Genomic DNA, 126,780 nt, shown 5'->3' with positions numbered 1-126,780 from the left:
CCCGATTGGAGGAACTCTATGATGGATGTCTTCCAGTCGCTTGGAAATGAGAGGCTTTCCATCCGATCGACGTGCGCCACCAGTAGTACTCTTTCGATTGGTTGTTGAACGGCGATCGGCGTTATAGAACTTGCTAGTTTGGCCAACTCATCGGCTTCCTGGTTCTCCGTTCGGGGAATCTTCTGGATAAGGACCTCTCGGAAAGTGGCTTTGAGTTTTTCAAAGGCTTCAGCGTAGCGCTTAAGCCGAACGTTATTGATTTCAAAGGCACCAGAAAGTTGTTGAGCGGCCAACTGTGAATCGGAATAGAGTGTCACCCGACCGGCTCCCACATGCCGTGCTGCCTGTAATCCGGCTATAATAGCCTCATACTCTGCTTCGTTGTTGGTAGCCTTGTAATCCAGCCGGACGGATAAGCGCATCTTTTCTTCTTGCGGTGAGATAAGCAATATCCCAATCCCACTTCCGAGCCGAGTGGAAGACCCATCCACATATATCCTCCATAGAGCTTCCAGTTCTGGCCTCTGTACCTCGGTCACAAAATCAGCCAAGGATTGGGCCTTAATCGCCGGGCGAGGCTGGTACTGGATGTCAAACTCGCTTAATTCTGTTGTCCACTTGATAAGCCGTCCGGACGCTTCTGGATTCAACAGGACTCTTCCGAGTGGACTGTTCGTCCGGACAATGATTGTGTGGGCCAAGAAATACGGTCGAAGGCGCCGAGCGGCTAGAACCAAAGCAAAGGCCAACTTCTCGAGCCCGGTGTAGCGAGATTCAGCATCTTTCAAAATATGGCTCAGAAAATACACCGGCTGCTCTTCGCCGCTAGCCCTCACAAGTGCTGAGCCTACAGCATGCTCAGTTGACGACAGGTACATATACAGTGACTCGCCCCCGATCGGCTTGGCCAGTACAGGTAGGGAATTTAGATATGTCTTCAACTCTTCAAATGCTCGGTCACACTCTTCATCCCACTGGAATTTAGTAGCCTTTCGCAGGATCTTGAAGAACGGCAGGCTCCGGTCGGCGGTTCTGGAGATGAATCTGGATAAAGCAATTATCCGACCGGTCAACCTTTGCACTTCTCTTGTATTTCTTGGGGGCGGCATGTCTTGCAGTGCTTTCACCTTGTTGGGATTTGCTTCGATCCCCCGCTCGGTCACTATATACCCCAAGAAACGCCCTCCTTTAGCTCCGAACAGGCACTTCTGGGGATTTAGCTTGACTCCATATTTGCGCAGTGTTCGGAAGGTTTCTTCCATATCCTCGAAAAGATCGGCTGCTCGGACGGATTTGATAAGAATGTCGTCCACGTAAACTTCCAGATTCCGCCCGATCTGCTCCTTGAATACCTTGTTCATCAAGCGTTGATAGGTGGCCCCGGCATTCTTCAATCCGAACGGCATCACATTGTAGCAGTATGTGCCGTCGTCGTGGGGCACTTCTACCCCTTCTAAGTCTCCGGGCCCAAAAGTAATTTCCGGTCCACTCGCCCGTTCTTGGCTACAGCCGACCGCATGGATCTGCAGCTGCCGGACGGCCGCCTTTCTCGCTCGGTTGGAGTCTCCTCCGGTCGGCCCGCCAGAAATGACGCTGATCTCGCCCCGGGCAGTATTGCTCCGGTTTTCCTCCTCCCGAGTGGACGGTCGGGATCGCTCCCTGGACGCCCGGCGATTCTCCTGTCTTGGGGATCGGTGCCGATCGGGCGTTTGGTGATGTCGCCTCTCGGTGCGGGTCCGGTCAGCTCCACAGGTCCTTTGTCTTCTATCGACGGGAGGAGACCGTCGTTCGACTTTCCTGGGAACGGGGTTAGTCACGAAGGGAAGACTTCGACAATCCCTCGTGTTGTGCGTATCTGACTGGTGGAAGGAGCAGAACATAGGGGTCCACCTCTTCTTTGGCTTGGGCCGAGCGGCAGCCACTTCTTGTACGTGCGATCTGGTATGGGAGGATCGAATTGCTTCAGCCCTCGGTCCTCTGGGTGGTTGCTGAGCGGCGTGCGGCTTCCACTCGGCATGAACAGGTGCACGTTCGGTTGGAGCTTCCTTTTTCCGAGCTGCTTGAGCTTCTTCCACGTTTATGTATTCGTTGGCCCGGTGCAGCATGTGATCATAGTCTCGGGGCGGCTTTCGGATGAGTGACCGGAAGAAGTCCCCATCCACAAGGCCTTGCGTGAAGGCGTTCATCATCGTCTCCGATGTGGCCGTTGGGATATCCATTACCACTTGGTTGAATCGCTGGATGTAAGCTCGGAGCGACTCTTTTGGTCCTTGCTTGATGGCGAACAAGCTAACACTTGTTTTCTGATACCGCCGACTGCTAGCAAAGTGGTGGAGGAAGGCCGTTCGGAAATCCTTGAAGCTTATGATAGATCCGTCCGGCAACCTCCGGAACCACCGTTGAGCCGATCCCGATAGAGTGGTAAGGAAGACGCGACACTTCACTCCGTCGGTGTATTGATGGAGTGTGGCTGTGTTGTCAAACTTACCCAAATGATCATCCGGGTCCGTTGTTCCATTATACTCGCCGATCGTAGGGGGCACGTAGTGCTTGGGCAGAGGATCTCGCAGAATGACCTCCGAAAATTGGCGGTTGGTCCGCTCGGGAGATGAGTCCGTCCGGGGGGCTTTCCCTTTTCTGTCGTCCCGCCTTGGCATTTCGTCTGAAGAGGAGCCTCTATCTCTTCGAGCTGGTGCTGCTTCAGGGGTGCGAAATAAGGCTCGATGGAATGCGACGGTGGCTTGAGGTGCTTCCGCTCGGCCACCGGACGCAGATGTCGCTTGTTGTTCCGGCCGCTCGGCTGTTGCTTTTTGTCTTTGCTCCACTAGTTTGGCAGCCCTCATCTCGACCAGAGCTTCGAGTTCTTCGGTTGAAAGCGTCACCGCGTGTTGTCGTCCAGCCTCATCCATTGCTTCCGATCGGATGCAGGAGCGTTCCCACAGACGGCGCCAATTTGATCCTGTCCGAATCAGGAGTCAAGGGACGCTGGGCACGTGGCGCTTCCTGCGGAGTCCTCGAATGCTCCGGTGAACCTGCAACAAAACCGAGCCGGGAGGGGTGTCCCGGCGACGGTCCTCCGACGCTCAAGTCAGGCGAGGAATAACAAAAAGGTGGCTCCCGAATCAAGATTTCGCTTACCTCTGGTGGAGAAATGGAGGCCTTATATAGACCTCTGGAGGAAACCTGGGTGCTCCAGTCAAAGCAACCACATGCCTTTGACCATGCTCAAGTATGGGTCTGTCAGAAGGGCCATGCCTGAATCATGGATCTGTCAGGAAGACGTCCATGAGAACATACTGTTACTGCTCCAACCTTCCCATGATGTGACAGCAAGATCTTCCATCGTGCGATTTTGTGCAAGGCATAATCATCGGACGTGCTCCTGCTGACATCCCATAACCCATGCCGAGCGCATAGGCCGCTCGGCCACCTTTGTACCCTCGCCTCTATCCTGGCCGAATGGACCACCCGATCGGCCCTTCGGTCCCAGCCGAGCGGACTTCCGCTCGGCCCTTCGATCTTCTTGCCTTGGCGTCGGAAACCCAAGCCCACGGATGGGTTATCTCTAGCTCCGCTCGGACCATTACCCTCTTGGCCAGCCTTCCATCCGTCCTTAGGTTGGGACCCTTCAGAAGGTGGGCCCCTCATTCTTACCGCCGGATCAGCTGACAACATTACTTATGCATTATGACTGATCCTTCTAAACTATTTTTGCTTGTCATACCAAAACATGGCATGAGTATTAAAGTATTAAAGACTGTTGATAGCTCATCTCTGTATAGCACATCTATATTCATAATTAAATAATATTGATGACGATATGTACTACTTTTTTAGTGATCATCTGTAGCGCAAATTCTAAGTAATTCAGTAAAAAGTTCTAAAGTCTGAAGATTTTCCAATCATCACAGACATTATAATGTTAAAGCAAACCACTTTCCAAATGGGTGTATACCAACAGAAATATAAGGATACTCTCTATGCTATGTTGTGTACTATTGAGCTTAAGAAGTTCATCCACCAAAATCTGCTCATTAAGTGGCCCATTTGACATGCCTGAAATATACCTTTGGAAGTTAAATATGTGAGACAACATAGACATTTCTGGGTTAAAATAATAGATCCACTGCATTGATATAAAAATAGGAATGCAAAAAAAAAGGGAAAAAAACACATGAGAAATGTGAGCATATTAAAAAATAGGTAAACAGAAATAATATGAAACAGAGATTCCTTCAACTATTGTTAATACGTATTCCCTTCTGGAATCAGTTTATTAAAAAAGAATCAACCAGAGTTCACCAGTTAAACCACTAATCAAAAGAAATGACTCTCATATTAAAAAATAGGGAAATTTTCATTTCACCCTCTTTGCCCGGGGCTATGGTGCAGTAGAAAGGCGCCAAGTTATCACTCAGACACTCACGGTTCGATCCCAGCAGTACTATGCATTTGTAGGAATTTTTCCTTCAAATGGGCCAAGTAACCACAAGATGCTGGGCTTCCGAGCCACCTGCCGTGAGCACTTCTCGATTTATCCTAGCAGTCGGTGAAAAACTTCCGTAGGACGCGCCCCAAGTTCGGTGTTACCTGGTTCATGATTTTTTTTTTTTTTGTTAAATCATCAAAATGATTCCCTGAGTTTGAAAACCTTTATCATTTTACCCTAATAGCAAACACTGTTAAATTACTCAATGGATAATGTGGCAGCATCTTTTAATTTGATTTGAAAACTGCCATGTCATAATTTCATCGTGTAACTTAATTATGTCAGTTGTAGGGGGAAATTGACAAGAGTTTGCAAACTTTGGGGGACTTTGGCATATTAAACTTCTGGGAGCAATTTATAAAACAAAGGAAAAAAGTACAAACCTTAGGGGATGGCATGAAAATTTCCACTAAAAAATATCAAACTCAGATAAGTAACGTTTGGTTAGTATATATTTAACTTTAGGTGACCAATCTTAATCATCCGGGCATTCATTAATCTTCAACATGATTATAATTAAAAATTACTTGCTTGTGGTTAGAATCATTCTTCGAACACCTGTGATGTTTCTCGGGACATTATCTACCTATGCTTAACATGTTTTGAAAATTACCAATATGCTACAATCACTGGTTCTTTCAAGAGTTAGCTTTTTATATTTTACAAGAAATTAATAAATTACAAAGATAAAGAGTTAAAATGATAAATAAAGGTGAAAAAATGATAAGTTGAAAAAGCCACAATGGAAACATCTGATGAACAAATATAATCATTACATGTGGAAAGCGATAGAATGTTAGTGATACGACCTTTAAAGCTACAAATGGATAAAAACACACGAGGCAGATAAATGGTAATTTTATTAGCAGTGGGTGGGTAAAGTGCTAAAATATGCAATATGAGAAATATTCATAAACCGCATTTGCCACTAGTATGTTAACTGTAAAATACCTTATATATTTCAAACCAAGGTTCTAGTAGACTATGAAATGCCAATATGAATTAAGACATCTATTTCGTTGATACCGTGATAAAGATGGGCCCCCTAAAAAGTGGGTCAAACTAGTGAAGACGGGTTGACATGGAAGTCACAGAGTCAGACAAACCTAAAGACTGTAGACCAGGTAATGTTGGTCGAGCGGGATCGTAGTGCAGTCGGACGTGAAGGGCTGACCAGACTGTCCGATCAGCCGTCCTCTGTAACTTGCAGATGAGGTTGAAAGCCAAATACTAAGTTACCCGACTCACTGTCTTTACCGATCGGTCTGGGCCGATCGGACATAGTGCACCTCTCCGACAACATGAAAGTCGAGGGAGGAACATGTCAGTAGCTGCATTCTATACGGCCGAGCTGGCGATATACCGGCCAAGTGGTCACTGATCAACCTATAGCCGAACGTAGATACCTGTCATACTGTACCATTTTGGAAATTTGTGCTGAAAAGGACAGAGAATATCCCTCCGGAAAATCGTCCTTTAGAAGCTTCCAGTCTGTCAACTCACAACGATTTGCGGGCTCATTTGAGGAAAGGTGCCAGGGGCACTTTATGGCCTGTCCTTAGGAAAGTTTTGGGAAACGTGTTAATGCTTTGAGATGCGTGCACAACGCAACAGTGATATTATAAAAGGGGTCATTATCTACAAGCAGAGGTATGTGATGCTTCTTATTTACATACGTCATTCGCTACAGTTCACTACTTCCCTCTTTGAGACCGAGCACTGATTTGAGCGTCGGAGGGTCAACGTCGAGGACCCCTTCCTTAATCCGACACTAACGCTCTTTGTGTTGCAAGACAACACGGAGTCTTCGTCGAGTCGATAGCAGAGTCACGTCCCAGCTCACTACCTTCACTAATTTCGGACAGGCTCAACCGCAATATGATAACTCACAAATGGCCAATTTCTTTAATCGGATGTGGGAGACATAAATAAGAAACATGATAAATTAATTGGATTAACTTTCCCATTTAAACAACGCATGCATATAATAGAAATAGTAAGTAGAGAATAACGGTGGAGACATATCCAAAATAGAATGATGCGGAAACATATGGTAACTATATCAGATTAGATATCGAACATTCAATATCTGATGAACTCGACAAGTATATTAATGGCATGATCGAATTTATTACTGCAAGTGAAGATGTTTAAGCTAACCTTCCTCAGTGGATAAAAAGAAGATAACCTATTACTCAAAAGCGCAGAGGAAACAAACTTGGATAGTCAATTATCCAAATGTTCGAACGCCCATACGCAAAACTTAAACTTCTCAAATTACACAAACGCAAGATTTAATCTTTCCAATTACTTAAGCTCGATAACATAAGTGAATCTGAAAGAATGAGACTGAAAGCACAATATTCCAGAACCAATCAAGCCTGCTATGCCTAACGCCACCGAGCGGAACCAAAGTAGGCCGTCAACGAGGTGGGGAAATGGGAAGATTGAGGCATTCTGGGCACTTTTTATGAAGGGAATGACAGGCAGTAGAGGGGGATGAATTAGGGTCTCCCCGGGCCTTAATTTGGCAGGAATTTTTTTCATAAAAAGAAGGAAACCATTTGCCGTTTCTATGCCGAGTGTCGACGAGCGGGAGAGGAGTCTGTCCACGAGAAGAAGGCGCCTTTCTAGGCTCTGCATTTCGACGCGAGCGATGGATTCAGAAAGCGGGATGAACGATGGATCAATATAACAAGGAAGCTATTAAAATCTTAAGGCCAAACACACTTGTTCAATCAGTTTGAACCGACTCCGATCCTAGCCATCACGGCAGTGCCTGAACCGTTCAGGTACTGCCATGTGGATAGGAATCACCAACGTAAAAAGTTGATGATTCTAATCTATTAAAAGAGTTCGACTGTGGACGCACCAAAGAGTGATCGAAATAGTCAGAGCACCTGATCCAATTAGATCGACCTAATTGATCGATCCAATATTGGTTAGCAAGATGGATGCATCCCTTCCTCCAACCTGATGCTCTCCAGGAACTCACTCTATCGTGTCTGGCATGGAATTCAGGGCGATGGCAGAGAGGATTTTCCCCTGCAGGTTGCTCTCCGATGCCCCTCCATGTGACATATCATTGAGGTTACCTACCCGAGGTGGCCCTGCAGCCATGTCTGTCCCTTGGCCACTGCATGCAATCAAACAGCGCGAGAGTTCTGCATCCTCGTCGTTTGCATATGGTGGGGTGCACGGCCAGCCCACCTCGTAGATTTATTAATGACTCTCTCTTCCTGTTGTCTCTGTCACTTTGACAAAGTAAAAAAAAGGCAGCACCGCAGGAGGGGAGGCCCTCGATTGAACATTCCAACTGCTTCTCTCACAAGCCTCCACTCTCAATTTTGTCGGCGCCACTTCGCGTCAATTTTCAACTTCCCCAGTGAAAAATAGCTGTTCAATCCATACAAGCAAGCAAGAGACGAAATTCCCCTCCCACGAATACCTCTCTCCTCTCCTCTCCTGCTCTAAGAAGGAAGCAGCTACTGCCTTCTCGTTTACTTCTTCTGATTATGGAGAAGGGGATCTGGGTCTTTGCGATTCTCGTTTTCTGCTGCTTAGTCTCGGAAATTGACGGCGTGGGTGTGGAGCAGAATCGGCAAGTGCTTCGATTTCGAGGTTACTTCTTGAGCCTAGATAATTATGCCTTCTCTTCTCTGGATCTTTTCAACATCTGGTTTCATGGAATCATGTTGAGAACAAAAATCTCTGCTTTTTGACTAATGGTGTTCATGAGACTAACTACTTGTTATTTTCTGACAGCTTTAACTGAACTTATAATTATATAGATAGTATTTGTTCATAATCATGCCTAAGAGACACAGAAACACGCAGGAAGTGCGAGTGAGGCGTTCGAGGACGACCCTGTTGGAAGATTGAAGGTGTTTGTCTACGAATTGCCTAGCAAGTACAACGTGGACAGGCTAAAGAAGGACCCTAGATGCCTGACTCACATGTTTGCTGCAGAGATTTTCATGCACCGGTTCTTGTTATCGAGTCCTGTTCGAACACTTGTTCCCGAGGAAGCAGATTGGTTTTATGTCCCAGTTTACCCAACCTGTGACTTGACTAAGCAAGGCCTTCCTCTGCCCTTTCAATCTCCAAGAATGATGAGGAGCGCGGTGCAGCTAGTTGCCTCGGAATGGCCTTACTGGAACAGAACAGAAGGAGCAGATCACTTCTTCGTTGTCCCACATGATTTTGGGGCATGTTTCCATTACCAGGTAATTAGTTGAGAGCACATTTTGCACCAAAGCAGCACTGTCTGATCACTTTTGCCATGGCAGGGAGAAATTGCGATCAAGCGTGGAATACTCCCTTTGCTGCGACGTGCTACGTTGGTTCAAACTTTTGGACAGAAGAACCATGTCTGCTTGAAGGAAGGATCAATTGTCATTCCTCCATATGCCTCCGCTAAGAGAATGCACGCGCATTTGCTTCCTCCGGACATTCCCCGCTCCATCTTCATTTACTTTCGCGGCCTGCTTCACGACAGTGTGAATGATCCCGAGGGGTGTTACTATGCGAGGTATATAGCTCGTTTTGAGCTTGGATTTGATCGTGCGATAACGATATATCTTCACTCGATTTACATTCTACAGGGGCGTTCGAACATCGTTATGGTTGAACTTCAAGAACAACCCCATCTTTGACATCTCGACCGAGCATCCATCGACTTACTACGAAGACATGCAACGCGCAGTCTTTTGCCTGTGCCCCTTGGGTTGGGCACCCTGGAGTCCGAGATTGGTGGAGGCAGTGGTGTTTGGCTGCATTCCCGTGATCATAGCCGACGACATCGTGCTGCCTTTCGCTGACACAATTCCGTGGACGGATATTGCAGTATTTGTAGCCGAGAAGGATATCGTAAAGTTGGATACGATACTGACTTCAATGCCATCAGAGGATATACTGAGGAAACAGAGATTGATCGCGAATCCTTTGATTAAGCTGTCTCTGTCTTTCTCACAGCCTTCGCTACCAGGAGATGCTTTCCATCAGGTGCTGAATGGTCTTGCCCGGAAACTTCCGCATGGAAGCAGTGTTTACTTAGAGCCTGGGGAAAAGGTTTTGGACTGGAGTGCAGGTCCAGTGGAGGACACTTATCCTTGGAGCCAGTAGCATTAGCTTACATGACCATCTGTGCCTTGTAGTGGCAGCACAATAGAGATATATATATATACACATGATTTCATTTTTACACATGGCTGTAGACTAGAGACCTTTTAATGGACATTGTAGTAAAAGCAGAGGCATGAGTGATGTTGAAACCACTACTATGCATGCAACAAACCTTCCCAACTTCCCTAACTAAAAAGAGAGAAACCAGGCGCAATCCAAATTTACATGCAACCTTAATTATGATCTATTTATTTATAGATATGAACAGCTCCACCAGTGTCGATCAGTTTCATAGGCCTCTTGCAAGCGTCTCCTGGAACTCCTTCTCCTGGTAATGAAGCAAGGCCATGCGGCTCTGGACGCGGAGTTGCTCGTAGAATTTCCTGATGAATTCCTCCGCCTCGTCGTCCACCTTCGCGCTCCGTCCGAGGTACTCGTCGTCGGACGAGTAGTTAGAGATGCGGACCGCGAAGGCCGCCGGGGAGGCCAGCGGGGAGAAGAGGACCGATTTGGCAGCCGCCGGAAAAATCACGGTGGCCCGCCGAGGCGAGGAGTTCCAGAAGTACTCCTCGGGCTCCGCCGCCGCCACGGAGCCATGCAAGCAGGGAAGCAAGTAGCCACTGCGGCGCTTGCCGGCCTTGGAGCGGCGGCGGCCGCAAACAATGGGGTAGTTGGGGGTGTTGCTGCAGGAGAACTCGTACTCGCGCGGGCCAAACAGAGGCCTCTCCGGCCGCGTTCCGAACACGAAGTCACCGAGGGCTTTGCCGAGGAGCTTGATCTCCGATAGCAGCTGCCGCTGCTTCCAGGCGAAGCTTTTCCTCATCACAAAGAAGGCGACCTGTACCTGGTTCCACGCTGCTTTGGCAGGGGAAGACCGACCGGCTTGGAGCTCCATGGCTGACTTCAAGCAATGGACATGGAAGACTAAAGTAGCAACAAGCTTATTTATATAGATTCGTAAACCGCGTCTGTCTCAGCTAGTAAAGTGCATCGAAATTGGACCGAGATGTTGTCTCATGGCTTAAGAAACTGCAGCTGATTTGGATACTCAATAAAATAGGGATTTCGCTGCCTTTCATCCAGCGCACTGTTGCATGGCTGGGAAACGAGTGAGAAGCTTCAAGTTGGACCATTGTGGTTGACAACATCAGTAATACGGTTTAAAAATTATGATCTGATTATAAAAGTAGATTCGAGGGGGGCGGCAAGGAGATACTGATACCTCTCTTAGATTTGACAGATGAAGTAAATTGCAAGAGGATGTCGAAGAAGTGCCTACGCATTTTCCTGTTCTTATTTCGTCCTTGAGAAGCATGGAGGCAGGGAATCTGTACTTGGGACGAAGAGATTCTTCTTCTCCGCGTCATGGACATTTGATGACGTTGCAAAAATAAAGTGTAGATTTTTTTTTAAAAAAAATTATTATTATTTATGATAATAATTTATTAAAAAAAGAGACAAAATAAATACGTCTTATGCTTTTTTTGGAGATCTTATGAGAAGGGCGTCCTTTCCAACACTTATAGAATGACATAATTATTTTCAAATATATTATTCAATATTATTATCTTTTATATAAAATTCTAAATTAATTTATTATATTGTAGTAGTTACTATAGATTCTTAATTGTTACAATATATATATATATTAAATAAATAAGTCGAATTCATTTTAATATAATTATGAAATCATAATTACTATAATATGAATATTTTTCAATAAGATAAATATATGTTGTCAGCTATAAAATCATAGGTGCTATAAATATTATAATAATTACAGTTTCGTATCTATTACAATATGCTCAAATAATTTAGGATTTAATATGTGTGACATGAGATAATAATATTAAAAAAAATATACTTGACCGCAACTATTTCATTTTATAAGAGAGGTCGATGGAACCTTTTGTAAAAAAAATAATAATGAAAATTGATGAAAGGACACATTTAAAGTTATAGAATTCTTAAAAAGTGATCATATCCGAGAGTCGAAGCGATGAGTGTTGGGGACGTGACGCTCCTGTTGACCGTGCGTGAACTCCGCGTTAGAGGAATCTACAATCACAGCAGCATCAGTGCCGAGCTAGGGAGAGGTTCCTGGCGATGACCCTCCAACGCTCAAGTCAGTCTCTGGTGATATGCAAGCAAGGAAACGAAGTAACAGAGTAACAGCGTTGCTACAGTAACGATTTTCCTACCTCCGTTGAAACTTGGGGCCCTTTATATAGGGGCTCCGGGGGCGCGCATGCACACTCCTCGAGGCGTGCACGCTTCTCAAAGCTTCCCCTGAAAAGACATGTCAGGAAAGTATTCCTGACACCATACCTTAACAACTCGGGCATATCTCTGATGTGACAGTAGAAGCTTTCGTCGTACGATCCACTACCTGACCATGCTACCGACCATGCCGTTAGGGCTCCGGGGGCGCGCATGCACGCTTCTCGAGGCGTGCACGCTTCTCAAAGCTTCCCCTGAAAAGACATGTCAGGAAAGTATTCCGAACACCATACCTTAACAACCAGGGCATATATCTGACGTGACAGTAGAAGTTTTCGTCGTACGATCCACTACCTGACCATGCTACCAACCATGCCGTCTGTCGGTGGCATAGACTCCCAGAAGGATATTCTAGATCCTCCTTTTGTCCGTTACTGGCCGAGCGGGTGAGTCGTTCGGCCAGCCATCAGTCGTTCTGACGCTATCGTTCTCGGGTCGAGTGGGATGGCCGCTCGGGCAATCACCCACTGCCCGAGCTCCGCTTCTAATGTAATCTGCTTGGTCGTGGCTCCGCTGGGCAGGTGTCGAGGTTTGATGTAATTCCGAGTGGAGCCCGCCGCTCGGCGTGTGCTCCACTGATCCACTTCTCTGAGCATCAGAAGCTCGATATGTGGGCGAGCTATGATGATGTTGGGTCGAACCTTTTTTATCCCGGTCGAGTAGGTGGCCCACCGTATCGGCCGATGGTACAGGGGCATTGACCACCCCGAGTCTGACCTTTCACCCCCACAGTAGCAATGCCCTTCCACTGGGTGGGCCCCTCATCACCACATCACATGCCTCCCCCTCAAGTTTAGGGACCAATTGGTCGATCGGCCTGACCACTGATGGATGTGGTCGTAGTCGCGGGGCGGCTTGCTGATAAGCGATCGGAAGAAATCCCCCTCAATGAGCCCCTGTGTAAAGACATTCATCATGGTCTCGGATGAGACCGAGGGGATATTCATAGCTGCCTGGATGAAGCACTGGATATACGTTCGGAGGGTTTCTCTTGGCCCTTGCTTCAAGGAAAACAAACTTACGCTCGTTTTCTGGTAGCGCCTGCTGTTGGCGAAATGGTGTAGAAAGGCCGTTCGGAAATCCTTGAAGCTTCGTATCGATCCGTCCGGCAATCTCCTGAGCCAGCGTTGTGCCGATCCGGAGAGTGTAGTGAGGAAGATCCAGCACTTCACCCCATCCGTGTATTGGTGAAGTGTAGCCGCGTTATTGAACTTGCCCAAATAATCATCCGGGTCTGTCGATCCATTGTACTCTCCGATCGCTAGAGGAGCGTAGTGTCTTGGCAATGGGTCATGCAATATTTATTCAAAGAATTGATTGTTGATCCGTTCAGGAGGTATGTCGCCTTGAGGCGCCTTGCCTCTCAGTGCATCTCGAACGGGCGCTTCATCTGAAGAGGATTCCCACTTTTGATTTGCCTGAGCGATCTCCGAGGGCGTTTGGAACAGGGCCCGGTGGAATGGTATCAGGGCAGGCGGTGCCTCCCCATGGGTGCCGGTCGACCCTTTGTTTTGTCCCCAGATGGAGAGCTGTTCCGGTCGGTCTTCGTGCACCGCTCGGCCCCCTAATGCCGATGTTGCTTGTTGCACCAGTCGATCGACTAGCGCCTTTTGCTGTTGTTGCTCGACTATCTTCTGAGCTCGAGCCTGTATGAGCATGTCGAGCTCTTCTTGGGTGAGCGTTACGGTGTGAAGTCATCCAACGTCTTCCATTTTCTCGGCTCGAATGCAGGTAAACTTCCTACAGATGGCGCCAAATTTGATCATATCCGAGAGTCGAGGCGATGGTGCTGGGGACGTGACACTCCTGTTGACCGTACGTGAACTCCGCGCGCTAGAAAAACTTGCAATCATAGCAGCGTCAGTGCCGAGCCAGGGAGGGGTTCTCCGACGATGACCCTCCAACGCTCAAGTCAGTTTCCGGTGATGTACAAACAAGGAAGCGAAGTAACAGAGTAACAGCGTGGCTATAGTAAAGATTTTCCTACGTCCGTTGAAGCTTGGGGCCCTTTATATAGGGCTCAGAGGGTGGGCGCGCACGCTTCTCGAGGTGTACACGTTTCTCCTGAAAAGATATATCAGGAAAGTGTTCCTGACACCATATCTTAACGACCCGGGCATATCTCTGACGTGACAGTAGAAGCTTTCGTCCTACACTCCACTACCTGACCATGCTGTCTGTCGGTGGCATAGGCTCCAAAAAGGATATCCTAGATCCTCCTTTTGTCCGTTACTGGGCCGAGCGGGTGAGCCGTTCGACAAGCCATCAGTCGTTCGGACGCTATCGTTCTTAGGTTGAGCGGGATGGCCGCTCGGCCAACCACCCACTGCCCAAGCTCTGCTTCGAATGTAATCTACTCGGTCGTGGCTCTGCTGGGCTGGTGCCGAAGTTTGATGTAACTCCGAGTGGAGCCGACCGCTCGACGTGTGCTCCACCGATCTACTTCTCTGAGCGTTAGAAGCTTGGTATGTGACTGAACTATGATGATGTTGGGTCGGACCTTCTTTATCTCGATCGAGCAGGTGGGTCACCCGACCGACCAATGGTATAGGGACGTTAAGCATCCCGACTTTGACCTTTGACTTTCACAGTGCCAATACCCTTTCCTTGGATAGACCCCTCATCAATGCATCAAAAAGCATATTTAACTTTTAAATTTTCTAAAAGATGTATTTATTTTTTTATTTTACTATTCTCGCGCGTCACTATAGTAATGTATTCAAAGAATAGTACCGTGTGTACTATTTTCAAAGAGTATCATTATTATGGTTTTGAAAATTTATTTAATTAATTAATATTACTTACTACATTTAAAAAAATAGCAATGTTATATTTCAAAAATCAATAGGACTGTGATGCTAATTTTCAAAATATAACATCATAACATTACAATAATATTAATTTTAGGATTTATATAGTACTTTGTTCAACTAAATAAATAATCTTGAACATATATGTTCAACTTATTAATATTCATGAATGAACACTTGTTAAATAAATAAAAAATAATAAATTGAACAAACAAATTTAAATTATCAAACTCAATAACTAATCAAACAAATAAAAATTTTAAACAATCAATAAAAATTAACATCTAAATGATCCAATATCAAATTCATAAAAAATAAAATAAACTAAACTTGAATAATCATTTTAATGGTTTGATTCATTTTAGACTCGATTTAATTTAGCTTGAACACCTTAAAGCTGAGTTTGGCTTGGCTTTACTTAATTTGTTTACAACTCTGAGAGTGTGTTTAGTTCAAGTTATCATGTATAACCTTGATTATATGATTATCAAGTAATCACATAACCAAGATTATGGGGAATAAAATATAACCAAATGTTGTTTAGTTCAACCTAGATAATGTAAAAAAAATTATTTATTTGAAAATTTTAATGAATAACCTAGTTTAATATTTTACTATATTACCCTTAGTTACAAAATCAATAATATATATATATATATATATATATATATATATATATATATATATATATATATATATATATATTATTTTTTTAAACTCTGCGTTTTCCCCATATTTTTCTTTATTTTTTTTATTTTTTAATTTCTTTTCATTTTCTAAGGTTTTTATGTTTTTTTACATTTTTTTATTATTTTTATTATTTACGCTTTTATATATTTTTTTCTTATTTTTAATTTTTTATATATTTTTAAATTTTTTTACGTTTCTTCAAATTGTTAAATTTGTTTTCTATTTATTTTTATGTTTTTTATTTTTTCCCATTTTATTATTACTATTATTATTATTATTTTTATGTTTTTTCTATTTCTTTACAATTTTTTTTTCCTTTACAATTTTCTTTTTATTATATTTTTCTTTTATTCGAAGGTATTTTGGGTAAAAAAATTTCTTTAACCCCGGAATTAAGAAAAATCTTAATTTTTTGATTTTGAGTTGCATGTTTCTTTTGTTATGTATCGGACATAAAATATTATTTGAGAATTATCGATTATTTAAATCAAACATGATTTTGATTAACTTTGGACGAATAATCAAAATGATCCAGAATAATTATTTTAATGTAATATCACAGTGGAGGACGGAAATGGTAAAATAAAAAATAAATAAGAAATAAGAAATAAGAAATTTAAAAGTTAAATACCTCTTTTACAAATTCTAAGGTCTGAGATCAAGAGAACACCAAATACTCGTGCTAACGGATGGATTGACAGTGTCAATTTAAAAAATAAAAAAAAGACGTCGTTTTAATGATTCCATTATATATATTTCAAATTTTCTTATGGAAATAAACGCCCGAAAAAGCCCTACGCTACAGCGAGTCCACTTTCCGGTGCCAACCCACCACCACCACCACAACTTCATACAGACCCCTCTGACCCCTTTCCCTTTCTCACTTGCACACCGCAAGCCCGTCTCCCCTGGCGATGTTCGCGAAGGCTTCCTCCCTCATGACTGCCTTCGTGTGCTCTTCTCCCAGGGTCTCTTCTCCGACATTCCTATCTCCTTCTCCTTGTTCCTCTTCGTAAATTCCGATCGCGCTGTCATGTTTCGTTTTGGTTGGTGATTTTTGGTTGCTTTAGTTCGTGGTTTCGCGCGGATCAATTCTCCATGCCTCGTGTTAGTTTTGATGTTTCTGAAAGGGTGTACTGGATCCCTCGCTTGATCCGACGCGTGTGCTTGAGTTCGTAGTGCGTCTGGGATCTATTTAGGTTTATCCCCTTTTTTTTTTTTTTTTCGTCTGTGTTTGGTTTTGGGATGTGCCCTGTGATTTTTGTAGTTGTGATATCGAATGAGTTTTGGTTTGCCGCTGAATTTACTTGTGTCAAGCTGCGCGTCGTGAGGAGGGCTGCTGGTGTGGTGTGACGTTATTATTCCTATCTTCATCTTAAGGATCGGTTTAGTCATTGGGTTACATAGAAATTATGTACGAGAACACACATTGGGTAGAGCTTATATGTTCAGATTTAGATGCTCCAAGATAGATTACAATGATCTTAGAGGCTAGGATAGCTAATAATCTGCAACACTGACGACTAACCATCTTTAGAGCAGAAAATTTTGGAAGATTGTAGTTCTTATTGAACTGTTGTGTATAGGTAGATCCTGCTTTGCTTGTCGTGCACTAGATGTCAACAAATGATGTGGACTGTTGGATTGCTGATGTGCCTTGCTTTGCTTTGCGCTAGTGATGTTTGAATACCTGATAGCATTTAGATTATCTAATTGTAATATTATGATTTTTTTTTCACTTTCGACTACAACCATTTTGATTTTCAATCAGTTTTATACATGAAGTTTTCTATCTATTTCAATTATGACCTACTGTAAGCCTCAAGTGCTGAAGATGTTAAATTTTGTTTGCTTGTACTTTCGTGTTAATTAGACCCATTCATGTATCCTTTTCTTTAGAGAGTGAATTCTCTTTCCATGTATTGTTTCATTCCAATATAAAAAAACCACTTTAACTAATGGAGGAACCTAAGTAAGTCTCCTTTTATTCCCCCTCCTCTACTTCTGCACCTTTTCCTTCTCTTCTTCTTTGTCCTCTTCCCCCCTTGTCCTTGTTTTTTGCTGATCAACACCACCTTGTGCAAACATACATGACATGAAACCATATTTAAATCATGATTCATCAGTTAAACAGATAAAAGTTTTGGAATGACATGCAATTCAACAATGTGAAATTAAAGTTAATTACCCCTCCAACAGAAAATATTAAGACCATCAATCAATTTGTCTGTGATTCCATATTTCATGTTTGGAGTCGGAATGCTTATTGAAATAACTTGGTGCTTGTGCAAGCTTTATGTTTCATGCCGCATCCCCGTCATTATCATTTTCATACCATGTTATTCCTAACTATTTGAGATTGACTACAATGATGCTACCCCTCTATTGAACTCTACACAAGGTTAGATCACTAGTAATATTCAAATTTCTGAATTCACTATTAATAGCATTAGCTTACATTTTCTTTGGTAACTGTCCACCCATCACACCTTCAATATTCTTTGTAAGCATGTCTATATATCGAGTCTATAGGAAGACTTTGAACATCTCAATACCATCTTATACTTTCTATCTTATAAATTATTTTTTTATTGATGTGAGTTAATGACTTATCATGAACATGATACCTGACCTATTACAGCTAACACATGGTATGCACAAATAAAATAAAATAAAAACTCATGTAGGACAATAGTAGATCATGACATAGATATATCTAAAATTAGCGCAAAAATCAAAATAGCTATATCTGAAGCAGTCCCCTCAGATTTATATTAGATAATTAAATTGTTCTGGGATACCAGCTGATGCAAAAGAGTAGACATTCCACATCAAAGGCCTGATAAAAGCTCATGTTTCTATATAGAAATACTAAAACAGCTATGTTTGAGACAAATTCGTATAGCTTTAGTTTTATTTAGATATCAAATCTAAATTCTATTTTAGTTTGTTGTACTCAAGTATCATCCCTCCAGCAAGATGGCTACTGTATTTTACTATGTCTTTTCTCCATTATTGCTCAATGCAAAACTAGTGTATTTTGCTATGCATTTTCAATTATTGCTCAATGGCTTTGCACTTGTTCACATCTTTGTGTTCCTACTTGCTAATATGAGATGCACTCAATTTTTTTTTTTAGTTCTGGTATTCATATTATTCACACAAGAACTTGCGTATTTGCAGGTAAGAGGACAACTGCGCATGTGGCCAAATATGAGAAAACATTGGTTTGGGAAGGATCTATTGTATGGTATTGGAACCTTTGTTGTCAGACCGATCAAAATCTTGCGCGGAGTTAATCAGCTATTGGGTGTCCCACCCTTCTGCACTATTAGCTGTCTGCAATCCTCATTGCAAATTGAATTGGTGAGGTTTCCTTATACCTTGGTCCCTAATTCCTTCATTTTCATAGTACATACATATATAACTTTTTTTGCACTAAATGGAAGATTCAAGAAATTAAGCAAAATGCCTCTTTAGCACTGGCATGTTTGTGATTGTCTGGGTTGTGTGTCATCAAATTGTTTCCTCCAGTTATGAGTGGTTCTTTGCTGGTCATGTGGATAGAAAAGGCCTTTGTATGTTCAATAATGTTGAAAAAAATCATTTTCCTTAGCCACGAAATCAGTTCTGGACAATGTTTGAACAGTCTCTTGCACTATTTGGCTCTGCATCAATCATTAACTTGTCTTAAAGTCTTAATTTTTCTCAGTTCAATTAATTTGATATTTAGTCTAGGTCATGATGATTAAAAAACATGTGTTATTTTTTTTGTTTTAAATTTAGAAATAAAAAATATAAACTATAGGAGTAAATTATGTGGCTGGCCGCTAGCTGGTTATATGTGTCTATTATGATGTTTTTGTCCTAATTATCACTCAATGTCTAATTTAGGAGTAAATTATGATTTATCAAACAATTCATAATAAAAACAAACAATTAAATAATAAAGTATAGCATCCACACCTCCTTTAAGACATTTGGTTTTCAATTTTATTAAGTTGCGCATGAATGTTCTGAAATTGTTTTGTAATTATTTAATATGATTCTGTTAATGAAACAATTTTATTTGTTGATTGGATAACAATAACAATGTTAAATTATATAATATATTATTAGTTTGATCGGTAATCTTGTTTTATTAATTTATTATTTTTTCTTGTTATTGTCATAAGACTACTTAGGAGCTCCAAAACATCTTTTGCTATGGGAAAAAAATAGCATTGCTCATATATTTAGAATCCTATACAAGAATGGACAAACCTTTCTGGTTGAGGAAAAAAAATTAAAAAGAACATGCAGGGTTGTTGCTGCTATGATATCTAGGGAGGTCTAATCATCATCTATATCTAGTATCTTGATCCACTAAATGGTGTTTTTACATAGACATCATTACATCATAAGAAAATGAGTTCTATGATATGCATAATCAAATACATTTTTCTTTTCTTTTTCTAAATAAGTGATTTTCTATATGATGGTTTGACTCTCCAGGGTGAAATTTTCATACTATTGCATAGCCCACATTCAGTTGACCTGCCTCTTTGGATTGTCATTTATTCTTGACGCCTGGTCATTTTGGGTTTTGTTTTCTTACCCTGTTATTTATGTCATACTCTTGGTATTTATTGCCATATTTTTTTTTTCAGGTACCCTGCCTTCAAGATAATTATGCATATCTTTTGCATGATGTAGATACAGGTACAGTTGGTGTTGTTGATCCTTCAGAAGCTGTGCCTGTTATAAATGCTCTAAAACGTAGGAATCAGAACTTAACATACATACTGAATACTCATCATCACTTTGATCATACTGGTGGAAACTTGGAACTGAAATCAAGGTATGGTGCAAAGGTACGACAAAATATCTTCTTCTTTATCTTTTGAGTTAAACAAAATTTACAAAATGTGGATGCCCTCACATTATTTTCTTGATGGCTTTTCCAAAGGCTAGAAAAAGTCAGGATGGTATGAGGAGAGAAAAATAAGAATGTTAGAAAATTGAATTATTGCTATACAAAAATCCAGCTATTTTTTCTATTAACTGTAATTTCTCTCCTCACATTTCTCGCAATGAAAACAGGCCTTTTAGGAAATATCAATTCCTTTATAGATTTATTCCTTTTGTCCACAAGTCATTTTTGGAATCTCCACCTAGTATAAATGTGTGCTTGTTTCTCGTTCAAGAAAGCAACTTAGTCTTTTTATATTTAGATTATTCATTTTTTTCCTCTTGTACCTAACACTAACACCAAAATCACGTGCAAAAATCTTTTAGAACCTAATGTGAGCCACACTAGCTAGATATTTGCATTTGGAGTTTGAGTAGCATAGCTTAGTCTTAGATTTGCATGGTTAATAGATGTCTTATTCTTCAAGTTCTCAATTTTTTTAAAAAATATTTTTTGTCATTCTATCAGTTATTAATATGCATTATTTTGTTATTCTAAATGCTAATCCATGTTTAAATTAATTGAATAAAATTTATCTTTAAGATGAAAGCAATTAAAATTTATGAAAATGAGCTGTAAAAGCAATTAAAATTTATCAAAGTGAGCTTTACTGCCATTGTAAAGTTTTCTGCTTAGTAATTCTTATCTACTTACTAAATTTATTCCCTATTACATCATTGCCCTAAACAAGACATCTCGACTTAGATGGTACAATGAGGATCAAAATCAAGATAATGAAGACCATCATGGACTTGATTATCAAGTTTTCAGGGAATTATTGTTTTAAATTGCTTAGTCAACTTCTTTTGTAGATATATTTTCCAAAAACAATTAATTTTTTAATGTCTTGAATGTTTTTTTTCTTGAGTGCTCACAACTTAACTATTATTAAGCAAGAGCCTCTTAGATGACAATATAACAACAACAACCAAGTCTTATCGCACTAGGTGGGGTCGGTTATATGGATCCTTTTATATTGAGCTTTATCCTCTACTATACCATCATTTATATTTAAATAAATTTTATCTTGTTTTATAGTTGTTAATCAAGTCTTTTTTGGTCTTCCTTGTTTGATGTGCACATTTGTCTTCTAGCCTCTTTAATGAAAAAAAAGGAGCAGCCCGGTGCATGAAACTCCCGCGATGCGGGGTCCCGGGGAAGGATCCATTGTACGCAGGCTGTTTCCAGGATTCGAACTCATGACCTTTTGGTCATAAAGCAACAACTTTACCGTTGCGCCAAGGCTCCCCTTCTTTCTAGCCTCTTTGATGACAATGAGAAAATTTAATTGGTTAAGATTTTTTAGGTCTTTATTGTACAATTTCAATGAAAATAAGCAATGGTTACAAGTGGGTGAAAAGTAGCTGCCTTGCACTTTTCCTAATAATTATAGCCTAGAGCAAGGTGGAGTTACCCAGGAGTGAGATAGATGGTGTTTTCTTATTGATTGTTGCTCATAAGACTAACATGTTTCTTTGAATTTGATTGAGCAAGTTAGCAAGGGTAAACAGAACATGCTTGCTTACTCAACATATTCAACAAAACTATCTTTAGTTGTATACTTGTATCATTTTGTCATGCCATGGTTAGCCGACTGACTCTGGTGGTTTTGTTGGTGCAAGGACTTCTTCAATTCACCGTGTGAGCATCAAACCAACAGTTTCTTATTCTAAAAAATCCCATCTTGAATGATAGGAAATAACACTAATATCCAAACAGATTTTTTTAAAAAAAATATATAGGCTATATATTTGACATTAGTCTAGTAGTGTCAGCTTATGTATTCCTATTTGCTAATCCCTTTACCGTTTGTTCAATCATACTCAAACCCAAAGGAAATGGAGTCAATAAGATTAAGGTTTCTTTTGCTGGATTTCTCACTGTTATAGCAAGTTAGCTATGCAAGAAGTCAGAAATTCATTTTTTTCCCCTTTGAGAAATTAGCTTGGTTGATTTTCTTACGTACATTGGGTAGCAGATTCAGTTCTTATTACTTTTGCTGATTTTTTTTGTGAGCTTTTCTCATTTCTGTATGTGTATGTTAAATTTAGGTCATTGGTTCAGCTAAAGATAGAAACAGAATTCCTGGCATAGACATATCCCTACATGATGGGGAAACATGGATGTTTGGAGGACACGAGGTGCTTGTGTTGGACACTCCGGGGCATACAACAGGTCATATTTATGTAGGCGTTTGGACACATGCCATAATTGATGTGCTACTTCTTGGCTGAAATCTGGCTAAACAAGCAATTTATTTTGTTTAACATAGCCCTTGTTTCTCTCTCTTGGTTTGTATCTCAGAATTGGCAATGCTTCATTTAGAATATAATGATGAAATCTATTTTTATCAGTTATTTGGAACCAATTCTCAATGGAATTTTTTTTCCTTCATAATGGGAAAATAAATCTCAAGAATCACTGAGTTGTGTTTCTTATGCTTGGACTCCCCCTGCTTTTTGGTTTACCAAAATGCTTGTAACAATTGGGTAAGCCATAGTTACAAAAAGGGACAATGATGATTGTTAGTTGGGTATATTAGACATTGTCTCTTTGATAAAGCTAGTAGCACTTGGATTTTGTTCACTTTGATGTCATTGCCATGGATTGAAAACCTATTTCTTTCTTACATTTTCAAGAAGCTTCTGTGCTAATTCTTATTTATCATAGGTAGTTTTGTTGTTTTGTGAAATTCATCATTTTGCTGTCGCTTTATTACCAAGGCTCTTCACCAAATCTGTTAGTAAGTTTATGTTAATTGTGGGACCTAACTAAATGTACTCATTTACAGGTTTTGTCCTCTATACTGCATGACAAATCATATAGTTTCTCCCTTGAATAATGAAAACGTGCCTAACCACGTTTTGGAATGTTGGACAGGTCATGTAAGCTATTACTTTCCAGGATGTGGAGCCATATTTACAGGGGATACCTTGTTTAGCTTATCGTGTGGCAAACTTTTTGAAGGAGATCCAGATCAGGTTTCATTTTTGCTAAAATGTCCTTATAATTTGAAATAATTATTTCTGTGTAGAGTTGCCAATACAAAATCTTTGGAAGCGAACATTCGATAAAAACTTGATAGTCAATAGTAGTTTGAGGTTTGGTAATTTTCTTCAGTACATTTCTTGTATAAAACAGGATCTTGATTCTTATGGAAAATGTATTGCCCTTGAGAATCATAAGCAACTTTAATGCTCTAAAAATAAAGTATGACTGAAAAGATCGCAAAACTATCTCTTGACACTTTCTTTTCTTATTTATTTCTTACTATTTTCAGCATCAGCATTCTATTTCTCTTGATGCAGATGCTTTCTTCACTTCATAAAATCACTTCCTTACCAGACGAGACAATTGTATATTGCGGTCATGAGTACACTCAGGTATTAGACCACGCATTATGTTTGCAGTTGCAAAATGCACATGCAATGTTTGATGTTATTGCCTTTTTGCAGAGCAATAGTAAGTTTGCCTTGTCCATAGAGCCCAACAATGAAGCACTCCAGGAATACGCAGCACATGTGGCTCAGCTGCGCAGTAAAAGGCTTCCAACGGTAATAATACCAATCTAAATTCTTGGCTTAGGGTACCACAGAAGACATTTATATATAGATATTTTCCTAACTCTTGTCATCTATCAAGAATTTAACTTTGTTGTGCCCGTTTAAATATCGTAGATTCCTACAACAATAAGGAGAGAAAAGGAATGTAATCCATTTCTCCGCACGTCCAGTCTGGAGATTCGAAAGAATTTGAATATCCCATCAACTTCAACTGATGCACAAGCTTTGGGTATTATTCGTCGAGCAAAGGATGACTTTTAATGCATCCGTTTGTTGATTGCTGACAGGTCTGTATTGCCTGAAAAATTGTATTCTTTAAATGTTTTCTCTGATGTCCTACCATGTATAAGCTTTTCTTATGTATGATTTTCTCTACCAATGAAGAAAATGTTCTGAGGAAATGCTCTTTTTGTCATGAATCAAATAGATTGTCACACCTCTTGATCCGACATCATCATATCTTATCTGAATTCGAAGATTTGATCAGTTTTTATTATTTCATTTAGAATTCACTCTTGCCTCGAGGATGTATTAATAAATTTCCAGCTTCGAAGTCATTGTGAGTATTTTATTTTACCCTTGAGTTGTTGCTACTCTTGCAAAATTTTGAGTTTACCAGTCATACGACCGCTTATTTCTTCGGAAATTGGCCAAAGTCAAATTCAGAGTTGGAAATTGACTATCATATTTTAATAATTATCAAAGGACTTGGAAGTTGACTATCATATTTTAATAATTATCAAAGGATTACTAATTTATTTGGTTTTCATCATCTATCTCTCCCGTCAAACTTTATTTTTTTACTCATTTTCATCTCTCGTTTACCTGCGACTTTCCATTCCCTCTTTTATTTCCTCTCTCTTCTATTTTCTATGATTAATTTTTTCCCCTTTTTGACATATCCGAAGGAAGCTTAATTTTAGAGTGCCTTTAAAAGTCCGAAATAAGCAATGAATGATATCTTTGTATTCTTTACCATCTCACAAATTTTAAAAATCTGAAATGAATGCACTCAAAAATTTTAAAAATTTGAAATGAATGCAATATAATATTTTAGGTTGATTAGTAAATTTTGATCCAAATCTATTAATGGATCTAGACTACTTGGATTTTTACAAACATGTACCAATTTGATAGAATTAAGTGAGAGGAATATAGATATGATGTTAAACCTCAGTTATGATCAAGGAAAACTGTGAGTTTGATTTGGGGAGATCATGCCCATATATAATTAAGATTTGACACCATATATATCTTTTTCTAACTCAACTTTGTAAAGTCGAAACAAATGAGAGAGAGGGTGAATGTTGTTTTAAAACTCTTCTTTTCGATTTTAAAAACTCTTTGGAAACATAAGTACGCAGCCTAAAAATTAAGTAAGAATAATACAGTAGAAAGTAAGAGTTTCATTTATTTTTTATTTGGTTCGAAGCTTCAACAATTCATACTCCAGTGTTCACGATCCTTTAGACCGTATCAATTGGATAATGTACTAAAATCTCTTCAGAAAACCTTCAGACAAATATGTCGAATACATAAATGAGGAAAGTGTAATAATCTACACTTTCCTATGCAGATACAATAATAATTGAAAACACACTTTTATCGACACTTGTAGTACATGTGGTTCGTAGCTTGAGGTCGATGATGCTCTGACTGTGGTAGTTAGGCGTAGTAGAGTCGCATCAGAATGATCGAAGAAGTTTGTTCAAAAGTTATATATAAGAGCTAATTGACCACCTTCTTTTATACTGCATTGGAGGCACCTCGACTCATTTGGGGTGCCTCCATGAACTCTGATCCAATCTCCAAAGTTCGACATTTATTCTCTTGGAGATGTCTCCAATTGCCAGGGACATCTCCAATGCTTCAACTTGAGGCACCTCTAATAATCCCAGGTGCCTTTAGCGCTGAACTCTTATCCTCGCAACTTATTTGTTTTGGGGCGTCTTCAGTCATCTAAGGCACCTCCAATCCCTTACTCAGGACATCTCTAATCAGTTAAGGCGCATTGAGCACTGTTCATCAAAACTTCAATTTTGTTTCAAGCTCCTGTAAAACATGTTAGACAAAAATACTTACAAAACTGAGTTAGCACATAGCATAATAAAATTATGAATTAGATTCTGTCTTATCAAGACTTAGATTTCTAAAATAGATCTAAGTTGAACCAACGCCTACAATTCTGCTGGGACTCGTACTCACCAGAATACCAGATCTCTCCTCCAGTTTCATACCTCCACTTACCACTTGAAGACTTTCTTGACTCTTTGATCTTTTGACCCATCAGATCTTCCTACCAGATGCACCATCTGGACTTCAACAGTCGTCAGGTTCTGTTAAACCAACTAAACTTTCTGTCAGATATCAAGTCTTCTCTGATCTATCCGGGCTTTCTACCAGTTATCTAGTTCTCCTAACCTAATTGGATTTCAGTATGGTGTTTAGTCCTTTAGACTCATCAAGTTTTTTTAACTTACACACTTAGTAAATATATTAGAACATACAAATGTTAACTTTAACCTTTTATTATGTATCAAAACCTAAGTTTGATTATTAATATTTACTGTATCAACATGTGTAAGCTAAGTTTATAGAAATCCAAATAGCATAGGTTCATCAGTAAGTTTTAATAAAAATGTGTCTTTCCTTATTTATTTCGGGTTCCCCATAGGTACTCCAGGATTAAACTTCCATGGGACATATAAGGGAGAAAAAAAATTAAGGTAACGTTGGTTAAATGATGGGAATGACTATGAGTATGAGTTTGATAGTAAGATGAAATGAAAATCATTTTATTCTTTTGTTCTCAAATCCATCAATCAAATACTCTTAAAAGTTTAATAAGAGAAAAGTAAAGAGAATGAGAAAAGTTGCACGCAAATGAGAGAAGAAAGAGAGGAAAAAGTCAGATTTGGTCAAAGCAGTAGAAAGGGAAAATTAGATAATTATCAAAATATGATAATCAATTCCCAACTTGCGCCCATTTAGACAATTCCCGTAGCATATTTCAATTGAACTCAACTCATATCGTGAGTCCCATCACAGAGTCAAGTCAGATGGAATCATGTGCTTTAGGCGCGCCAACCAGACATTGTCTTCTTTAGTAGCAAACACTCACTAGACATTGTCTTCTTGCATTTTGTCTCGCGGTGCCCAGCTACCTTCGAGATCAATGTCAGAGCCGCTACTTCTGAAGACAATAATGGTCATTTGATGCTTAGCTGTTCAGTGTCTTCAAACCCGTAGGCTTGTTTCTGGGATCCAATCAAACTCGACTGACTCAATGGGCTGGATTGACATTAGCACACAGTTTGATTGGCTCTGTACTGCTTAGTGGTCCTCTCTAATCCTTTGATGCCCTTAATATACTGAGAACCTGGACTTTAGCAAGAAATTAAATTTCATCAATTATCTTTCCATGATTCTAAAAAAAAAACTAACAAATTATTTTTACATTAATACCCTCTTAGTATCCATCTCATAGATATAAAAAAAATAAATATAGATATATAAATATTAAACATATAATGAAATAAATCTTAGATGATTAAATCGAGTCAACTCTCTCCGTCAACGGTGTCCAACTTCCCAGGTTCCATCCTTAGTTCATGTTCACCGCCACTGGGGCCCGCGCCGAGCCGACCAGAAGATCAGAGCCGTCCGTATGATTTCCCTTCCTGCTAATAATACATTCTCCATCAACGCAACGCGGAACGACTCCGTCCATTCCCAATAAGGAAGCTTTTCTCCTCCCGCCGCGAGTCGGCCCCTCTCTGTCTCTCTCTACCGCGCGCACGGAGGCGATGAACCATTCGCCGTCTGGCGGAGACCGTCCGGCCGCGATGGGGCCCCCGCCGGGGCTCGCTCGCTACGGCTCGGCCCCCGGGTCGTTCCTCGGCGGGATCGCCGACTCGGTCATCGCCGCCGGCGGATCGGAGAGGATGATGACCCGGTTCTACGCCGGCGACTCGCCGTGCCTGACCTCCGAATCGAGCTGCTGGGCTCCGGACGGCGACGCCGCCGCAGCCGCCGCCGCTGGAGGTTGCTCGCGGGGGTCGTACGGATCCGGGGAGCTCCAACTCTCTTCCGCCACCGGATCCCCGTTGGTCCGGCACAGCAGCTTGCCTACGGGGTTCTTCTCCCATCTACTGGCCGATCACGGTGAGCATTTATTTCACTAATTTTATGCTGGAGTAAACCCGTGGATGGGCTTCCTGTCGCCTGTTTGAGCTGTGACAGCTGATGGAACCATGTCCAGTGACATTGAACGTTAGTTGTGGATCTCCATTCTCCACTCTCCGGTGCAATAAACAAAAGGGCAAAAAAGGGTATTTAATATATATAGAGGCTTTGGTGCGTGCGATTGTTCTTAGACTTCAGATGGGCTATGTGGGCTCCATGGATCACCAATCAGAATCATCCAGGGCCATCAATTCGTGTACCAGAAGAAAGAAAAAAAATTGCATTACTTGGGCTAGAATATTGAGTACTGACATGAGACCAGATCCTCTGGCCTCCTTATCCTGATCCGTTCCTGGACCGGGACAAAGGGATTAGTGGGAGGCAATGACCCCCACCTATTAATTGATGGGGGGCTATTGCCCCCCACCAATGCAAAGGCTGGACCATGAATTGGTCCAGCCTTTGCGGACCAGAAGATCTACCCCGTCAGTATGAGAGCAATGATAGAATAAATTATTACAATCTATTCTTTTGGGGATAAAAGGTTATACGTTAACCCCTTTATCCCATGTGGTTAGTCCTATGATTATCTATAGAGAAATAAATTAGAAAATCGAATAAGCCATCGCATAGGAGGTTGCTATAAGATATTTTTATTATATCAAAATGTGAAGCCGTCACCTTAGTGGTCCCTTCAGGATGACCCCACACACTCTGAATACGTGCACGAGAAGGAAAAAAAATGCATTAGTTGGGTCTAGAATATTGAGTACACATGGTCAGTATGGAGGCAATAACAAAATAAATTACTACAACATACTCTTGTTGCATCAAAATGTAAAGCTGTCACTTTAGCGGCCCTCCAGGGCAGCCCCACACACTTTGGATATGTGAATTAGAAGAAAAAAATACATTATTTGGGTCTAGAATATTAAGTACTAACATCGTCAATACGAAGGCAATGACAACAAAAATTACTGTTATTGCATCAAAAGATGATGTCATTACTTTAACAATCCCTCTACACTGGAAGGGGATAAATCACGGGGAGCATTTGCCCTAGCATTTTTACATGGGGAGGTTAGGCACTAGCGAAGCATTTTCACACCTGTCAGAAATTGAGATCTATTACATCAAATATCCATATAGGTACCAACTGCATCAAGCTGCGAGGGCTACTCCAACCTACTCAAAATTACTGTAGGCAATTTTAATTTTTAACATGGATTAAAATTGCTTAAATTTTAATCAAAATTATTTCAATTTCGTTAAAAAATGGCCCAACTTAATTAAATATTATTGAAGCAGTTTTGATCCCAACTTTGGTAAAATTATTTTAATATAGAGAATTTGAGTAATGTTTTTACAGGGCAGCTTTGGTCAAATTTACTGAGTTTGAGAATGAAAAAAATAGGATGGATGCTCTTTTGACAATTTCTTTAACATGGGGCGCTCTTTTTAATGATGAAGAAAATGGAATACGTTTTTTGATTTTTACCCTAAGAAAAATATACATTAGATTAAAAACCGGAAAAAAAATTGTATTTCCTAATGTAATAACCTTTTTTTTTTCTGCGATAAGTTTTTAGTTCTGTAAAAGTCATATTCTTAAAAACTAGTACAGTTTAGATCTTTTCTTGCCTTGTGAATCCCTTTGATTTGTCTTCTAATAGTGTGCTTCCAATTTCAAACATCAGAGGTCTCAGTTAAAGTGCTGTTATAAGTTGATTCAGTGTTTTTTGAAACTGAAGCTATGCTTGGCATGTTGTACTAGTTTATTCTCAGTCTATATGTGATGGCAATCTGTTTCTATATGGTACTAGTGACAGAAAAAAGTATCCGTAGATATTCGAAATTTCCAAGCAGTTATGGTTATTGATTTATGCCATCTTCATTGTTTAACTTATCTGAAACTAGGGATCTTGGTGGTTGCTGCATCAAATTCTTTTACTGTTTTAAATATAAAATCTTAGGAACGACAGTTCACTCTTTTTTTTTCTACTTGTATTATTGTGTCTTTGTTAGCCTTTTCTAATTTTGAAATTGATTGAATTTCTGTCACTAACAGCAGGTAATTCTAGTACAAGGATGATTGGAAACTACTCTCAAGCAGGCACAGAAAGCATCCATGTATTGGCACATAGAAGGCAGCATGCCCCGTGGGGCTTCTCGCGGCAAGACTCCTTGTCGCAAATTTCTGAATTGAGCATCCCAGAAATGGAAGAGAGTGACACGCACCATGATTCAGACGAGGTAGCTGGGAATGCCGGCCAGTCCTACATTTCTAGCAATTTTCAATTAGGCTCATGGGATGATAAAAATTCAATTGCTTTTTCTGCTCCACAAAGCAAAAGGATTAAGTGCGATAACGGGGATGCAGTTGCAAGTCTCGGTAACATTGATTCACAGGTAAGGTACTCATTACCACCAAAATCAACAAAGATGAGACATGCCTGTGAATGACAATTTTGATTTAGCTTCACAGTGTCCATGACAATTTTGCCTTTTCTGCCATAGCATTTTTATCATTAATCACTGTGTTTTCAAGTTGGCTGTCAACTAAATCGAAAGGATAAGAAGAAGAAAAATATAAAGCAATAGTTAAAGCCAAGCCAATGACAGTAACCAATTTGGTTGTGTTGTTATCATCTAAATCAGTAATCATGAACTATCTAATATGATTGCAGTTTAGTTTTCCAAGGACATCATCTGAAATGTCTGAGTTAGAGAAATACCTTCAGATCCAACAAGATTCAGTCCCTTGCAGAGCACGAGCTAAGCGTGGCTGCGCAACTCATCCCCGGAGCATTGCTGAGAGGGTTAGTTCATGTCTCTCTGTTTCTTTCTTTTAAGCTCCCACACTAGTGGTCTTTTCTTATACATAAAAGAGAAAAGTACATATGCAACTGAACCCTCAAGTGCAAGATTACCTTGTAAGTAAGCACAGAATAATATGTCAAAATACAGAGTCATGGAGGGAAACAAGGAAAAGCATAAGGATGTAATAACATCAGCTTCTTTGTATCATCTGAGAAAAATAAGGAACATTAACTGGTCAAATTGAAGCTTGTGTAGTGGAGTAAATTTATAGCATTATGAAAGTAAAACAATAGTTTGAACCATAAACTTTCAATAGTATTGAAATATTTTATATTTATATATTTGTCCATGATGCTTTTCTCAATATATACTTAGTTTATTTAGGGTCAGTGTAAAGCCAGTTAGTTTGTAATCAATTTTCCAAGTTGAAGCTATCATTTAGATTTGACTGAATATAATTCAATCAGTCAAGTTTTTTTAATCATCTATTGGAAGTAGATATTTGCAATGGAAAAAAAATGCCTAACACTTTATTTAGACTCAATTACCCATCTTCAATTTTGGTTCAGTAGAAAAGTTGATTCAAAGCTCTGAAATCACAATCACCATCTTTATTTTGAATGTATTCAAGTTACGATTTTGTTTCTATTGTCGTTGTTAGGAAAGGAGAACACGAATTAGCAAAAGGCTGCAGAAATTGCAAGATCTTGTGCCTAACATGGACAAGGTAAACACAAGAACACACAAAAAGCTATCCAATGTGTTTCCATTAGTGAAATAATAGAATGTAGATAAACAAGTTTTGAACAACTGCAACTTATTTGATGTTTCCTTTGATTTCACTGAAGCAAACGAGCACCTCAGATATGCTGGAATTGGCAATTCAACACATCAAAGAGCTGCAGGGCCAAGTAGAGGTGTGTTTTGATAGTCGAAAGCAAATACGCGAATGCCATAGTTATCGTAACCGGATGATAAGTATTCTCTAACACTACTTGTTCTCTTTTTCTTTTCTTCTTTCCATTCAGAAGCTCAAACAAGAACAAACAAATTGTACCTGCACTGCAAAGCAGGAGAAGGCTTGAGGGCGGCCAGTCACTGTCATTATAGCTACTTTGTCTTTTTGTTTTTTAAAACAAAAATTGCTATAAACGATCATATTGAGTTCATTGAACTAGAATGGATCCATGGCAAGATAAGGAGTTGTACATTGCCATTTCCGTTCATCTGTATTTGAGTTGGCAGCCGTATTCCCTCCCTGCTAGGTTCATCAAGCCGGCCGACCTACCGGTCAGCTGTGCCGGAGCTGCTTCATTTCTTTCCAACCATTAGTAAACATTCAAATACTTATCATGTTTTACATTTCAAAATGCAAATAATAATAATAAAGAGATGAAAACCGATTGGCGGCGGTGGTGGTCGGAGGCGGCGGTGGTGGTCGGAGGCGGCAGTGGACAGTGGTCGCGGTGGACTATAAGTATATTCGATATTTAAATTTTGATTAAACGATGATTTCATAATGTAATCGAATTACATAGTATTTGCTTTGTAATCTAGATTACAGAATTTCATTATCTTTTTAATTCAAATTACATTATATTATAAATTTAAAATTAAATCAAATAAAATAATATAATCTTGATTATATTATAAGTTATACCTTATCAAAAGTAGCCTAAAAGGCAGGATAAAAACAGACGATAGATATCGTTTTAAGGAAGTTTAAAAAAAAATAAGGAAAACTATTTTGCAAAATTCTCAAATTATGAACTAAAAGTATTATTAATTTTCTTTTCTATTTTAGCATATTCCTAATTCTGCGAGGAAAGGAAAGTATTTACTTTTTCCTATTTAGAGCATGGTACTGATATTTCTCTCTGGTACCGCACTGCGGTGCCGACGCGGCGCACGTTTTGGGAAAGTGCGTTTCAGCAAAACCCTAAAAAGCTGAGTACTACTACGGCGGACGTCGAGGGGACGTGGACTATGGAGGAAGCCGAAGAGCAGCCGATCCGAGGGAAGGGGCACGACGAGGAAGGAGAAGTAGATGCTGTCTCCGTCCAAGTCAGGAATCTTAGTTTGGACGGGAAGTTGGATGGAATGGAAAATGGCAGCTGTGTGGATTGGGGGCCTGAAAGAAGTGTAGGCGGGTGGACATTGGAAGGAATTGTGGGTGACGGGAAAGAAGGATCGGCGTGGGAAAATCACTTGGAGGCGGTACCTCGGGTTTCCGAGGGGCAGCAAGAGGGCGATGGTAGCTATAAGGAAGATTTAGCTGGATCCTGTCCCTATCCGCAAAGGCCAGGGCTGCCTGATTGTGCTCACTATCTGAGAACTGGGAGATGTGCTTACGGATTGAACTGCAGGTTTAATCATCCTCTGATAGGAACACTCACTCAGGTCCACTCTTCTTTGTGTTTTTTTCCTTTACATGTAGAGTTTTCAGTGGTTATTTTACTTTTCTGTATCCTCTTTGAAGCAGTGTCTGAGAGTCTTAATGCCCGTGAGAACTTTTGTAAAATCACCAAATTCATAAGAAGTTGATAGCATGTACAACTCAGTGATTGATGTATTCCTCGTTTCTGTTTATCTTTAATGGACGTCTAATTATGATGTATTTTATCTTTAAATTCTGAAGTGTCATTTTTATTGTTTTGTGTTCACATCTCATAAATATACTTACAGATATTTGTCAATTCTCACTCTCTTATGGAATTACCAGAGAGGGAACTGCTCTTTCTCATTGTTACCACGTGTCCTTTTGTTAAAACGTGTTTTCACTTTCAAGTAGTGATTGATGGTTTCCTTCTGAAATTTATAACCATAGTACCTAAATGTCTTCATGTATACTAGTACTATATATATCTTTATAAAGAAAAACTTTCTCGTTGCTATATTTGTACTTGTAATATGTCAATGAAACACCATTATTCATATTTAAATCAAGTTTCTCTATGTAATTGCTGTTTCACAGATGTGTGTGATGGACCAAGGTTGTCAAATTGAAGTTTATGTCGTGAATCATTTTGATAAATCATGGAATCGTGAATCCTATTGAACTGTGAATCATTTTGATAAATTATAGAATTGTGATTTTACAATTCAAATAAAAATTATAAAACTGTTAAAAATAATTTTGCTCTATTCAAAATAATTTTGATATCCAAACAGTTGTAAACTATGTAATATTTCATTCAACAATATAATAGAATAGACGTGTTAAAAGAAATGAGGATGTGAGAAGGAGAGGATAAATTCTACTTCCTAATCTCATGAATTCACATCTCTAGATGAGTGTTCTTAAATATGTTTAAATACTGAGAGGGTCCTTACTTGAGTGCCTTGATATTTTTTGTTTTAGAACCCAAATGGAGCTTTAACAACATGGAGTAAGTTGATTGATTACAAAATTATTGATTGCAACATGGAGTAAGTTCATCAATGGATATTGTATGCTCCCAGGGCTTGGCTGAGTTGATCATTGCATGGTAGGATTGCCAAATCAAGCAAGGGTAGATTCTTGGCGAAGCCGGGAGAAATATCCTCTCATGCGGTGGCCTGCTCAGTTTCTTGATTTACCTTTCTACAGATGACTGAGGGGCAGCCGTGTGGGGGCATTCGGGGTCAACGTATGACCTTTTTGCCAAATCAATGGAGATTAATTTATTGCATTAAGAATGAAATGGATGTGCATTAGAAAACTTTCTCATCGAATGCTTTGACTTAGAGAAATGATTGTTACTAAATGGCACAAAAGTCCCTAACAATGCCACCTTTTTGTTGAGCTTGTGTTTCCACTTGACAAATTATTTTTCTCCTATGTCATTGTAATATTCAAGATCTCACTTTGTTCGACATTTATACTTTTGCCGTGTGACATGAAATGCATCATTTTTTTTTAATAAATTCAGTTTAATCTATTGTGTAGTGGGTTTAATTTAATTTGTTAGTTTGATTTACTTTTAGTTTGCCAAATTTAACTTCAGGGGCTTTCTGTTTCATATTTAGAATTGTATAAAATAGGAATTATATCAAAGCATATTGAATCAAACCAAGTCATCACACATCTTTTTATTTCCTATTTATATGTAAGAATCGTATGGCTTTATATGTGAATCATATCAATCGTATGATACAATTTGTGTATCATTTGATTTTGACAACTATGTGGCGGTCCACTTTCTTATTAAGATGCCAATAAATTCTTTTTGGTGTTGAATAGTTAGTACAGTTTATAGTTTCTGTATATTTGTTATTTTCTGTAATGCACTTATGTTTCTTTTTGGTGTTCTAGTTTTCTATTCACGAGGATGTGAGAGAACATCAAATAGAATGCAAGGTTAGAAGAATCTGGTTTTATTGTAATACCTTTTTTGGTTAATTTTGCTGGGACATTGTTCAATATTGTTTATTTAATTAACTCCATTTGGTTTTATTGTAATACCTTTTTTGGTTAATTTTTCTGGGACATTGTTCAATATGGTTTATTTAGTTAACTCCATTAATCTCTTTGGACTATTTTGCATTTAGGCTGAGAGTGTTCTAAAGTGTGAACGTTATTACTTTTATTCATCCAAATTATGATTAAATTTTCTTATTGTTTCATCGTGTCTTATCTTTAGCCACAGCAAACTATAACTATTTGCTAAATAACTCTGATAGGCCTGGATGGTTGAGTAATTTATTGGTGCAGAAGTTAAATTGTATTGAGAGATTGACAGCTTGAGAATGTTATTTTGCTTGTCTGAATGTACCTTTACTACCTTGTTGTGTTCAAATTTGATTCTAGAGCAATTTTTTATTTTGGAATAAATTTATTTCTATATGAATTTTGCTTGTCTGAATGTACCTTTACTACCTTGTTGTGTTCAAATTTGATTCTAGAGCAATTTTTTATTTTGGAATAAATTTATTTCTATATGAATTTTGCAAATGCAATAAGATGGCCCATGGTCGTTTTTTATCCATATTTTTATGACTTACCTTGATAACGTATAAAAGAGAGTGGAGGCTTAAGAGAAAAGGAATTTAGTTTAATTACTAACTGAATTTAGCTTACTTTTATTCAATGATATCCAAGTGGTGCAAAGCAAAAAAGTGATGCTTGTAAGGATTTTGATAAAGAATTTTTCATCCATACATTTGCAGGATACTGTGATTGTCGAATCATTTTCTCTCCTAGATTGGTCTTTCTTATTTTGTTGTTATATGATTCCTTTGCAAAATAAATGACAATAAAAATTGATATATTTGTTGTTTTTTGTTATTTAGTTTTGCATATAACTTGATAATGAACTTGAGATATTTTTCAATGTGTGTATGATTAATTGTTTTGTGGCACTTTCTAAATGTGATTGCATTTATGGGTGGAAAATTTTGTCATGTTATACCAACTCAGAAAATTGCCTTGTAATTTTTTTGCCATTCCCAGTTACAATCCCTTTTGCCTTGTAATCTTTTTGGTAGCTCTGCTCTTTCTGACCCCCTAATTATAAGTTGGGTTGATTTTGCAGTTCTTCTCAATGCCAGGAGGTTGTCGGTTTGGGAATGCATGCAAGTTTCTTCATTCTCAAGAAAAAACTGAAATGCCTGGAATTGAGCTCAATTTTTTAGGTCTTCCAATTCGACCAGTAAGTTTGACCATAGTTAATGGGCTTGTACAATTCATGATCTTTATTATATCAGTTGATGCTATTCAGGTATATCGAAAAGCATAGTATATGAATCATAATTTAAAAGAATCATGATGATTTTGATTTGATACAATACAAATTTGCAGTAAATCATATGTTACACATTTGAGAAACAAGGCCCATACAAAATCAATAAACTTGTTAAATATAGATTCATCTCATCAAGAGAGGTTTGGTGGGATGAAATCTAACATAGAAGAAGAAATCTGGCCAAGTGGATACTTAGAGTCAATGGTGAGGGTGGAGTTAACACATGGTGGTGAGTTATGAAATGATGGGCAAATATTGTTTCATTGAGATTCAGTGTGTGATGAGGATCGAGTTAAGAATGACAAATTGTAGTTGATGGCAACAGTGTTGTCAAGACATGATTGTAAAGACTTGAGACTCAGTCAATGATGAAGGTGAAGCAGAAAATTACAGAGAAGTGTTGCTACGCCAATGTCATCTTCCTCTTCCTTTCTTCAGCCAAGTTGATTCTGCTTAGACTCCAAGTGGATGTTGAAGCTTTAATTGACAATTACTGTCCTATTACCCGATAATCGATCAACCATGTTTGAATTTTTTTTGTTGAATTTCATTTCAATTTTATTGAAATGAAATGAATATTATTGTATAATTTCTTGATCAAAGTGAAATAAACATAGTTTTTTTGTTGTTGTTACGAATCAAGATATTACAATAATTTTATAGTTTAAGAGAAATAACTATTCCCAATTAAGCTACAAATTTTTTGATCTATTTTTCATTTTTGTATTTTAACCTTAGATTCATGATTCGAAATGATTAGGATGAATTATCCAAAATCATTTTCGATATTAAGTATAATTTAACAACCTTGGATTTGACATTTTAATCCATCATCTCGTAAATGGATCTTCACTTTCTACTCTCACTTTAAATTGCAGGGACAAAAAGAATGCCCCTATTATATGCGCACTGGTGTTTGCAAATTCTCAAGCAATTGCCGATTCAATCATCCAGACCCCACTGCTACAAATACTCAAGATTATTCACCAGGATGTCAAAATGGTGCACTTCTCTTAATGACTATTCTTTTCTAGAAATAAATTCCAAGAAATTATTTTGAAATTGTGCCAAACAACTTCTGATTCAGATCATCTGACACCCCGCATTACAAGCATGCTTTTTCCTCCCAATGGGCTCAATCTAAATCCTGATTTCAGGTCTCAGGTAAATATCGCTTGATCTTAATTATTGATTTAGAGGATTTGTGAAATAGTTTCCTTGTCCAGTTGTTAAACGTTACCCTTTACAATCCTCTAGAGATTCTAAAAATAGTCAATGTAACCTGGACATTTCTTTGGAGTAATTTTAACATATTCTCATTTGGATCAAAAGAAGGAATAATTTTAAAGTAGATAGTGATCCGAGAGGTAACCAATTTGAACTTGCAACCTTGGAATGAATCACAGAGTGAGGCGAACCATTATTTCATTCCATTCATGCGTACCCAATGCAACCTAGGAGGTCATGGGCCTAGTGCTGTGAGGAGAAGTGAATGATCACTTCCCTAATATCCATATAATACGATTTGCGCAAGCATAGTATATGAGTACATGTTATATGGCACAAAGTTACAGTATTTGCTGCACAAAATCATCTATTAAATTAATATCTATCCAAAAAAAGAAAATTTCAAAAGCATAATCAATGCTTATAATATCTTAATGTAATCAATGCTTCTAATATCATAACTACCTCAATAGAATATCATATGATGTTATTAATCAAAACTATTACTGTCACCTCAAATAGTTAAAACTTAAAAGGATATATACATTTAAACAGTATAAAGGATGTAATCATCATTTCCACTAGGCAAAAATTTTAAATCCTCAGACATTTCACCTTCATTTTTTCCCTCTTTTGAATTGCAACTAATATGGAGGAAACAAGAAGGTGGTACATTTAGCCACCAAATATATGCATTTGGAATGCTAAACAAAAAATTCAAGAAGATAACATGAGATTTGATGCCACTTTTGCTAGCGCATTATTTTTGCACTTTGTGCATTTTGCAAAGATGTGCATCTTAACCCCTGCATAGGTAAAATTGCCTCTCAAGTAGTAAAGGTGGTGCAGCCCCATATCATGCCTTTCTATAACTATGATAAATGTCTGGTTTCATCTCACTGTAACCTTCTCTGTAGATCAGTGCAATATTTTAGTTTGTTTGTATTAAAAGATGTTTGAATTATTGTTATGCAGATTGATTTATGCTACCATTCCTTGTAGATTTTGCATGCTCCATGAAGTAATCAACAACATTTTAGTTTGTCTTGTATTTGAAGATGTTGAACTTTTGTTATGCAGATTGGTTTGTGCTAACATTCCTTGACTTGCTTTATTAATTAGAAATCCTTTGTTTCAGATCCCAACAAGCCCAAACTACCCCACCGAAAGTTTTATGCAGCAGTCTTTATTTCCAGCCCCATTAAGTAACCCAATAGCTGTACACCAGCAGGTAAGTGCAAGTTTTCCGGAGAGACCTGGCAAGGCTGAGTGTGCATACTTCATGAAGACTGGAGACTGTAAATTTGGATCAACATGCTTATATCACCATCCAAGGAGTCGCCTCACCATGAGTCCTAGTTACAATGTCACTCCTGGCAAGACTCCGTGTGCCTACTTCTTGAAGACAGGAGATTGTAAATTTGGGTCAGCATGCATGTTTTACCATCCAAGCAGTCCTACTTACAATGTCGGTCCTCATGGCCTTCCTTTAAGACCTGTGAGTACACAAACAAAATGCTCACTTAAGTACATTCTAATGCTTTGTTTGTTCAATGTACATTCCTACAATGTTCTCATTATACTTTCTCATCCTTGTTTTAATCTTTTTCAACTAATCTAACTTCTGATCAACTGATTGTCTATCTATTATCACTTCGTTTATCAATCGCGTACAGGATCAGCCAGCCTGTTCATTCTATAACCGTTTTGGGATCTGCAAATTTGGGCCTGCCTGCAAGTATGATCACCCCATGGGTTCGGCATCCTCATCCTATGGAGCAGCAAGGCCTCTGAGTGATATGGTCAGACGATGAGATTGATCATGCAGCAGTTTTCGGCAGCTACATGGATCTGCCACTCTTGATACCTTAACGAAATCACCCACATAGCAACTTGAGGCAGCCACATGACGGATCTGCTACTTGTTTATTTTTCATTCCTTTTTACTGTGCATAATATCGTTTTGCTAGAATCTATTGCAACCTTGTGAATTATGCTTCTTGCTTTCTTGGGAGAATTCCAGTCTAGCATGGATTAAATTGGGGGTCCTGCTTTTTAATAGGGTGCTTGTTAAGTAGAGTAAATTTTGATAAATGAATTAGAAACGAAGACCCTTTTTCTATTATAAAAAAGAGAGAATTAGCCAAACATAAAAGGTATTATAAGTGTGAGATTCTTGAATATAAAATTCTCCATCCATTTGTTATGTGCTACATCTACAAGTGTAAGATTTTTAAATTTAAAACTCTCCCCAAATACATTATTTATTATTATTATTATTATTATTATTATTTTAATTGATAATATTTATCTAATTTATGTTGATTAATTTGAGGATGATCAATTTATTTTTATAAAATTTTTTTTAGCGATCATCAGAATAAATCAAGAAGTGAATTTATAATAGACAAACTATCATTTCAATATTCTTAGATTAATTTAGGGGTGTAATCGAGTCGAGTTGTACTCTTGAATGTTTGAGCTTGGTTTGTTTATAATTGAGCCGAGCTTGAGCTTTATTTAACGAATATATTCATGGCTCAGGAGTTTATTTGAACTTTTATCAAGTCTAAACGAGCTTAATAAGTATAAATTATAAATTTAAATATTCATTAAAAATTTAATTATATATTTAGAGAAAATTATAATATTCTTATTAAAATTTATAATTTTATTCTAATAAATAAATTTAATATATTTGTCTATATTTTTCATAAGTAGAGTGTAAAATCTATAAATTTAATATCAAAATTATTATTTTTTTAATTTAAAAGTTGATTCATGAGCTTAACGAATGTGTTCATGAGCTAACGAGCCGAGTATTATGAAGCTTGAGTTTGGTTTGTTTATCTGAACGAGCCTCATTAAACGAGCTCAAATGAACTTTTATTGAATTAAACTTCGAATAGCTCATGAGCGGCATGATTCATTTACACCCTTAGATCAATCATCCTAAGAATAAAAAAGGGAAGGGGAAAGAGAAATGTGCCGACGAAAGAATAAAAAGGAAAAAAAATAGAAGCGCTAAAATTATCGATAAAAAATCTTACATTGAAGTTATTTTTTAAGCCAAAATAAGTAAAAGTTTATATTGTAATTATTTAAAATAAAAAAAAACTTAAATTATTTTTTAATTCATTAATTAATAAGGATAAAATTAAAAATTTATTTGATTCTCATTATTGATATTAATTTAACCCAAATACGGATAATATAATCTCGATTTTCATTCATATTGACCTTATGATCAAACTCATTATCATTCCGATTTACAAATTTGAACCAAACGGTCCCTTAGATATCATTTAAATTATTTTGGACGAAAATATCATTAATATATTTATTCAATTTTTCTTTTATATCATTTTCTCTCTTCTTGTTCTCTCTTATCATAGTTTCTCTTTCCACGTCTCTGGGGCTATGTTGCACCAGTAGGACATCCAAGTTGTCACCCAAGTATCCGCGGTTCGATTCCTAGCTATGGCGTATATGTAAAAAAAATTTCTTCAAATGAGGCGATCAACTAAAAGATGCTAGGATTCTGGACTGTCCACCGTGAATGTTTCTCGATTTACCCTAGTGACCAGTGGGAAAATTCCTGGGGTTGGGCCAGTCATTCCAAGGCTAGTCAATGAGCTTAATTAGGTTTATCATACTTTCTCTCTCCATATTTTTTCATCACACTTTATTTTTCATCACACTCTCTCATCACACTTTCTCTACCTTTTTCTCTCATCGCACTTTCTCTACCTTCATTCTTTTCCATAACACTCTCTCTTCTCATTCTCTTTTATGAATTTCTCCACCCTTTTCTCTCTTATCATGCATTATCTTCCATCATACACTCTCTTTTTATTTTTCTCTCTCATCATGCTTTCTCTCTCACCATACTTTCTCACTACTTAATCTCTCTCATCACACTCTCTTCATTTTCTCTCATCACACTTTCCTGCTCTTTGTTATCTTTCATCACACTTAGGGTTGTAAATGAACTAAGCGTTCGTGAACAAGTTTGGTGTTCTGCTTGGTAAGAGCTTGTGTTATGTTTGTTCAATATACATAAGATTAATTAAACAAACAAGCTTGAACAGCTCGTTAAGCTAAACAAATAAGCTTGAACATATATATGTTCAACTCGTTAACGTTCGTAAACAATGTTCGTGAACAACGTTCATGAACAATATTTATGAACAATGTTCATGAATCATATTCATTAATAAAACTCCTTTCAATATGCTAAATAAACAATAAAAAAAAATGAATTTAAATTATCAAGCTTAATAACTAATCAAATAACTAAAAGTTTCAAATAATCAAACAAGCTTGAATTGAGAGCATGATAACATCTAAATAAACCAAGCTTAAGCCAAGCTTGAATTGAGAGCTTGATAACATCTAAACGAATCAAGCTCAAGCTAAATTTCAAACAAGCTCAAGCTCATAAAACATAAACCAAGCCAAACTTGAACACTCATTTCAAAAGCTTGGCTCATTTTAAGCTCGGCTCGGCTGAGCTTGGTTACCTTATTAAACAAGCTTGAACACCCCAAAGCTCGGCTCGACTCGACTCGGTTTGTTTACAGCTCTATTCACACTTTCTCTCTCATTATATTTTTCGCTCTCATTCACTTTTCTCTCGCATTTATTTTTTTCTTTTATTTTCCTCTACGGGTAAAAAAAGAAAATTTTGGTTCATTCTAATAAAAAATATTTAACTAACCAAACATTATCTTTAAGAGTGATATCACCCACATCATTTTCCCTATCACTATATTTAAAATTTAAGGTAAATAATTCACTTTATTAAATTTAGATAATCAATTTTCACTACACACTACAGTAACTACCCTTCTTTTTTATTATTATATTTATGGAATGAGTGGAAAATGATAGATTGAAAAGAATTAAGTGGAAAGAGAGATATTGAAAAGAAATATTATTTTACTTTTAGGATAGAGACTTCATTCTCTAAATTTAGATAATTATTATTCATCAAATCTAAAGTTAGGAAATAGATAGAGTAGCTAATGTAAATATTTTTTAGCTTCCCTATCCAAAATTTAGGGTAAAATCTTTGGATAGGGTAGTTGATGTGGATGCTCTTGTACCCATTCATATTCCATGATACTATTATTCTCATTCCCATTTTGATTCCTAAGAAAGAACCAAACGTTCATTCCGATACCCAAAATATTTTATTGGGTATATGATATCCTCGTATAAAGGACCGTTGCATTAGAATAGGATTGTAAATGAGTTGTGCTAAGCTTCAGTCAGCCTAGGCTTAAGCTCAACTCAACTCATTTATACTAACTCGACTCAAGCTTGTAGGATTGAGCTTGAGCTCGATTTTTTTTTAAATAAATAAATTTATATATTATATATTATAAATATATATTATTCCTGACTTGTTTGGCTCGACAAGCCACCGAGCTAGAAATAATTAGGCTCAAGCTTGGCTCGATTTCTAATCAAGCCGGCTCGAGCTTGATTCGAGCTCGACTCGATTTCTAATCAAATCAACTCGAGCTCGGTTTATAACTAGAGGTGCAAATAAGCTAAGCCGCTTGCGAGTGGGTTGGTCAAGACTTGATTCAAGTTCGAAGTTAACTGAGTTTGAGCCAACTTGATTAGAAATCAAGCCGAGCTTGAAACTAATTATTACTAACTTAGTGGGTTGTCGGCTTGTCGCATCAAATGAGTTAGTAATAATATATATTTTATTAATTTATTTATTAAAAATAAAAAAATTAGAGCTAGTGCTCGAGCTTGAGTCAAGCAAGTATAAATTGAGTCAAGCCAAGCTCGAGCCTAGGCTGACTTGAGCTCGGCTCGACTTGTTTACCGCCCTAACTTAGAATAAAATATCCCTCATAATTTACGGTTGACTAGGACTGTAAATGAGATGAGCTTGAGCCAGCCTAAGCTCGAGCTTGGCTCGATTCAATTTATTCTAGCTTGATTCAAGTTGAGCTCATTCGAGCTTGTAGAGTTGAGCTCGAGCTCAAGTTAAATATAGACTCAAACTCGAGCTCGATTTTTTTATTTATTTATATTATTTTATTATTTTTAATAAATAAATTAATATATTATATATTATAAAAAAATATATTATTAATGACTTGTTTTGGTTCGATGAGCCACCGGGCTAAAATTCGGCTCGATTTCTAATCAAGCCTGTTTGAGCTCAGCTCGATTTCTAATTAAGTTAACTTGAGCTCAGCTCGAGCTCATTCAACTTCAAACTCGAATCAAGTTTTGATCGGGCTCGATTTCTAATCAAACTGGTTAGAGATCAACTAGATCTTAACCAACTTCAAGTTTGAGTCAAATTTTAATCGGACTCGATTTCTAATCAAGCCGGTTAGAAATCAGCTCGAGCTAAGGCAATTTCAAACTAGCCGAGTTTTGATCGGGTTGCTTGCTCAAGATATTAAACTGTCTTACGTGTGACTTACGTGTGACTTACATGTGACTTGACTCATTTACCCCCTGGGCAGAAGATATTAAACTGTCTGAAACGTAGGTTATATCTTTTACTCCGTAATATTATTTTTAATATAATATAATCATTAAAAGGACTTCATTTATAATAATTTGCTGATTAAATATAAATACTTACTCGTCTCGTCATCTCGTTCCCTTGCTCTCCCATTTCCGGAACCCTAAACATTTTTACGCAGGGGAACTTGTTCGGCAGCTTCGTGGTTCTGGCTTGCTACCGGGCGAAATCCAGGGTTTCAGTCTTCGGCGGTTCCTTGTTTTCTGGGGTTGATGTGCTTTTGTGTGCTGCGACTGGAAGCTGTTAGTTCTCTCCTTGGATCCTCTGCTCGAATCGATTGCACTGCGATTCGTTTTTCACCGGATTCTGGAATCGAGAATCAATATGTCTAGGCGTTGATTGGGTTATTTAGGTTTTTTGCATTTGTATATTGCTGTTTGTTGGATCTATTTCTTTACGCATTCGGGGGAAAATGAGTAGCAAAAAAGAGGAGGAGCGGAATGAGAAGATTATTAGAGGTCTTATGAAGCTCCCGCCGAACAGAAAATGCATTAACTGTAATAGCCTGGTAATTTTTTTTATTTTGCTTCATTAGTTTTACAGTGCATATTTTCTCCGTCTGCTATGTTTGTTGCTGGCCGTGTTGGATACTTGAATTTCTCCATAGCAGCATTCTAAAACCCTGCTGATAGATGCCTTAACCCCTTTGTTCCTAATCAACCCAGGGGCCGCAATATGTTTGCACGAACTTTTGGACCTTTGTTTGCACACCATGCAGCGGGATTCAGTGAGTACTTGCGTTTCCCTATTATATCGTCTTCTTTTTTTTTAGAAAAAAAATTCCTGCAAAGTTACATGGTCGTGTTTCTGTGAAAATTTTCAGATGATTTGTTGTGAAAGATGGTTTCCAATTTTTATGTCTTTTTTTTTTTTCAAGGACCTTTGTTCTATTCATGAAGATCCATTTAATGGACCATCAAAGTTATTTTGTGGTCGTGTTATTATGATTTTTGAAATAAATAGTTTTACTTGATTTCTTATCCATACCAGACCTGTTGGTTTTGCTTGGCCACATGAGTTTGATTGGAAGCCTATTTTCCTTCTGTGCTTTTAATAGTTTATTATATAATTGTTATGAGATTGTATCTGCCTGGCTTTGCTTAAACCTTACTTGCACTATCAATCTAAATCATCCAGACAAAAAAATTTCAAAATTGAGTGAATAAGAAAAATAAATAATACAATGTGTTAATAGTTAAGTTATACTTATTGGGCCATAACAACAAAAACAACAATAGTAGAAGGGGCCAAGGGATCTTGTGCTTCGAAGAAGAGGAGGGGGAGCAGGAGGAAGAAGAAACACAAGAGGAAGAACTGAAGAAGACTCTAATTCTGTTGCCGTAAGAATCCTAGGAAGAACACTTGTCAATGGAGGAAGCATCATATCCATTGTTGTTGGAGAAAGAAGCTTCCAATCTCAATGTGTTTTGCTTCGTCACTGTAGGATGAAGAAGGTCATCTCCACTAATTCTGGATGAGGAGAAACGCACAAAGAAGATCTGTAATTGTGTCAACCAGTTTTGTTTTCCAGTTGGTCAGCAGAATGAGATTCTTGTCCTTGCTAAACAGCTAAGAACAGGTTTTTAAGCCATGAGAAAATTATGACAAAGAAGGGAATGTGTAAGAGCTCCTACTAAAGATGGCTTTGTTCCTCCCAGCTGACAGTCTATGTTTTGTCTTTGTCCATGTCAGTATTTTAACGCAGGAGAACCTATTATATTGCTATGGTTCTTAATCAAATTCCTCTGTGTGCTTCTACTGATCTTGTTCCTCATGCCTTGCATCTGATATTCTGCTTTGTACCTGATGAAGTCAGCTTTTGTTTCTTTATTTATGACATTTGCTTTTCTCCAATCTGTTTTGAGCTTACACCCTTCCTTGGGAAATGACATGCAGTAAATATGGTGATGATGAAAACAGATTTTTGACCAGATAGTTGCTTGTCTACAATGCATTTCCATAATGTTAGTAATTGGTTGCTCTAGAAACTTGGGATGTGGTATCCATCTAGTTGGTATACCTAACTGTAGTCAGTTCATATATACTGCTTAGTTAAACCAATAATTTCATCATCCATTCTTCACTTTTTTCTAGTATTTGTTTAAGCTAATTGTCCCAAACACAGTTTTTTATAGCCTCATCAAAGGAGTCCACTGAACCTCATTTTTGTTATCTTCTGTATATAGAGACTGCTTTCTTTGTGCTAAAATTAGCAGTAACCTCAAAAATTTCAAGGTGATCCATTGGATTGGATGTAATTGTTGATAACTTGATATCAATACTTAAGTCAATTAACATGGTTTACACTTGACTTACTTCTAGATTTTGTATCATCTTAAAACTTGGAATGCTTGTATTAAGGCAATAATTTATGCCTTTGTAGTTGTTTGGGATTATGAGTTATGACAACTAACTTTAATATAATTTGTTCACATTACAGCCGTGAATTTACACACCGGGTGAAGTCGGTTTCCATGGCAAAATTTACTACACAAGAGGTGGAGGCTCTTCAAAAGGGAGGTAATCAGGTAAAGCAAATTGCATTTTTTTTTAAAAAAAAAATCAAGGATATATGCTATATCACCATAAACCAACAATGGTTTTTTCAGCTTGCAAGAGAAAACTTTTTGACAAATTGGGATATGCAAAGGATGAGATTTCCAAATAGCAGGTAAAACTTGTACTCTCTGAGTTGCTGGTAACTTGAATTGCAATCTAATAGTTTCTTGTTAAATTGTGTTCTTAATCTATGATGTTCATGTTGCAGTAATCCCGATAAAGTTAGAGAATTCATTAAAGATGTTTACATAGATAAGAAATATGCTGGGCGGAAGTCGTCAGGCAAGCCACCAAGAGAAATGGAGGTTATTTAATCTTTCTTCATGCATTGAAGAGCTGTTCTTTCAGATTTGGGCCACCTGGCCTATGCTCTTACCTTTGCTTTATTGATGGCTTGAACAGAGCTTTAAGAATCATGAACTTGAGCAGAGAAGAGCCAGCTCTTACCATTCCTTTTCTCAGAGTCCTCCCTATGACTATCAGTATGAGGAAAGGCGATATGGAAAACAATTTGGCACATTGAACAGGAAACCAGGATCAGAACAAGGGCATTATGATGTAAAAATGAATAGTTCTGTATATAGTCCGGGTCGTTTACATATGCAAGCATATGAAGATAGATTTGCCAATGAAAGTTCTGGGTCAAGAATGTCAGACTGCTCAGTGTCTAGTGCAGGTGATACATTTAAATATGATGGCCAGTCGCAAAATTCTCAGGAACTTGGCCACTGCAGCCCCACTTTACGCCAAACAAGGGACACCATTGAAGATGCAAGGCCTCAAAAATTGAATCAACTTACAGAATCTATTGTCAAAAGGGATCTAGATAATGTCTCATCTCCCAAGGTTTGTGATCCTTTCACTACAATGTACTCTAGGATCCCATAATGTCCGTGTGGTACCCTATTCCTGTCATGTCCCAAACATCGTGATCCTACTTTAACAATATTGTAATAACCTGTTTCGTTGTTTGGTGTGGATTTTTCAGACATATCATTTACAAGTGTAATTATTTTCTTGCTTGATCAGAGAACTTTATCTGCTGGTACCTTTGGTTCCATGAGTTCAAGAGATGTTACTGTGAAACCTGTGCTTCCCAATGAAACTCATCATGCCAAAGCATCTGCTCTTGCTTCTTCCACACAATCATCTGGTTCTTTTCCTGGGGGCAATGATGCATTTAGTTCATCATTGATGCAACAACCGAAGGCTTCAGTTCCATCTGTAGATTTGTTTGCCGACTTCAGTAAACAACCTCCATCATCAGCAGTAAATGTTGTCATGGAACCTGTTTACTCAGGTGGAACCCAACGGGTGAATACACCTGCTTTTTCTTCTATGCAGTCATTTGCTTCTGTTCATACTGCACACAAGGATCCTATCGGTTCAACATTTGGAGAACAATTAGGGACTTCATCTCCAGTAGATTTGTTTGACAACTTCAATAGTCAGTACTCATCCACAATCCATATCGAGCATAAATCAGCAGAAGTTTCAATGACACAAAATGTAGGATGGGCTACATTTGACTTACCTCACCATGTGAAGGTTGATTCTTCACTGAAGCCAGGCATACCTACTTCAGACCTTTCTGGAAGTGCTATGCAGGGGAGTGTAGGTGTATTGACATCTCTACAGAACAACTCAGCCTCATTCCCAGATCAAAAATCTATGGCTTCTGGAGTTTTACCAGTAGCGCTCAATCAATGGCAGTTAGATTTAAAGGGGCACTCACAACCTCTCCAGCAAAATGACTCGCTGGTAGGTTACTTATACACAGTTTTTAATTTTTTTTTAGGAATAAGCTATCTCTCCTCTGAGTTAGAGTCTGATACCAGAAAATTTTGCATGACCAGTTCCATGGATCTAGAACCATGATTTTAGATTTCATTTTTGTTTATTTTCTTCCATTATTTTTTTTCTTTTCATTTTTGTTTTTCAGTTGTGGAATGCATTTGATACTTCAAGTGAGAAGTTAGCTGAGACATCGGCTCATGGTCTACCTCTGAATGGTAGACCATGGATTTTTGCATCTGAGTCTGCACTGCATGATCTTCATGTAAAACAGACTGTTTCAGAGGTGATACCATGCTTTTTTCCTAAGCAATGTTTCTGCTATCTTCTTTAAGATTTCTTGATTTTAAAATTGTTTTGCAGAACAATAATGATGGGTTTCAAAATTTTGCCCTAAACGCTGTAACTCCTAGCTTTGGTCAGACAATGGGTGGTGTTGCTGAGCTAACTTTTTCTCCAATGGTTGAACCATTCATGGTATGTAGTAATTTCTAAACCTTTTTCTAGCTCTCTGCTTTGTTGAATGTAGTTATTCACCTATCATATATTGTCAAAGGATCACGAAACTAGATATTTGCTTTATCTCACTATAGTATTCAATTAGCATTATTCCACTTAGGCATTTTGCTGCTAAACTGAATAATATCACATCTCATCTCTCAATTCTAATGCATATTATTCAGTTTAGCAGCAAAATGCCCAAGTGGAATAACTCTCATTGAATACTATAGTGAGTTGAAATTACTCATTTAACTTACACAAGTTTTACAGATTGCACACAAATCCTTGCTTAAAAATCAAACTCATGGTTTATTCTATTGAACACTAGAATTTATATAGATAACATTCTTATTGGTCAATCAGGGTTTACGTATGGGCAATTTGTCAGTGAACATGGTACCGACCTTGACCTCAGCAGAGAGCATGCTAGATTCTTTTAACTTTAAACATGGAAAACAAAGTGAGAAAACAATTGCTTAAAACTAACTCTGCCTAGTGTCAGGTACTATCTGTAGGTGTAACCTGGTGAGCCTCTTTCTACAACACTCAGGTTCCATCTAGATTCTGGATTTTTTTAACAATAAGTTATGCTTTCTTTTCCTTTTTGAGAGGGTACTTGTGAAACTGGAAAATACTGGTTAATTGTCAATCCATCAAAAGTGTAATATAACAATATTCAACCTATTTAGGAGTAACCAGCACTATGTTTCACAAATATATGTGTAACAGTGATTTCAGTCAAATTTGGTACAGTCATAGTTAGGCTATTCAGTGTTGATTAATTAAATTAATTTAGTTGTGTATGCTATATAAGGAAAACATATTCTTTGCAGGAGCCATATATAAGTCATCACTATGCTAGATGAAATTGTATCTTGTTTGATAAAATGAAGTTCTATCCTTGACAGGGAGGAGTCTCTATAGCTCAAAAGTCAACAAATCCTTTTGATCAACCATATGAAGCACACATGGATTCCATGAATACAGTATGTTCCTTTTCTAGATTTTTTCTCTTCGATATAGTGGCAAAATGTTTTATTTATTCAATTTATGTATGTGATAGCATAGTTATAGACCACTAACCTCTGCTGAATGACAAAATTTTAACATGCATTATGAGGGTATAATCCCTCCGCCTGCAACTGGTTCTGAATGTAGTTCACTAACCATCTCATAGCTTAACAGTGATGCAATTTTCAGCTCCACATTTTCATGGATACATTAAACCTCAAAGCACATTCCTTGATTGGGATAATACTTTTATGTTAAATCTGGTGATAGCATCATTACAACCACAATAAGAAAGTCATTACTCTATTTATTTATGTAGTTCACGTACTGAATAATAGAAATGTCTGTATTATTGCCTATTTTGTCAAATTATGTGAGGTTAGAGGCTGTATAACTTTCAAAGTTACGGTGCCAGTGCTCCAGTTAGATGAACCTATTATCATGATGGTTGGCAGCATGAGGTGGTGCCTTCTTAAGATGTCATACCAGTGTAATATTCCTGAGTTCCTGCTATGCATTTCATAGGCCCGCAGTTCTGAAAGCTCTCTAAAGCCTTTTTATCGTGTGTGGTCTTTAGTGTTCCAAGACCTGTACAAGATGTCAATTTGATATGCTAACTTGATTTCATAGTTCCTGGATATGAGTTCTCTTGAAGCTGCACTGCCTAGCACACAGTTGACTAATGATTACTTTGCTGGTGCAAGTCAGCCATGGTATCCTCAGAATGCTGCCACCACATTTGTTTCTTCCTTCCCTGAAGGTAAATTTTAAACATGGTTGTTTCTACTGTTCCATTTTTTTGTTGTATCCATCATCCATATTTCATTTTATTAATGTTCAGGGGAGGTGCAAGGAGTACCTATGCAGGGACGGAGCACACATTACGTGTAAGTTGTGGTTATCATTTCGTAATACAAACTATGGTCAGAATATTCTTCATTATGATAATGGGGACTAATATCTGCAGAAATTTTACTCCCCAAGGGCACGGTGCGTCTGTTGACAAGAATCCATTTGCATAAAGTTTGGGACCAACTGCAGAATCTGTGGCTTCAGCTAAAGTTTGCATATCTGGGTTAACTTTTTGATTGAATCATTTACCCCTCATTTGTATGTTTGCAAAAGTCAGTTGTCTAAAGCTAGTGTGAAAACACATGGTTCATATTTTGTTCACGGCCGCATTTGCCCGTTGATCTACTTCAAGTCAGCCAAAATCTGGATAGCTAAAGGCTTAATAGGTGGTGCACTCGTGATGTTGAATATCTCCTTAACGTTGTTCTTAGCTTGGATTCGTGGGTTTGCTATTTTCAGTATGCATATTTAATCATAGTTTGGTCACAAGAGAAACCTATGGTTCGGATAACAGTTTCTACCTCCCGGCCCTGAGGGTGTGTTTGTATATTTTCCTTGAACAGAATGTTGTTGTGGAAGAACCAACTTGAAAGGGCCTATTGAGGTGGTGAATGATGGTGTCTTATGCTTGCTATTGTTCAGACTTGAGATATGTACCTTTAGGAAAGCTCATCTGTCTATTAATGCTTGCTATTGTGCAGACTTGAGATATGCACCTTTAGGAAAGCTCATCTGTCTATATTAAGGTAGTTTCGGTGAAGCTAAATTCTCCTAATTCTCTAGTAATTTTTTTTTCTTTTTCTTGAAATTTATTCATTTTGAGAATAAAATTGGACCAGTGAATTGGTGGACGGGGGGAGGTCCATTTCTATTTTAGTATAAATGGATCATCAAAATGTTCTGTAAAATCTTGTCCTTTAAACTCAAAATAACATGAGAAAATAATCAAACAAATCAATTTTTATTTTTATTTAAAAAAAAAAAAGAGTCAAGACGCGACATTGGTATTTTTATTATATCTACTTTAGCTTTTTAAACATTAAACCCAATTTACTGTGATTTTAAGCAACTGCTTTCTCCATTAAATGTAGAGTCTGAACGTGTTCACCACGCAGAGTTGATCGTTCAACACCAGGGTAACATGGCTCACCACTCATCAATTTTTATTTTCGAACAGGGACTTGCATGACTGCTTTCTTGAGATTAATTATTAACATACTAGTAGTCAGCCTACTCATTCAACTATTATATAAATAACATATTGTTTTAATCACAAATCAATCTTCTTAATTTTCAAGAAGTGAATAATGGCCATTGCATCTGCGGGCTGACATAGTTAATTTATACAAGAGTGTTGTTATCAATAGATCTAGGTTGATTTCTATTAGATGTAAAATATCCCATTGACCATCTAATGAAGATTTCTAAGGAGTGAATAATAATAATAATAATAATAATAATAATAATAATAAACAAATAAATAAATAAATAAATAAATAAATGATATATGCAGATGAAGTAAATTAGTGTAAAAAAAAATTAAAAACGATATGTTCATACAAATGCAGATTTTTTTTTCGATTGATTTTAGAAATCAAATAGAGAAGAGCTTGAGCCCCAGTAAGTTAGTAACTTCTATTCTATACTTCCTTTCATTTTTTTCATTTCGTGTAAACTGACTTATTACACTCAACTTTGATTTAGCTATTTATTTTTTAAGAAATCAAAAGAAAGAAGAATATAACAAATATTTTATACCTGGTTCAAAGTTAATGATACCCGAGATAAGAAGGGGAAAAAAAAACAATTAGAAGAAATTGAGAGTCAAAATGGCAATGGTGGTCGTGCATTCCATAACTCTTCGTTTCAAAAACCCATCCACCTCATGGGTCACGGCCGCCTCTCCAAAGAGCAGACGCTGCGCGCCATGGCCAGCCCCGCCGTCGCCCCCGAGTCCACCTCCGGGGACTGCCCCTCCTCGCCCCGCCCCACCATCACCCTCGCCCAGCCCAAGAAGAAGAAGCCCAACGCCAAGCTGTCCTTCCGCGCCGTCCGCTCCCTCTTCCGCTCCTTCCCCATCCTCACCCCCGCGGCCTGCCGCCTCCCGGGCGCCGCCGGCGGCGGAGGCCTCTCCCGCGGCAGCCGAACCTCCGCCGACGGCCACATCAGCGGCGCCGCCCGCACCACCGGCACCCTCTTCGGCCACCGCAAGTCGCGGATCAGCCTGGCCATCCAGGAGAGCCCCCGCAGCATCCCCATCCTGCTGCTGGAGCTGGCGGTGCCCACCGGGAAGTTCATGCAGGAGATGGGGGCCGACCACCTGCGCATCGCGCTGGAGTGCGAGAAGAAGGCGGCGGCGGCGGCGGAGGAGGAGAAGAAGAGGAAGCAACTGCTGGAGGAGCCGGTGTGGACGGCGTTCGTGAACGGGAGGAAGATCGGGTACGCGGTGAGGAGGGAGGCGTCGGAGAGGGACCTGGAGGTCATGCGGATGCTGTACACCGTGTCGATGGGTGCCGGCGTGCTGCCGGACGACATGACCGATCCGGTGGAGGGGGAGATGACGTACATGCGGGCCCACTTCGACAGGGTGGTAGGCAACAAGGACTCCGAGACGTTCTACATGCTCAATCCCGACGGCAACCATGGCCCCGAGCTCAGCTTCTTCCTAGTTAGGATCTAGTTACAACTGCTGCAACGTGTACGTGCATTCTCTCTATGTGTGTACGGGTATTGTGTACGGGTATTGTGTACGTGTACAAAGCAGATTTCTGTGTATTGTGTTGTAATTTGTCTTATATCATAACTAATTAGATTGGAAAGTTGGTTACTTATCAAGCAAGGGACAGAATGGTTAAATCTTTAGTCGGCTCTGAGTATCCTGACACAATCAGTCAAACCTGGCCGAGTTTCAATACCAATTTGGAAAACTATGAATTTATTAAACGCAGATTTTTTGCAAACATTAATTGATCACGAAATTAACAATCCATAACAGAACTCACCACTTTAGCTCATCGCACGATCAGACAAAAACAAAATGTAGTAAAAAAAAAACATAGTCGAGGGTGGTAAAACAATGGAACGTACTAGAGGGATACATACGAGACTCAAGAAAGGATCAAGTACAAAATCAAAACTGCACTAAAATATTACTTGGGAAGAACTTGTAGCTGCTCCTTTCATGGTACTGCGCTGGCTTTGGCAACTGAGATTTGCAGCCTAGCAGCAGGCTCGACATCGTTGCTATTTCCACATTTCGTGTCAGTCAAATCGGAGTATAGCCCAGGATTTCCACATTTGATTGGGCAGCACACTTATTTCCTGGAGTGCTGCTAACCTGAAATAATAAAGACAACAATAAATCAGACGTTCATCCATCTTAGGATACTAAGAATGCTAAATGATTTGTGCATCAAGGTTTTAGGCCATGACATCATCATCATTCTACAGTCGATGTTGTCCCATGCTCTTCCGTGAGAGAGACTTCCTGTCACAGCTGCTGCTTTTGCAGGACTTGTTTTTGCTGTGCTTTTGCTTACGAGGTTCTTTCTTGACAATCCTGTAACCACGACGATGCTCCTTCACGGTGTGGGACTCAGATGTAACTGGTGGATCATATACATCGGGTGACCACTTAACACTCAATTTTTTATTTGGCTGCGTGCCTAGTTGCTCACGGCTCCCCTTCATGGCCGAGATAAGCTTTGGAGTACACTGGACAAACCAAAAAGAGCCATTTATACGATTTAACTATGTAAAGCTATATGCATCAAATATTCGTCCTTGAATAAAATTTACCTTTGATAAATTGAGCGGTCTTGTGATACAGGATGATCAATGTAAATCAAATTTCTCAATGAATATAGAGCTAAAATTCTAACCCAACCCAACTCCATGAAGCCAAGTTTAATCAATTTCTAGTATACCTTAAACTAGGTACCACTCCAACAAGAAACTTAAACAATCTGAAAAACTCGTAAGCATTAAGCAAGCACTGAAATATTATATCAGACAATACAATAACAACATCAAGCCTTATCCAACAAGCCAACTTCGAAACATTAAATTGGCTGACATACATGAGTTTTTATCAAACAAACATAAATGAGTTTTTATCAAGCCAAGAACCAAGCTTGTTGACAAGCATAAATTACTCCTAGGGTAGACCCACTCATCTCTAAAAAACAACAACATTCCCCTTTCAGTTCCATTCAAACTTCCATCAACATGAAGGTTCCATAAAGCATATGGAGGTTATATGGGATCCACTCACTGTCCAATACATATGTGCAATGCAGAAGCATGTGTCGGTGAATGTGGTTGGTATTTCTTCAAATAAGATCATTAGTTATATTGACAATAATCTATAAGACATGTCAAGGAAAATGAGTTTGTATCTACTATATTATATTCAAATAAACCAATATAAACAACCAATATAAACAAGAATTATATATATATTAGTCTAAGTAGTACATATAATTAAAAAAAAAGAAGAAGCAAATATTAGTGCATGATAACCAACAGTATAATCTGTATAACAAAGAACTTGCATGTTGACCTAAGCAATACATATAGCAGCATCTTGTTTGTTTATTTGGAAAAACAAGTTTAATCAATATTTAACTTCCAACATATGGCATGGACTTTACAACAAGTGATTCGTTTAACCTCTAATCTTGTTTCTTTATTTGGAAAAACAAGTTTAATCAATATTAACTTCCAACATAGGGCATGGACTTTACAACAAGTGATTGGTTTAATCTCTATCACCCTTTGGTAGGCACAAGTGGATGTGCAGTCCCGCATTGCATAAGCATATGCTGCTATATAAGAGATGTAAGTAGAGGTTTTTTAAAGCAACTGTCAATGCAAGGATGAGGTTCATCATAACATTAGGAAGGAAAACTACATAACATCAGGACCATGGTTTTTCTTAACACCATAAGCAACAATATAGTGTAACATCTGTTTGTTTGTAGCATAATCTAAAGAGCAGATAGATGCAATAATTGGCATGGAAAGGAACTTACAGGTTTTACAGAGCTCTCAGCATCCGTTATTTTACTTGGTGATTCTCTTGCATCCTGGGAAAGAGGTGATTGCGGATGTTCCAACATGTGTATAGAAGTATGCTTGTCAAAATCTTCCCATTTATTGTCGTCCAAAAAAGTTATGTCAATTTCATTTACATGACCGTGTACCCCCTTATAAGAATCCTTATCTGTAGCAGGATCATGATCGCATATCCCCTTATATGAATCACCAACATGAAAGATTCCACTTAAAACTCGTCCAAGTTCTCCAATTATAGGTTCGTTTTGCTCATTAATAGATAAAATGTCAAGATCCTCCAAGGCTATATTCTTCACAATATTTTCAATGATGACAGGAGTACTACATTTATGCTTCATCAATGATTCCCTAAAATTAGGAGTGCAGAAAGATGGATCAGTCCCAAAATCTCTGGAAGCTATCTTTTTGCAAGACTGACAACTAGCCATCAATTATGATCCTGTAAAAGAGGTTTTTGCTTGAAACAATCAGTTGTATCAATGATATGATATCAGAAGAAGTAAAAGGAGGATCATTGCAATAGCTAAGTTCTACAGCATAATTATAAAAATGATGTTCCAACAAAGGGGATTGTTATAAGACAATGCATCTGACAAGAGATTGAATTTTTTAAAGCGGTGAAAAATAACATAAAAAACTTTTGATGCAAATGGGAAATAGGTATCCCCTAGATCTGCAAACTGCTTAGTTGTAAACCTAATATATGCCATCTGAGCATATTACTAACTACTAAGTATCTACTGACTAATCTTGTTTTCAATTCACAACAATTACATAGCTATGTCATTCATGTTTAAGTTGACATAATTCTGGCAAAGGAAAGAAATCCCAATTAGCTGCAAAAAGAAGATACGAGGGTTACTTAAGCAAATAAAATAACACGATTTCGTTCTCCCTGTTGCAATTATCATTTACATCCATGGAAAACTGCAACGGGATTATCAGTCCTATTTTCTTGACCATTAAACTAGACTATCCAAGACTTTCTAACTGTTCAGTTGTAGAACCTGATTAAATACGTGGCATCAGAGCATATTTACCACCTACTGAGTTCTGCATGACAAATCTGGTTTTCACCTAACAGCGATTACATAGCCACGCATCCTCGAGAAGGGAAAAAAAATCCCAGTCTTACAGCACAAAAAGAACATCGCATAGAAACACAATTTTTCCTAATAAACCTAAAAAGAAAAAAAATTCAACACTCAATAAACAATGATCAACAGAATAAAAAAATTAAGAAGTCAAAGAAATACCTCTGTCACGTTTCTTTAATCACCAGCAGCAAGCAGCAACAAATACCTAAAGCGACGAGATAGCACCCCACGAGAAGCAAATGTTAGCTAAGATTACCACGACTATTCCACTTGTGACACTTCTGTTGAAGACGATTGAATCTGGATTTGCCATAGAAGGAGGTGAGCGAGGCGGAAGACGAGGGGATAGCCATTCGTGGGTCGAGGGTTTCTCCAAGCACCGAAGGCATTGTCGATGCTCTTCGAATCGAAATGGCGCGAAGCCCTAATCCGCCACCACTCCCTGAGTTCCGAACTCACTCGATCGCATGCAAAGAGAGAGGATCGAAATCTCCGGTCGGTGAGGTGGGAGGAGGAGGAGGAGGAGGAGGACTATACTTACGTTCCCATCCAATCGTTACAACATGGGTAGTGTAGGGGGCGGGACAGCTTAAATGGGATAGGGATGATTTCGTAGTCCGTATAAATTGCCGCAGTGTTATCCAAGCCGGTCGCTGCCAGCGGACCGATGACGTAATGCGAGCTGTTTTTTTTTTACAAAGTGAAAGTGGTAAATCATATATAAAAAAATCAGATAAACACAGAGAGATTTTAAAATATGAGGTGTACCAAATCTAAATAGATATTTAATATATACCCTCTTGAATATCTTTTTTTTTTTATATTTAATTTATCTTTAGTAAAGAAAATTACGATTTCAAATCCCCTATACACCTAATGTATCAGTGATGATAAAATTAAATAATAGTCTTTTGTCACCATCTTATTCTCTTTGTAATACCATCCAAATACATGGATTGCCCTCCAATATGTGAATATCTCTAGACGCATATGCAGCTAACCTCAATCTTTCGTCATAGATATGCAATCGAGGAGGAGGAGGGCACCGGAAGAATAAATATTCTGGTATCTTTAGCACATGTTCATAAAACGTGCACATGCACTGTCGATCCTCTTATTACTCCTGTCGATCTCTGATAAGGAGTCTTCGTTATGTCAATATCTAGAAAGTGACTACATGACTTGGTTGAACGTAAGACTTCTACATTGTCCAAGCTCATGGCACCCTAGGACTAGACTTCGGATAAAATCATAAGTCCGAGAGATGTCATCATCTTGTGAAAACCACTTTGTCAGTCTCTGTCTAGTAGCCTCAGATGACCTAGTAGTCTCAAGGATGAGATCTCTTATCTGTAGTAAACACTGATCAACTAGGAATCTGAATGAGTTTCCTGCCAAGACCATAAATCAATATAAGTCAAGTAGGTATGATGTATTCACTTGATCCATAATGCATTCCCCTTCTCTTGAATCCTCCAAAGAACCTTAGCCAGGAGGGCTAAGTTCCATGCCCATAAGTCTATGAATCTCATGTCACCCTCGTCTTTCGATCTACACATATCCGCCCAAGACACTAGGAGGTTCTTGGACGTCCACATGAAAGACCGATATATGTTGTAGATATAGTCAAAGATACCTTGACGTAGTGGCATAATAGAAAGCCAGAAGCACTCGACACCCTGAAGTACTAAATTGATAAGTTGTGTCTTGCCTGCATAAGATAATATCTTCCTTGGCTAGGTGTTGATCCGTCAGATCAGAGAATCAATTAGTGGACTATAATAAATTATCTGTAAGCACGTGCAGCTAGTGGAACCTTGATGTACCTAAAAGGCATAGTGTCTTCCTCCTGTGATGGATAGAAGTCTACTCTGCGTCATATCATAAACTCTAGCGATAAATATTAGACTTTAGACGATTAACTTGAAGTCTAGAAGTAGAAACAAAGTCCTAAAAGCATGTGATCAATGTGCCTACTCAAGCTGTATCACCTCGACTAAAAAGAAGGAGAACATTTGCATAAGCTAAATGATGCCCGCACTGTGGGTGGAAGCTAAAACCAGACCGCATCTTGTTCTACTACAACTATCTCCCAAAGATCTCAATATAGATCCTAAACATGTAAGGTGATAGAAGATCCCCCTGTCGTAGTCCTCAGGCTCCTTGGAAAAGACCAAAAGACCCTCCATTGATAGCCAATGAGAAAGAGGTAGTAGTTACGTACTCCATAATCCAAGCGATAAACTGCTTTGAAAAATTCAGCCCAATAAGTGCCTCATGAAGAAAAGCCCAATGCACCGACTTAAAAGCTTTTCGAAGATCAATCTTCATAATACATTTCGGAGAAATGTGCTTTATAGACAACTCTTGGGCTAAATGAATATTGTCCGTGATGAGTCTACCTTGCATAAAAGTCACTTGCAACTAGTGAAGAATAAGATCAAGAATACCATAAATGCATCCAACTAAAATTTAGATATAACTTTATAAAAAATAGTACGATAGGATACAATATTGTCAATTACAATATTGTCAATATATTCTTTCCTTACATAATATTATCAATATATTTTTTTACTTATCCTTCTTTTATCTTTTTATAGCAGTAAATCCCTTGATTATTTCTTTCATTATTGTAATCATTATTGTATTTCTTCCTATGTTAGACCCTAGGGTTGAGGGATTTGTTAATCCTTGATATCTATATATTGTAGTTCTCTTAGTAAATGAGAGAGAAAATATTTTTCAAAAATTTTCTTCTATTTCTTTTTCATTTTCTTTGTCATGGTATCATAACTCTAAGATCATTTCATCTTGTGTCTAGTTTCTAGCTCCAAGATTTTAGTATATTGTTTTGTTCTTCTTCTAGGTATGTTTTCTTTGACTTGATCTCTTAGTACTTGTTTCTGGTTGAATCATGCCTGTAGAACAATCTGAACATTTTCTTGTTCAATTTAATGAAAAGAGCTATTCTTCCCGGACATTCTAATTTCAAATCTTTATCAAGAAAATGGAATTATCGGGTCATATTAATGGGACAAATCCTACACCAACAATGAGAAGGAGAAGGAGAAGGAGAAATATGTGAAATGGGAGGTGAAGGATACTCAAATTATGTCTTGGATCCTTGGAAGTGTAAAACTCTCCATACGTCTCAATCTCAAGTCTTATAAGACCTCTAGAGAAATATGAGATTGCTTGAAGAAAATTTACAACCAAAGTAATAAAGCATAAAGGTTTCAATTGAAACTCGAGTCGAGTGAGCTCAGTTAAGGGAGTATGTCAATCTAAGAGTTTTATTCTTCCTTTGGAAACATTTGGACTGAGTGCACTAATATTGTGTATGTAAGTATATCTTTTGAAGGACTCATTGTTATCCAAAGGATGCATGAGACTAGCAAGCGTGACTAGTTTTTAATGAAGTTTAGGGGGGAGTTTGAAGCAATCAAGTCCAACCTGATGAGCATGGAGCCAGTTCCTTTATTGGATATTTGTGTGGGAGAGCTCCTCAGGAAAGAACAATGGTTCATTACACAAGCTGTCCTAGAACAAAAAGCTCAACATTCTACTCCAATTCCTGTTACAAATGTTGCTCAAGGGAGGTTTAAAGGAAGCAGAGATATGACTAATGTCCAATGCTATAGTTGTAAAGGATTAGGGCACATTTACACTAATTGTATTAAAAAATTCTATAATTATTATAAGAAATCAGGGCATATCATCAAAGATTGTTCCATTCGGCCTCCAAAGAAATCTGAAACTGCCTACAATGTCCTGATTGGTTCCTCAAATGCTCCTAGTCCTGGTCAATCTTCTATTACTCCTGAAATAGTTCAATAAATGATAGTTTCTGCCCTTTCTGCTTTAGGCCTTTCGGGTAATAAAAATTCTAATCCTAAGCTTTGGTATTTTGATTTTGGTTCTTCTAATCACATGACCAACACTGCCTTACCTTTATAAAATGTTAAAAAATATAAAGGAGATCTCTATATTCATACCACCAATGGTAATTTCTTACCCGTCATAGCTGTTGGTGATATTTCTATCTCTTTAATATTGTTTTTGTATCTCCTAAGTTGTCCACTAATCTTATATATATTGATCAATTAGATGACAACAATTGTAATGTTCAATTTTCAAATTCTAGTTGTCTTGTGTAGATCAAGTGTTTGGGAAGATCGCGAAGGGACCTAAAATGGGAAATCTCCTTCCTTTTTTTTATCTCCCTCTCCGGTATCAAGTTATGTTGTTTGTAATGTTGTTCAATGTGATAATCAGGTGTGGCATGGACATTTTGGTCACCCTCATTCTCACGTACTTCGAGTCTTATTTAGATCTAGTTTATTTGGAAATAAAAATTTGACTTCTTCTAATGATATTGTTGATTGTGCATCTTGCAAACTTGGTAAAAGCAAAACACTTCCTTTTTTGATGTATAAAAACTGCATCACCAAATCTTTTGAGCTCATACACATTGATGTATAGGTATTATTCCTGTAATTTCTCATGAACATTACAAATACTTTGTTATCTTTATTGATGATTTCATTTACTCTACTTAGGTATATTTTCTTCGGTATAAAAGTGAGGGTTTTTTTTTTTGTGTTCAAGCCTTTCATGTTTTACTTAAAACATAATTTTCTACCAAAATTAAAATCTTGTAATTAGATTCAGGTGGTGAATATTGTTGGAGCAAACCCAATGGTCCGTGCAATCATGAGTTTTGATGTTTGGGCAAAGGATTTAAGTTAGGATCACCTTTGTATTTAATATGTGTATTTGAGTTGTCCAGGTTTATAGGACACACATATGATTCAGCTTGATGGTTTCAGGTCCGTGAAGGATGGAGCATCCAAGGGACCGTGGACAAGATAGCAAGGACAAGGGCCGAGGGAAGCGACTTCGAGACATACGCGGCATTAGGGACGAGCCGCGATCTTGAATGCATCCGAGGGACTAGAGCCAAATGAAGTAGGCTTGAAGGCGAGAGGTCAAGGCTACAAGGAAGAGTCAAGTGAGTCGTAAGGGTGAGGGTCCGAGTGCTAAGAGATTGTACTCGGATATCAATCGACTGATAGTTTCATCAGTCGACTGGTGTAATTGACTGGGCAATCATATGGGGAGTGAATAGAATACCTCTATTCGCTCAACCAGTGTGGAGCAGTCGATTAGTATTTTCACCAGTCGACTGGTATCGAATCATTGAGTTGTAATGGCCGAATCTCCACATAGGGCAGTCGACTGGTACTTTCACCAGTCGACTGATAGGCGGAGTTTTCCAACTCGTGACCTATATAACCAAGTCTTGGGAGCTTGGTTAAGGTTGACGAAAAATAGGTGGTTAACCCCTATTAGTAGTCTACCAGTGTACTAGCTTCTCAAGAGTTTTTGTGAGAGTTGTGGTGAGGTATTTCTACCCACAAAGGACTACGTGAGCTAGCCGGAGGTCTTCCGAGGGGTAATCCACTGACGGATAGGGATCGTCCACCTTATGGATAGCCGTGGAGTACAAGTCTTATCTCCGAACCACGTAAATCGTCGTGTTAGCGATTTGCATTTCCTTCTTGTTTTTAGATTAACTTTCGTATTCGTATTAGTATTGTATTTTCACTTGCGTACTAACGAATACGTAGGAAGCGATCGATTGAGGGCACGACTATTCAACGGGCCTTCTAGTTGGCCACAAGATTTCCAACAAATATATGTCAAATGAATTTCAATTTCTTTTCTTCAAAGTCAAGGCTCATATCACAACGTTATTGTCCTTTCACTCTATATAGCAAAACGACATAATTGAAAGAAAGAATCATCATCTTCTTGATGTTGTTTGTACTCTTCTAATTGAGTCTTGTATTCCTTCTCATTTTTGGTGTGAAGCTTTGTCTACTGTCATTTATTTGATTGATAGATTATCATCTCCAAACTTAAACAATGATTCTCTCTACTTTTGCTTGTTTGGGCATGCATCAAATTATTCCAATCTTCATATTTTTTTTGATGTGTTTGCTTTGTTCATCTTCTTGCACATGACAGAAATAAACCTATTGCTCAATCTGTCAAGTGTGCTTTCTTAGAATATGTTGGAACCCAAAAAGGATTTCTCTTTGTTATGATCTTTATGCCCGTCGAACTTGTGTCTCTAGGAATGCCATTTTTTTTTTTAAAAAAAATAGCTCTTATTTTGCACACAACATACCTCAGAATTCTCTTCTTTATCTATTTTATCACATTTTTCTGAGTCACCAACATCGGCTCCATGGTTTAAACCTAGTTATGTCTATCATAGATATACTTCTTCTATATTTGATCCTCTTACAAGTCTCACTAAGGTTCCTCCATATTTCCCCATGACTTTTGACCTTGTTTTTAATGATCCACCACCTCTTTGAAGAAGCATTAGACCTCATGATTCTTTTGAAAGGTATGGTTTTTCAAGCTCTATTGCTATGTCTACTACTTTGTCTTCTATTTCCATTCCCAATTGATATAGGCTATGGAACATGAGTGTTGGCAATTATCAATGGAAGCAAAACTTTCAAAACAAAGGAAAATCATACTTGGGATATTGTTTCTTTTCCTCCAAATGTTAAGCCTGTTGGTAGTAAGTGGACCTTTAATGTGAAACTCAAATATGATGGGTCTTTAAATAAATGCAAATCTTGATTGGTTACTCTTGGCAATAAACAAGAATGTGACCTTAACTACAAAGAAACATTCGCATCAGTTGCTATAATGAGAACCACTCTTGTTATTGCATTCTCTAAATTTTGGCCTTCACATCAAATGGATGTAAAAAATGTCTCCTTGAATGAGGTTTACATGAAACTTCTACCTAGTATATTAATGATAGGTTCTCATGAAGTTTGTAAGCTTAGACGCTCTTTGTGTGGATTGAAGCAGCCACCTAGAGTATGGTTTGAGAAGTTTTACGACACTCTTCTCGCCTTCTCTTTCACACAAAGTCAATATGATTCTTCACTTTTCTTTTACAAAACAACCATGAATATGGTCTTTCTCTTAGTCTATGTTGATGATATTATCATCACTAGTAAATGACAATGGGTTAATTGTTAGGACACTCCAGAGCTAGGGGGGATAGCTCATCTCGCTTCATCGAAGATGATTTGCAATGGATAATCTCAAAGCAAACTTCTCCAATAATAACATAAGGATTTACTTGGTATCCACCTCAAGAAGAGGTGACTAATCTAAGAATCCATACCCAAGCATACCCTCCACTATGAAAACACTCATTCTCGAAATAATCCAAAGGTGAAAAAACCTCGTACAAGATCACATAAGAAGTAATCCTGAGAACTCGCCATCGCTTTATATCTACGCTTTTAGGGTTTCTAATCGATTGCCACGTCAGATCCCAACGATCACAACCGTCCAAAGCTTGCAACCTGTGCAACAATCATATCCCAATCAATTGACTAATCGATTGGGAATGCTTTAATCGATCAACTGATCAATTCAGAATGCCTCTGTGCTCTCGCAGAAGACTCGAAATTGATTGATCAATCAATTTCGGCTACCTTAGAATCTCACGAGAAAACCCAGCCCAATCGATCAATTGATCGATTGGGGAGTATCCCAATTGATCAGCTGATTGATTGGGAATTTATCTATGCTCGCGAGAATGGTTGCCAATCGATAATTGGCATAGCTGATTGATTGGGCCGTCTTTATTCACAGCACTCTCCTAGTCGATTAACTTGGCTCTGGCTTAATCGATCACTTGATCAATTAACCAACCCTAGCTTGCTTATGCTTAGCTCAAGTATAGGGTTCTCATGTTCAACATTCAGTCAACCGTGGCTTGTTGGGACTCCTCATTGCCTAGCATCTGGTCAACCTTGACCTGCCGGGACTTTATCATCAAATGTCCGGTCAACCCTTTGAGTCACTTAGACTTTTCTCCTCATGCCAAGTGTCCGGTCAATCTTGTCACTTGGACTTATCATCTCGTACCAAATGTCTAGTCATCCATAACCCACTTGGACTTTCACTTGCCAGATGTTGGGTCAACTTTGATCCATCTGGATTTCTACTATCTAGCTTCACTAACCAAGACTTTCTCACTGCCTAGCTTCACTCACTAGAACTTTCTAACTGGCTGATTTCACTCAAGAGGGATTTTCACACTACCTAGTTTCACTGACTAGGACTTTCCAACTACCTGGTTTCACTCACTAGGGCTTTTCACCTGGTTCCACTCACCATAACCTTTTATATTTGCCTAGTTTTACTCACTAGGGCTTTCACACTAAGTGTCCGGTCAACACTGATCCACCTGGATTTCTTCTTCTACTAATCTTCCCATTGGACATGTCCTTGTCTAACCTCCAATTAGGACTTTCCAATCAAGTATCTGGTCAACCTTGACATACTTAATCCTTCTGGTTAACCTTTGGCTGTCAGTCTCCCATATGGACAATTGTACCTGTAATATCCATATATTATTAAATATCAAAACTCAAACATCAAGATTCAAGCTTGAGCCAACTCAAGCTTAGTCAACCTAGTCAACCTTGACCCAGGAAAAATTGCACCAACATTAATCACTAAGCTTCACATATATATTGCATAGTACATTTAAATGAAAGATATTAAACATCTCATATTTTTTAGAGGGATAGGAAGTTCATGTAGGATCAATGTGCACATAAGAGGGAGTGAATCACGTGTATTTAAAAAAAAACTTAATTGTCACGGTCTTTGAGACGAGTACATAGGGGAAAAACATTAAAAATAAGCGAAAGAGCACATAATTGATTTTTACTTAGTTCAGAGCCTTCAACGACTCCTACTCTAAGACTCAGGTCCTTTGGACTTTTCCGATGGATAATTTACTATCAAATCACTTCTTTACAAAAATTAGGTTGGTAACAAAACTATCAACCTTAGAATTTAATAAGCGGGGGAAAAGTAATAGAAAAATTATGCAATATAATAACTACACATTACCAAAGTCTAGACTCATTTGAGCACGTAGCAGCGTTGTGTTGTTCTTGCATCATTGAAGCTTGAATATGGCATCAGTACGAGGTCGTAGAATAGTCGTAAAAGCTTGTGTATGAGTTCTCTCACTTCTGCTGGCCAAACAACTCTTTTATTGAGCATGAGGGCGCCTCCATCTCATCCGAGGTGCCTCTAGGTGTAAATATGATCCCTTAAGCTTCGGTCATGATAAGTCGCGTGGACTGCGGCTTCTATCTACTCGAGGGCACCTTCTATGCGCTCTGAGGTGCCTCCAGTGCTCTCCAGGGCATCTCCCCGCCGTAAGAACTTTATCCTCAAAGTTCATCCGGCGAGGGCGCCTCCAGTGCTCTCCAGGGCATCTCCCCGCTGCGATAACTTTATCCTTAAAGTTCTTCCACGTGAGGGCACCTCTTTTGGATCCAAGGCACCTCTGTGCAACTCCGAGGTGCCTCCCCGAAGCTCCGAGGTGCCTCAGGGATTATTCATCCAAGGCTACTTTTACATTTTCACCCCTGTAAAAAGTGTTAGTTCAAATAATAAATTATACCCTGTAAAACAGAGTTAGTACAATTAAATATAAGGGATTATTAATTATATCATGTCTTCTCAAGACTAGGATCTAGTCATGATCTTAATTTAGGCTTCCAAAATGGACATAAACTAGACCTGTGTCTATAATTCTATCGGGAATTATTCTCACTAGATCACTCTCCTTCAGTGACTTACCTCACTTATCATTTGCAGTCGTTTGACTTATCTTTTACCTAACTAGATTTTTTCTAGCTGTCAGGTCCCGCAAACTCAACTGGACTTCCTACTAGATATCAGATCCTCTAGACCTATCTGAGCTTCCCACCAACTATCAAGTCCAACAGACCTAACTGGATTTCAGCTTGGTGTCAAGTTCTTCAAACCCGTCAAGTCCTGCACACTTGGTAAGAACATTAGATCACATAGAACCTAATTTTAACCATTTATCATTTATCAAAATATAAGTTTGACTATTAGTGTCAACTACACCAACAATTCACTCTCGAGATCATGGTTTGTTCTTAAATCAACATAAATATATCCAAGATCTTATTGAGCTAGGCGGTTTAAAGGATGCGAATGTTGTTGATATGCCATGGAGGTGAATGTGAAATACTGAAAAGATGAAGATGAGCTTTTGTCTGATCCTTTTTTATATAGACAACTTGTTGGTAGTCTTCTCTACCTAGTAATCACAAGGTCTGATATCTCATATGCTATCCATATAGTTAGCAAATTTATACAATCACCTCAACATCTTCATCTTACTATAGTTCGTCACATTATTCGATACTTAATTGGGGCATCTACTCGTGTATTGTATTTTTCTACAAAATCTGTTCTTCATTTGACTATGTACAATAATGCAGATTGGGTTGACTGCTCGAATTCTAGGAAATCTACAATAGGCTGGTGCATTTTTCTTGGAGATGCTTTGATTTCCTGGAAGTGTAAGAAGTAAAATTGTGTCTCTAAATCTTCCACGGAGGCTGAGTATAGAGCCATGTATACGGCTTCTTCTGAAATTGTATGGTTACGTGGTCTTCTTTCCAAACTTGGATTTCTTCCATCGAATCCTACTCCACTTCATGATGATAATACTAGTGTCATTCAAATAGCTGCAAACCCAGTATATCATGATCTCTCAAAACACATCGAGGTGGATAATTATTATATTATGAAGGCCTTTATTCGAGCTATTATCACTTTTTCTTATTTGACTATTAATCTTCAAATAGTTAATGTCTTTACGAACCCTCTGAAAAGTCAATGATACAAATTTCTCAATAACAAATTGATATTGATAAACTTATCCGCATCAATTTGTAAGAGAATGTCAATATATTCTTTCATTTCACAATATTATCAATATATATTTTTTATTCTTCTTTCGTTATTTTAGTTTTTTATAATTAAAAATCTTTTGATTATCTCTCTCATTATTATATTTATTGCTATATTTTTTTCATATAGGAGAAGAGATTTGATAATCCTTTGTGTCTATATATAATAATTCTCATAGTGAATGAGAGAGTATTTTTTAAAAATTCACTTCTATTTCTTTGTCATTTTCTTCGTCAATAGTCGACCATCATACTAGCATGAGAAGATTTTGGGCGAACAGCTATCAATGTGTGATTCCATTAAAGAATTCCATGATTGCAACAATGAAATCTGACCTAATTACATCCAAACATGTTTGAAAATCTTCCATCTGAACCGGACGCCTTTAGATCACCAAACAATGCCATCTTGATTTCGTCAGAGGATTGGTAAACGGACGAGCTAGGCATGCTGATCAGCCGGCCAAACTGGGTGATCTGCTGTGGTAGTGCTGTTCGGCTTGATGGGGTGCCCAACCGATCATGAAAATGCATGATGAAGGTCTGTGCTACCTCCTCAAACGATGTGGCTAGACTCCCATCAGCCCTTTCTACAGCTGTGATTTCATTCCGCCGGTTGTTCCTCTTGACAAATGCATGAAAGAAGGAAGAATTTCTGTCAACTTGTTGTTTGAAGTAACCCACTTTTGCTCGGAGCAAAAGGAAGCTGTGTTCAGCAGGCATTTAACCGGGCTTGATTGGTTGGTTTTCCTGTTTGGTGACACAGCGTGCCGCTTCAAGCACACAAAATATGGCAAGGCATCGAGTGAGCAGGTGGATCCAAGCCGGAACAGATCCGAATTCATCGTTAGGATCCGAGTTAAGAAAATGTATCGATAGCCCCACCGCTACACACATACATCCATACATATCCAAGTGGTAAACTTGCATCAATACATACATATGGAGATTTTAATTCTAAAAATTAAACTCTAGACCTCAAACCTTTGTGGGAATAAAAGCTGAGGTGATATATGTTGAATTCAGTATGGTTGTAGCAGGTGTTCCTTTATTTCATTCCTCATTGGATTGTGGGCTGAATGCAGCAGCATGATCTGAATACCTGCCCATACAACCAGACCAAGTGCTTTGCCAATCTACCAATTCTTTCACCACCGATGCCGCCTCATCGATGCTCACACAGATCTGCTCCTTGCTGTCCCCTTTCCTGGATCATCACACTATCGGTTGAATCAACAGTCACTGCAAATGGCACTCCAATCTCGTCGGTCCAGGCATATCGTTTTCCAATAGATGTGCATGTAAAAGGAAGTTCAGAAACACGTAACGAACTCCACACTTCAAATAAAAGCACACACTCTAAAAGAAACCATCCATCTATAGAATTAATCAATACTAAAGGAACAGACATGGAGAAACATACCTGTGGTGTCAATATGAGAAATCCCAGCTGCAGTCAAAGATTTCGCTATGATTTGAGCAACATCATCGAATTCCTGGGTTTTAATTAAAGGGAAAACTGTGCACTTGATAGGAGCCACAAGAGGAGGAAAGCGGAAAACATTCAGCTGTTCATCCTCTGATTTGCTCGGCTGTGTGTGGAAACTGGAAAGAATGCTCAAAAAGACAATAGATTATTCGTCCAATGCCAAAAGACGGCTCAATAACAGAGGGAGTGAAAACCCTCTGGTGTTCCTCCTCCTTTTCGATGATGATTGCGACCATTTTCTTCATTACGACAACAGTTTTCCCCAGTATGGACACATAGAATTCTACCTCACCTTTAGACTCCAAAGAAGCTTTCATTTCCGGTGCTTCCTTTTCAGTCATGGCCTATCAAAGTGTAGCATGGATAAACAACAAGGCCAATGGGTGTCTAAAGACATTTTTAGCGGACAAGTTTACCTCCAATGCTTCAACCACCATCTTTTAATTGCCCTTAAACGAGTATAATATAAATTATAAAAGATAATAAAATTTTGTAATGTGAATTATAAGATCAACACCATTTAATCCGATTATATTACGAGGTCGTCATTTAATTAAAATTTAAATGCTAAATATACCCCTAGTTCATTTTCAGTATCAACCGGTCATCGACGTCGCTTCCGCCACCGGCCGCCGTAGCCAGGCGCCGCTGACAGCCGCCCGCTAACGGGTAGCGACGTCTGCTGCAATCGTCGCCTTGGGCCACCGCCGTCGGCCATGGCCTCCGGGCGCTACCGTCAGCCACCTCCAAGCACCCTCGGCCGTCAGCCGCCGCCGCCGCCGCCTCCAGCTCCGATAGAGGTGCGACAACCACTGTCATCGCCTCCGACAGAGATCGCAAGATATTTTTATCATTTTATAACAATAAGAATTACATTCCTTATAAAAAAAATTAGACACTAAACAATAAAATGTTATAATCAAGATTACATTACATTACAAGCTAGATTGCATTAAGCCTAACCAAACACAGCCTTAATTCTACACAAATGAGTTAGAAAAACTAAATGTAAACAAAAAACTTCTAAATTGTACAGGAAAGTGCTTCTCTCATGGTTGATTGGAGAAGTTTTGCATCTTTACTTACTTCCAGTGCCCTGCCTCTGAAATGCTTTTAGAGAACGTGAAGGATTTACAATAAAAGTACAGCATCCAATTGGAATGATAAAAAATTCCACATCTCAGTGAATGAGCCCGTAAATCATATGCAGATCTATCAGCAGTTCCAACACATTCAATCCAGCCATAGGAACATTCAATCTCTGCATCCCAACAGTGAGCTGCATAGTGAGCCATCTCATTTGGCAAATGCTGCCTGAAACGTAAAAGTTCTTTACCGATTCCAAGGTGTCAAAAAGAGGTACACCATTCCAATAAAATAATCAAGTGTTTCATTGTTGACAATTCCCTAACAAGTATAAACAATTTCCAAACAGATTCAATAGGCATAGCAGCAAAAGCATAGAGAAGAACATTGGAGAGAACAGAGGCAAAGAACCAACCTTGGAAACTGCCTCACCAAGTATCACAGGTTTTGCCGATTCGCCTGTCATTTGCTCATTTCTAGGGAACATCAAAAACTCCAAGTTGGCAACATCAATGAATTTTGGATGACAAGTGTCTTCAGGATCCACATAGTGCTCAATCTCTGCTAATGTAAATTCACGGACCCTAAGAATACCTTGCCGAGGTGAAATCTGCAATGTGGAAAAATGGTTCACGGAATTTCATTAAGTTTGGATCTAGTAATCAGATGCTGGAAAATATTCTGAACCATATATCTCAAACTTCATTATGTTTTAACGGTGGTACTTTTTAATGGAAATACCTTGCTGTAAAATTGACAATCAATGTATTAGTTTTTCCCACTAGCTTTCAGAATAACATTTTCTGCTTGCCTTTTCATTCTCTTTCTTGAGTATCTTATTAGACTCATTTTTATATTTATCAAACTTTTCTATATTGTGGAGCATGTTGGACAAGCAATTTCAATGATCAACTTTAGAGGAGTATTAGAATATATAGGTTGGTCATTTAATCAATAGTTATTATGTTGGAGTCAAATAATTTCTCACTTTTTCATTGAATGATATGATTATATTCTTCTTAACTGCCTCATTATGAAGGATTTAAAAACTATTATACAGAAAAAGCAACATATATCCAGTCATGATCCTAATTTTCGTTTATGATTTCATTTAATGCTTATAAAGTCTCTCCATTATCCATTTTTCCCCAAGTGTCATGTGACACTTATAATCTGATTGAACAGTAGCATGAATCTACATGGGAAATGTTGGATTACATTAAAGCAACATGCATTTTAAAAGAAATCTAAAGAATGATTCATCCGGATCATCATTTTGTAGACTTACTCTTCTTAATGATGATATTTTCATTGGGGGTCAGAAAGTAGCTCTGCATTCCTGATCGTAGTTAGTCAAACCGGGTGTCAGTGTCTCAATTTTCAGATTAGTTCTTCTATAATGAGGGAAACAACTATATGATTGAAGCAAACAAGGCTATATTTCCAACATCAATCATTTCAACCGTGGATAAAGCCAGAATCTCTAACACTAAAATTAACAGAACCTATATGAAAACCCAGTTAGCAATTCATTTCAAAATTCTAGATGTTGATCTAAACTATCACAAATTGTTGCCTTCAACAAGACCATAATCAGTAATAAGTTAATATTTTGAATAAACTTCCCATATCCAGACTGAAAGGGAAATAATGTAATAATATCGAACCTCATTTCTAAATGCTTGTCCAATCTCTGCTGCTGCAAATGGGAGTTTGCTACCATTATAATAGTGCAAGTCCTTGAAGTTCACAAAGATCCCTTGAGCAGTTTCTGACCTCATATATCTACAAACACTGAATATGCATTAGCACAATACTAAAAAGTACTAACCTTAATCAAATATTAATAGATAAAGATTTTTGACTCATCTAACCCGGGCAATAGGCCAGATGGGCCAATGGAAGTCTGAACATGAGATTGAAGGGGTAAAGATCAGACAGTATGTTTTTTGTGGTAGGAGCTGTGATCCCATAATCTTTAATCTTTGCACCTATTTTCTTTCAGGAGAAATGATCTAACATCACTAGAACATGCTTGAGCTATGCAGCCTTCTCAGCTGATAATGTGAGATCCCTCTGAAGCTTCTCTTTGCAGTAGTCCTTGAGCAAGTGATCCTGTTTTCTCGTCGTTTACCATCAGATCAGTGAACTTATCGACATGTCATGATGCCTTGAGAAATGAGAACAACTTCGGGCATGACACAGGGGCAGTCGACATCCAGCATATTCTCCTCTAAAACAAAATGCTGCAATGAAAATAATAAAGAAACAAGGTAATTTAGAGAATGCTGAAGCATGAACTTATAAAGATCGAATAGAACAGCAGTTCTACTAAGATTCCTTTTGAAGTTTCAGCCGTACGACCATAATTCTACATGTTAGATACTCAATCAACGTATATTTGCCTAAAGATAGGCAGATAACGTATGTAACTATGTAGACGAACGAACGATTGTTTACCAGCCGCCAGAAGGCGAACACGTTAGACTTGACGGCGCAGCCAGGAGGGTCGTAGTCATAAAGCCCAGGGACGCCTCCATAGATCTTAAAGGAAGGGATGTAAAAGAGGCGTCTTTCGAGCGTGTTGACAGCAGCCTGGAGGAACGCCTCCCTGCTGCCTTCGGCGGACCCATTGCCGCTGCTGCTAACAGCGGCCTGGAGGCATCTGGCGGCGGCGGTGGCGCCGGCCTCCACCTTGAGGGCTTTGAGGGTCTCGACGGCGGCGTCGATTTCGGGCTTGTCAGCGCCAGGGCGGCCCTTGAGGACCCGTACGGCCTCGGCCTGGGCATCGACGGCGGCCTGCTTCTCAGCGAGGACTCGTCGGAGCGATTCTTCGGGGAAAGCCATGGGCGAGGAAGATGCGTCGGAAAGGTGATTGGAGCGGCCGAGGGTTTTGAATGGGCCGACGGATTTAGGCGACGATGGAGAGGCGACTAATGCGAAACGCACGGAGAAGGAAAGCAGAAACAGCAAATGAAGATAACTGCCGGTTCGAGGCATCTGCCTAGGGCCCAGTTGATTTGGGCCCTAATCTTTTTTTTATATATATTATTTATATTTATTTTTTAAAAAAATATTATATTCACTTTAATTTTAGATTAATTTTAAAAACGATCTATTTTTAATTTTATTTGTTAATTATATATTTTATTTTTTAAATTTAGTGCACTGTGTCGGCTGTATGGATCTGTTTCAGCAATTCACTCGTCTCAGTGCCCCCACTAATCTATTCCTAGGCCAACATAAAGAAGATTGATTCTGTCTGAAAATTGAGAAGATGGCTGGCTGGATATGTGATTACTATGTTGACGAGATGTAAACTCCGCTTCACCCTACAGCATAAGAAATGTCAACTCGAGTCAGGTAAGGGGTCCCTGGTGTTGATCATCTGTCGCTCACGTCAGTCATCAGAAAGAGGAAAAAGACGAAGCAACAATAGACATAGGTATAAATAATGAATAACATGTACCTAGTACATGGACCCCCTTTATATAGCGCCCTAGCGGCGCGACGTACATGCTCCTCGAGGCAATCGGTACGTTCTCAAATTTGTCCTACGAAAGGACTTGTCGGGAAAATACCTCTGACATCATACTTTAACAGAGCATATATATCCCTAACAAGACAGTAGAAGTTTTTGTCGTACGATCCGCCTGTTGACCATGCTTTATGTCAACAACACTATCTCCCATAAGGATATTAAGAGATACGTCAATGATCCTTCTACTCGGCCGAGTAGGGTAGTCGCTCGGCTGGGACTCCTCCGCTCGGTCGGCCTCGACTGTTCTTCCTTATGATAATTGAGTATAGTAGCTTGTCTCCTTCCGCTCGTACAAGCACTTTGATGACCTTAGCATTCTGCTGATTCACACTGAGCGTATGGTGATTTTATCCTATTGTTCTGAGCTGGACGGGGGTCAACTCGGACAAGCCTCTTGCCGATTGGACATTGCCTGCACCAATCGATCATTGTAGTCGACCTCCACTCGGCTACCATGGGTGAGCCCTTTGACATTGTGGCATTGACCACCTTGACTTTGACCTCCACGTCGTCTGCTATCTCCGTCCTTTAACCCGCACTTAGTGGGCCCTCCTTTATTACCGCATCATAGGTAAATTATGGATAGCTAATGACCATTAGCACATAAAAAAAAGTTTAGACATATCAAATTTCAACTTCAAAATCTCATACAATAATATCTCATATTCTAATCACTAAGGGGATAATTATTTCTTTAAAAGTGTCTCATTCTAATAATATCTCATATTCTAATGATTAGAGTAGGGGTGTCAAAAATGAACCCGACCCGACGACCCAACCCGAGTCGACCGGGTCGGGTTCGGGTTGGAGGGTTGGAGAGTAAAAAAATTTCGGGTTGGGTCGGGTTGGGTTCGGGTTGACCCGGGTTGACCCGGGTTGGCTTAAATATAGGGTTTTGTGGGTTTTTTTAGAGTTAAATCAAATTTTATTTTAAAAATTTAGATGTTTTTATGTATATTAATATCATGTTTGTATGATAATGATGGAATATTGAGATAAAAGTGAAGAATTATAGGGAAAATAGCCCAAAAAAGTCGTTTTGAATCGGATTTTCGGGTTATATGGGTCGGGTTCGGGTTGATCGGGTTGGTCGGGTTCGGGTTCGGGTTGAGGTGTTTTGGGTTGAACTCGGGTTCGGGTCGGGTTCGGGTTGGGTTAAAAAAAAAAAAAAAAAACTCAACCCGACCCAACCCGACCCGACCCACCCGAATTGACACCCCTAGATTAGAGGGGATAATTATTTATTTAAAAGTGTCTCATGCATATTAGAAGAGAGGCAACTTACCAAGGAGAGACAAATTAGGAAAGAAACAATATGTTGATTTTTTAAACATCAAATTAATTTTTTTTATTATATATATAGTTAGCCTGTTTGAATCATATTTTTTTTAATATAAAGTATTATTTAATATGAATTGTTTAGATTTATTTTTAAAATTATTTTAAAATAATAATAATAAATTCGAAATTAAATAATTTTATAAAAAATAATTTTTAATTAAAATTAATACAGTTTTTAATAATGTTTAAATATTAAATAATTTAAATTTTATTAATTTAAAAAATTATTATTAAAACTTGAATATATAACTTTGTTGGCAATTTTACTTCAAAAAAATAGAAAATATTTTTTTAAAATAAATAGTTTTTTTTTTTAAATAAGAGTTTAGACGGCCTGGTGAAGTCGAAAAGTCAAACTACGGTAAAATTTCAGACCTCAACAGCAAAAACAAAGTCAATTACTCAATTACATAATTTACTATTATGATAGACTCTATCTATTTAAATGATAAGAGTTTATTAAAATAGACCCATATGAATGATTCTCTATCCGCAGATCTGTGCTCAGATCTTCTGACAAAAAGTCAAACTACGGTGCGTTGGCTTGCAAACTAAAATCTCACACACGAGTAAATTTAGACTACTCAAGCCTCCAATTTGTCTCAGAATGAGCCTGTAATCTAAAATATGTGGTGAAGGCTTAGTTCTTGCCTATTTGCAGTCATTAATCCCAGAATCAGTGAAATAAAATAAACTTCGGTGGCATTGGAACAATAGCTTGTACTCGTGTGACTAGGAATATTTGTTACTAGAAGTGAAAATTAATTTCTATCACTGTTCCGAGATTTAGATTGTTGAATAATCTAAACATAACATTATAAAACTACTCTATATTAATTTTAATGTGATCAACTCATTTAAATTAGATCATGTTGTATTTAATTCTTATGTCTAAATGTACAAAAACTTAGAAATAAAAAAAATCGAACGAAAAACGCAGCTAACAAGAAAAATAACACGGGAATGAAATAGACAAGCTCGGTGTATCCGAAGGACGAGGTACTGCAGAAGAGTACATTGACGGATAAAAAGAAAGTGCATGACACATTCGAGGTACGGCAAATCGAGGAGGAAATCTGCTTAAGGAGAAAATCAAAATTAGATTCGGATGAGCTCAACTTTGAACGATAGAATGATCACCCAAGCGAGCGTAAGGAAGAGATAACCTTTTAAAGATTAACTAGATGTAGGGGTGTCAATTCGGGTGGGTCGGGTCGGGTTGGGTCGCGAACCCGACCCGAACCCGAGTTCAACCCAAAACACCTCAACCCGAACCCGAACCCGACCAACCCGATCAACCCGAACCCGACCCATATAACCCGAAAATCCGATTCAAAACGACTTTTTTGGGCTATTTTCCCTATAATTCTTCACTTTTATCTCAATATTCCATCATTATCATACAAACATGATATTAATATACATAAAAACATCTAAATTTTTAAAATAAAATTTGATTTAACTCTAAAAAAACCCACAAAACCCTATATTTAAGCCAACCCGGGTCAACCCGGGTCAACCCGAACCCAACCCGACCCAACCCGAAATTTTTTTACTCTCCAACCCTCCAACCCGAACCCGACCCGAACCCGAAAATGCCCAACCCGAACCCGATTTTTTTCGGGTCGATTAACTAGATGGACTTAGAGGCACCCTCTCGCATGACTGAGGACACCCTCGTGCCTTTTGTTGGAGACGCCTTCGACGAAGCTGGAGGCACCCTAGAGTGAATAGTAGGCATTGGCTACCGTTGAGAAGAGGATAAGGAGTCGTTTGGTAGGCGCGTTTTCCGTTTTCATTTTATGGAAAACGCGTGTTTTCTGAAAAACGGTGTTTGGTTTGCTTTTTTCGCACGCGTTTTCTAAAAAATTGACTATCGTTTTCTAGAAAAACAGAAAATGACAAAAAATCATTTTCTGTTTTCTAGAAAACGCGCGTTTTCTAGAAAATGAAAACAAAAACGGTGCAAACCAAACACACCATAAACTTTCTCCCATTGGAGGCACTCCTATTGAAGGCACCTCTAACCAACAAAAACCAACGATAACATACAGAAGGCTATAAAAAATCCCCTAGAACTAGGAATTAGAATAAGGGAGCATTGTATTTCCTTACTCATTTGTGAACTTTTCAAGTATGAAAAAAAATTTCTCGACCTTTCAGGAAAGAGATTATTAAGAACTTTCACTTATCTTAAATTAACAACCATCTAATTGTTTCTTTTATGTTGTTGATTAATTTACTTGTAATTATTTAATTATTTATCCTTGCTAAAGATTCAAAAATAAAAAAAAATAACTCTAATTTAAGACTATTCACCCCCTCCTTCCGCTAGTCGGATGCACACGGACCAATACTATACAGATTATTGTGACAAAAAGCAATTCGCTCGTCCCCAATGCTTCCGCCAACCCGCCCCTAGGCCAACACGAAGGAGGTAAATCACAGGAGTTACTAGCCCAGACAATGACTAGTGCATAGGGGAGGACAGGAACCTGACTACTAGTCAGGATTTGACCCCAGACCTTATTATGACAACACCCCATACGCTAGTTACTAGTCCATCCCGAGAGGACAATACTATGCAGATTATGATGATACAGATGTGAACCAACATGGTTGCATACGATAGACAAGGAATCAATACCAGTTAATTATATTCGAGCACGTTACAATGAACTATTACATTTCAACTCTACCGTTAATAATACTCAAATTACTATTTTACTCAAACGTCCAATAATGCTCGAGTTTTACTAAGTCTCAAATTCTAAGCATAAAAATGCCAAAAATCACTGGTGCCGAAGGACTAAACTCCTACCATTGTTCATTCATAACAAACTATTCAAATACCTGCAGAAGATATTAGGTCTCCCTTCCAATGTTTGCAATTTCAAACATATTTTGGAACCTTGCTAGTGTTCGAACAAGAACTTTTCATGGAGGGCGAACTTACTGGGTTGGTTCCTTGTGAATTTAACTGATAACATTGCCTCCTAATCGTCATCTGTCCCAAAGTACCTATCTCCAAATTCTCCCATTCCCGGAATGACACGGAAGTCTTCGTTTAAACCAAAATCTATCTCAGATGTTACTATCTTGATTCTTGGAAATTTTTTGCAGACAACATGCACTCCTTGAGGAGCCTAGCAACATAAATGAAATCATAATGATAACGATAGATTTTCTTGTCAGCATCATACCAGTCTTTTAAGGGATAAAAGGAATGTGGGCAATATGACAATAGGAATAAGTAGGATTTAGAAGAATAGCTGAGACTTACAGAAATGAGATTGAGGAATATTATGTTGCTTTCTTGTACTCCGTTCTTTAACAACAAGGAAATAGCTTGGACAGCCGAGTTCCCTGTAAAGGAAAATAATCAATTTGAAACACAGTCTTATGTATTTGCACCAGAGAAATGAAGAATAAATCATTCTCACAGAATGTGAAAAGTTAGCAAAGATGCCCTAAGATTAGTGTCAATGTATATTTGAAGCTATTCCAGCCTAGCCAACAGTGACCAGCATAAAAGGTGTTGGATATTCCAAATCCCTCTTGTTTTATACCACAAAGGCACATGGATAGTTATTATCAATCTAAATCAATCCAGCTTACACTGATCAGTTTATAAATTGTTTGATATGGCATGTCCCTCTTGTTTCACTTGTTTTATACTGAGAAGACATATAGGGTAGATATTTTATCCATGCTGACCTATTCCAGCCAACACTTGTCAGTATAATTTGTGGGCCAAAAACAGGCCAAACAAACCATGGACTTGAAAATTACAAATGAAAAATTGGTCAACTCAACTAAGCTAATAGGGATTTGTGTAACTGAAAATTAGAAAAAATAGTAATTTATATATGCAACATATCATATCTACATCACATAAACCAACCTGTGCCTAGTATGGGATCAAGAAGAAGCACATTCCTATCTGCAACATCTTTTGGGAGATTGTGATAAATTAACTAAAAAAAGGCACATAGTTAAAACATCAGTCAGAAAATAGCCACTAGAGGATAGAGAAGTTCTGTGCAAACCTGCTGACCATTATCACCTTCCCTGGGAATAAGGATTTTTCCGATCTTGATCCCTTTACAACAAGCCCGCAGTGCATTCTCCATGCTTTCACCACTGAAAATGATTATCAATCAGCATTTTTACCATCTATGTAGCAACAAAGAAACAAGCAATTCAAACACTAGTGGGGATTGGTTGGGTTTGAAAGCAATCATTTTGACCAAGGTTTAAAATTCTCATTCTCAGTTAAAGTTTGGATACCCGGACAGAACAAGCCAATTGCAATGTCATACTGGCATGTTGAGGACATGGTGCCGATGGCACCACTCACATGTCGCTGGAACGAAGAGGAGAGCTTATCTCATCGATCAGAATAGAAAACCACGTTCAGGAATGATAGGGACAAGAAAATTAAAGTTTCATTGGTTCATGCCTCAGGTTCACAGGTTGACTAGCAACAATGAGCAGCAGCGTGGTTGAGGATCTGAGGTAAGACTCACCCATGTCGATTCTATTTTGGTTTCACTCTACATGTAGCACAATGTGTTTTGGCCGTGCCATACTAAAAGGAACAGTATTTAAATCCTGGACATCCACACATAACTAAAACAACAAAGAAGCAGAACTCTTATATATTGTTTGGTTCGGTTAAATTTCAATTTTTCATTTTTTTCAAAAATAGGCTTTAAAAATAAAAATTAGAAATAATATCTATAATTAACTTTTTGTGACTTGAATTTATTATTAATGATCAATATTTTTTTCAATATTCAGATTTTATTTGGTGAAAAATGAAAAGTAAAAATGGACAATTTTCAAGAACCAAACACATGTTGTATAACAGCATGCTAACTAAAATTTAAACATAAAATACAACCATTTAGAACAATTAGCATGTTATTGTCTGTAGCAACAAATTATGTAAGCTTTGAAGAGGAAAGACAACTGTTGAGGACTATATGTATGTTATTGTCAAAAGCAATAAAAGAAAATGTTGAAAAGCAGTATGTTGAACTATGATTTTGATTCTAGTAAAATGATCCTAGCATGTGGATGGAAATGTGTCCAAGATCACATGAAAAAAAAAGGACAACAAAAACACCAAAAATAAATTTTTAGAACAACAAAAGGCCATGATTATGTTTGCCAGACAGACAAATTCACAAAAATATAAAATATTATTTTCAATCTATGCACTAAAAAAACTAAAAAACCTTCCTACGCTTTTGATCGGAAATTGTACCAAAATACTTTTGTATTTTATATTGCTAGATTCTTTTAAAAAGAACAGTCCTCTGGACTGACGTATACACCTCTTTACACATCGTGGAGCTCTATTCAATGGCAAGGCTAAATCATTATTTTCCCTCTCCCCATTTGGTATCAAAGCAACCTAATCCCACCTATTTCACTGGCTCACCACCCCTTTTCATGTGTTGCATAACCATAGTAGTGGATTCCACAACCTAACTTTGTAATGAAGACCATGCTGCTCGATGTCAGCCCCCTCAAATGTGAACTTGAGAGGGAGCTTCTGAATGTGGAGGTCCTTGGACTGAGATATCTCATGCATCTTTTCGTATTTGATACATTCATTCATTCATGTGTTTCTGTCTTATTGATATGTTCCACTATTCATATGCTTCTGATTTGCAGTGTATTCAATATGCTTGATTATTTGTAAGTTTCCATTTTGCCGTGTGATTTGATGTATGTTTGATTCTATGCTTCCTTTGCAGTTCAGAAATATGATTACATTGTGAAATAAAGCAACAATCTGCACTTGTAGCAACCTTGTCTTTCATCAGTGCATTAGCGTATAGAGATTTGATTATCATATACCAATGTGTTGATAGCCATAGTAAGCCTCTACTTGGTGCATAAAGTTACATAATAAGTTGAAAATAATTGATATCTTCACTCTGTAACTTTAGGAAAATGTTAGACTAGTTTTACACTTATGCTGATAGCCTAAAAGGACAACCTGGTACACGAAGCTCCCGCCACTGCGGGTCCCGGAGAAGAGCGGTCCACATTGGATTTATTATATGCAGCACTATCCTCCGTGACTCAAACCCGTTACACTTATAATGATAGACTATTTTAAATAAATTATTGATGTGATGTGCACTATACCTCCACTTAATAAGGTCTTTATGTGATAGCGGCTAAGCCATTATTCCCTCTCCTATCTCAAATACTATCCACAACAATGATTAGATAATTAAAACATAGAAGCAACAAACTATGTTGTGAACAAAATGTTTATAGCAATTTGTTACAGGCAACAGAGAAATTATACCTTCTCACAATGGAAATACCACATAATCTTTTACAGAATTCAACCCCTGTATAAACAGATCCTGCAGAAACAGCATTATGAGCCAATTGTTCCACACAGGCACACAAGATAAAAATAAAAAATAAAATAAAATTTTGAAAAAAAAAAACTATTTGTAAAGACATTGATTCAATCTATCACTGAGTAACCAGTGCAAGGATTAAGGCATCTATTATTCATCAATGTTTCCATGAGAAGAAAACCAGAAATGAAATGAAAGGATTTCCTCCAGAAAAGAGTGGAAATAAAAAAGGCATATCCAAACATTCAAAAACCTATAGATTTTACAGTTAATGCCTTTGTCAATCAACACCAGTTGATCGAAAGAGATTGAATGATGCATTATGCTTTGGCAATTAGTACAAGTATATATCAAAATCAGCCATGAGTGAATCAAAGTGCCGTCACAAACATATGCTTATGCAAGATTGGGCAGTAAATTTGACCTAAAGTGATCTATAAGCACCGTATATGGTCCAAATATGGAAAGATTCCAGAAGTATTGCGGAGTAAAGTGGGAGGTGAATTAGTAACACCTTCTATATTCCCACAGACCTACTATATGAAATCACAAGTTTGTCCAATATCATTACTTTGTATTGATGCGCCTAGGAGGGTATAAAATCATTATGTTACATTTTTTTCATACACAAGGATTTGCTCATATATTTCTTAAAGAAATGCCAAAGTATTTCAGTCTAACCACAGTTATCATTGGGGCTTCAGAAGAAAATATGTTGATCCAGTAATAAAGTTATCAAGATCTAGTTCACTTGAGGATACAAAACGTAATTGCAGAGAACAAGAGAATGGCTATGATTAGGAATTCAGTCGAACCATTTTGATATTAGATGCATCCAACAATAACTCTTTAAAAAAAAATCAAATAAAATAGAACAGCAATCATATAGCATTCCAAGTAATGTCTCAAGGTCATTTAGATCCTAAACTAAAAATGTTCATGCTAGTCTCCTAACACCTGAAGAAAACAGTTACCTGTTGGTGTAATCACTTGCTTTTCTTTAAATGGGAGATGGCCTAAACCATATTCAACAACCTAATGCAATGGAAGAATAGACTATTCAGAATAGATGAAGGAAAAATGAATAGATAACAGAGATATTCTTTACCTACCAAGCGAATCAGCCGATCAGAATAAAATATGAAGTCATGTGTGGTTGTTTTGGCATCACGAATGAGCGTATGCATACCTCGGATCTGCAGAGTATTTGCAGAATTGCTTTTCATGTGTATAACTATTTAGAACTTGGAAGGGTCGAATCTGACCAATTCAAGAGAAAATTGGTGGATGACATAACTAAACTTTATTTGAATTACCTGGAATGTTGACTGGATGACATCCAGGTTTGGATATATTTTACAGAGATTATGTTGACCGAGTTTTGTACGGATATGCTCCACAATTAAGTCAATTGCGACATGATTATCTCCACCACGAGGAATGATAATATCAGCGTACTTTTTTGTTGGGAGTATGAAGTCATCGAATGCAGGTTTAACAAATTTTGAGTACTGCATCAATGAACTACAGATTTAGCTGATATAAGATAGGTAAAAAACAATAACTACTATGCAGAAAAATTATCCATATACTGAATCTTACAAAAACATACTATACAGATATAGATATTTATTATTTTCAAATACAATAGTTATCATTTTTTCTTCAATATTTTGTTTTTCAATATAATAAAAACTATTTTAATTATTAAATTTATTATTATTATTTAGTATGATGTTAATATCAAATTATTTTATTTTATTATAATTATATTATATCCACTTGGCTCAAGAATATTTCTTCAAAAGGGAAACTCATTTCACCTAAGATATGTTTTTAACTCTGACAAAAACTATTTGTTCCCCAAAACTGGATGCACTTTCAGTCTTCCACTGAAACAAAGGAATACATTGAGACAGATGAAGTTTGAATAAGAATTCATACGAGGGCGGTAACTAGGCATTCAGTCTTAGAAAAACTCAGATATAATTCATGATTGTCATTGCAACTCATTACCATTTTCCAAAGTATCCATGCAGTAGGACAAAGCTTTAGAAATTTCTAACCTGATCCAAAACTGTCTTGAGATCTCTTCCATTCTCAACAGTATCACGTCCTATCCTCCTTGCTAACCTTACGTCGGCATCTAAAATAGATTTTCCACATGTAAGGATGGTCAAGATGCATAGAAACGCATTAAATGAACAAATATATAAGCTATTGCCACTTTAAAGATTTTAATCTATTTATAGAAAGAACAAGAAAGAATTTAACCTGTATCAACAAATATCTTCATGTTCAGCATTTTTCGAACACGTGGATCATGGAATATTAAAATTCCTTCCAAAATTATAACAACAGAAGGATTAACCTGAAAAAGATTTATTTAAGGCCGGGTTTAATGTGCTAATAAGTGTAACCTTCTTTGTAAAAAAAAATAGAAAAAAAAAAGAAGCAAAGATATCGTCATATAAAAATGAAAAGGATGAGTAGGTAAAGAAAACTAGACTGCATCAATATTATAACTACATTTAAATTACAAGATATCAGATCTTATAGCATCATAATTAAATGTATTATACTTCAGGAAATAAAACTAATGAAAGTAATTTGAAGGGCTCTTATATAGCTCAATTTTTTTAGCCGCATGAAAATTCTGGCAATGATTCAAGCTTCTTGGAATTTTGAATTGCAATTACTTTACCTGCGATATATATATATATATATATAGGAATGCCATTATACATGTTCACTACATTATTTGTACCTTTCTTGCTGGCAATTTTCTTTTATGAGATTTGAAATCATAGTTTGGGACATCAACAGACAGCCCTTGCCTTAACTTCTCCATACAGCAAAGTAGTTTTTCAGTATCAAAGGCATCTGAACCAAGAAGAAATAAATTAATAGAACATAAGGAATAGTATTGAGGAGAAATAGGAAGTTCCTTAGCATGCAAAACTATACTAGCTCTCAAAGAGTATTCTTCTATGCATGGATCTTAGAGGTAAAACCTTATGAGGGAAGAAACATGCTTATCTATGAAACATTCACAATAAAAACTAATAATATGGCTCAAAATCTTCTGCCAGGCTCATGTTAAACTGTAACAGCAATTAACCTGCTGCCTGCATATTTTACAGTTAAAAAGAAAAACAAATTGCCGCACTATTGATGTTGCAAATCTTCTTAGCCTATTGATATGTGGTTTATTTTTACAGCTAAACCAATGTGATGCTCACTAACATATTATTTTGTCAGTTCTAAAAAGTAGAAGTCATACAACTCTGAATAAGCTTAATTCTGTCATACAACTCTGAATGAGCTTAATTCTCTATCCTCAATGACATAATTTGGAAACAAATAATTGAAGCTCCAAAATGGTGCTATAAAATCTAAGAAGTGAGTCGTACTAATAGAGAACTTCAAGGATTTTATGTGATCATCATTTACTGATGTAACACCAGGTTAAAACAAATTTTGCATAAAACAATTGTATAACTATGTGTGTTATTGTCCAATTACTTTTGTCCCCTCGGGACGGACAGTTGGCTAATGTATGGGATGTTACCACCATGAGGTATGGAGGTCAATTCCTGGCTAGTAGTCAGTTCCTGCCCTCCCCCATACACGAATCACTGCCTGGGCTAGTAGTCAACCATGATTTACCTCCCATCACATAACCTGGGGACGGGCTGTGAGGAGCGTTTGGGGTGAGCGTTATCACCTTAATGTCACCATGTGTGTTATTGTCCAACCAATGTTGATATCATATTAAAAGTATAATTAGATGAAATAAATCAGTTGAAATTAATCCGAAGATTCAAAGAAAATTGAATTAAAAAACTAATAACCTTGGTATTATTAAAATATAGCTAAATGATGAAAGAAGGTCAAAAGGGTTGGAATTTATTTGCGGTTGTTCTTTGATGTAGTTGCATTATATAATGTTTTGTTTTTTTTAGTTTGGCAGAAAAAAAACACCATGACTAACTATCGTGCTGTATCCATTTCAGGTATCTATAAGCCTAAAGTCATCATATTCAAGACTAGCAACCAATCTGTATCTAATACTAATATGGGCTGATACCAAATAAAGAATAATTAATAGTACCATAAGTACTTAACAAATTCATAGAAAGATAAAACAATGATTTATATCAAACATGCAAACTAGAATACTGGAATAGAACCAATGACAACAAAACAAATTTAATTGTGGTTAGCTACAGACCTATCAGGTACTAAATCTTGCCAGATATATAGTTTATTGTTGCTAAAAACATATCTAAATAGAATATGATAGCAAAAACTTGTTCAACATCAAACTCGGAGTTTATTACATCAGTTCACAGATAAAAGAACATAAGAAATTCAAAACAAGTAGAGGCCAGAAGGCTTTAATTAAAGCATCAGCTAGAGGAGCTGTAATACTAAGTAATCTATTGCAGTGAATCCATGTTCAAGTAAAAAGGATGATAAAAGTGACTGACTACAAGAATGTAATGGGCATGGAACTAATGTTTACAAGACAAGAAATTCGAAGAATTCTTCCTCCAAATTCCAAAATTCACAAACTAAAAAAAGTCTCTTTGCATTCATGAGGTGAAATTTTGGTAGAAAAAATAAAATCTATAATCATACTCATGCTACAAACCAGACCAATCAAAGATATCCTCCATGAAATTCAGTCAACAAATAAACTCAACTGTTAGTTATCAATGAGCCAATTAAAAATTTGCAAAATCAGAAATGTTTGTGTAACTAACACAACCATACTTTCAAACAGTTCAAACAAGATTGTTTTACCTGGATGGTCAAAGTTATACTCGTGTACATGATTCAACTCCTCTTCTGTCAAATCAAAATAGAATGATTCCTGCCATATTGTACCCACTTACAAAATTAATTTCGGTAGCTGCCAGAGAATGCATAGGTCTTACTTTGTCCTCACATAGAAACATCTAGATGACATAAAACGTGCAATCAACTCTTAAACAATCACTAGATGATTTCAAGATACATATTTGTTTTTCTACTCAAGGATACCAGGTTAACCTCATAGACATTAACCATTTGAAAGGAAATGAAGCAAAAAAATTAATAAGTCCCCCCCAAAACTAATAGTTGTAATTTATGGAACAAAATTTTTACTTACCTACATGATTTTCACTTTCCATGGAACAAATTCAAGATTATCTGATCTACTAAATAATTTTTTTTTTTTCGCCGGTAACAGAAAATTATCTAAGAGATTCATCACTTGTAGTCATTAAGATCATCTCTGCTAAGAGATAAAAGCAGAAAGAGCTAGATTGATGTAGAACCAAAAGCAAAAGAGATCCTTCTACTCCTAATGAGGTAAACATTGATGGAAGAACCAAATTGAAATCGAGTATTAGTCCCACCCAAAGAAAGCCCGTTAATTTGAGGTTTGGTGGGTAGAGAAGCATCGTTGTTGCTTGATGAAGGAATCTTGATATGTGCTAGGATGGAAGACTGAGGATCTGAAGAAGGAAACATTTACAAGTTTGGCTAGTGCTAATTTTCGTACCTATGGCAAAAGCAAGAAGGCAGATGAGGATGCACAAAACAGCTCCATGGTAAAACTGTAATTCGCTGAGGAACAATCATGCCCACTAAATCAAACACACTGCCTCTCCTCTAACAAAATTTGAAGAATTATGATAGAATTAGAAGAAAGAAAAAATCTTCTTTCGTGCCAAGTTGCGGGAAGGAATAATTGCATTTGCTTAAGTAAATAACTACAGCCATATATGTGAAACCATATTATGAATACATGGTTATTAATATGGTATCCAAAGTGGGATAGACACAAAGCTATTAAAAGAGTAGGCAAAAATCCAGTTAGAATTATGTCTACCTGATTAACAAGGACAACTCGTTGATCATGAAGTTGTTGTATGATCATATCACAAACTGCAGTCTTTCCAGAAGCCGCACCACCAGCAACACCTGTGTTTGGAAAAGCATATAACAAGTTTAGTTTTATAACTATGGCAAATCTGAAAACTGAAACTTCATATAAAAGAACCCAAAAAAGCAATGTGGTATATCATTTTGTTAAATGAAAAAAAAAATAACTTGGATGAATCTATCCTTAAAATATATCATTGTCAAAACTCATAAGAAAGTGGTGTGGCAAAAGGACATGTAAGAACATTGTGTCGGTGAAAGGTCACAGAAAATCAGCAGAATTGAGAATGTGCAGCTCATTGAATATTGCAATAAAAAATACAATGGTCAAATTTCCATGGCAATCAATACAATGTTAAATTATTTGTGAATGTTAGAAATTTTACTGTCAATTAAAATTCTAAATGTATTATCTCTATTGGGCTTAAACCTCCTTAGACTAACCATAATACTTCCAATTAATCACCTCAGAGCTCTAAACTAAAACTGAGCTATTAGAAGTTTATCTTGTCCACACTGAAATAGTTACTAGTTTGGTAAACCCCAGTGCAGCCTAGAAATTGTGTCCACACTGACAGAAATCTAGGAAAAAAGGATATGCAAAATGTACACTTTGAGTACGTTAAGGGAACTTGTCATGAATTGTAGAACTCAGCAGGTATGATGTCCAACCTCCACAACTAACTCATCATAGCAAACATCAAGATATCTTGCATTCACTAACCCATCCTAAACGTGCCAAGTCTTAACTCACGTAGCAAATAAAAACATTCTCACACATATAGATACATTTTTTAGGAAACGAAGGAGCATGTGAAATAAAATGATCAATATATATCACACACAACAAGGCAATCGATTTCAGAATTATTCAGAAAAAGTAACGAGTAAATTTTATATAAACTAACCTATTACAAATGGTTCTTTGTATCCATTCTCAGTTGCAGAAGCAGCTTCAAACTTTTCTTCGGAAATTCTTCTTTTTGAATCATCCACGTGGAATCCAGAAAAATGCACCCCTGTTGAATTTTGTAGCAGTTCCTCCACTGACTTAGAACCCATAACAGGCTTTATAGACTATATTTCACAAAATTAAGAAAAATATATATGTCACTATAAGGTGTTGTAAAAAAGTATTGATGCAGCACCAAATCTAAATAAAAATTGAACTCACGCAGGGAATTGATATCAAAATTCATGAAGCAAGGTGGATAAATAGCACATACAAAGTAGAAGGATCTCACACAAAGATAAAACAAAAAGGAATTTTATTACTTGAAAGAAGAAAAGGGCATTAGCATCTCTTTTATACACTTCACCCTAAACAAAATTGAAAATAAATTAAAAACAAGGATGGCAGTAATTCTATTCCTAAAAGGACTCAACCAAATTAGCTAATAAATATAACAACAAAATAGGAAATAAACCAAGCTAATTAACCTTCTAGAAAAACACTCCTACCGTCCTAAATAGGACAATTACCAATTTGGAATCCACCTTTGAGACATTCTCCTAAAGAATAGATCTTACCAAAATAAACTTCTAAAAATCTAAAACTTTTGAACTTCAACTCCTTGTTTGCATTAAGTACTCAAAAGAACTTAAAAATGTTCAGCCCAGAAGCAACATCAACTCTAAGATTATCTAGACAGAGACAAGCTTAAAAGACTGACGTGCATATGTGCATTGTTAATGCAAATTACAAGACTATGAGACAAACAGAATGTGTGATTATGACCCGACGAGTACATAAGCATTGGTCACTATACTAATAAAAAAAAGGAATATAAGGGAATAAAGAATACAGCAAATGGTTGAAAAAATTCTGAGATGCTCAAGACAAACAAAATCTTTATTCACGTTTTAGGGAGAAATTGCGTTACTGGATTTTTTTTATGAGAGACTTCGCGTTGCTCCCTGGTAAAAAAAATAACTTTGCGTTGTTAATGAGGTCGAGGCCTCGCCGTTTTTTTATGTAAACTACCTCACTCCTTTTTATTCTGGTCTAATATGCAGATTAGGCAAAATATGAGATGCATCAATCAGTTCACCGGGAATATGAATCAAACGTCTATGGTACTTAAAAAGTTCCGAATGGAAACGAGGGCATCTTGATGAAGCTTAGACCATGGCCCGTCTCCCAAAAAAAAAAACAAAACCAACTTCAGTTTTTTCCTTGCATCAAACTGGTAAGAAATCAAAATAAGGGATTTATACAGAGCAAAAAACCTACAAGCAGAAGCACTCGCCGGAACTTGCTCGCGTCAAGCGTACGCGGCGAAGTTTCGATCCAATGCGAACGATTAGGGACGGCAAAGAAAGGAACCTGGTAAAGAGCCTATGCTCCCTCGCCAGCAAGCTCTAGATCCAAGCACTGGAGCTTCGATTTTTCACCATAAACTTTACCTTCAGCCAAAGATTGCAGGAGAAGAAGAGAGATTTGGCCAGCTAAGAATGATTGAGAGAGAGATTACGACGGAAGACCTGAAAGAGAGAGCGACCTAAGAACTTTCCAACGTGCGCCCTAGCAACTTAGCAAGCCGCCATGCGAGAGCTATCGTGCTTCTCTCTTTGTACAGCGCTCTTCCAATACGATTGAAATACCGCCAGCTGTCCCGCGACGAATCATCTCACGGAGGTCATTGACGCCTTCAAGTCATCAAACGATATTTTAAGTGAGAACTTGCAAGAGTGCTTGGACTGCTACACTCCAATGTGCACAGGAAGCCTGGTTGAGAGTCGACCGGGACGACGGACGCAGAAAGCGGTATGGGCCGGGCCGGCTCCTCGCCTGCGCTTAACTTTTTGTGACCGTTCGTAAACGCCGTTCGGGTGTGCGGAAAGGAAGTAACGCACGGCGCGCGGGCGAGACGCAACCGTCGGAGGCGGCGGTGAGGTGGAAAGCAGATCGGTGGGTCCCGAGGATAGCGAGGAGCTGAGTCACGAAAGCGTGGCTGAGGACATCGAGGATAACCATCTGCAGCTCAAACTGTCCTCTGTGTTCTCGAGTTAATTAAGGGGGCATTTGATTATTTCTTAGGAATATAAATTGTAATAAGAATTATTATATATGAAATGGAAATAGATATGAGTCACTCTTAAATAATGTTTGATTAGTTATATATTTTTTATTAAAATTATTTTTAAAAAAAAATAAGAAAAAAAATTAGATGTGAAAGAAAGATAAATGTAAGAAAAAAATATGATAAAAGAAAATGATGAGAGAGAAAGTATGATAAGAGAGAATGAAGAGCGAGAAAATGTGATGAGAAAGAATGAAGAGCGAGAAAGTGTGATAGGAGAGCATGATGAAAGAAGATGAGAGAGAAAATATGATGTGAGAGAAAGTATGATGGAAGAGGATGAAGAGAGAGAAAATGTATTGAGAAAAAAATGAGGAGAAAGTGTTGATCCGGTAGTAAGGACGGGGGACCCCCCTTTGAGGGAAGTCAACGCCACGTGGAGGTCAAAAGTCAAAAGGCCGACCGGAAAAGGGGGACCGACCGGCCGAACGGGGTATAAGCAGAAGCGAAGATAACCCGACGGGGAGTCGGGTCTCCGACGCTCATGGTAAGCTAGGTCGCCGGGCCGAGCGGGTATAAGTAGCCCGCTAGGCCGAGGCATAAAGCAGTAATGTTGTGAATAGTTTCATCCGGGCACCCGAGCACCCGACCTGGAATCTCTCGAGCGGATCCGTACCTACGTCCGGTCGGACGCTCGGCGCAGGAGCAGAAGAGACAAAAGGGCAAGGGCAACATCGGGAAACATCTTCTGACAACAAGCATGTCCAGTGACCAAGCCCTATGCTGAACCTTACGACAGAAGGTTCTGACGTCCCATCAGAGAGATGCTTGGACTGTAGCGGTATGGTGTCAGGCAAGCTCCTCTGACAAGCTCATACTGAGATATGGTAAGAGGACACGTATTCGCCTCGGTATGTGTGCATCAGCCTCCTCATAGCTCTATATAAGGGTCCTCATACTTCACCGGAGGTACGTAATCTTGGATCTTCGAAGCCACTTCCTTAGTTTCCCCTTGCCTGACTTGAGCGTCGGAGGGTTGTCGCCGGGAACCCCTTCCCGGCCCGACTTCTTTGCAAGTTCGCCGGAGCTCCATATGGCCGGTCAGAGATCCATGTCATCAGTTCGGAGAGTGCCACGTGCCCAGCATCCATCGATTCAGCGTTCGGACAGGATCAAATTGGCGCCGTCTGTGGGAACGCACCTGTATCCGAGCAGAATCAATGGACGAAGCTGGACGACCACACACCGTGATGCTCTCCCAAGAGGAGCTCGACTCTCTAATCGAGGCAAGAGCAGCTAAACTCGTGGAACAACAGAAGCAGAAAGCGCAAGCTGCGGAAGCACCGCCCGCCACGGTTCCACTTCATCGGGCCCTATTCCGTACGCCTCCTGAAGTCACAACAGTTCACCGTGATCGAGGATCTTCATCTGACGAGGCGCCCGTACGAGACAACAGAAAAGGCAAGGCTCCCCGAACGGACGCCTCCCCCGAGCGGATCAACCGATAATTTTCAGAGGCCATCCTGCGGGATGCTCTGCCAAAGCATTATGTTCCTCCGACGATCGGGGAATACAATGGAACCACCGACCCGGACGATCATCTGGGTAAGTTCGACAACACAACTACCTTACACCAATACACAGATGGAGTAAAGTGCCGGGTGTTCCTTACCACTCTCTCGGGATCAGCGCAACGGTGGTTTCGGAGGTTGCCGGACGGATCCATCACAAGTTTCAAAGACTTCCGCACGACCTTCCTCCACCACTTTGCAAGCAGTCGGTGATACCAGAAGACCAGTGTCAGCCTATTCGTCATTAAGCAAGAGCCAAGGGAGCCGCTCAGAGCTTACATCCAACGGTTCAACCGAGTGGCCATGGATATTCCAATGGCCACCTCAGAAACGATGATGAACGCGTTCACGCAAGGACTCGTGGACGGTGACTTCTTCCGTTCGCTTATTCGGAAGCCGCCTCGAGACTACGATCATATGTTACATCGGGCCAACGAGTACATTAATGTGGAGGAAGCCCAAGCGGCCCGAAGGAAAGAAGCTCCAATCGAGCGGTCGGCCCCCGCCGAACGGAAGATGCACACTGGTCACCAGCCGCCCAGAGGACCGCGAGCTGAAGCAGTCCGCCCTCATCACGCAGGGTCCCACGTCGTTCAAGAGGTAGCTGCCGAACGGCCTAAACCAAAAAAGAAATGGACCCCGATGTTTTGTTCGTTCCACCGGACCGACACGCATAACACAAGAGATTGTCGAAGCCTTCCCCTGATCGCCCACCCCGCGCCTCGGAGTAGTCGTTGTCGCTCACCATCATCCGACAGGCGACAACAACACCATGAAGCCGATCGACGTATATCCGATAGGCGACAGCGACAGTCTCCCGAGTGGCATCATCCTCAGAGGCATGAGGACTATCCCAGGGTGTCTAGGGAGCAGCCTAAGCCGTCCGCTCGGGAAGAAGAAAATAGAAGCAACACGTCCCGTGGCGAAATCAACATCATCGCTGGCGGGCCGACCAGAGGTGACTCCAACAGAGCACGGAAGGCAAGTGTCAGGCAACTCCAGATCCATGCGGTCGGCTGCAACCAAGAGCGGGCGAGCGGGCCCGAAATCAGCTTTGGGCCCAGGGACTTGGAGGGAGTCGAAGTGTCACATGATGACGCCCTCCTCATCAAAGCGGTAATAGCTAATTATACTATTCACCACATTTTCGTTGATACAGGCAGCTTGGTCAACATCATCTTCAAGAAGGCTTTCGATCAACTGCAAATTGATCGAGTCGAGCTGCTGCCCATGACAACCCCCCTCTACGGGTTTACGAGCAATGAAGTTCTGTCGGTCGGACAGGTCCGACTGGCTATTTCACTGGGAGAAGAGCCGCTCAGAAGGACGCGGACAGCAAACTTCGTTGTGGTTGACTCTCCCTCTGCATACAACGTTATCTTGGGGCGACCGGCGCTCAGTGAGTTCCGAGCGGCTGTCTCCACCTTCTATCAGAAAATCAAGTTCCCGGTCGAAGATAAAGTTGGAGAAGTATGGGGAGACCAACTGGCGGCTCGGCGATGCTACGTCGAGATGATCTGAGCCGAAGCTAATTCCGCTCGGAAGACGCCGCGGATCGAGGTAAATGTCATAACCGAAAAACCACCCTCTTTGGTTTATGAAGAAAAAGAGGAGGTGCAAATCCACCCGACCCGACCGGAAGCAACCACCTTCATCGCGGCCGATCTGGAGACAAGCCAGAAAGAAGAGATAATCAAATGTCTTCAGAAAAATTGTGACGTTTTCGTTTGGTCGACGCATGAGCTGTCGGGAATTTCGCCAAGAATAGCACAACATGAGCTTCACGTCCGACCAGACGCTCGGCCGGTGAAGCAAAAGAAGAGGGACTTCAGCGCCGAACAGAACGCCATCATCCGAGCGGAGGTCGAGAAACTCCTGGAGGCCGGCCACATACGTGAAGTACAGTTTCCGAGCTGGTTGGCGAACGTGGTGCTAGTCTCCAAACCGGGCAACAAATGGAGGGTTTGAATTGATTTCCGAGTGTTGGTTGCTACTCGGAAAACCTAGAGGTTCCACTGTACAAAAATTTTGTACAAAGGTCTGAACCTTTTCCTAGCTACCATGTGTTCTTTTAAATTAAATTTTGGATCGCCTGCGGAACTTAACACGTTTGATCCAAAACTTAATTTATTTGTTCTTTAAGATTTAGACTTGGATCTCCTGCGGAACTTAACACGTTTGATCCAAATCACCTAAGTTATTAATTCCATTAAATATTAATTTCCATAATTGGTTCCCAGTACTGACGTGGCGAGGTACATGGCCTTCTTGGATATGGGAACAACCACCACCGACTAGACAAAACCTTTTATGGAAAGCTAATATTTAATTTCCTAAAATAACTTTAGGTCAACCAAAAAGAACAATCAAATCACAAGGAAAAGAAAAATAAAAGAACACAACTTCGAAAAACATATTCGAAATACTAGAATCGTAAGCCTCTTGTATTTGGTATTATTTCCATAAATAACTAGCATGATGCGGAAAGGAAAAATTACTAGTTATATCTTCTAAAAAGACCTCTTGATCTTCTACCGTATTCCTCTTCTAACCTCGGACGTTGTGTGGGCAACGATCTTCCGATATGAGAACCACCAAGCACCTTCTTCTTCCTTGCAAGTTTCGGCCACCACAATTCTCCAAGAGAAGTAGAGGTCCGGCCACCACCACCAAGCTCCAAGGGATGCAAGAAACAAAACCACCTTTCTCTCCTTCTTCTCCTAGCTAGAACCGGCTACCATCAAGAGCTCCAAGAGAGGTTGCCGCCGGCCATAAGAAGAAGAGAAGAGGAAGAAGCTAGGGCCGGCCATCAAGGAGGAAAAGAGAGGAGAAGAATAATAGAGTTGATCACCCGTGAAGACACCTCTACCCCCCTCTTTTATAATCCTTGATCTTGACAAATAAGGAAATTTTAATAAAAAATTCCTTAATTCTTTTGTCATAAAAAAGAAAAATTATTTTAATTAAAAAACAATTTTCTTCTTTTAATAATAATGGTCGGCCACTTCTAATTCCCCAAAACAAGGAAAATTTAATTCACACAAGAATTAAAACTTCCTAATTTGTTTCTAGAAATTTATAAAAATTTCTCCAATAATTTTTATCCCTTCATGATTGGTTAATAAAAAGGAAATTTTATAAATTAAAATTCTTCTTCTAAACATGTGGATAATTTCCAAAAGGAAAGTTATCTCTAAAAATTAAAATTTCTTTTCAATCTACAATTAAGGAAAGATATCAAATCTTTTCTTAATCTTTTGTAGAAACTAATAAAAGATAATATTTAATTTTTAAACTTCTCTTTTAAATTATTATCATGGTTAAAAAGGAAAGTTTTTCTTAAAAATAAAATCTCCTTTCAATCTACAAATAAGGAAAGATTTCAAATCTTTTCTTAATCTTTTGTAGAAAGCTTTAAAAGGAAAGATTTAATTTTAAACTCTCTTTTAAAACTATGATATCCACATAAGAAATAATTTTAATAAAAAATCTTTTTTAATATGATGTGGCCGACCACCTAAACTTGGGCTCCAAGCTATTGGCCGGCCACCTTAAGGCCAACCTTAAGGCTTGGCCAGCCCCTATTGGTTGGGTAAGAAGGTGGGTATGTGGTGGGTATAAATCTCTATATACAAGAGGCTACGATAGGGACCGAGAGGAGGAATTGGTTTTGGTCTCCCGATGAAATTAAGCTTCCCGTGTTCGCCCCGAACACACAACTTAATTCCATCAATAATAATTCATTCCACTAAAGAACTATTATTGAACTACCGCACCAATCCCAAATTACATTTTGGGCTCCTTCTTATTATGAGTGTGTTAGTCTCCCTGTGTTTAAGATGTCAAATGTCCACTAATTAAGCGAGTTACTGACAACTCATTTAATTAATATCTTAGTCCAAGAGTAGTACCACTCAACCTTATCGTCATGTCGGACTAAGTCCACCTGCAGGGTTTAACATGACAATCCTTATGAGCTCCTCTTGAGGACATTCTCAATCTAGATCACTAGGACACAGTTTCCTTCTATAATCAACAATACACACTATAAGTGATATCATTTCCCAACTTATCAAGCTTATTGATTCATCGAACTAAATCTCACCCATTGATAAATTAAAGAAATAAATATCAAATATATGTGCTTGTTATTATATTAGGATTAAGAGCACACACTTCCATAATAACTGAGGTCTTTGTTTCTTTATAAAGTCAGTATAAAAGAAACGACCTCTAATGGTCCTACTCAATACACTCTAAGTGTACTAGTGTAATTATATAGTTAAGATAAACTAATACCTAATTACACTACGACCTTCCAATGGTTTGTTCCTTTCCATTATGGTCGTGAGTTACTGTTTATAATTTATAAGGTACTGATAACATGATCCTCTGTGTGTGACACCACACACCGTGTTATCTACAATATAAATTAATTGAACAACTACATTTATCATAAATGTAGACATTTGACCAATGTGATTCTTATTTCTAGATAAATGTTTATACCAAAAGCTAGGCTTTTAGTATACACTCTAACACCGAGATCTCAACAAAGCATGCCCAAAAGATTTCTACCCTCTGCCTCGGATCGATCAGCTGGTGGACTCCACAGCCGGGTGCGAGTTAATATGCATGCTAGACGCCTATCAAGGTTACCACCAGGTGCCGCTCGCCCGAGAGGATCAAGAGAAAGAAAGCTTCGTCATAGCCGACGACACTTACTGCTACAATGTAATGCCGTTCAGATTGAAGAACGCAGGAGCAACTTATCAACGCTTGATGAATAAAGTATTCAAGGAGCAGATCGGACGTAACTTAGAAGTATACGTGGATAATATTCTCATCAAGTCCGTCCGAGCAGCCGATCTCTTTAAAGACATGGAGGAGACTTTCCGAACACTGAGGAAGTATGGAGTTAAGCTGAACCCTCAGAAGTGTCTGTTTGGAGCAAAAAGCGGGCGCTTTTTGGGCTATATAGTGACCGAGCGGGGCATAGAGGCAAATCCCAGCAAGGTCAAAGCGCTGCAAGATATGCCGCCCCCAAGAAATCTAAGGGAAGTACAGCGCCTGACCGGTCAGATAACTGCGTTGTCCAGATTCATCTCCAAGACTGCCGACCGGAGCCTCCCTTTTTTCAAAATCCTGTGCAAAGCTACTAAGTTCCATTGGGACGAGGAATGCGATCGGGCGTTTGAAGAATTGAAGGCATATCTGACGTGCTAGCCAAGCCAGCTATGGGTGAGCCGCTCTGTATCTATTTATCTTCAACCGAGCAGGCAGTAGGCTCGGCAATAGTGAGGGCGAGCAGAGAAGAACCTGTGTATTTCTTAAGCCATATTTTAAAAGATGCTGAATCTCGCTACACCGGACTCGAGAAGCTGGCTTTTGCTTTGGTCCTCGCCGCTCGGAGACTTCGTCCTTATTTCCTAGCACATACAATCATCGTCCGGACGAATAGCCCATTGGGGAGAGTGCTGCTGAGCCCAGAAGCGTCAGGACGGCTCATCAAGTGGACAACGGAGTTAAGTGAGTTTGATATTCAGTATCAACCCCGGTCGGCGATAAAAGCGCAGTCCTTGGCAGATTTTGTTACCGAGGTGCAAAAGCCCGAGCCTGAAGCTATGTGGAAAATTTTTGTGGATGGATCGTCCACTCGGCTCGGAAGCGGAATTGGGGTGTTATTGCTCTCTCCACAAGAAGAACGGATGCATCTAGCCGTCCGGATGGAATACAGAGCCACAAACAACGAAGCGGAGTATGAAGCCCTCATAGCCGGCTTGCAGGCAGCCCGCCATGTAGGAGCCGGTCGGGTGACAATCCATTCGGACTCCCAGTTGGTCGCTCAACAACTCTCGGGCACTTTTGAGATTAACAACGCTCGGCTCAAGCTTTACGCTGAAGCCTTCGAAAAGCTCAAGGCCAACTTCAGAGAGGTCATTATCCAGAAGATACCCCGAGCGGAGAATCAGGCTGCAGATGATTTAGCCAAACTTGCAAGTTCAATATCACCGGTCGTCATACAACAGCCAATTGAGCAAGTATCCCTGGTGACGCATATCGATCGGATGGAGGGCCTCGAGTTTCCGAGCGATTGGAGGACAACCATCATGGAGTTTCTCCGCTCGGGTGCGACACCGTCCGATCAGGAGGCAACCCAGCTATTGAGGAGGAGAGCCGGCCGGTTCACACTTGTTGGAGACCAACTATACAAGAAGGCTTTCTCCCGCCTACTTCTGAAGTGTGTAAGCTCGGAAAACGCGGAGTACATCCTCCAGGAAGTGCACCAAGGATCGTGCGGAGGACATCCGGGCGGACGATCGCTGGCTAGGAAGATCCTGCTGGCTGGATACTTCTGGCCAACACTGCAAGAAGACGCCGCTCGGACCATCGTGACGTGCCTTTCCTGCCAGAAGTACGACAACGTCTCCCACCGACCGACGGAGGAAATGAAGGCATCTACAGTTTCCTGTCCGTTCGATCAGTGGGGAATGGATATCGTGGGTCCGTTCCCTATAGCGACCGGTCAGCGGAAGTTTTTACTGGTGACGGTCGACTACTTTTCCAAATGGGTGGAGGCCGAGCCGCTGGCGAAGATCACAGAGTAAATGGTCAAAAAGTTTATCTGGCAGCATATAATCTGTCGGTTCGGCATTCCTCGTCGGCTGGTATCTGATAACAGGCGGCAGTTCATCGGGAAGCAGCTCGAAGAATGGTGCAAAAGTTATGGCATTGAGCAACACTTCACTTCCGTGGCGTATCCCCAGAGTAACGGCCAAGCGGAAGTAACCAACAGAGAAATACTCAGAATTCTTCGAGCCCGACTAGACCACATAGGAGGAAGTTGGGTGGACGAGCTGCCGGGCGTCTTATGGGCTATCCGCACGACCCCAAAGGAGGGAACGGGAGTCACGCCGTTCCATTTAGTGTATGGAGGCGAAGCAGTGGTCCCGATTGAAGTCGGTGTCGAGTCCGTCCGGATCCAGAACTATGATGATGATAACGCCGAGCGGAGGAACATGGAGTTGGACTTGATCGATGAAGAGCGAGTCAAAGCGTCCGTCCGGCTGATGGCGTACCGGCAGAGGATGAAGCATAATTATAACCGGCGCGTGATTCCCAGAGCGTTCCAGGTTGGCGACTTAGTATGGAAGAAAGTAAAGCCGGTCGGGAACGTTGGCAAGCTGGAGGCTCCTTGGGCGGGTCCCTTCAAAGTCATCGAAAAGCTCCGCTTGGGTGCTTATTATCTGGAGGATCAAGACGGACGACAACTGGATCGACCATGGAGCGCAAATCATCTCCAGCCGTACAGAGCTGGGTGAGAGGTGCGCTGATGTAATTCATTTTGTGTATCTCTTGGTTGCCTGTATTCTTTTAATGCAGGAAGCAAAATGATAAGAAACGCATTTGGCAACCTTCGCCGAACGGCAGTGTTGAAATTAGCCTTGAAGACCGTCGAGCTCCGACGTTAAAAATCGAGAGTCGCGCCGGCGACTATAAACCCTCCGGCCGAAAGACCGTCGAGCTCCGACGTTAAAAATCGAGAGTCACGCCGGCGACTATAAACCCTCCGACCGGAAGACCGTCGAGCTCCGACGTTAAATATCGAGAGTCGCGCCGGCGACTATAAACCCTCCGGCTGGAAGACCGTCGAGCTCCGACGTTAAAAATCGAGAGTCGCGCCGGCGACTATAAACCCTCCGGCCGGAAGACCGTCGAGCTCCGACGTTAAATATCGAGAGTCGCGCCGGCGACTATAAACCCTCCGGCCGGAAGACCGTCGAGCTCCGACGTTAAAAATCGAGAGTCGCGCCGGCGACTATAAACCCTCCAGCCGGAAGACCGTCGAGCTCCGACGTTAAAAATCAAGAGTCGCGCCGGCGACTATAAACCCTCCGGCCGGAAGACCGTCGAGATAATGACGGAAGAGGTCGACTTGTGAGTCGTTTGGCCGTTCGGCCAAGTAGCCAAAAACACTTGCGAACATCTAGCGAAAATCCTGTTTGCAAAACAGAACGTATCAAGCCGAGCGGATGGTATGCATATTGATTAGTAAAAGAAAAAAGCAAACAAGGGGATAGCATATCATTAGAGAAATTAAGGCCGAACCGCCAAATTACAAAAAGTGATTGTTTTTAGCCGAGCGGCCAGATTACATATAAGCTTCTATTCTAAATACTCGTAGAGATCCTTCGGGATGTTGTTGAGGAGTGTTGCCTGGTCCTGAGCGGGGATAACGGCGGAATCGGGAAGTTGCCCTTTGGACTTCAAGTATTATGTCGTGGCATTCATGGCAAGTTCAAAGGCCATGTACATCCGCTCGCAAACTTTCTCCGAAAATTCAGCCGAACGGATGTAATTCAGCCTTAGGGTTGCGACTCGGCTAGGCTCAGCGTCTTGATATTCCTTGAAGGCCGCTTGGGAGGCTGCGAGGACTCCTGTAGAGTTTTCAGCTCTTCCTTATGCTTATTTGCATCGGCCGAGCGGCCCGCCTTCTCTCCATCGAGCTTCTCCATCATCTCTTTCACTTTTTGCTCCAGGCCCCGAGCCTCTACGTTCTTCTTCTCGAGATCAGAGATAGCCGTTTTCTTCCGCTCGGTGGCCAGGCTTATCTTGCGATCCAGTGATTTGTTCAGGCGATCAAGTTCGGCCAGAGTGTGAGTCTGGTCGGCCGCCTTCTTCCGTTCGGCCTCCAACAACTCTTGGGTCTTTTTAAGCTCCTTCTGCAGCTCAGCATATGATGGGCCTTGGGAAGGAGCGCCACCCGAGCTCCTTAACCTTTTTAGCTCCTCGTCCACCATCGCCAGACGGTTGCAGACAGCGATCTCCTCCACCCATCTCTGGAATAAGCAAGATTCTTAATAGCCGATCGGAAAGAATGCAGAAAGGACTTCAAAGAACACGCTTACCCCAGTGGCCTGCTGCATGTGGCTGTTGGCCAGATTGCTGAGCGGAATCATCGCCACACGCGCCCGAGCGGTGGCCCACATTTCGGCTATAGGCCCTTTCAAGGTGATCGTGTGCTCGGGCGTGGTAGGCCGATCGGCTTCGGGCATTAATTCCTCGGTGGGGAGATGCAGGGAGACCCGGACGGTGCGGCACCGACCGGGGGTCATTTGGACGGAAGCCGGAGAAGGATCGGAAGTCGGCGCAGAGAACTGGGACAAAATTGCGACGGGGAGCAGGCGGAAGGACGCTGACAGGAACGGCCTCAAGAGGGTCCGCCGACGCGTCCAATTGCGATGGGGTCCGATCGGACGATATCGCCTCTACCGCTGGAGCTTTGCCTCGAGAATCAGCGGTGGTTCGCTCGGAAGGATGGACCGCAGATGTAGCCGAGCGAAGTGGTGTCTCCGTGCGGCACCGCTTTTGTCGGGGGGGTCACTCTTCCTCTTGAGCAGAGCCTCCCTCCCGGACGGAAGGCTCTCGACTAGCAGTTGTGCCAGCCGCTGGCTCAGGGAGAGAAGCCTGAGCAGCCGACTCCCCCGCATTTGTCTCGCTCTCTTCTTCATTAGAACCGATCGGCTGGATACCAAGCGTCTCCATCTCTTTGGCTGTCGCGGCCTCGAGCGTCGTCGCCTTCCTTTTCAAAATGCCAGCCATCACCGACTCCATGACAATGTTCGCTGCAAAGGAAAAAGAAGAAAATCAGTTAGCAATCAAGGCAAATGTACAAGTAAGATTCTTACCGAAGCCGCTCGAGAGGGGGGTCTTGATCGGACTCAGGCCGAATATGTACATCACCCCTTCTGGTAAGAACTTGTTGATGTCGACCCTCAGACCAGCCAGCATGTTGGCAGCATGAAGGTAGTCCGGTCTAGTCTTGAACCTTTTGAGCTCAGGGGAGACTGGCGGTCCGGTCTGCCATTGGGTTCGGAAGGGAGCCCGCTCGGAAAGGCGAATATAAAAGTAGAATTCTTTCCAATGCTTATTGGAAGAAGGTAGTTTATTGAAGAAAACTAAACCGGGCCGAGCCTGGAACATGTAAGTGCCCGGCTCAGACTGTTTAGGGTAGTAGAAATAGTAGAAAACCTCCGGTCGGAGGGGAATGTTATGGATTTTGAATAAGACGACAACGCCGCATAGAAGGCGGAAGGTGTTGAGAACTAGGCTTCCGAGCGGAATGCCGAAAAAATTGCAAACGTCAATGATAAAGGGATGAATTGGAAGTCACAAACCGGTAGTGAACTGGTCGCGGAAAACACAAAAGGCTCCGCGCGGTGATTTGTGTGGCCGAGCGAAAGGAGTGGGTAAGATAATTTCGAGGTCGGAAGGGATGTCAAAGTTATTTATCAGAATATCAGCGTCACGTCGATCGAAGTGTGACTCCATGGTAACACCACGGGCCGAGAGTTTGGTCTTGGGATTGAGAGGAATGAGCCATTGTCCGAACGGACCAAATCAAAAAAGGCGAAGAAAGGTAGAGGATAGAAGAAAGAAGACAGCAAACGAAACAGTGCCCCGAGGACCAAAACTCTGGAAAGAAATGCAAAGAAAACACAAGAACCAAAAGGAGAAAGAAGGAGAGCCTTACAACGAAGAGGAGGATCGAGGGAAGAACGTCGAAGATCGTCGGAGCGCTGAGGAAAAGGAACTGGGGGGCACGCGAGGGCAGAAGTGAGGCGAAGGAAAGAAGAGAAGCCTTTATAGGGTGGAACCCGAGCGACCCCCACCGTCGGATCCAGGTCGCGAGAATCGGAGCGCGCATCGCGCCGTCCATTTCGAACTGCCTCGGTCTTGTCACCCGCGGCGCCGCCGCCATACGATGATGATAGCAAGGCCACGTGGCATTCCATCACGGGGGAGCATTTAATGAGCGCCTTAACGAGGCACAGAGCGCGTGCCCGGCCTTAATGTCGAAGATTGGCGCAAATTCCGGAGAGATCCGAGGAATGTGGCCGTTGACTGAACGTCGTAGCTACCCACGTGGTGGTCGAGCGGAAGATAATTTCACGGAGACGCCGCTCGGTGCAACTAATAGTCCAGTCAGTCGGACTAATCGCCTCCTTCGACTAGACTTGAAGGGGAGGCAAGTGATCCGGCGGTAAGGACGAGGGACCCCCCTTTGAGGGAAGTCAACGCCACGTGGAGGTCAAAAGTCAAAAGGCCGACCGGAAAAGGGGGTCGACCGGCCGAACGGGGTATAAGCAGAAGCGAAGATAACCCGACGGGGAGTCGGGTCTCCGACGCTCATGGTAAGCTAGGTCGCCGGGCCGAGCGGGTATAAGAAGCCCGCTAGGCCGAGGCATAAAGCAGTAATGTTGTGAATAGTTTCATCCGGGCATCCGGGCACCCGAGCACCCGACCTGGAATCTCTCGAGCGGATCCGCACCTACGTCCGGTCGGACGCGATGGGACTGCCGAGCGGCCGGACGCTCGGCGCAGGAGCAGAAGAGACAAAAGGGCAAGGGCAACATCGGGAAACATCTTCTGACAACAAGCATGTCCAGTGACCAAGCCCTATGCTGAATCTTACGACAGAAGGTTCTGACGTCCCATCAGAGAGATGCTTGGACTGTAGCGGTATGGTGTCAGGCAAGCTCCTCTGACAAGCCCATACTGAGGTATGGTAAGAGGACACGTATTCGCCTCGGTATATGTGCATCAGCCTCCTCATAGCTCTATATAAGGGTCCTCATACTTCGCCGGAGGTACGCAATCTTGGATCTTCGAAGCCACTTCCTTAGTTTCCTCTTGCCTGACTTGAGCGTCGGAGGGTCGTCACCGGGAACCCCTTCCCGGCCCGACTTCTTTACAAGTTCGCCGGAGCTCCATACGATCGGTCAAAGATCCATGTCATCAGTTCGGAGAGTGTCACTTGCCCAGCATCCATCGATTCAGCGTTCGGACAGGATCAAGTGTGATGAGAGAGATTGAGAAGAGAGAAAGTATGGTGAGAGAGAAAGTATGATGAGAGAGAAGATGTGATGAGAAAAAAATAGTGAATGTGATGGGAGAGATTGAGGAGAGAGCAAGTATGATGAGAGAGAAAGTGTGTTGAGGAAAAAAATGAGGGAGTGTGACAAAAGGGATTGAGGAGAGAGAAAGTGTGATGAGAAAAAAAGAGAAAAGAGAGTGTGATGGGAGAGATTGAGGAGAGAGAAAATATGATGAGAAAAAAAATGAAGAGAGTGCGATGGAAGAGATTGAGGAGAGAGAAAGTATGACGAGAGAGAAAGTGTAATGAAAAAATAGGAAAGAGAGTGTGATAGGAGAGAGAAAGTGTGTGATAACATGTTGAGAGAGAAAATATGATGAGAGAGAACAAGGAGAGAAAAGTGATATGAAAGAAAAAATAAATAAATAAATTTTGATATTTGATATTAAGGAAGAAAATTTTGGTTTTAGGTCAAGAGTATTTTTGGAATAAGGGAATATTTTGATTGATGAAAATAGGGTAATGACTCATTGAAGGAGAAGTACATGGGAATGAGTTATTACCCAATTTCAAGGATTCATTCCCTCATTTGTATTCCTATTCCTATAATCCAACCATTAACAATGGCAATCAATGATTCATGATCCTGTCCGAGTGCTGAGTCGATGGACACTGGGGATGTGGCGCTCCTGTTGACTGGTCAAAGGCTCCAAAGACGTAGATCCTTTGCCACCATGAACTTGTAAACACAATGCCGAGCCGAGGAGGGGTTCCCCGGCGATGGTCCTTCGACGCTCAAGTCAAATTTCTGACAGAAAGAAGTAGAGCGAAGAAAGAATAAGAACTGTAGCTACAGTAAAAATGTAAGCATATCTCCATCGAAGTTTGGGGGTCCTTATATAGGGCACCCTAGGGGCGCGTGCACGCTTCTCTAGGTGTTCACACTCCTCAAAGCATACCTGGGATGGACGTGTTAGAAAAGCATGTCCGACACCCTACCCTAATAGCACGAGCATATCTCTGATGTGACAGTGGAAGTTTCCACCGTACGATTCTCTGTCTGACCAGGCCGCCGGCCATGCCTCTTGACGGCGACACTAGTTCCTAGGAAGATCTCACTACCTGCTCCCTCTGTCTCTTACCGGGCCGAGCGGAGGAACCTCTAGGCTGGCCCCTGTCCTAGGTCGAACGGGGGCTGTTAGAGTGTATATTAAAAGCCTAGCTTTTTGTAAACATTTATTTTGAAATAAAGAATCACATTGGTCAAATGTCTATATTTATATGCTAAGTGTAGTTGTTCAATTAATTTATATTATAGATAACATGGTGTGTGGTGTCACACACAGAATATTATGTTATCAATTCCTTATAAATTATAAACAGCAGCTCACGACTAAGATGGATAGGAACAAACCATTGGAATAGTTGTAGTGTAATTTGGTATTAGTTTATCTTGACTATAAAATTACACTAGTACACTCTGAGTGTATTGAGCAGGATCATTTAAGGTAAGTTCTTTTTATACTGACTGCATAAAAGAACAAGACATTTGTTATTATGGAAGTATGTGCTCTTAATCATAATATAATGACAAACACATATACTCAATATTCATTTCTTTAATTTATCAAATGGTGTGATTTAGTTCGATAAATCAATAGACCCGATAAGTTGGGAAATGGTATTATTTATATGGTGTGTTGTTGATTATAGAATGAAACTGTCATAGTAATCTAGGTTGATGATGTCCCCTTGAGGAGCTCATAAGGATTGTCATGTAAATCCTGCAGGTGGACTTAGTCCGACATGATGATAAGATTGAGTGGTACTACTCTTGGAGCTAGATATTAATTAAGTGAGTTATCAGTAACTCATTTAATTAGTGGGCATTCTATATCTTAAACACAGGGAGATTAACACACTCATGATAAGAAGAAGCTCATATAGTAATATGGGATTGGTGCGGTAGTTCAATAATAACTCTTTAGTGGAATGAGATATTATTGATGAACTCGAGTTGGGTGTTCGGGGCGAACACGGGAAGCTCAAGTTCATCGGGAGACTAAAATCAATTCCTCCTCTCGGTCCCTGTCGTAGCCTCTTAATTATAAAGTGTTATACTCACCCATACCCACCTTCTTACCCACCTTAAGGTGGCCGACCAAGCTTAGCTTGGAGCCCAAGCTAGGGTCGGCCAAACCAAGGTTAGATGGGTCAAGTAGGCGGTCGGCCCTAGCTTGAACCCAAGCTTAGGTGGCTAGCCACAATAAATTAAAAGGATTTTATTTTTTAAAATCTTTCCTTACGTGGAAGTCGTGGTTTTAAAAGAGAGTTTAAAATTTAAATATTTCCTTTTATAGTTTTCTACAAAAAAAAATTAAGAGAAATGTTTGATATCTTTCCTTATTTGTAGTTAAAAGGAATATTTTAATTTTTGATAAAACTTTCATTTTTTGTAACCATCATATGGTTTTAAAAGATAGTTTAAAATTTAAATCCTTCCTATTATAGCTTTCTACAAAAGATTAAGAGAAATGTTTGATATCTTTCCTTATTTGTAGTTAAAAGGAATGTTTTAATTTTTGATAAAACTTTCATTTTTTGTAACCATCCTCATGATTTTAAAAGAAATTTTTAAAATTAAATATTTCCTTTTTTAGCTTTTTACAAAAGATTAAGAGAAAGATTTGATATCTTTCCTTATTTGTAGTTAAAAGGAAGATTTTAATTTTAGATAAAACTTTCCTTTTTGTAAATTGTCCACATATTTTAATAAAGATATTTTAATTTATAAAAGTTTCCTTTTATAACCAACCATAAAGGGAATTTTTAAAAGAGAAAATTTTATTTTAAAATTTTCGGAAACAAATTAGGAAATTTTAATTTTGTGTTTAAAACTTTCCTTAGAGGATTTGATTGTGCAGACCACATTAATAAATAAAAGAAATTTTTAATTAAATTTTCCTTTTCATTGGCAAGGAAAATGAGGAAGTTTTTATTAAAACTTTCCTTATTTGCCAAGGCCAAGGAATATAAAAGAAATGGTAGAGGTGCCTCACCTGATAACAATTTATCTTCTATTATTCCTCTCTTCCTTGTGGTGGTCGACCCTCTCTTCTTCCTCTTCCCCTATTCTTCTTCTTAAGTGGTCGGCGACATCATCTTCTTCGAGAGATCTTGGTGGTCGGATCTTGCTTGGAGAAGAAGAAGAGATAGGAGGCGTTGTTTCTTTGCATCCCTTGGAGCTTGGTTGGTGGCCGAAGTTCTTCATCTCAAGGAGTTTGTCGATTCGCCGAAACTTGCTTGAAGAAGAAGGAAGCTTGGGTGGATTCTCGTCTCGGTAGATCGTCGCCCACACGATGTCCGAGATAAGAAGAGGAATATGACAGAAGATCGTGAAGTCTATAAGCTATAAAAGGTATAACTAGTTATTAGTTTCCGCATCATAACTAGTTCATCCTTTTATTTAGATCTTGAAATACCAAACACAAGAGGCTAATGAATCTAGGTAATCGAATTTATGTTTTCGATTTTGTGTTTCTTTTGTTTTTTGAACTTATGATTCGATTGTTCTTTTTTGGTTAAACCTAGGATTACTATAAGGAAATTAAATATTAAATTTTGTTGAAAGGCTTTGTCTAGAAAGTGGTGGATGCTCCCATACCCAAGAAGGCCTAGTGTCTCACTATGTTTAACCTAAAAGTCGATCTCTGAAATTAATATTTAATTGAATTTGTAACATAGGTGGATTTGGATCAATAATGTTAAGCATCATTTGCGATCCAAGTCTTAACCACTAAGAACAGATAAATTGAATTTGGAATCAATAATGTTAAGTTCTGTTTGCGATTCCAAATTTAATTTCTAAGGAACACAATAGGTTGTTAGGAATGGTCCAGGACTTGTACAAAATTTTTGTACAGGGGAACCAGTACGATATTCCCAGTAGCAACCAACAGGGGCCACGTCGGCTGACGCCCTCCAGGCAGATGCCCGCTCAGCCGGATACCATGTCTATTGTCAGCTGAGCAAGATGGTCGCTCGACCCCCATTTCTTCCCGCTTTGCCTTATGAGCATCGGAAACTCGGCGTCAGGCAGAGCTGTCGAGATGTCGGGTCGGTTAATCCTCTTGCTGATCAGGAAGGTAACCCGCCCGGTCGAACGTCTGTCGGGTGTTGACCACTTTGACCTTCCGCCGGGTGGGCCCCCTCTTCTTACCACCGGATCACATGCCTTCCCTTCAAGTCTAGTCGAAGGAGCCTGAAAGTCCGACTGACTAAACAAATAGCCCGGTGAGTGGTTGACCGGTCGGCTATTAGCTGAGTGGGATCCCGCTCGGTCTCCACAGGACTGATCTTTCTCCCCCGGTCGGCGATTTGTGCCTTTGCACTTGGCTATTTTGGATACTTTTCCTCACCGCCTTCGAAGGGGTGCGGGCCGGTCAACTAATGCTGACATCGTCCAAATCTCCTCGTGATACATGCAAATCCCCTCCATTAAGGCCGAGCACGCGCCCATTAAATGCCATCCTATGGGATGACGCCATGTGTCGTTGGTGTCGGTGCAACGGGGACCGGCAAGAGGGGGGTGAATTGCCTACAATCAAAAATTATACCCTCCTCAAACTTTCAACTCTAAAATAAAGCAACACTAATAATTAAAGTAATTAACAGAAAAGAAAAGAGAGACGACTCAGCTATTTGACTTGGTTATAACCGAGACGGTTGTAAATCCAAGGTGGTGGAAAGGCGCACTAAAAGAGTCTCCTTCTTTAAAGGCGGAGAAGCCTTTTACACTTTAAAAGCACAGAGGTTGCTTAGAAAAGAATTACAGAGTTTATGATTTTTCGTTGTCTATTGTTCTGTTCGAGACCCCTTTATATAGGGGTTCCAAGACTCATCCAGAGCCCCTGATCTTCGGGATCTGGGTTTGACTCGAGAGGGGGATCGGTCGACCGATCTCCAGGTTCGGTCGACCGAACTTGTGTACTTTCCCAGCTTCCCGTCTGGATGCAGACTCTGTGGATCGAGCTTAGGTTTGGTCGACCGATCAGCCAATGGTCTCTGCTCGATCTGACCCGATCAAATCGCTTCGACCAAGTCTCTTATTGTCTTCGGTTCGGTCGACCGATCAACCATTGGTTGCTGACGTGGCTACTGACGTGTCTCCAACGGCTAGCTTCTGATGAAAGGGGTTCGGTCGACCGAACACTTGTCAAGTCAACTCCCGGTTGACTTGCTCTGGTTCGGCTTGCTTGGGTGATTTCGGCCAACCGGAATAGGGCTCACCCGAACCCAATTCCCGACCTTCTCCTCGAGCAGTCTTCCGTCCTGGCTTTACGTCCCTCGAACGCCGCACACGTTCTTCACGCCCACCGGTGTACTCTTCCGCAGCTCTCTCGTCCTTCGGACGCACCGAGCCCGTCGGCTCCCTTCCCATGCCGTCCTTCTCGCTAGCTGCGTCTTCCGCTCGACTTCCTGCGCTCCTAAGCTCCTGCACACTTAGACACAGGGATCAGACAAACAGGATCTAACCTAAACTTGGTTGATCATATCAAAACAACCACGGGGTCCAACAGTTGGCGTAGTCGCCGTGTTGGTTAGTCCTAGGAAAATGTACCGGTTCCACTGTACAAAAATTTTGTACAAGTGTCAAACTTTTCCTTAAATAACCTATTGTGTTCTTTAGAAGTTAAATTAGGAATCGCAGACGGAACTTAACATCATTGATTCCAAATTTAACTTATCTGTTCTTAATGGTTTAGATTTGAATTGCAAGCGGAACTTAACACTATTGATTCAAATCCACCTATGTTATTAATTTCATTAAATATTAATTTTCAAAATTGGCTTCCAGGACTACATGGCGAGACACATGGCCTTCTTGGATATGGGAGCAACCACCACCACCTAGACAAAGCCTTTTAAGGAAAGCTAATATTTAATTTCCTTAAATAACTCTAGGTTAACCAAAAAGAACAATCGAATCACAAATTCGAAAAAGAAGAAAACACAAACTCGAAAAACTAGATCTAATTGCCTCTTGTATTTAGAATTCTTACAAAGAAAATAACTAGTATGATACAGAAGAAAATTACTAGTTATACCTTCTCTTTATAAGTTAATGACCTCGAGATCTTCTGCCGTATTCCTCGCCTCGCCTTGGACGTCGTGTGGGCGACGATCCTCCAAGATGAACACCACCCAAAAGCTTCTTCCTCTTCTTCTAAAATCCGGTCACCACCACCACCAAAGAGAAGAGAGCAAAAGGTAAAAGAGAAGGGAGAGGGTCGGTCACACCAAGAGAGTCTCCAAGCAAGAGAATAAGAGTTGTGTCTCATGAGGCCTCCTCACCCCTTCTTTTATATTACTTGCTCAAGGCAAATAAGGAAAAACTTTTTACAAAAAATAAAATCATCCTCTAGTTTTTCTTTTTCCCTTTTTATTTTTCCTTTTCTTTCCTCTTGATTGAATCAATCACCAACATTAATTTTGTGATGATTTTTTTTATTTTAATTATGGTCAGCCCCTTGCTTGGGCACCAAGCAAGGTGGCCGGCCACCTCTTCAAAGGAAAAAGGAAAAATAAAATTTTTAATAAAATTTTATAAGTCGTTATAAAATTTTACAAGTTCTTTCCTAATTTCCTAAAGTAGGAGTTAAAAAAGGAAAGTTTTAAAAAATTAAAACCATGTTTTAAAATTTAAAACTTCTCTTATAAAATTTCTTTTTTTAACATGGTGATAGAAAATTTAAATTTTAAAACTTCACTTCCTTTTTTTTTTCCTCAACCATGAAGATGGTTAAAAAAAAAAAGTTTTAAAACTTTTAAATTCTCTTTTAAAACATGTGGCCTAATTCAAAAAAGGAAAGTTTTTAAATTTAAAATCTCTCTTTTAAAACTTATAGTTTTCTACAAATAGAAGATTTTAAAAATTCAAAACACCCCTCCTATTTGAATTAATCTTGGTCGGCCCCTACATGCTTGGTCACCAAGCAATAGGGCCGACCCCTATGAAAGTGGATGTGTCCGGCCCTTGCTTGGTCACCAAGCATTAGGTCGGCCCCCTTCTTGGACACCAAGATGGGTCTTTCTTTGGATGGACTTGAGGCTTTAATGAGACTACGACAGAGACTTAGAGGAGAAATTGGTTTTGGCCTTCCGATGAGCTTGAGTATCCCGTGTTCGCCCCGAACACACAACTCAAGTTCATCGATAATAACTCATTCCACTAGAGAGTTATTACCGCACTACCGCACTAATCCCAAATTACATTATGAGTTCCTTCTTATCATGAGTGTGTTAGTCTCCCTGTGTTTAAGATAACAAATATCCACTAATTAAGTTACTGACAACTCACTTAATTAATATCTAGCTCCAAGAGTAGTACCACTCAACTTCACTGTCATGTTGGACTAAGTCCACCTGCAGGGTTTAACATGACAATCCTTATGAGCTCCTCTTGGGGACATTCTCAACCTAGATAACTAGGACACAGATTCCTTCTATAATCAACAACACACACTATAAGTAATTTCATTTCCCAACTTATCGAGCATATTGATTTATCGAGCTAAACCTCACCCTTTGATAAGTCAAAGAAATAAATATTAAATATATGTGCTTGTTATTATATTAGGATTAAGAGCACACACTTCCATAATAACTAAGGTCTAGTTCTTTTACTAAGTCAGTACAAAAAGAACTTACCCAAATGGTCCTACTCAATATACTTAGAGTGTACCAGTGTAATTTATTAATCAAGATAAACTAATACTTAATTACACTATGACTATTCCGATAGTTTGTTCCTTTCCATCTTAGTCATGAGCAACTGTTTATAATTTATAAAGAACCGTCAACATGATCTTCTGTGTGTGACACCACACACCATGTTGTCTACTATATAAATTAATTGAACAATTACATTTAACAAATAAATGTAGATATTGACCAACGTGATTCTTTTATTTCAACAAATAAATGTTTACAAAAGCTAGGCTTTTAGTATACACTCTAACACGCCGCACATCCGAGGTGACAGCTGCTGATGTGATGTTTCATGGTTCGAATTCAACGGTCTAATGTGCGCTCCGATTCCTATGACCTAGATCGGACGGCCCCGATCGGCCGTGCCCATCTTAATAAAGCTTCGGCATCGCCGCTTCTTCCTTCGCGTTTTGTTTCTGCTCTCCGACCATTTGCTCTGGCGACTCTGCTTGCTTCCAACGTTCCGTTCCAGCGTTCCGGCGACTCCCTGCTTTCTCCTCCGGCAACCCATTTTCCTGTAAGTTTTAACTTCTGTTTCCTTGTCTTTTCTCCTGGCCTTTACCATTTTCCGGTGTTCCGTCGTCCCGTTTAGCGAGCCCTCTATCGATCCTTTTTTGATTTTCCGTCGACCCCCTTAGCAAATCCTTCTGTTTCTCTATTTTCCGACTATGGCAAGTTCCTCCCAGTCAATCGACCCGGCCCTTGGTCCCTGGTACACCACTATGGAGACCAGGTTCGATGCGAGTGACGCGACACATCTCAACAACGCTTTTGACCTCCCGCCCGACCACGAGATTGTCCTGGCCGAACCGTCCGATCGACCACATAACCTGCCGACCGACACTATTTGCTTCTTTTGGGACCAGTTCGAGGCCGGTCTCCGGTTTCCTATTCATCCGTTCATAATCGAAGTTTGTATTTTTTTTTCGCATCCCGCTCGCCCAGCTCGTCCATAATTTCTTCCGCTTGTTATGTGGGGTAGTTGTGATATTTAAAGTGCACAACATCCCGCTGATCCCGCGGGTCTTCCACTATTTCTACTACCCAAAACAATCCGAGCTGAGCACTTATTTATTTCAATCTCGCATCGGCCTAGTCTTTTTCGACAAGATGTCTTCCTCCAACAAACACTGGAAGGATCACTTTTTTTATCTGAGACTCCCCGAGCTGCCATCTTTCCAAACCAAGTGGCAGGTCGGACTCCCAACCCCTCCCGAGCTGAAGAGATACAAGACCCAACCAGAGTACCTCCATGCGGCCAATATGTTAGCCGGCCTGAAGCTCGACATCAACAAGTCGGAGGGCGTGCTGTACATGTTCGGGTTGAGTCCGACCCGAACATATCTCCCGGGCTGCATAGGTGAGAAATTCCCTTAGGCTTTTTCCTTTGGGTCTAACTGATTTTCCCTCCTTTTTCCTTTAGCTAACACAATGATGAAGTCGGTGGCGCTTGGCCTGCTGAAACTCAAGGCTATCGAGGTCGAGGCAGCTGCTACTAAGGAGATGGAGAGGCTCGGGCTTACGTCTGTCAGCTCTCACGAGGGCGAGGACGAAGAGGCTCAAAATGTTGCTGGAGAATCCGCCGCGCAGAACGCCACTACTGAGGATGCAGGAGAGACTGCTCCAACCGGCAAGCAGCCCATCATTCAGTCTGAGAGAACCGAGTCCTCTGGTAACGGAGTTCCTCTGAACAGGTGCAAACAACGCCGAAAGGGCACACCCACCCGTTCGGCCACATCGGCGGTGCGAGTGTCCGAGGAGACGGGCGTTCCTCCAGTTGGTCCTGATACCGTGGAGGTCATATCCTCCGATCGGACGCCTTCGCAGTGCGACCTCCCATTTGATCCAGTCATCGTTCAGCCGGCCAGCGTCTTGCCCCCGCCCGCAAGAAGATTTTTCGATCAGCGATCCACTATACTCCGATCGGCCCCTCCTCTGGCCCGGCGATATCTGCTCCGTCAACCCAAAGCGGTCGGCGATCAATAAAGGCGACTTTGCACCTCCTGAAAGAGGAGCTTCTGGTGGCCGTCGATCAGTCGACTTCTCCTGAACATCAGATAATTATCCGGGGGTTGTTGGCCAAGATTTGGGAGGGAGCCCGAGCCGGGGTTGCGACCATGTCCCCAGAGATGCTCGGCAATAGCCACCTATCCCACGCCATAGGGGTAAGTTTTATACAACCCGACTTAATTTAGCTTTACCGTCGCTCAATCTCTGACACTTCCCCGCTGGCCTGCAGTACTGGGGTGGAGAGCGTTGCGGTAACTAACTGCCTATCAATGTTGGAGGAGGAGCTTAAAAAGCTCAAGATTTCTGGTGGAGCACCTTCTCAGGGTCCCACATATGTCGGGCTACAGGCAAACCTGGCTAAGACCTAGAAGCTATTACTGCGGCGGTCAAACATTTGAAATCTAAAGGCCAGCTCCCTGAGGGCGCGACCATCCCCATTGCGGATCACGCCGGGCTCCTCGCCACTATCCCTGATGAGATCTTTGATTACCTGGAGTGAGGAGTGATTCTGTAGGGTTTTGTATGTACGTTGCCTGCTTGGCGGCCTCTAACTAAGTATTAATGAAATGTTTCTCATATTTCTGCGTTTGTTGATATTGCTGCCCATATTTGATCGTGTAGACCCGAGCCGGTTACTGGAATTTCGCGTACCGCTATATTTGTAAGGGTTGTCTCTCAACCCTAGGGATGTCGTTCAGCTCCAACCCTGTATTTTCGCGTGGGATTTTTATAGTTGTCGCGTCGAATCTAGGGTTTAACGTCGCCGCTCGACGGTCTTAAAGGCGGGGTTTTTATAGTCGCCGCTCCGACTTTAGGGTTTAATGTTGTCGCTCGACGGTCTTCAAGGCGGGGTATTTATAGTCGCCGCCCCGACTCTAGGGTTTAACGTCGCTGCTAGACGGTCTTCAAGACGGGGTATTTATAGTCGTCGCTTCGACTCTAGGGTTTAACGTCGCCGCTCGACGGTCTTCAAGGCGGGGGTTTTATAGTCATCACTCCGACTCTGGGGTTTAACGTCGCCGATCGACGGTCTTCAAGGTGGGGTATTTATAGTCATCGCTCCGACTCTAGGGTTTAACGTCGCCGCTCGATGGTATAGTAGTCGCGTCGAATCTAGGGTTTAACGTCGCCGCTCGACGGTCTTCAAGGCGGGGTTTTTATAGTCGCCGCTCCGACTCTAGGGTTTAACGTCGCCGTTAGACGGTTTTCAAGGTGGGGTATTTATAGTCGCCGCTCCGACTCTAGGGTTTAACGTCGCCGCTCGACGGTCTTCAAGACGGGGTTTTTATAATTGCCGCTCCAACTCTAGGGTTTAACGTCACCACTCGACGGTCTTCAAGGCGGGGTATTTATAGTCGTCGCTCCGACTCTAGGGTTTAACGTCGCCTCTCGATGGTCTTCAAGGCGAGAGTTTTATAGTCGCCGCTCAGACTCTAGGGTTTAACGTCGTCGAGTTTCAAGGCAGGGGTTTTATAGTCGCCGCTACGACTCTAGGGTTTAACGTCGCCGCTCGACGGTCTTCAAGGCGGGATTTTTATAGTCGCCACTCCGACTCTAGGGTTTAACATCGCCGCTCAACGGTCTTTAAGGCGGGGTTTTTATAGTCGTCACTCCGACTTTAGGGTTTAACGTCACCGCTCGACGGTCTTCAAGGCGGGATTTTTATAGTCGCCGCTTCGACTCTGGGGTTTAACGTCGCCGCTCGACGGTCTTCAATGCGGGGTTTTTATAGTCGTCGCTCAAAGGTCTTCAAGGCAGGGTTTTTATAGTCGCCGCTCCGACTCTAGGGTTTAACGTCGTCGCTCGACGATCTTCAAAGCAGGTATTTATAGTCGTCACTCCGACTCTGGGGTTTAACGTCGCCGCTCGACGGTCTTCAAGGCAAGGTTTTTATAGTCGCTGCTCTGACTCTAGGGTTTTGTTGGTTGCTACTCGGAAAGCCTATAGGTTCCACTGTACAAAAATTTTGTACAAAGGTCTGAACCTTTTCCTAGCTACCATGTGTTCTTTTAAATTAAATTTTGGATCTCCTGCGGAACTTAACACGTTTGATCCAAAACTTAATCTATTTATTCTTTTAGGTTTTGACTTGGATCTCCTGCGGAACTTAACACGTTCGACCCAAGTCTCCTTAAGTTATTAATTCCATTAAATATCAATTTCCATAAAAGGTTCCCAGTACTGACGTGGCGAGGCACATGGCCTTCTTGGATATGGGAGCAACCACCACCGACTAGACAAAACCTTTAATAGAAAGCTAATATTTAATTTCCTAAAATAACTTTAGGTTAACCAAAGAGAATAATCAAATCACAAGGAAAAGAAAGAAACAAAAGAACACAACTTCGAAAAACCATATTCGAAATACTAGAACGTAAGCCTCTTGTATTTGGTATTATTTCCATAAATAACTAGCATGATGCGGAAATAGAAATTACTAGTTATACCTTGTAGAAAAACCTCTTGATCTTCTACCGTATTCCTCTTCTAACCTCGGACGTTGTGTGAGCGATCTTCCAAGATGAGAAACCACCAACCACCTTCTTCTCCCCCAAGCAAGGTTCGGCCACAAAAGAAAAGCTTCACCAAGGAGAAAAACCAAAATACTAACCAAGCTCCAAGAGATGCTAGCTTTCTCTCCTTCTTCTTCTTCTTCTCCGAGTAGTATCCGACCACCACAAGAACTCCAAGGGAGAGGGAGAGGTTCGGCCACCACAAGAGGAAGAGAAGGAGATGATGGCCGGCCACACCAAGGAACAAAAGAGGGAGAGGAATAATAGATCTTGTGTCTTGTGAAGGCACCCTCACCCCTTCTTTTATATTCCTTGGCCTAGGTAAATTAGGAAATTTAATTACAACAAATCTTCCTTAATTTCCTTGACATGATTTAATTGAGAAAAATAAAATAATATTTCCCAATTAAACAATGATGGCCGGCCACATCAAGAGGAAACAAATTGGACAAGTTTTAATCAACAATTAAAACTTTCCTTATTTGTTTCCAGAAATTTTAAAAAATAAAATTTCTCTTTAAAATCTCTTCATGGTTAATAAAAGGAAATATCTATAATTTTAATTTTATTAACATGTGAATAATTTTAAAGAGAAAATAAAAAACTCTCCAATCTACAAATAAGGAAAGAGATCTAATCTCTTTCTTTAATCTTTTGTAAAACTTTTACAAGAGAGATATTTTAATTTTAATTCTCTTTAAAATATATCTTCCACATAATAATAAAATCTAAAATTAAATTTCTTTTTAATTTAATTATGGCCGGCCCTACTAGCTTGGGTTCAAGCTAGGGCCGGCCACCTTAAACCCAAGCTTAGGCCGGCCCTAGCTTGGTTCCCAAGCTAGCTTGGCCGGCCCCCTTTAGGTGGGTATAGAAGGTGGGTATATGTGGGTATAGTACTCTATAAATAAGAGGCTACGATAGGGACCGAGAGGAGGAATTGGTTTGGTCTCCGATAAAATTAAGCATCCCCGAACACACAACTTAATTTTATCAATGATAATTCATTCCACTAGAGAACTATCATTGAACTACCGCACCAATCCCAAATTACATTTTGGGCTCCTTCTTATTATGAGTGTGTTAGTCTCACTGTGTTTAAGATATCGAATGTCCACTAATTAAGTGAGTTACTGACAACTCATTTAATTAATATCTAAGTCCAAGAGTAGTACCACTCAACCTTATTATCATGTCGGACTAAGTCCACTGCAGGGTTTAACATGACAATCTTTATGAGCTCCTCTTGAGGACATTATCAACCTAGCATCACTAGGACACGTTTCCTTCTATAATCAACAACACACTATGAGTGATACCATTTCCCAACTTATCGGGTTTATTGATTCATCGAACTAAATCTCACCCATTGATAAATTAAAGAAATAAATATCAAACATATGTGCTTGTTATTATATTAGGATTAAGAGCACACACTTCCATAACAATTGAGGTCTTTGTTCCTTTACAAAGTCAGTATAAAAGAAACGACCTCAAATGGTCCTACTCAATACACTCTGAGTGTACTAGTGTAATTATATAGTCAAGATAAACTAATACCTAATTACACTACGACCTTCTAATGGTTTGTTCCTTTCCATTCGGTCGTGAGCTACAGTTTATAATTTATAAGGTGCGATAACATCATCTTCCGTATGTGACACCACATACTATGTTATCTACAATATAAATTAAATGAACAACTACAAACAAATGTAGATAATTAGACCAAATGTGATTCTTTATTCATAATGAATGTTTACAAAGCTTAGGCTCTCAGATACACTCCAACAATCTCCCACTTATACTAATGACTAAGTTGCCATATCTTCTACCATACATCGATTCCCATTCCTCCACATGCCGATCGAGCTTTTAGGAAGGGCCTTAGTGAAAGGATCGCGGGTTATCCGCTGATGCAATCTTGGCGATGACAACTTCTCCTCGCTCACGATATCTCTTATCAAGTGGTACTTGCGCTCTATATGTTTACTTGCCTTATGGGCTCGTGGTTCCTTCGAGTTTGCAACTGCTCCGCTGTTATCACAATAAATTGTGATGATTTTGGGCAAACCAGAATCACATCTAAGTCCATTAGAAAGTTCTGAGCCATACTGCTTCTTTAGCCTCAGAGGTGCTACATACTCGACTTCCATGGTTGAGTCCGAAACGCTGCTTCACACTCCTCCATGAAATGGCTCCACCTCCTAAAGTAAACACATAGCGTGATGTAGACTTCTGTTATCCCTATCTGATTGAAAGTGTAACCCATAGGGAGCAAATCATCCGCTTGGTAAACTAGCATATAATCCTAGTCCTTCTCGGTACTTTAATATATGCTTTACCGCACCAATGTCCTTGTCCAGGTTACTCGATATCTGCTGACCATGCCTAAAGCAGATATCAGGTCTCGTACATAGCATTGCATACATTAGGCTTCCTACAGAAGCATAAGGAACCGCTTTCATGTCCTCTATCTCTTTTGATGTCTTTGGAGACATCTCTTTAGATAGAGCTACTCCATCTAAAGGTAAGAAACCTTTCTTGGAGTCTTGCATGCTAAAACGAGCAAGGATTGTATCTATATATGAAGCTTGGGATAGACACAACATTCTTTTCTTGCGATCCCTTATAACTTTGATCCCAAGAATGTGTGCACATTCTCCTAAGTCCTTCATATCAAATTGTTTGGACAACCATACCCTTACGTCCGATAATACCTTGACATTGTTGCCAATTAACAAAATATCATCTACGATAGTACAAGAAATACCACCACGCTTCCATTACACTTTTTATATACACAAGACTCATCCGGACTTTGAATAAATCCATATAGTGGATTACTTCATTAAACCGGATGTTCCAAGACTTTGAAGCTTGCTTGATCCATAAATGGACGATTGAGCTTGCATACTAGATGCTCTTTGCCTTTTCAATAAATCCTTGGTTGCTTCATATGGATGTTCTCTTCAAGACTTCCATTAAGGAAAGCTGTCTTGACATCCATTTGCCAAATCTCATAATCCATATGAGCAAAGAATGGATAAGAGTATCCGGATAGACTTAAGCATAGCTACCGGTGAAAAGGTTTCCTCATAATCGATTCCCTCTTTAAGTGTACCCTTCGCAACAAGCCTAGCTTTGAAGGTTTCTACCTTCCGTCATCCCTCTTTTCCTTTTGTAAATCCACTTGCATCCAACGGCTTTTACACCATCGGTGGTTCTACAAGCTCCTGACCTTATTAGAGTACATGGACTCTATTTCGAATTCATTGCCTTTTGCCAAGATCTGCATCTATATCTTGGAGTGCTTAATCATATGATCGGGGATCGTTTACAGGATCAAGTCCGAAGACTCTCCCAAAACATGAATCTTTCAGTGCCTTACAACCCTCCCACTGACGACACAGCCTCGTGGTTGTGTATCATGTGTGACACGTGTTGCGGTCTCTTGTGGTACTTCATCTTGTCTTGTTGGTAATGAAGTAGACATGTCCTCTCTAAGTTCTTCTAAAACAAGTTTACTCTGGGCTTGTGATCCATTATATAGTCTTCTTCTAAAAGCGGGCATTGGTGCTAACAATGATCTTCGGTCTTTAGGACTATAAAATAAACCACCTTTCGTTCCTTTGGGATATCCTACAAACACGAACTTCATGCGAGATTCTAACTTATCGATCTGGTTTCAAGACATGTCTGGACTACCATATCCGAATATGTCTTAGGCGGGTTTCGCCCATTCCACAATTCTATGGGAGTAGAAGAAGCTGATTTAGAAGGTACTAAGTTCAGAACGTATACTTCTTGTTTCCAGAGCATCCCAAAAACGAATTTGGTAATTCTGAATAACTCATCATTGATCTAACCATCTCCATAAGAGTCCTATTCCTTCGCTCTACCACATCATGTGTTCCAGGTGCGACAATTGGGATTGAATCCGGCCTCGATAAATAATTCCTAAACTCTCCTAAGAGGTATTCGCCACCACGATCGTGGTAGTGTCTTGATACTTTACCTAGTCGTTTCTCCACATCAACCTTGTATTATTTGAACTTATCAAAGCACTCGGACTTGCGGTAGCATTAGGTAAATGTATCCATATCTTGAATAATCGCCCATGAAAGAGACAAAATATTCAAAACCTCCTCTTGCACAGGACAGTCATAGGACCACACAAATCAGAGTGAACCAACTCTAACACTTCTTTGGCTCTATACCCCTTGGCCTTGAACGGCCTCTTGGTCATTTTACCTTCTAAGCAAGATTCACAAGTTGGAAAATTTTCCAACTCTAATGAACTTAAAAGTCCATCGGCTATAAGTCTCTGAATCCTACTTAAGTTAATATGACCAAGCCTTAGATGCCAAAGATATGCTTGATTTCTGAAGGTTCTTTTCTCTTATTAGAATTAGAAGATGAATTATAAATTTCCATGTTTTGCTTTGTGGAAGAATTTGGATTTAAAATATACAAATTGCCAACTAATGCACCAGAACAGATAATCACTTTATTTCTTTTAATAACTACATCGTTACTGAAAGAAACCGAATATCCATCTAAAAACAGTTTAGAAACTGAAATTAAATTCTTTCTAAAACTGGGTACATAAAGACAATTTCTTAAAACCAAATTTCTATTTCTACTAAAAGATAAGTAGACGTCTCCCACTGCAACAGCTGCCACCTTAGTAGCATTGCCCATGTAGACGATAATTTCTCCTTCAGATAGTCGTCGGGTTTCCTGGAACCCCTGCAAGGAATTGCAGACATGATCAGTGGCTCCCGTATCTACACACCAGGTGCTGGTAGATAACACCGCTAAACATGTTTCAACAACTAGAGTATGAGATATACCTTTGCTTTGGTTCTTACGAGGACAGTCCGCCTTCCAATGTCCTGCCTGCTTGCAGATGAAGCACTTGCCCTTCGGCTTCTTCATTCCAGTTTTAAATCCCGTACTCTGAGATTTATTCACTTTCTTTGCTGAACCATTTTGTTTCTTCTTCTTCTTACCTTTCGGTTTAGAAGTAGAACCATTTTCAACATAGTGAATTTGAGCATTGTGACGAAATAACCCTTCTGCTGCTTGAAGTTCTGTCAGTAGTTCCCCTAATGAATAAATCCTTTTATTCATATTATAGTTCAGGAACTGCTCAAAACTTCAGGTAGGGTTTGGAGGATCATATCGATCTGGGTTTCCCATCAATTTCTCCTCCAAGGATCTGTATTGTTCGGATAAGCCATCATGTTTAGGATATGATCCCTTACGGAGTACCCTCTTGCATGGTGGTAGTCATTATCTTTCTCATAGCTTCTTGTCTAGAAGCCCTATCACGATGACCAAAGAGTTCCTTGAGATTGTTCATAATATCATTGTTGGTAAATCTTTATGTTGATGTTGCAATACATTTGACATTGAAGCCAAAATGTAACACCGCCATCTCATACGCTTTTACCCATTTCCTATGATATTCAATCTCCTCTTGGTAGATTCACGATGGGTGCATCGGCAATGCTCGGTCGAGACATATTTATAGCTTTCAAATAGAAGAACAATATCCGTGTTTCTTTTCCAATCTATGTAATTTGGTCCAAAGTCTATTTTGTTGAAGTATGATGGTGGGTTGAAAGTCATCCTAAGAATCACAAATAACTTTTGGTCGAACTCTAAATTTAGAATAATATTGATTCCTCAAACAATACTATTTTAAATTAACCAACACCTCAAAACACCATGAATTTTGTATGCCACGTTAGTGTGGACGGATACAAATTCAACATTTGTAAAAGGAGGGTTTTAACCCATTAATTTTATTATCTTGTCAACCTAACTTTTTGACAAATAAAATTAATAGTTGGTATTATTGGTCACACAAATAATAGCAGTGACTCCGTTTGGGAGGATACTATTAGATGTGTCTAAGTGTACACCATTACTTGACACTAAGTCCATTAATAAGATTATGCCCTTCCGTTGGGGAAGATCACACACTCTTAATTAACTTCCTATAGTCATCCATAAATGGAAGTCTGTTCTAGTGGTCCGCAAACAAGCTCATCCGTTATGGAGGAAGGCACTCAGAGCCAACGCCCAAGCTTGTTTGCATCACTTACAAACCAGTAATGGAGACCATGGGATTTACTTAAAATCCCTCTCCCACTTAGTTATTTATAAATGAGGAATTTTAACTATGCTAGCCTACTAAACTTGTAAACTAACATGCACACACGACAATATAAAAGCAATAAATGGAAAATCTAATTTTCAACTATTATGGCTTTTATCTTTAATTATCCTCCGTGTGTTGTCATCCAAGCTTCTGCCATATTTGGCCACCGCCACCGGGTCTAACTGTCGCATCCATCTTGCTCCGAGTTCCGTGCGCCTCTGGTCCTTAGAAGGTTCCACGCTTTGCAAGATTCGATCCATGACATAAATAGAATTTTACATTTTGATCCTATATTCCATAAAAGGAATGTACATGTATCTAGATCAAAAATAAAATCCTAATAAAACTAAATACGACTCACTTTGTATTTTAATACAATCATGCACACACATATAAATTGCCCTTGACATGTCCAAGGTCCAATCACACACATAATTAACTAAAAGCCATAATAGTTGAATCCTGCATCCATGAGTTAAATCGTCCTACTATTACACTCTGAATGTACTATGTGTAATTAAATAAATCAAATAAACTGAAACCTAGCTACACTACGAACTGTTGGTTGCTACTCGGAAAGCCTATAGGTTCCACTGTACAAAAATTTTGTACAAAGGTCGAACCTTTTCCTAGCTACCATGTGTTCTTTTAAATTAAATTTTGGATCTCTTGCGGAACTTAACACGTTTGATCCAAAACTTAATCTATTTATTCTTTTAGGTTTTGACTTGGATCTCCTGCGGAACTTAACACGTTCGACCCAAGTCTCCTTAAGTTATTAATTCCATTAAATATCAATTTCCATAAAAGGTTCCCAGTACTGACGTGGCGAGGCACATGGCCTTCTTGGATATGGGAGCAACCACCACCGACTAGACAAAACCTTTAATAGAAAGCTAATATTTAATTTCCTAAAATAACTTTAGGTTAACCAAAGAGAACAATCAAATCACAAGGAAAAGAAAGAAACAAAAGAACACAACTTCGAAAAACCATATTCGAAATACTAGAACGTAAGCCTCTTGTATTTGGTATTATTTTCATAAATAACTAGCATGATGCGGAAATAGAAATTACTAGTTATACCTTGTAGAAAAACCTCTTGATCTTCTACCGTATTCCTCTTCTAACCTCGGACGTTGTGTGGGCAACGATCTTCCAAGATGAGAAACCACCAACCACCTTCTTCCCCTCCAAGCAAGGTTCGGCCACAAAGGGAAACTTCACCAAGGAGGAAAAACAAAATACTAACCAAGCTCCAAGAGATGCTAGCTTTCTCTCCTTCTTCTTCTTCTTCTCCGAGTAGTATCCGGCCACCACAAGAACTCCAAGGGAGAAGGAGAGGTTCGGCCACCACAAGAGGAAGAGAAGGAGATGATGGCCGGCCACACCAAGGAGCAAAAGAGGGAGAGGAATAATAGATGTTGTGTCTTGTGAAGGCACCCTCACCCCTTCTTTTATATTCCTTGGCCTAGGTAAATTAGGAAATTTAATTACAACAAATCTTCCTTAATTTCCTTGACATGATTTAATTGAGAAAAATAAAATAATATTTCCCAATTAAACAATGATGGCCGGCCACATCAAGAGGAAACAAATTGGACAAGTTTTAATCAACAATTAAAACTTCCCTTATTTGTTTCAGAAATTTTAAAAAAATAAAATTTCTCTTTAAAATCTCTTCATGGTTAATAAAAGAAATATCTATAATTTTAATTTTATTAACATGTGAATAATTTTAAAGAGAAAATAAAAACTCTCAATCTACAAATAAGGAAAGAGATCTAATCTCTTTCTTTAATCTTTATAAAACTTTTACAAGAGAGATATTTTAATTTTAATTCTCTTTAAAATATATCTTCCACATAATAATAAAATCTAAAATTAAATTTCTTTTTAATTTAATTATGGCCGGCCCTACTAGCTTGGGTTCAAGCTAGGGCCGGCCACCTTAAACCCAAGCTTAGGCCGGCCCTAGCTTGGTTCCCAAGCTAGCTTGGCCGGCCCCCTCTAGGTGGGTATAGAAGGTGGGTATATGTGGGTATAGTACTCTATAAATAAGAGGCTACGATAGGACCGAGAGGAGGAATTGGTTTGGTCTCTGATAAAATTAAGCATCCCATGTTCGCCCGAACACAACTTAATTTTATCAATGATAATTCATTCCACTAGAGAACTATCATTGAACTACTGCACCAATCCCAAATTACATTTTGGGCTCCTTCTTATTATGAGTGTGTTAGTCTCCCATTGTTTAAGATATCGAATGTCCACTAATTAAGTGAGTTACCGACAACTCATTTAATTAATATCTAAGTCCAAGAGTAGTACCACTCAACCTTATTATCATGTCGGACTAAGTCCACTGCGAGGGTTTAACATGACAATCTTTATGAGCTCCTCTTGAGGACATTATCAACCTAGCATCACTAGGACACGCTTCCTTCTATAATCAACAACACACACTATGAGTGATACCATTTCCCAACTTATCGGGTTTATTGATTCATCGAACTAAATCTCACCCATTGATAAATTAAAGAAATAAATATCAAACATATGTGCTTGTTATTATATTAGGATTAAGAGCACACACTTCCATAACAACTGAGGTCTTTGTTCCTTTACAAAGTCAGTATAAAAGAAACGACCTCAAATGGTCCTACTCAATACACTCTGAGTGTACTAGTGTAATTATATAGTCAAGATAAACTAATACCTAATTACACTACGACCTTCTAATGGTTTGTTCCTTTCCATTCTGGTCGTGAGCTACTGTTTATAATTTATAAGGTACTGATAACATCATCTTCTGTATGTGACACCACATACTATGTTATCTACAATATAAATTAAATGAACAACTACAAACAAATGTAGATAATTAGACCAAATGTGATTCTTTATTCATAATGAATGTTTACAAAGCTTAGGCTCTCAGTATACACTCCAACAGGTTTAACGTCGTCGCTCGACGGTCTTCAAGACGGGGTTTTTATAGTCGCCGCTCCGACTCTAGGGTTTAACATCACCGCTCGACGGTCTTCAAGGCGGGGTTTTTATAGTCGCCGCTCTAACTCTGGGGTTTAACATCGCCGCTCGACGGTCTTCAAGGCGGGTCAGTCGCTCAGCGATAATTTTGTAAACCTTTGCTTCAGATTTTAATCCTGCAGCCGAAGGACGCAGAAGAAACGAAGATTACATGGTATAAATTACATCAGCGCACCTTTCACCTAGCTCGGTACGGCTGGAGGTGGTTTGCACTCCATGGACGTTCAAGCCTCCGCCCCTCTTCATCCTCTAGGTAATAAGCACCCGACCAGAGCTTTCCCACGACCTTGAAGGGTCCAACCCAAGGAGCCTCCAGCTTGGTGACATCCTCGACCGACTTCACCTTCTTCCATATGAAGTCGCCGACCTGGAAAGATCTAGGTATTACCCGCCTGTTGTAGTTCTGGCGCATCCTCTATCGGTAGGCCGTCAGCCGAACGGCTGCTTTGGCGCGTGCTTCGTCCACTAAGTCCAGCTCCAGGAGTCTCCGCTCGGCATTCCCCTCGCTATACTGCCGCAGACGATCAGACTCAATTCCGACTTCAACAAGGATGACTGCTTTGCCTCCATAAACCAAGTGGAACGGTGTCACTCCCGTCCCTTCCTTTGGCGTCATGCGGATTACCCATAGCATGCTCGGAAGCTCGTCTGCCCAGCTACCTCCGACGTGGTCGAGCCGAACTCGAAGAATTCACAGAATCTCCCGATTAGTGACTTCAACTTGCCCATTGCTTTGGGGATAAGCTACGGAGGTGAAGGCCTACTGGATCCCGTAACCTTCGCACCATTCTCTGAGATGCTATCCGGCGAATTGCCTTCCATTGTCGGAGATG

The 126,780-nt window shown here is 39.6% G+C and overlaps 8 protein-coding genes and 1 pseudogene across 10 annotated transcripts; 6 read left to right on the top strand and 3 right to left on the bottom strand.

Annotated features, from left to right (window-relative positions):
* Positions 1-7,774: 7,774 nt before the first annotated feature.
* On the top strand, positions 7,775-9,765 carry LOC121976400 (probable beta-1,4-xylosyltransferase IRX10). The gene is made up of 4 exons (XM_042528549.1): positions 7,775-8,110; positions 8,327-8,715; positions 8,779-9,020; positions 9,094-9,765. The coding sequence occupies exons 1-4, from the start codon at positions 8,005-8,007 to the stop codon at positions 9,611-9,613; spliced, it is 1,257 nt and encodes a 418-aa protein (XP_042384483.1). The 5' UTR covers positions 7,775-8,004; the 3' UTR covers positions 9,614-9,765.
* A 6,436-nt stretch (positions 9,766-16,201) lies between these two features.
* On the top strand, positions 16,202-24,358 carry LOC121976393 (hydroxyacylglutathione hydrolase 2, mitochondrial-like). Its single transcript, XM_042528537.1, has 8 exons — positions 16,202-16,361; positions 18,577-18,759; positions 20,043-20,246; positions 22,396-22,519; positions 23,225-23,325; positions 23,653-23,727; positions 23,800-23,898; positions 24,022-24,358. Exons 1-8 carry the CDS (start codon positions 16,308-16,310, stop codon positions 24,166-24,168), a joined length of 987 nt encoding a protein of 328 aa, XP_042384471.1. The 5' UTR covers positions 16,202-16,307; the 3' UTR covers positions 24,169-24,358.
* Positions 24,359-27,624: 3,266 nt separating this feature from the next.
* LOC121976373 (transcription factor bHLH128-like) lies at positions 27,625-32,138 on the top strand. The gene is made up of 6 exons (XM_042528514.1): positions 27,625-28,071; positions 30,164-30,501; positions 30,780-30,911; positions 31,574-31,639; positions 31,761-31,829; positions 31,941-32,138. Exons 1-6 carry the CDS (start codon positions 27,714-27,716, stop codon positions 31,995-31,997), a joined length of 1,020 nt encoding a protein of 339 aa, XP_042384448.1. The 5' UTR covers positions 27,625-27,713; the 3' UTR covers positions 31,998-32,138.
* Positions 32,139-32,731: 593 nt separating this feature from the next.
* Positions 32,732-39,901, top strand: LOC121976384 (zinc finger CCCH domain-containing protein 65-like). The gene is made up of 7 exons (XM_042528525.1): positions 32,732-33,312; positions 35,207-35,251; positions 36,426-36,542; positions 37,514-37,637; positions 37,723-37,799; positions 39,001-39,360; positions 39,539-39,901. Exons 1-7 carry the CDS (start codon positions 32,899-32,901, stop codon positions 39,674-39,676), a joined length of 1,275 nt encoding a protein of 424 aa, XP_042384459.1. The 5' UTR covers positions 32,732-32,898; the 3' UTR covers positions 39,677-39,901.
* A 4,586-nt stretch (positions 39,902-44,487) lies between these two features.
* LOC121976358 (probable ADP-ribosylation factor GTPase-activating protein AGD14) lies at positions 44,488-51,867 on the top strand. Of its 3 annotated transcripts, XM_042528492.1 has the most exons (13): positions 44,490-44,932; positions 45,090-45,151; positions 46,865-46,952; positions 47,034-47,095; positions 47,192-47,288; positions 47,386-47,829; positions 48,013-48,744; positions 48,926-49,063; positions 49,141-49,254; positions 50,187-50,264; positions 50,920-51,049; positions 51,131-51,176; positions 51,257-51,867. In XM_042528492.1, exons 1-13 carry the CDS (start codon positions 44,837-44,839, stop codon positions 51,309-51,311), a joined length of 2,142 nt encoding a protein of 713 aa, XP_042384426.1. In that variant the 5' UTR covers positions 44,490-44,836; the 3' UTR covers positions 51,312-51,867. The 3 variants fall into 3 exon arrangements, 2 of the variants coding, with proteins under 2 accessions (XP_042384435.1, XP_042384426.1); XR_006110612.1 differs by lacking the exons at positions 51,131-51,176; positions 51,257-51,867 and adding an exon at positions 50,705-50,779 and having other exon boundaries at positions 44,488-44,932; positions 50,867-51,005; XM_042528501.1 differs by lacking the exons at positions 50,920-51,049; positions 51,131-51,176; positions 51,257-51,867 and adding an exon at positions 50,705-50,900 and having other exon boundaries at positions 44,488-44,932.
* Positions 51,868-53,022: 1,155 nt separating this feature from the next.
* Positions 53,023-53,944, top strand: LOC121993856 (protein MIZU-KUSSEI 1-like). The gene has a single exon (XM_042548160.1). The coding sequence runs from the start codon at positions 53,027-53,029 to the stop codon at positions 53,819-53,821; it is 795 nt and encodes a 264-aa protein (XP_042404094.1). The 5' UTR covers positions 53,023-53,026; the 3' UTR covers positions 53,822-53,944.
* Positions 53,945-54,107: 163 nt separating this feature from the next.
* LOC121976348 lies at positions 54,108-57,892 on the bottom strand. Its single transcript, XM_042528480.1, has 4 exons — positions 57,474-57,892; positions 56,175-56,656; positions 54,574-54,855; positions 54,108-54,478 (listed from the first exon to the last, which is right to left on the bottom strand). The coding sequence occupies exons 2-3, from the start codon at positions 56,643-56,645 to the stop codon at positions 54,586-54,588; spliced, it is 741 nt and encodes a 246-aa protein (XP_042384414.1). The 5' UTR covers positions 56,646-56,656; positions 57,474-57,892; the 3' UTR covers positions 54,108-54,478; positions 54,574-54,585.
* A 12,653-nt stretch (positions 57,893-70,545) lies between these two features.
* LOC121976339 lies at positions 70,546-73,739 on the bottom strand (annotated as a pseudogene).
* Positions 73,740-78,261: 4,522 nt separating this feature from the next.
* LOC121976331 (uridine kinase-like protein 4) lies at positions 78,262-90,576 on the bottom strand. Its single transcript, XM_042528459.1, has 15 exons — positions 90,193-90,576; positions 88,868-89,036; positions 87,907-87,998; positions 86,832-86,901; positions 84,790-84,905; positions 84,297-84,393; positions 84,089-84,168; positions 83,339-83,533; positions 83,135-83,218; positions 82,997-83,057; positions 81,962-82,022; positions 79,680-79,773; positions 79,535-79,607; positions 78,914-78,996; positions 78,262-78,776 (listed from the first exon to the last, which is right to left on the bottom strand). Exons 2-15 carry the CDS (start codon positions 89,019-89,021, stop codon positions 78,627-78,629), a joined length of 1,410 nt encoding a protein of 469 aa, XP_042384393.1. The 5' UTR covers positions 89,022-89,036; positions 90,193-90,576; the 3' UTR covers positions 78,262-78,626.
* Positions 90,577-126,780: the final 36,204 nt, after the last annotated feature.

Source organism: Zingiber officinale, chromosome 1B, assembly GCF_018446385.1.
Source record: "Zingiber officinale cultivar Zhangliang chromosome 1B, Zo_v1.1, whole genome shotgun sequence".
NCBI classification, from domain to species: Eukaryota; Viridiplantae; Streptophyta; class Magnoliopsida; order Zingiberales; family Zingiberaceae; genus Zingiber; species Zingiber officinale.
Note: the sequence above shows the minus strand (reverse complement) of the source record. Positions and strands in the feature narration are given on the sequence as shown.

Bases quoted from the DNA above. Each gene is read 5' to 3' on its own strand.
- LOC121976400 (XM_042528549.1), top strand. From the start codon at position 8,005: ATGGAGAAGGGGATCTGGGTCTTTGCGATTCTCGTTTTCTGCTGCTTA. The intron at 8,716-8,778 runs GTAATTAGTTGA...TTGCCATGGCAG, and splicing joins GGGCATGTTTCCATTACCAG to GGAGAAATTGCGATCAAGCG. The intron at 9,021-9,093 runs GTATATAGCTCG...TACATTCTACAG, and splicing joins GAGGGGTGTTACTATGCGAG to GGGCGTTCGAACATCGTTAT.
- LOC121976393 (XM_042528537.1), top strand. From the start codon at position 16,308: ATGTTCGCGAAGGCTTCCTCCCTCATGACTGCCTTCGTGTGCTCTTCT. The intron at 18,760-20,042 runs GTGAGGTTTCCT...TTTTTTTTTCAG, and splicing joins CCTCATTGCAAATTGAATTG to GTACCCTGCCTTCAAGATAA. The intron at 23,899-24,021 runs GTAATAATACCA...TAAATATCGTAG, and splicing joins GCAGTAAAAGGCTTCCAACG to ATTCCTACAACAATAAGGAG.
- LOC121976373 (XM_042528514.1), top strand. From the start codon at position 27,714: ATGAACCATTCGCCGTCTGGCGGAGACCGTCCGGCCGCGATGGGGCCC. The intron at 30,502-30,779 runs GTAAGGTACTCA...ATATGATTGCAG, and splicing joins TCGGTAACATTGATTCACAG to TTTAGTTTTCCAAGGACATC. The intron at 31,640-31,760 runs GTAAACACAAGA...ATTTCACTGAAG, and splicing joins TTGTGCCTAACATGGACAAG to CAAACGAGCACCTCAGATAT.
- LOC121976384 (XM_042528525.1), top strand. From the start codon at position 32,899: ATGGAGGAAGCCGAAGAGCAGCCGATCCGAGGGAAGGGGCACGACGAG. The intron at 33,313-35,206 runs GTCCACTCTTCT...TTGGTGTTCTAG, and splicing joins TGATAGGAACACTCACTCAG to TTTTCTATTCACGAGGATGT. The intron at 39,361-39,538 runs GTGAGTACACAA...AATCGCGTACAG, and splicing joins ATGGCCTTCCTTTAAGACCT to GATCAGCCAGCCTGTTCATT.
- LOC121976358 (XM_042528492.1), top strand. From the start codon at position 44,837: ATGAGTAGCAAAAAAGAGGAGGAGCGGAATGAGAAGATTATTAGAGGT. The intron at 46,953-47,033 runs GTAAAGCAAATT...TGGTTTTTTCAG, and splicing joins TTCAAAAGGGAGGTAATCAG to CTTGCAAGAGAAAACTTTTT. The intron at 50,265-50,919 runs GTATGTTCCTTT...TTGATTTCATAG, and splicing joins ACATGGATTCCATGAATACA to TTCCTGGATATGAGTTCTCT.
- LOC121993856 (XM_042548160.1), top strand. From the start codon at position 53,027: ATGGGTCACGGCCGCCTCTCCAAAGAGCAGACGCTGCGCGCCATGGCC.
- LOC121976348 (XM_042528480.1), bottom strand. From the start codon at position 56,645: ATGGCTAGTTGTCAGTCTTGCAAAAAGATAGCTTCCAGAGATTTTGGG. The intron at 54,856-56,174 runs GTAAGTTCCTTT...TGGTTTGTCCAG, and splicing joins CTGAGAGCTCTGTAAAACCT to TGTACTCCAAAGCTTATCTC.
- LOC121976331 (XM_042528459.1), bottom strand. From the start codon at position 89,021: ATGGGTTCTAAGTCAGTGGAGGAACTGCTACAAAATTCAACAGGGGTG. The intron at 83,219-83,338 runs GTAATTCAAATA...AATACTCTGCAG, and splicing joins TCATCCAGTCAACATTCCAG to ATCCGAGGTATGCATACGCT. The intron at 79,608-79,679 runs GTTTGCACAGAA...GCCTTTTTTTAG, and splicing joins AAGGTGATAATGGTCAGCAG to TTAATTTATCACAATCTCCC.